This window comes from Pristis pectinata, chromosome 7 (assembly GCF_009764475.1).
Source record: "Pristis pectinata isolate sPriPec2 chromosome 7, sPriPec2.1.pri, whole genome shotgun sequence".
Classification (NCBI taxonomy): domain Eukaryota; kingdom Metazoa; phylum Chordata; class Chondrichthyes; order Rhinopristiformes; family Pristidae; genus Pristis; species Pristis pectinata.
The window spans coordinates 59440737-59542554 of NC_067411.1; the positions used below are offsets into that span (position 1 = coordinate 59440737).

At 42.9% G+C, this 101818-nt stretch overlaps 3 protein-coding genes across 10 annotated transcripts; 2 read left to right on the plus strand and 1 right to left on the minus strand.

The window, feature by feature from the left end:
• Window positions 1–3541: 3541 nt before the first annotated feature.
• On the minus strand, window positions 3542–3841 carry LOC127572895 (collagen alpha-1(I) chain-like). Its single transcript, XM_052020620.1, has one exon. It carries the CDS (start codon window positions 3839–3841, stop codon window positions 3542–3544), a length of 300 nt encoding a protein of 99 aa, XP_051876580.1.
• Window positions 3552–101326, plus strand: LOC127572425 (DNA repair protein complementing XP-A cells homolog). Of its 8 annotated transcripts, none has more exons than XM_052019671.1 (9): window positions 3567–3600; window positions 88611–88738; window positions 90361–90462; window positions 92404–92633; window positions 93213–93323; window positions 96402–96507; window positions 99347–99512; window positions 100549–100666; window positions 101077–101326. In XM_052019671.1, the coding sequence occupies exons 4-9, from the start codon at window positions 92450–92452 to the stop codon at window positions 101226–101228; spliced, it is 837 nt and encodes a 278-aa protein (XP_051875631.1). In that variant the 5' UTR covers window positions 3567–3600; window positions 88611–88738; window positions 90361–90462; window positions 92404–92449; the 3' UTR covers window positions 101229–101326. The 8 variants fall into 8 exon arrangements, with proteins under 8 accessions (XP_051875627.1, XP_051875628.1, XP_051875631.1 ...); XM_052019670.1 differs by lacking the exon at window positions 3567–3600 and adding an exon at window positions 86398–86475; XM_052019672.1 differs by lacking the exon at window positions 3567–3600 and adding an exon at window positions 86485–86810.
• Window positions 63147–73139, plus strand: LOC127572468 (sialidase-2-like). The gene is made up of 4 exons (XM_052019780.1): window positions 63147–63826; window positions 66565–66769; window positions 71473–72320; window positions 72971–73139. The coding sequence occupies exons 1-4, from the start codon at window positions 63147–63149 to the stop codon at window positions 73137–73139; spliced, it is 1902 nt and encodes a 633-aa protein (XP_051875740.1).
• Window positions 101327–101818: the final 492 nt, after the last annotated feature.

A 101818-nucleotide genomic window follows, 5' to 3' on the forward strand; every position in this document is an offset into this window, starting at 1 on the left:
GGCAGCCGAAGACAGCGATATCTTCCATGTGGTTTGTTAAAAGTGCACAGTCTCGAACTTGCTTCATCTGCCAAAATCCAGACGATGTGTTGAGCTTGCTAAATCATTTGGCACCTGAAAACTGGGACATGATCTCCTCCCATGTTGGCAATTTAAAATGCTCTCTCTTGATGGCTTTATTGAGATCACTTGGGTCTAGACATGTCCGCAATGCTCCATTTTTCTTTTGCACAATGAGCAGTGAACTCACCCAATCTGTTGGTTCTTCAATTATCTGTATGACATTCATTCGTTCCATGCGTGCTAGTTCTTGTTTATCTCTAAGTTGAAATGGAACTTTCCTGCATGCATGGACAACAGGAGGCACTTTCTCATCTATGTGAATTTTGGGTACACCAGGTAAGCATCCGAGCCCCTCAAAGACATCTGCATACTCTTCCATGAGTGTTGTGTGGTCATCTTTGGTATGTGAAGCTACTACGAAAACTCTTTTCACTAGGTTGAGCTTTTCACATGCACTCAGACCTAATATTGGCTGTACTTTCTTTTCTACAATCAGTAGCTGTGATTTAAGTGCTGCCTTTTGTGCTTAAAGGTCACCATACAGCCCCCTTTTACTGGAACGTTCTCTCCAGTGTAGCCTGTCACTTTTAACTTCACAGGGTAAATCTTACTCTTTACTGTGAGAGTCTTATAGTCATCCATGGATAACAGACTCACCTGAGCTCCGGTGTCAAGCTTGAATGGAATTACTGTCTCATTCACAGTTACTGGAACAGTCCATTCTGTTTTACCAGCAGCCACAGTCAGTACAGAATCCACAAAGAATTCCTGCATTTTCTCATCAACTGTGTGTATCTTTCTCTTGTTAGCCCCAGCTTTACAGCACCTTGCAGTGATTCTTCTTCCCACAGCCATTGCAGGACTTCCCATAAGCAGGGCACATCTTTGGAATGTGTTTACCTCCACATCTGCTGCATTTGCTGTTTGAGCCTTCCTCTTTGACTTGCTGTTGCTTTCGGAAACACCTTGGGAGCTGCTTCTCTGTCTTCACAGCATGTACTGTTGTGTCTGCTCTGTACAGCTCCTTAGCTTGTGCTCGTGTGGTTTCTGCTGACCTACACACATTCACCGCCTTTTCCAGAGTCAAATCTTTTTCACACAACAGTCTTTCTCTGAGTCCATTATCTGGAATTCCACAAACTATTCTGTCTTTAACTAGTGAATTTCTCAAATCACCAAATTCACAAGACTTACTCAGTGTGTGAAGCTCAGCTAAGTATTGGTTGAAGCTAACACCTTGTTTCTGGTCACAGGAAAAGAATTTATCTCTCTCAAATGTTATGTTTTTACTTGGGATAAAATACTCCTCAAATTTTTCCATCAAGGTGCCCAGCTCAAAAGCTGTCTCATCAATTTGAAAGCTGTTATAGATGTCCAAAGCATCTTCGCCAATCACACGCAGAAAAAATAGATGCTTTCAATTTTTCATCGTTTCTTCCCACTCCACTAGCATCTAAATATATGTTGAATCGCTGCTTGAAGCGTTTCCAATTATCGGCTAGATTGCCAGTAAACTGCATAGGCTTGGGAGGACTTAGCTTATCCATAACGGGAACTCTCGGCCTCTCACCTGAATCTCTCTCAGCAAATCCGGTGACTGCTGAACTTCGGGAACAATGTGCTCCTTCGCCACGCTGGCCAGCTTTTTCTCCATCTTTTTACAGCTTTTCTTCCGTACTCACTGAGTCCCTTTCTCAATTGCACACAGTATTCATTTACTTTCCTTGTTCAGACCTCACACCAACTTCTGACACCATGTTCTGTTTGTTCTTCATCACGAGACAAACTTGGCATGGGTTTAACATCTTAACATTCATTGAAAAAAACAACACAACAACAACAGACTACACAGACTTACAACCCCAGGCTGGCTGGATTTTCCCGTTCTTTCCAGCCACTTCCTGTTTCCCCATGTGACCCCTTGCATTGCCTGCTGGGAACTGTAGTTCTTTATTATAACTACATAACAACACATAATAACACAGAGGGAACTCGGCCTTTTCTCCTTGGAGCAACGGAGGATGAGGGGGGACCTGATAGAGGTATATAAGATGATGAGAGGCATTGATCGGTGGATAGTCAAAGGCTTTTCCCCAGGGCTGAAATGGTGGCCACAAGAGGACATAGGTTTAAGGTGCTGGGGTGTAGGTATAGAGGAGATGTCAGGGGTAAGTTTTTTTAACTCAGAGAGTGGTGAATGCATGGAATGGGCTGCAGGCAACGGTGGTGGAGGTGGATACGATAGCTTCTTTTAAGACACTGTTATATGGAGCTGAGAAAAATAGAGGGCTATGGGTAAGCCTAGTAATTTCTAGGGTAGGGAAATGTTCTGCACAGCTTTGTGGGCCAAAGGGCCTGAATTGTGCTGTAGGTTTTCTATGTTTTTCTATAGCTGTCGGCATTGAAAGTAATTGTAACCTTTACCACTTTTCTCTGCACCCTACCAGACACTTTTCTCCACCCTCAGCCGTTCTGCAACTTAAAACGCGTTTGCTTTGTCACTTTACCGGTTCTGTTGAAGGGTTCTTGGCCCAGAAAGGCCAACTCCTGCTTAACTTGCTGAATGCTTCCAGAACTCTTTTTTGTTTCAAATTTCCAACACCTGCAGTTTTCTTTGCTCCAATAAGCTTTACCTACAAAGACGTACAGGTAGGATAACATAGGTTGAAATGGGCAGCACGGACTCGTTGGGCCGGAAGGGCCTGATACTGTGCTGTATAAATAAAGTTTTAAAGTTTTTACTTTTTCCCAGCAGCCACTTGTCCCATTCATTTTAAGGCGGCTGCACCATGTCCAACCAAGCTCAGGTCAAGGAGCAAGCTACTTGGTCTGGGAGCTGGGAGGCCTGTGCACATTCATGCTGTCCTGAGAAGTCCAATGGATGGACAGGCAGCAGTGCAGGATGTGCACCACTGGGTTAATCCCAGCTCTTACTGGAGTTCGACAGGTGAGACGCTGAGCCTTGAGCTGTCATTGGATTTCCTAAGAAGCCAAGGACACAGAGGTCAGAGTGGGTTCACGGTCACCCTTGTAGAATGACCAGAGGCGTTGTGTGAAATAGTTACCCAATCTGGATTTGGTTTCTCCAGTGTAGAGGATGCCACACTGCGAGTGCTGAATGCAGCTCACTAAATTCAAGGAATTACAAGTGAATCGTTGCTTCACCTGGAAGGAGTATTTGGTTCCCTCAAATTGTGCTGATGATTACACCACAAATTCTAACATCTACAGCAACTAAAAGTTGTGTTCATGGTGACAGCAGAAGTATTACCCAGTCAGCCTTAAAGCTCATTGCAAATTTTTGCAAAAAGCTGCATCTCTCCAGTGCCTTCAATGTTGAACGCTTCACCTTCTCAGAATTCACAGATAACAGACACCTCAGGCTGCACAGCCTGTAACTGGAAGCTGGTCGCACTGTTCTGCGAGGGGAACACAACGTCGTCCCTGCAGCGTCCACTTTCCCCCTCCGCTCGTGACGTCATTTCCCGGCGGGGTTTCCGGGGCCGGTGGCGGAGCTGCGGACGGCGGGCGGCCCGGGTGAGTGACCGAGGGGCAGAGACGGGGCGGGTTGTGCAGCTCCTCCTCCTGCTGCTCCCACTGGAGAAAGTGCGGTGGCTGGTGAACCGGTGTCCCCACCTCCGCCTCTGTCGGCGGCCGCCCCGCCCGGGACCGGCAGCACGGAGAAGCGACCCCCACGGTCGGCCCCAGGGTCCTGCCGTCCCTCGCTCAGTGACTGGTCTCCCATCGCACCCCGGCACTTGGGGAGCCCCGGGCACATCCTTTTCTGTCACTTTCCATCTTTTCCTACATCTGATCTTCAACACACCCACTTTCTGCACAAGCTCCACAAATACCACCCAACTCTTCAACTGCCAGTCTCCCTTCACTTTCCTTCGGAAGGATAAGTAAACACCTAATGCCAGAGAATGGAATAGGATGAGTGGGGGAAGCACTGATGAGATACTCGTAGGCTGTACAGGAAGCACCAGGATTTCTTGTGAATGTTGTGTATCAAGGTGCATTGCTGGGGGCGTACAGTTTATATAAAGCCACCATAGGTATAACTACCATACTTGCTGACGACACAAAATAGGTAGGAAGGTAAATTGTGAAGAGGAAACCAGAAGGCTACAAGGTTATGAGTGGGCAAATGTTATGCAAATTGACTGTAATGTGTTAAAATAAGAAAGTCCACTTTTTTGCAGCAAAAGTGAAAAAAAAACAATCAGTGTGGTGAGAGGTTGTCTTCTGAGGAAAGGTTGGACAGGCCAGGTTTGTATCAGCTGAAGTTCAGGAGAGTAAGAGGGAACTTGATTAAACTACAAGATTCTGAGGGGTCTTGACATTCCTTGTGGGAAAATCTAAAACTAGGGCCACTATTTTAAAGAAGGTTGCCCATTTGATTTGGAGATGAAACAAAAATATATCTGAGTGTTGAGAGTTTTTAGAATGTTATTCCTCCGAAGGTGGTGGGAATGCAGTCTTTGAATATTTTTTAAGGCAGAGGTAGATTCCTTATTGGTTTATTATTGTCACTTGTAATGAGGTACAGTAAAAAACTTGTCTTGCCTACCGTTCATACAGATCAATTCATTACACAGTGCATTGAGGTAGTACAAGGTAGAACAATACAGAATAAAGTGTCACAGCTACAGAGGAAGTGCAGTGCAGGTAGACAATAAGGTACAAGGTCAAAACAAGGTAGATTGTGAGGTTAAGAGTCCATCTTATCGTATAAGGGAACTGTGGGGTAGAAGCTGTTCTTCAGCCTGGTGGTATGTGCCCTCAGGCTCCTGTATCTTCTGCCTGATGGGAGAGGGGAGAAGAGAGAATGTCCCAGGTGCGTGGGGTCTTTGATTATGCTGGCTGCTTCAGCGAGGCAGCAAGAGGTATAGACAGGGTGCATGGAGGGGAGGCTGGTTTCTGTGATGTGCTGGGCTGTGTCCACAGCTCTCTGCAGTTTCTTGTGGCCCCGGGCAGAGTAGTTGCTATACCAAGCCGTGATGCATCCAGATAGATGCTTTCTATGGTGTATCGATAAAAGTTGGTGAGAGTCAAAGGGGACATGCCAAATTTCTTCAGCCACCTGAGGAGGTAGAGGTGCTAGTGAGCTTTCTTGGCCGTGGTGTCTACGTGGTTGGACCAAGACAGGCTGTTGATGATCTTTACTCCTAGGAGCTTGAAGCTGTCAACTCTCTTGACCTCAGTACCATTGATGTAGACAGGTGCATGTGCACTGCCCCACTTCCTGAAGTCAATAACCAGCTCTTTTGTTTGCTGACATTGAGGGAAAGGTTGTTGTCATGATACCACATCACTAAGCTCTCTATCTCCTTCCTGTACTCTGACTCATCATTATTTGAGATACAGCCCACTGCGGAGGTATCATCTGCAAACTTGTAGATGGAGGTAGAGCAGAATCTGGACATACAGTCATGAGTGTATAGGGAGTAGAGTAGGGGGCTGAGGACGCAGCCTTGTGGGGCGCCAGTGTTGAGAATAATCGTGCTGGGGGTGTTGCTGCTTATCCTCACTGATTGCGGTCTGTTGGTCAGAAAGTCAAGGATTCAGTTGCAGATGGAGGTGTTGAGCCCCAGGTCTTGGAGTTTGGTGATGAGTTTGCTTGGAATTATAGTATTGAAGGTGGAGCTGTAGTCAACAAATAGTGTAACATAGGTGTCTTTACTGTCCAGATACTCCAGAGATGAGTGTAGGGTTAAGGAGATGGTGTCCACAGTAGACCTGTTTTCAAACAACAGATTGGAAAGTTATTGCAGAGTTGAGATTTTACACGGCTCAGCAATGATCTTTTTAAAGGGGCCAGCTGGTCTGATGTTGCTACTAATTTATCTTTTCATAACACGTACAGTCTCTGTTGCTTTTTTCCAGACCTTCTCAACTCAAGGAGGCCAGTGATGTCTCCTCCCAATTCTGCCAAGGATGACATTGAAGAGGCTGAGTTATTGGACGGTAGCCAAGGAGTCTCAGTCATTACTATTAAGAATGTGGAAGATTCTGCATCAATCTCTTCATTGTCATCACTTAAAGCATTAACATTTAGCAGACCATCGAGCGGGGAGAGGGCACCTCTGCCACTGCAGAACTCCCTCGCTAGTGCACTTAACTGTTGCTGGAGTGGGACTTGAACCCACAGCCTCTTATTCAGAAATAAGAGTGCACCAACTGAGCTATGGCTGCTAATCTTTAAATAAAAATTCTGTATTGATCCAATAGAAGCCATTTATTATATTTGGCATTAAATCAATAGGTTTCATTACCTTTGAGAGAAAAGATTAAAAAGTAAAATCGTCTCATCAGATTTGAGATGGTTGCTCTAGACATGGAAAAAGATAAGGAAAATTCAAAATGAAAATATTCATCTAACTGAAAGGGAAGAATTCCATAGGGTATGGGGAGAGGGGGACAGGCTGGATTGCTCTTACTAGAGCTCATATGGGCTCGATAGGCCAAATGGCCTTTTGGAAGCGTATATATGTTACATCAGCCACATTTGTCTCATCAATTTTCTATCATAAAACAGAAAATGCTGGAGATGCTCCACAGGTCAGGCACTATCTGTGGAGAGAGAAACAGGGTTAGTAGTTCAGGTCAAAGACTTTTCATCAGAACTAGAAAAATGAGAAAACATGCACATTCTAAGTTGTAGAGAGGGGAAGGAGTGGAGAGAACAGAGGGAGTTACAATGATAGGGTGGAGGCTAGGATTGTCCAGGTGACACAAATGTTGGTACTGTAGCGGCCAGCTACACACTACGAAATGAAGACACAGAGTCACTGGTTCAAAATCAGAAGTCAAATGAACGACAGGGGCGCGGTGCGCCTTTTATATCTGAAAACTTCCCGCGCTACAGTTCCCACGCTGACACCAACGATGGAGAAGAAGGAGGGCCCCGCGCCATCTTGGATCGGGGCCTCTGACGACGTTTGCAATGTCGGGAGCCGGTTCGATGCTGGTGCAGTGAGTCACTACGTAACAACACCCCCCCCCCCCCCCCCCCAGAACCGGCGATACCATCGCGAAAACCAGAATTAAATAAACTATGACTTGGGTGGCCTGCCCCTGCATCACGCTCACTGGACCACCATGGGTTGGTCCAAGTCTAAATGAGCCGGCTTCAGCGGGTCAATTGTAAAAACCTCCTCACGCCACCCAATGTCCAGCACGAACGTAGACCCCTTGTTCCTGACGACCCGGAATTGCCCTTCGTGTGGCCGCTGCAGCGGTGTTTGATGCGCACCCCTCCTGACGAAGACACATTTACAGTCTTGGAGGGAAGTCGGCATATGGGTCGGGGCCTGTCCGTGTCGCGAGGTGGGTATCAGGGCCAGGTTTCCGAGCCGCTTGCGCAGCCGGTCGAGTGCCGCGGCAGGTTCTTCCTCTGGCCCCTGAGGAGCTGGTAGGAACTCGCCCGGGACGACTAAGGGTGTTCTGTAGACCATCTCCGCGGATGAGGCATGCGGGTCCTCTTTTGGCGCGGTGCGTATCCCCAGCAGGACCCAGGGACCCAGTTGGGCCCCGTAAGGCGGGCCATGAGTGCCGACTTCAGGTGTCGATGGAACCTCTCCACCAGCCCATTGGATTGCAGGTGATAGGCGGTGGTGAGGTGGATCCAGGAACCCCACAAGTCGGCGACAGCAGACCACAGGCCGGAGGTGAATTGAGCTCCTCTGTCTGAGGTGATATGTGCCGGGACACCGAAACAGGCCACCCAAGTTGACAAAAGGGCCTGGCGCAGGACTGGGTGGAGGTATCTGCGAGGGGAATGGCTTCAGGCCAGCGGGTAAAACGGTCGACAATTGTGAGGAGGTACCGCGCTCCTCAGGAGACTGGGAGGGGGCCGACCAGGTTGACATGGATATGGTCGAACCTCCGGCAGGTAGGTTGAAAATCCAGCAGGGGGGCCTTGACATGCTGCTGTACTTTCGAGGTCTGGCAGTGTGTGCAGGACCAGGCCCATTCGGAAACCTATTTACGCAGGCCATGCCAGATGAACTTGTTGGACAGTAGTCCGGATGGATGGGTGTGCAAGGCCGTGGATGGCATCAAACACCCGTCGGCGCTAGGCAGCTGGGACGATGGGGCAGGATCTACCTGTGGAGATATCGCAGAGCAGGGTGTGCTCACCGGGGCCTACCAGTAGGTCTTGCAGCTGCAGGACCGAGACTGCGGTGCGATAGCTGGGCATCTCCATGTCCATTTGCTGTGCCTCCGCCAAGGTGCCAAAATCCACCCCCGGGACAAAACTTGGATGGTGGGCCATGACAGTGCATCCGCGACCATGTTCTGTTTCCCAGAGATGGCAGACGTCAGTGGTGAACTCTGAGATGTACGACAAGTGCCGCTGCTGCCATGCTGACCAGGGATCTGTGACCTTGTTGAAAGCGAAGGTCAACGGATTGTGGTTGGCGAAAGCTGTAAACGGCCTGCCCTCCAAGAAGTATCAGAAGTGTCTGATGGCCAGGTACAACGCCAACAGCTCGAGGCCGAAGGCGCTATATTTGAGCTCTGGTGGTCGAAGGTGCCTGCGGAATGCCCTTCGATAAGCTGCTCTAGAACGCCTCCGACCGCTGTGCTGGAGGCATCGACCGTGAGGGCAGTCGGGACGTCTGTACGAGGATGCACCAACATGACCGCGTCCGCCAAGGCCTGCTTGGTTTCGACGAACATGGTGTGAGACTCTTCCGACCAAACAATGTCTGCTTCCGTCTGACAGGAGAGCAAACAATGGGCGCATGATGTGGGCCGCGGATGGTGATAAAAGTTTACCATACCGAGGAATTCCTGCAGGCCCTTGATGGAGGTGGGTCTGGCGAAATAGTGGATGGCGTCAACCTTTGCAGGCAGGGGCGTGGTGCCGTGTTTGTCGATCCGATGGCCAAGGAAATCGATTGTCTCAAGCCCGAATTGGCATTTGGCTGGGTTGATGGTCAGGCCAAAATCCCTCAGGCGAGAAAAGGAGTTGGTGGAGGTGCGTGAAATGTTCCTGGCGGCTGTTGCTGGCGATCAAGATGTCGTGGAGGTATATGAAGGCGAAGTCAAGGTCGCGCCCGACCGCGTCCATCAGTCGTTGGAAGGACTGAGCAGCGTTTTTGAGACCAAAGGGCATCCAGATGAATTCAAAGAGGCCAAAAGGTGCGATCAGCGCCACCTTCGGAATGTCATTCGGATGCACCGGGATCTGGTGATACCCGTGGACGAGGTCGACCTTGGAAAAAATGGACCGCCCGTGCAGGTTGGCAGCGAAGTCCTGAATATGCGGCACAGGGTACCGGTCCAGGGTAGTAATATCGTTCAGACGTCAGTAATCGCCACAGGGTCGCCAGCCTCCAGCTGCCTTGGGGACCATGTGTAGCGGAGAGGCCCATGGGCTGTCCGACCTGCAGATGATCCCCAACTCCTCCATTGTTTGAATTTCTCTTTCACAAGGCGGAGCTTGTCTGGGGGTAGCCGCCGGGCGTGGGTGTGGAGGGGAGGGCCCTGGGTGGGGATGTGATGCTGGACGCTGTGCTTGGGCAAGGTGGTGGAGAACTGGGGTGTTAGTACGGTCAGGAACTCTGCCAGGACCCTGGCGAAATCTTTGGTCGACGTGGTGATGGAGTCGAGGTGGGGCCGGTAGCTTGGCCTCACCCAACGAGAACGTTTGGAAGGTCCTGGCATGTACCAAACGCTTGCCCCGTAGGTCAACCAGCAGACTGTTGACGCGAAGGAAGTCTGCCCCGAGGAGTGGTTGCGTGACAGCGGCCAGGGTGAACTTCCAAGTAAAGTTGCAGGTGCCAAACTGGAGGTGTACCAAATGGGTGCCAAAGGTCCGAATGGTGCTGCCGTTGGCGGCTCTGAGGGCGGGTCCTGGTGTGCAGTTGCGAGTCTCGTGGCTGTTGGGAGGCATGACGCTGACTTTGGCTCCGGTGTCCACAAGGAACTGATGTCCGGAACGCCTGTCCCACACATGCAAGAGGCTATCTGGGTGGCCAGCCGCCATAGCCATCAGCAGCGGCTGGCTCTGGCATTTCCTGGAAACCTGCATGGTGGCCGGCATCTGCGGGCGTCAGCATCCCACCGCTGGTGGTAGAAACACCATTGGTCGGTCGGTGTCTCAGACCTGGTGGCGGGTGGGGTGCGTTCGCTTGCCGGGTCTGGCCTGCTGGGTGCGTGGCATGGCAACGCACTCGACGGACACCCCGCTCTCCTTTTTTGCCCGCCAAAGGACATCCACCCGGGCGGCCACCTTCCAGGGGTCGCTGAAATCAGCATCCACCAGCAGCAGGTGGATGTCGTCGGGTAACTGCTCCAGGAAGGCCTGCTCAAACATCAGGCAGGGTTTGTGCCCATCTGCCAGGGCCAGCATCTCGTTCATGAGCGCAGAGGGGGGTCTGTCGCCCAACCCATCGAGGTGGAGGAGGCGGGAGGCCTATTCGCGTGGGGAAAGGCCGAAAGTCTCGAGAAGGAGGGTCTTGAACAGCGTACTTCTCCTCCTCCGGGGGCGCCTGGATGAAGTCCTCGACCTGGGCTGCGGTGTCTTGGTCGAGGGCGCTCACCACATAATAGTACTTGGTGTCGTCCCTGGTGACCTGGCGAATCTGCAACTGGGCCTCGGCCTGGTCGAACCAGACACGGGGCCTGAGGGTCCAAAAGGTGGACAGTTTAAGGGCTACTGCCTGTACCTCTTGTGCAGACATAGTGGGTCCAAAAACGTTTCGGCCTGTCGGGGTCACCAATATAGCGGCTAGCTACACATTACAAAATGAAGACACAGGGTCGCTGGTTCGAAATCAGAAGTCAAATGAACGACAGGGGCGCGGTGCGCCTTTTATATCTGAAAACTTCCCGCACTACAGTTCCCGCGCTGACGTCACGTGCGGGTCACCTGACCTTCCCACGCGCGGGCTTTCCTAGCCCGACGATGGGGAAGAAGGAGGGCCCCGCGCCATCTTGGATCGGGGCCTCCAACGACGTTCGCGATGTCGGGAGCCGGTTCAATGCTGGTGCGGTGAGTTGCTCAGTACCATCTTAGAGAGGGTGATAAATGTTTGCTAATCAAAGCTGATCTGTCTGGAGGAGCAATGACCAATGCTGCAAATGGCTGGCACTAGGAGATACTGCTTGTCCATTGCACATCTGACACTGAGGTACAGCAGTTCTGTAAAATGTTGCTTCTCTATCACATAAACAAGTTAAGTTAAGTAACAGTATTTAAATAAAGAAATATCTTTAGTACTCTTTATGTAAATATACTTCTATCTATATATATCTTTCCTGTTACTGGCATGATAATAGATGTTCTTTTCCTTGGCTTCCAATGGTGAATCTATGGATTCTGATGAAATTCATTGTGAAGGCATATAATGGGGCAATATCCTCCATAGTCTGCTTTCCAGTAACTAGGACTTTCAGATGGTCCAACATTGTAGACTGACCATCTTGCATTCGTCATCTCAGAGCCTCTGAGGCAATCTCAAGTCCTGTGCAATCATCTGTGTTCCCTTGGTCTTTCAATGCTAAAACATCTTCCAAATAATATCGTAAAACCACATCTTAGTTGTTTATCTTGCAAACTGTGAGAGGAATTGGGCTTGTTGATCCACTTTTTTGATGTTGCTTGTTAGACAAAAGAGAATGGAAGTTGAGACTTCCAAGCTGTGCTTACCTCTCATGGCAATAGAACTTGTCTACAGGAGCTAGAACTCCTCTGTCTAATTAAATTGCTCAAACTTTGGACATAAGAACCTCAGAAGAAGAGCAATTTCTTAAAGTGGAGAGATAGCATGGTAGCTAGCTCTGTTTTTGTTCTCAATTTGTATTTCTTGATGCATGGGCACAAGGTTCAAATGTGAATAATCAAAAGGCAGAATCCAAAAAATGCTTGTACTATTCATGTTCTGTGTTTTGAAGTGTGTCCTCTGTGTGTAATTTCCCCCTGAGTTTCAGCACTGTGGACCTAGAGTAACAGCATAATTCAGATTTAATTGAGAAAGCTTGATATTCATGCAATAAATTAATGAGGTATTCTTCCTTTCTTTACAGATTATTCAACAATACCGATTTCTGGATATTGCTTGAAAATCTTGTCACATATTGATGGTGAGACAGCAAGGACTGTAATTTGACCTGGGTCAGTATTTTCTAGAGTGAGGGGTTTGATAATTCTTTATTCAGCTTATATGGGGAGTGGGATGTACTTTGTAATGACAACTGTACAATCTTTTGTTTCAGAAAATGTTGTCCCTCCTCAGAGTTTTAATAGAACATTGAATCTTACAACCCGTACACCAAGAAAAATAACCATTAAATACTAAACCAATGAACTCAAAGCTCTTCTTCACCCCAACAACTCTTCAGTGAAAATTGATGACACAAGACCAATTAAGCTAATTGTGTTAAGGTGCATAACTATATAAGGAATAAACTGAACGGTAGGGACAATCACAGAGGGAGGGGTTTTTGCATCAACCAACTGCAATGGGCGTGATTTTGTTCCATTATAAAGTGAGGAACTTGGGCAGATTGAAAAGAAACAACAGACAGATGGGATCAACCTATCCAGACGGGCTGACACAAGGGTGAGTTATGTCTAGAACCAGAGTTGGAATTATTTACACAGTGACTGAAGATCAATTAGTGAAGAGTTAAGAGAGTTAGAGTACAACAACCTGCAGCGTTACATGCTAGTTTGCAACAGTTATTATATCCTATCCCATATAATTCTTTTGTAGTTTCTTGTAATATTTTGTTGTGTTATTTTACCTTCTCAGTAACCATATTCCTTAGTTTGCGTAAAATTTTAAAAAGGGTTCTGAGAAGCACTGCTCTGAGTCTTGGCGACCTGTAATCCACGGGGACAGGGTCAGAACTCAACACAGACTGTAGGCATCAGGGAGGATGACCTACAGAGGGCAGAGCATGGCAGAGAGAACAGGTTCAGGGCTGGGTATGGCACCGAGAGCAGGGGCAATGCAAGGCAGAGAGAGCCAGGAGAAAGTAGGACAGGGCAGAGAGAGTGAGGACATTCCAGGAAAGGGCAGAGAAAGATATGGCAGAAGGAACCAGGGCTGGGCAAGGCAGATAGATTAGGGAAAGATGGGGGAGGGCAGAGAGTACAAGGGCAGGGCAGAGACAGCAAGGGAAGTACAACGGAGGGCAGAGAGACCCAGGGCAGGGGCAAGGGAGGGGTGTGTGTAAGGAGCCGAGGCTTTTTAAATGTCTCTGACTGTCAGACTTTTAAAATGTCAAATAGATTAAAATTTACAATTTAATTACTTAAATTGGAGAATGAGGGCCAAATGCTCAGTAGAACTGGGCCCTTCCCTCACTGGGTCACCACTCAGCTGTAGGGCTCAATAGTGAAACCAGACACAGTGTGCCAACCCAGCTTTTCACCCTGCCAAAGACTGACTGAAGGTCAACAAGTGATAGCCAGCATGATTTGGACCATTCACTCAGAATCACTTATTCAATGTGTACAGTTTAAGAACAAGATTCAGAAGTAATGCTGAGTAACTTCCTCCTCCAGCAGAGAAGTTGATGTCTTTTTTTATAACTACAAGGTGTCCTACTTTTATACCAGGATGGCTTCTTCAGATTCTTTTCACATAACTGACCTGTTCGGGAAGGATAATCACGGAGGGTATCGAATTCCTGCACTGCTCCACATTCCAAACTCAAACACACTTTTGGCATTTGCGGAGAGGAGACTCGGCTCCAAAGATGAAAATGCTGATGTGTTTTACCTGCGCAGGGGCACCTATGTCAAATCTTCAAAGAACTTTCAGGTAAACTAGAAGTAGAATCCCAAACAGGTAAAATTTATGTTATTTGCACACAAACTGTGTTGGTTGCATTTTTAAGTATGAATGTTATTATAAGTTTTTGCCCTTGCTGAGCAAATTGTTGATACCAGTACGGTTACAATGACAGAATGTACTACTCTGCAACTCCCTCAAAATTACTTTCGTTGTAAATGTCTAGGTATGTACCACATGACAATCTTAACACCGGCCTGAGAATTGCCCTCAATGGCAGATGATAAGCAGAGGAATGTGCCTCTTCCTGTGGGAGACAGGTGGTAGTAGACTTTTTTAATCCTTACAAACCCTCTTTGTTTTATAAACCTTCTTTCAGAGGCTGACGAACCCTCTAAGAATGAATTCATCCACCCTCTCTGTTGTCCATTTGCAGGAGGCAGCCCCCTCCTGGTTCAGACTCTGGACTTGGAAGCTGCTGGCTCTACAATATTAAGAACAAAAATCTCAGCTTTTCCCAGTTAGCATTAACTTTGCCCTTATTATATCTTGACTTTTGGAATCTGGTGTCACTGACAAGGTCTTCCTTTAGTTTCTCTCCATACTTGCTCTTCAGCAAGTTTTGGGAATAACTTTCGTGAAGTGCTTCAATCTGCTTGGTAAAGGTTCTCCACAGGATGAAGGAATGACAATATGTTTTCAACTCAGGCTAGTGTGAGACTTTGGGGGGGTGGGGGGGTGAAATTGGTGGCATTCCCATTCGGCTACCACCTTTGTACTTTTAGTTGATACGTATTGGGTTTGGGAGGTGCTGTCAAAACAGCTGTGGTGAATGATACAAGCTGCCACTAGAATGCTAGACTACAGAGTGCAAGGGATGACATTAAGGAAACTGTTTTGCACTGAATGGTGTTAAATTCCTTATGTTGTTGAAACTGCAGTAAGAGTTACTTCATCACTTTCTTGATCGGTAATTTGGGGAATCATGAGGTGAGTCGGTCACTGAGGGATACCCAGTCTCAGTATTTATGTGGCTGGTCTGGTGGAATTTCTGGTCAATGGTTATTCCCTCCTCTGGATGATATTGGTGATGGACCAGATGTGGTCATTCCATTGAATGTCAAGGGGAGGGTATTAGAGCTTCTCTTTTCTTGTAAGTGGTCATTGCCCAGCACTTCAGTGGCATAAACTTTGTTAATTATTAGTCCATACCTAAATGTTATCCAGGTCTTGCTGCATGTAGGAATGAGATGCTTCTTTTTCTAAGCAGTTGTGAATGGAATTAAATATGGTGAGATCATCAGTTAACATCATCGCTAATGACCATATGAAGGGAGAAGGGGGAACAGAAAATCAAGCATATTAAATAACAGTATTCTGAATTACATATGCAATACTTGTTCTTGATATTGTGAAGACTTACTGTAACTTAAGGTTTGCTATGAATTAATCAGTAGAAAAGGAAATTGGTTTAATGTTTCAGGTGGAAGATGTTAATGCTTAAGGAACGAGCAGTCTGTAGAAGGTGTAATTGCATAAAAGATAACTTTGTTACCAATGCCAACAACCTATAAAAGAATGTGAGTGAGTTTGGTGCTTGGAGACAAAGCCAAACCACTGAAGTATGACAGTAACTGAATGCATTTTTTGACTTTGTTGCCTCTTTTCCCTGGGTCACTGAGGAAGTACTCAGACACTGAAAGAAATACAAGAAAAGAGTTAGATATGACTTAGGTTCAGCAGAACTGAAATTTGGGGATGGATTAAAGTAGTAAATCTTGCTTTTAAGAGGAGACAGATACCATGCAAATTTATACAGCTGGAATAGGGAAGGTCAATGCAAAAGACTACTTCATGTTACATCATGATTGCAGATTGATAATCATGGCTATATATTTGTAAAAAGTAAATTCATTTTTGAAGTCAGAGAACTGTCTTCTGTTGTAGAGTGATTAATGTCTGCAATGGATTGTAGGAAGTGCTGGCAAAAATGGCAGCTGTTGTGGAATCAGTTGATTTAGGTGGGGATTACGTGGACATACATGATTCTGCTAAATAAGTTTAGGTAAATGGGTCAGGTGGCTCTCCCCATTCATAATTTACTTCATTTAAAGGAAGTGGAAAATCTCAACGAATTTCTGAAAGTCAAGATTGCTACAATTCTGTTCTATCTGACTATCTCTTGTTCTCATTTTTTTCAGTGGGAGGGTGCAAAATCTATCCAGTCTGCACAACTAGAGCAACACCGATCCATGAATCCTTGTCCCGTCTATGAGAAAAAGACAGACACTGTCTTTCTCTTCTTCATTGCAGTCGAACGATCAAAGAGTGAGCAAGATCAAATCAGGAGTAGAAAAAATGCCGCACGACTTTGTTACGTTACCAGTAAGGACAAAGGGCAGACCTGGAGTGAAACTAATGATCTAACAGAGTATACCATAGGTCACACCATCAATAAGTGGGCAACATTTGCTGTGGGTCCAGGCCACGGCATTCAGCTAAGGAATGGCTGTCTTGTTATCCCTGCCAGTGCTCATGAGATACAGTCCAATAACCAAGTCAGGGTACGGGCTTTCACTTTCTTTAGTGATGATCATGGAGAGTCCTGGCAGTTTGGGAACTTTGTTTCTGGGGAGGAGTGTGGGGAATGTCAGATGGTATTGATGGATCAAGGCAATGCATCCAGTGAGCAAGCTTTAATGTATTGCAATGCTCGGAGCAATGAGCATGGTGAGAAACAGTATCGGGTGGAAGCTTTCAGTAAGGATGGTGGAAAAACCTTCACAGAAGGGCAACTGAGAAAACAGCTGGTTGAACCTCCAGGAGGTTGCCATGGCAGCATCATCAGTTTTCCTGCCTCAGATATTTCACATGTCAAAAACTACCTTGACATTAAACAGTATCACTCTCAAAGGGGAGATGATTCCTCAGATTTTGACATTATATTGTTCTCCCACACCACAAACTCCACATCACGGAAGGATTTAGGAATTTACCTTGGTACCTATTCTGGTAGTCCTCAAGCCTGGACAATTCCTTGGGTCATTATCCACGGTGAATGTGCCTACTCGGAACTGGCATTTGTGAAACTTCCTGAGGAAAGAAATCCTATGGTTACTTGTTTATTTGAACTTGGGCCTATAAATGATAAGATCTCATTTTGTGTTTTGCAAATTGATGATATCATTCAGAACACTGTAAAGAAAATGCTCTGATCTTGGGAATCCAGAAGCAGATACATCCATAATTTGAGGATACATTTTCTCGGCTCACAAATTGTACGTTAATCATTTGTAAAAGCCTTGTGGTATGTTAACTGAAGCAAAGGAACTTTGTAATGCTTGCTAACTTTGAAATGAAAATGCAGATATAGCCACTGAAGCACTATTATTAAATGCAGACAATCGCTGCACAAGCCTATTAGTAATTTTACAATGCTTACTGCTACAATTTAAACATTCTCCCAGCATTGTTTTGCTTGCAGCAGGGAGTCAGATTCCACCTGCAGATACCAGAGATCACGTGGAAAAATCTCCACATTCTCTATTTAAGTCAAAGGTAGAGAAGAGCAGTTAGATTGCTAATTTTTGCTGAAAATAAATGATTTATTTAATAATGTAGTTCATGCACAGAAGGAGTAAATCTTTAATAACCTATTATTAAAAAAGGATCAGTCTATTAAAGATAGAAATACCTTTATTACTACTACTTGTGGAGTTTATCATGAATGAAAGCTTCTGCAATGTTTTGGCCCCCGAGAATGCCGTGGTCAAGCATAGATGATGCAAAGTTGGATTTGGTTTCTCCAATGCAGAGGATGCCACACTGCCAATTAAAGGAATTGCAAGTAATCATTGATTCACCTGGAAGGAATATTTGGTTCCCTCAAACTGAGCTCATGATTAAACCACAATTTCTAATATCTGCAGCAACGGAAAGTTGTGTTCATGATGATGGTGGAAGTATTACCCAGTCAGCCTTAAAAGTCCAACAGTAATGTAGTATTTACCTGTATTAAAACACATTCTGCTGAAGTTTTCAGCTTTCCTCTCCCATTTGTAAACTTAACTACCGCAATCAGTAATAAACATTTGACATGAAACAATGCAGACTTTGTCTTTACTGCACTCAGTATAAATAACATGACTAGCAGATTTTGAAATTTCCTAACCCTCACCCAAGTCTAATGTGTTATATACCGTTCCCCACTTCACACTGCCTTTGTTTTAATTCCCACAATAAGTGCTGGATTACATTAAGATCTTTCAGTGGTTTAGCTATTTCAGCCTGAACTTCACGTTCAAGCAAATCAATATATTTATTTATTAGTAACATGATCTCACAAGTGCCATACATTCTATTCCCCTTTATGAAGAACTAACATTTCCTGGTCTCCCTGGTGGAGACTACATGGTACAATTGAGACTCCTTCCAGAGAATCTACAGGTTGAACCTTTGCAGTCATGTCATCCATTTCCCTTATTCCTGACCACTTCTGGGGCAATTTAGGAGTGGTTTCCTGTCTGCTGAGATAAATCCTTGCTTTTTCTAAATCACCAGAAACTATATCAGTGAATTACAAACAAACATGGAATCTGAACAGATAGTATTTGGTGGTGGCAGGTCTGTTGCTACATACACAACTGCAGCCAAATCCTATTGCTGTGCACTGGGTAATTTCAAACACATGCTACTTAATCACTCGATCAAGTGCTGATAAATAAATGTAGGAGGGAAAAGGATGTGAAAGTAAATGGTATTTCTTCACTCTTACTATTTTCCTTTTCACTCCAATATTGTCTCCAATATATAAAATATTCAGAAATAAAATCAATCACAAAAACAAGAGGTGTCCAATAAACAAGCTAGTATCACATATTACCTTTACCATCAAATTGTTCTCAAAATTTATAAAATGCATTTATTGGCCATTTCTAATTAAAGGAGCTTGTTTGATGGAAGGCATTTTTTTTTACCTTTGTACACCAACTTGGCATAAGCCATGCATGGTGCAGTATTGTGAAAATCCACTTTTTTTTTCCTGAGGATAAACTCTGTCATTGTTACATCTGAAAGAAAGATGTTCTTTCATTCAATGTACCTGTTCTATGTACCTCATCATTGTTAAACACCTTGACAATATTCCTCAAATCGCTGAATTACTACAATACCACTGGTTAAAAGTTTACACTTCTTTATCTGGAGGATAACACTAGCAACTTGCCTTAATGGTGTTGAAATATGTATTGCCAACAGCAACTGCAATTTGCAAATAAATGAATTTCATTAGAAATCAGTCAGAACACTTTTTCTTTCAAAAAAAACCACCGATCTTTGGTTGGAGAGGAGCTGTTATTTCTCCTTGACCTACTATGATGAAGGCAGCTGGACCAAAGAGAAAAAGAACCTTTGCACGGATCTTCATCTCTCCAGTGCCTTCAATGTTGAACATATTAATTCTTTAATCTTTTCAGAATTCATAGCTAATAAACAGTGATGCAGATAAGCACCTTGGCAGCCCTTGTTGCACTAGTTGGACAGCCTAGAAGTGGAGGATGGTTTCACTCTTCTGTGTTTACTGAGCAAGTAAGAGCAGAACACAACCTCCTCCCTGCAGTATCCACTGTCTACTCTGGTTGCGTCTTTTCTGATACTTCTTCCTCCTTCCATCTTCCTACATCTAAACTTCAACACAGCCACTTTCTGCACAATCTCCACAAATCCCACACAAATTTTCAACTGCCAGTCATTCTTCATTTTCCTTTGGAAAGATAAGTGAGGACCTAATGACAGAATGGAACAGGGTGAGTGGTGAAACACTGACAAGGTGCTCACAGGCTGTATGGAAAGCCAGGAATAGACGACGTTCCAAATGTTTGTGACCATCAGATCAACAAAGACTTTTATTCCGTCTAACGGGTACATGCAAAATTACTTGTGTCCCTTCTAATTCAACTCGGCACGAACACATCAAGCTAAGCAACATTCGCTTGAATTATGCAATGATGGCTTATGGGGTAGGTAGAAAAGTGGCTGGCTAATTGGAAACAGAGTGTGCATAAATGGATCTTGTTTTTGGCAAGGTGTAATGCACGGTATGCCAGCAGGATCGTGTTGGGGCTTTACATTTTATGTAAAGGTACCAAGGGTTGACTCACATAAATAAGGATGTAGATGGGACTTAAAACTAAATAGGAGGTGGGTGGACTCCAAGAATAGGATGTTTAATAAATCAAGAGGAAATGAGAGAGCGGTGGTACAGAATGGTGAAGGGAAAGTTATGAAACAAAGTGTGAGCGCTGGGGCAGAAAATGTAAACAAAAGTATGCAGCACAGAGCAAATCCAGCGTTGGTAAAAACTGTAAAAAATCAAGTATTTACCGTCATTATTTGAATGCAGGGAGCATTTGTAATAAGATAGATGAATTGACAAGCTCCGATAACAACATATCATGTAATAGCTATTACACAGAAGTGGCTGCAGTGTGACCAGGACTGGCTGCTCGATATTCCAGTTATAGGATGTTCTAAAAGAACAGGCCAAAGGGGAATAGAGGTGGGTAGTGTTGTTAATCAAGGCAGGTATCAGAGCAGTGTTCAGTTGTGATAGAGAGGCAATAGATAGTAATACAGAATCAATTTGGGTTGAAATTATGAATAGCAGGGGAAAGAAGACATGGGATTAATCTATAGTTCCCCAAAGTGTGATCTCTCAATGGAGCAGAACAGAAATGGGGAAATATCTGGAGCATGTCTGAAAGGAACTGCAATTGTCATTGGAGATTTGAAACTACATATTGATTGGACAAACCAAACTGTCAGGGGTATTGCAGAAAAAAGAATTAGTGGAGTGTTCAGGGATTGCTTCTTAGAACTGCATGTTACTGAACCTATTCGGGAACAGGCTATTTCAGATTTGGCCATGATTAATGAGGAATAATTAATAAGAGATCATGTGGTTTAAGATCCCCTAAGAAGTCAGTGACCACAATCTGATAAAATTCCAGATGCAGTTTGAAGGTGAACACCACAGGACCAAAGCCAATGATACCAACTTAAATCAAGGCAATTATAATGGTATGAGGGAGGAGTAACTAAGAGACAGGTCAGTAGGCAAACAATTGCAGATATTCAACCAGCTGATCAATAACAGTCAGCAGGAATTTATCCTAAATAGAAAGAGGAATTCCATGAGAAAGAGGCATCATCTGTGGTTAACAATGGAGGTGAAGGATAATACTAAATTGATGAGTGGGAAGATCTGCTGGTAGGCCAGAGGTCTGGGAAGATTTTTTGATCCAGCAAGAAAAGAACAAAAAGCTCATAAAAAGGGAGAAAATTGATTTTGAGGGAAATAATTTCAAAACGAACAGTAACAGTTTCTATGGATATATAAAGAGGAAGAAGGCAGCCATGGTATGTGTGGGACCTCCAGAGAATGAGGTTGGTAAATTAATAACAGAAAACAAAGAAATGAGAGATATGGTAAATCAACATTTTGGATCTTTAGATTTTTAAGACTTTTGTGTCCTTAGATCCTGAGCAGATCAGCTGGTGGGGGTATTTGCAGACATTTTTAAGCTCTCCCTGCTTCAATCTGAGGTTCCCACCTCCTCTAAGAAGACCACTATCATCCCAGTACCTAAGAAAATCAAAGGAACGTGCCTTAATGACTACCGCCCGGTGGCTCTGACATCCACCATCATGAAGCACTTCGAAAGACTGGTCATAGCACCCATTAACTCCAGCCTCCCAGACAACCTTGACCCACTGCAATTCAACTACCGTTGAGACAGGTCCACGGCAGACATCATCTCCCTGGCCCTACACTCAGTTCTGCAGCATCTGGACAGTATAAACACCTACATTAGGCTATTGTTTATTGTCTACAGCTCCATCTTTGATACTATAATTGCAAGCAAGCTCATCTCCAAACTCCTAGACATGGAACTCAACATCTCCCTTTGCAACTGGATCCTTGACTTCCTGACCAACAGACCGCAATCAATAAGAATAGGCAACAACACCTCCGCCATGATTATCTTCAACGCTGGTGTCCCACAAGACTGCATCCCAGCCCCCTGCTCTACTCCCTATACATTCATGACTGCGTGGCCAGATTCTGCTCTAACTCCACCTACAAGTTTGCAGATTTGAGATACGGCCCACTACAGTGGGCCGTATCTCAAATAACGATGAGTTGGAGTACAGGAAGGAGGTAGAGAGCCTAATGACATGGTGTCATGACAATTACATTTCCCACAATGTCAGCAAAACAAAAGAGCTGGTCATTGACATCAGGAGGTGGGGTGGTGCACATGCTCCTGTCTACATCAACGGTGCTGAGGTCACGAGGGTTGAGAGCTTCAAGTTCCCAGGATTGAACATCACCAATAGACTGTCCCGTTCCAACTATTCAGACACTACAGACAAGAAAGCTCACCAGTGTCTCTACTTACTCAGGAGGTTAAAGAAATTTGGCATGTCCCCTTTGACACTCACCAATATTTATCGATGCACCATAGAAAGCATCCTACCCGGATACATCATGGCTTGGTATAGCAACTACTCTGCCTGTCACCACAAGAAACTGCAGAGTTGTGGACACAGCTCAGCACATCACAGAAACCAGCCTCCCCTCCATGGAATCTGTCTACACTTCTCACTGCCTTGGTAAAACAGCCAGCATAATCAAAGACCCCACCCACCCCGGATATTTTCTCTTCTCACCCCTTCCATCAGGGAGATGATACAAAAGCCTGAAAGCATGTACCACCAGGCTCAAGAGCAGCTTCTACCCCACTGTTATAAGACTATTGAATAGTTCCCTACTATGATAAAATGGACTCTGGACCTCACAATCTACCTCATTATAGCCTTGCACCTTATTGTCTGCCTGCACTGCTCTTGTCATGGTTCCGAGTGCTGGCCCTCGATTCGGCTCCATTGATGGTGCCTTGTTGTGCAGCACATGGAGTCCATGCACTACTAATTGCATAACAACACACACCTGAGCCCCATCAGGAGACTAGCATAAGAGCCCTGGTTTCACTAGCACTGGTTGCCAGAGTATTGGTCAATCTTTGGGTATAATCTGTTGCCTGGCTGCTTAGAGCTGGCAACTATAGAGTAGTCCTGGTTTTGCTGTTTCTCTTAGGATATCATGTTTCTGTGTTGGGACTCTGCCTCATAGCCCTGAGGCAAGATTCCTTCTGGTCACTGCTTGCATTCAGTTCTGAGGAAGCATCCCAAATCCAGTCTAGTACTGGTGTGCTGCATTTGGGTTCTCTGTGATCTTGCTCTTTGCCCAACATTGTGACAGCACTTTCTCTGTAACTGTAACATTTTATTCTGCACTCTATTATTGTTTTACCTTGTACTACCTCAATGCACTGTTGTAATGAATTGATCTGTATGAACAGTATGCAAGTCAAGTTTTTCATTGTACCTTGTACATATGACAATAATAAACCAATTTACAAATGTACTGTTCTTCACTATGGAGGATACTGCGAATATCCCTAAGATAGCAGATGCACTAATTTCAATTAACATGAATGAACTTATAAAAAGATCTCAATCACGTGGGAAAAGTGCTTTTTAAAAAAAAACTAATGATAAAGACAGACAAGTCACCAGGACCCAATGGTTTACACCAAAGGGATTTAAAGGAAGTGGCTGCAGAGATAGTGAACCCATTTGCTACATTCCAGGAGGGTACCAGAAGATTGGAAAACATCCAATGTGACACCCTTGTTCAAAAAAAAGGAGGAAGATGGGAACTGCAGGACAGTTAGTTTGACATCTATTGTTAGTAAGCTGCTAGAGTCAATAATTAAAGAGGAAATAACTAATCATTCATGAAAGCTGAATATAATCAAAACAAGTCAACATAATATTTTGAAAGGTAAGCCATTGTTTGACAATTTTTTCTACTCTACTTCTTTGGAGATGTAACAGGGAGAGTCAATAGAAGGGAACCCGTAGATGTGGTGTATTTAGATTTCCAAAAGGCATTTGACAAGGTGCATAATTGAAGAGTCCAAGGTATTGGAGGATGGGTGTTCATGTGGATTGAAAACTGGCTGCCACAAAGAAAACAGAAAGTTGGAATGAATAGGTCCTTTTCAGGCTGGAAGGACATAACTAGTGGAGTACTCCTGGGATCGGTTCTTGGCCCTCAGTTGTTTACTATTTACATTAATAACTTGGAGGAAGGAACAAAATGTGAGGTTTCCAAGCTTGCCGATGAGACAAAAATTGGTAGAAAGGCATGGAGTGATGAGGACTTTATGAGTCTGCAAAAGAATAGATACAATAGACTAGCTGGGAGAAACCAGTCACATGGGATTAATGTGGGGTAGTGTTTGATCAGGCAATTTAGTAAGAGGAATCAAAAGATGGATTATTATCTAAATGCAGAGAGACTGCAAATGAGTGAAGTTCTGAGGATCTAGGTGTTCTAGTGAATGAATCTCAAAAATCTAGCAGGCAAGTTCAAAATGTAGCTTAGAAGGCACATTGTATTTTGGCCTTTATTGTAAAGTGGTTGGGGTTTAAAAACAGGGAGGTTTTGCTACTGTTGTACAGGGTGTTGGTGAGGCCACACAGGGAATACTGTGTTCACCTTTAGTCTCCTTACCTAACAAGGGATGTAGCAGTATCAGAGGCAGTCCAAAGGAGATTCACCAGGCAGCGATGAGAAGGTTGTCCTATCAACTGTGGCTAGACAGTTTGTGTGTGCATTCTTTGGAGTTGAGAAGAATGAGGGGTGACTTTAATCAAACATAGTAGATGTTGAGATGTTTCCATGTGAGAGAGTCATGAACAAAGGGACGCAGTTACAAAATAAGGGGTCAGTCTTTTAAAACTGAGGTGACAGAAATTTGTTCTCTCAGAGGGCAGCGAATCTCTGGAATTCTCTGCCCCAAGGGGTGGCGGATGCCAGATCATTGGAAATACTTAAGATAGAGATTGAGGAAATTGAGGGTTATGGGGAACTGACACAGGAGGAGTTGAGAACAGCACAGATCAGCCGTGATCAGACTGAATGGTGGGCAGACTACTCCTCCTCCTATTTCTTGTCTTCTTGTGATAACGCTATTTGCTGATGACACAACGATTGGTAGGAACGTCATTTGTAAAAGGGACATAAGGAGACTACAGAGGGATGCAGCTGGATGTCATGAGTGGTGCAATATATGTAAGATGGTGTATAATGAAGGAAAATGTGAAATTCTGCATTCTGGCAGAAAAAATGATGAATCTATGTGGTGAGAGATTGTCTTCTGAGGAAAGGTTGGACAGGGCGGGTCTGAAGATTATAAAAGTGAGACGGAAATTGATGATAATATAAAAGGTATATAAAATTATCAAAAAAGTTTTCAAAATTATGAGAGGCATGGATAGGGTTGACAGTCGGTGTCTGTTTCCCATGGTAGGGCTGTCCAGCACTGGAGGGCATGGTTTAAGGTGAAAGGGAAGAGGGTTAAAGGGGATGTGAGGGGTAAGTTTCTCACACACAGGGTAGTTGGTATCTGGAATGAGCTGCCAGAGGAGATGGAGGAGGCGAGAACAGTAACAACATTTAAGAGGCATCTCGAAAGGTACTTAATGAGCAGAGTATAGAGGGATATGGGATTATAGCAGGCAAGTGGGATTAGTATGGATAGGCACGATGGTCAGCATATCGTAACCATGACCACCATGGTGGGCCGAAGGGCCTCTTTCTATGCTCTACAACTCCATGACTCTAAAATAAGAGTTTCTGAGGGGTCTTGACAGGTTGGATGTGGAGAGGAGGTTTCCTCTTGTGGGAGAATCTAGAACGAGGGTCACCGTGTTTTTGAAATAAGAAATTGCCCATTTAAACAGAGATGAGATGAAAATACTTCTCTCAGAGTGCTGAGAGCTTTGAAAGGATGGTGGAAACAGAGTCTTTGAATATTTTTAAGGCAGCGATAGATTCTTGATAAACAACAGGATGGAAAGTTTGGGCAGAGTTGAAGTTTAACTTAGCTCGGCCATGATATTATTCATTGGAGGAGCAGGCACACGGGGCCCACTGGTCTGATGCTGCTATTAATTTCCTTTTCCATATCATGTGCAGCCTCCCTTGCTTTTTTCTGGGCCTTCTGAACACCAGGAGCCCAACGATAACTTCCCTCCCAGTTCTGCTGAGGATGACTTTGATGTGGGTGAATGTTTGGAAAGGGGCCAAGGAATCTCGATCACGACGAGTAAGAATGTAGAAGACTCTGCACCAACATCTTTTTTGTCCATTCTTATGGCATTAACAGCCATCAGGCCATAAAGCAGGGAGAGAGCACCTCTGACACTGCAGAACTCCCTCAGAAGTGCATTGAACTGTTGCTGGAGTGGGACTTGGTTGGTCATCTTTAAATAAAAACTCATCCGATGGAAGCTATTTATTACATTTGGCATTAAATCAGGAAGCTTCATTACAATTGGCACTTTGTAAAGTCATAATGAGAACCTAGAACAGGATTTTCAGCCCTTCTGTGCAACCGAAATGCCAAATTAAGCAAATCCATTTGCCTGCACTCAGTCTGTATCCCTCAATTCCCTGCCTGTTCAGATGAAAAAAATATCAGGAAGTTGGAGGAACTCAGCAGGCCAGGCAGCATCCGTGGAGAAAAGCAGACAGTCAACGTTTCGGGTCAAGATCCTTCTTCAGGACTGAAGGCAGGAGAAGGGGAAGCCCAATATACGTATAGGAGGGAAAAGCAGAGCAGTGATAGGTGGACAAAAGAGGGGAGGCGGAGTGGGCACAAGGTGGTGATAGGTAGTTGGGATGAACATCGAATTCTCCCACTTTAAGTAAACCAACATCATCACCCCCACCTTGCCTCTTCTTTCCTTCCCTTTCCCAGCCTGTCTCTCTTTTTTCTCCTCGCCATTTTTTTCTCTTTTTTTTCTCTCTCCTTTTCCTCTCCACCCCCCCCCCCCACCCACCCACCCATGCCGCCTGCCTCGATAACTTTGACCCATCCGCTGGTGGACCTGCTCTCCCATCCTCTCCCGCACCTGCCTATCAATATCTCTTATCTCTTACCTGCATCTCCCTATCACCGCCTTGTGCCCACTCTGCCTCCCCTCTTTTGTCCACCTATCACTGCTCTGCCTTTCCCTCCTATATATTGGGCTTCCCCTTGTCCTATCTTCAGTACTGAAGAAGGGTCCTGACGGGAAATGTTGACTGTCTGCTTTTCTCCATAGATGCTGCCTGGCCTGCTGAGTTCCTCCAGCAGCTTGTTTTTTTTCATCCAGATTCCAGCATCTGCAGTCTTTTGTTTCCCGGCCTGTTCACGTGCCTGACTAAATGCCTCTTCTGACGTATCAGCTTCCACCACCTCCCCAGCAGTGCATTCTAGGCATCTACCACTCTCTGTGTAAAATATTTGCCTCGTAATTCTCCTTTAAGCTTTCCCGCTCAAAGCTATGCCCTCTAGTATTTGATATTTCCACACTGCCAAGACTCTATCTACCCTATCTACGCCAATCATAATCTTATAAACTTCAGGTCTCCCCTCAGCCTCCAACACTCCAGAGAAAACAATCCAAGTTTGTCCAACCTCTCCTTATAGTTAACACTCTATAATCCAGGCAAGATTCTGCTGAACCACTTCTGCACCCTCTCCAAAGTCTCCACATCCTTCCTGTAATGCGGTGACCAGAACAACACACAGTCCAAACGTGGCCTAAATAATAGTTTATACAACCACAACATTTCTTACCAAGTTTTATACTCAAAGCCCCAAACAATATAACATTCTTTACCACTCCATCTACATGTGTAGCCACCTTCAGGGAGCTATGAACTTGCACCCCAAGATCCCTCTGTACATCAATGCTCCGATGGGTCCTGCCATTTACTGTATGCCTTCCACTTACGTTTGACTTCCCAAAGTCCAACAGCTCACACTTGTCCAGATTAAACTCCAGCTGCCATTTCTCCACCTATGTTTCCAACTGATCTATATCCTGCTGTATCCTTTGACAACCTTCCTCACTATCCACAACTCTGCCAATTTCTATGTCCTCTGCAAACTTACTAATCAGCCCACCCGCATATACATCCAAATCATGTGTACATATCACAAACAACAGGGGTCCCAGCACTGATCCCAGCAGAACACTACTGGTCACAGATCTCCAGTCAGAATAACCCCTCTCCACCACTGGCCTCTCTCTTCAGTGGCCAAGCCAATTTTCAATCCAATCTACCAGTCTCCGTGGATCTCTTAATCTTCTGGATCAGTCTACCATGATGTGCCTTGTTGAATGCTTCACTGAAGTCCAAGTAGACAACACTCACTACCCAACCCTCATCTCTGTCACCTCCTCAAAAAACTCAATCAAGTTTGTCAGACATGACCTCCCCCACACAAAGCCATGCTGACTGTCACTAATAAGTCCATGCTTTAATTGTTGGGAATTATGAAGAAGAGAGATAAAATAAAAAGGAAGTTCTCTGGTCAGATCTGAGAAGTTTAATCTTGATTTGGAAAAAGACAAGAACAGTTCAAAATGAAAATATTCAATAACGGAAAGGGAAGAATTCCCTGGGGTATGGGGAGAGGGCAGCGGAGGAGGTCAAGCTGGGTGGCTCTTACATAAAGTTTGTATGGGCCAGATGGCCTTTTGGAAGCCCATCTGTTACATCAGCCACCTTTGCCTCATCAACTCTCCCTCATAAAACAGAAAATGCTGGAGATGCCGCACATTTCAGGGAACATCTGTGGAAAGAGAGACAGGGTACATAGTTCAGGTCAAAGACTTTTCATCAGAAGTAGAAAATGAGAAATCACACACATTCCCAGTTGTAGAGAGGGGAAGGAGTGGAGAGGACTGTTTGAGTGGTGCCCCAACAACAACCTCCCGCTCAGCGTCAGTAAAACTAAAGTACTGATTGTTGTCACCTTATCACAGCTACCATCGGGCAGGGGCTACAGAAGCCTGAAATCCAACACCACCAGGTTCAAGAACAGCTACTTCCCTTCAACCACTCAGTTCTTGAACCGACCTGCACAACCCTAATCACTACCTCAGTACAGCAGTACTATGACCACTTTGATCACTCTGCATTACAATGGACTTTGTTTTTTCTCCAGTTGTGTTCTTTCTTGTATAATTTTGTATAATTTATGTTGTTAACTTATGTTTTTCTTGTTAATATTGTGTATCTGATGCTATGTGCCTGTGATGCTGCTGCAAGTAAGTTTTTCATTACACCTGTGCATATGACAATAAACTCGACTTTGACTTTGAGAATGGGGGAATGATATAAACAGCTGGCAGTAGGAGATACCAACTTATCTATTGCACATATGATACTGAGGTACACCAGTTCAGTGAGATGTTGCTTAGCTATCACATAAATAAGTTAAGTTTAGTAACAATATTTAAAAAAAGAAATATCTTTAGCACTCTCTATGTAAAAATACTTCTATCTATAAACATTTTTACGATTATGGGCATAATAATAAATGTTCTTTTCCTTGGCATATAATGGTGAAAGAGGATGAAATTCATTGTGAAGGCATGTAAGGGCAGCACGGTAGTGTAGTGGTTAGCGTAATGTTATTACAGTGCTAGCGACCCAGGTTCAATTCCCGCCGCTGTCTGTAAGGAGTTTGTATGTTCTCCCCTTGTGTCTGCGTGGGTTTCCTCTGGGTGCTCCGGTTTCCTCCCACATTCCAAAGACCTACAGGTTAGGAGCTGTGAGCATGCTATGTTGACACCGGAAGAGGGGCAACACTTGCGGGCTGCACCCAGCACATTCTCTGTAACGCAAAAAGACGCATTTCACTGTGTGTTTTGATGTACATGTGACTAATAGATAGATATCTAATGGGATGCTATCGTCCTCAGTCTGCTCTCCAGTAGCTAGGACTTTCAGATGGGCCATCGTTGTAGGCTGAATAACATGCATTCAGCATCTCAGCACATCTGAGGCAATCTCAAGTCCTGCAGAATCATCAGTGTTCCATCACTTTCTCAATGCTAAAGCATCTTCCAAATAATTTTGGAAGACCACACATTAGTGGTTTAACTTGCAGATTGTGAGTGGAATTGGGCATGTTGGTCCACATTTTTGATGTTGCTTGTTAGACAAAAGAGGATGGAAGTTGAGACTTCCAAGCTGTGCATACCTCTCATGGACACAGAACTTGTCTACAGGAGCTAGAACTCCTCTGTCTAATTTAATTGTTCAAACTTTGGAGATAAGAGCCTCAGGAGAAGAGCAGGTTCTTAAAGGGGAGAGATATCATGGAAGCTAACTCTGTTTTTGTTCTCAATTTGTATTTTTAATATATGGGCACAAGGTTCAACTGTGTGAACAATCAAAATAACCAGCTCCTACTGGAAGCTGTTTTGGGCTTTTAGCCAAGTCTGCTGATTAGTTACCTTATCAGAAAGTTCACCATTTAGTTTGAATCTACATTCCAGTATGGCTTGTTCATTATCCTTTTTATTACTCACATTTAAATAATATTAAAATGGATCGAGTGATTAACTTAATTAGTTTCAACATGAAAGGGTTAAACCACCCTGTGAAACGAAATAAGATTTTTGCTTATATTAAAAAGTTCAAAGCTTCAATTATCTTTTTACAAGAAACTCATATATGCAATTGTGATATTCCACGCTTTCTCAGTCAATGGAGAAGGGTGCAATTTCATTCCTCTTTCTGAGCTAAATCTGGGGGAGTCTCAATTTTTATAGATAATACTGTTTCATTTGTTCAACATAAGGTAATATCGGATACGAGTGGTCGTTCTGTTATAGTATCAGGGAAATTAGAGAATAGATTAATGGTATTTGCCAATATTTCTGCTCCAAATACAGATGATCCAGGACTTTTTGAGTGATTTTTTGCAGTTTTGCCAGATTTGAATCTTTACTCTCTGGTTCTAAGAGGAGACCTTAATTGTTGGTTAGACTCAATGTTAGATAGGTAATCTACTAAACCAGCAGCTCTTAATAAATCAGCTTTATTTCTTCAATCATTTTTAATGAAATCTGACGTTACTGATGTTTGGCATTTTTTACATCCAGAAGACAGGGAATATTCATTTTTTTCTCATGTTCACCACACATATTCCAGGATTGATTACTTTTTTTATTGACAGTCAAATCATCAATTCAATCTGTCGTGGTTACCCGCAATAGATAGATGACCAGGAGAAGCAAAAGATTACTCAAGAAGTTAAACTTTTATTTGTAAAGAAAAGTTGTGACAGTCAGACAGTCAGTTACTAGTCACGCTCTGACTACTGTCCTCTCTGACTGCCCCCAAGCAAAGCTCAAGGGCCTTTTTTTATACCTTTTTTCTTAGCTCAATTACATTGTTACAATCCATCATGTTCTCTCTTATCTTCACAGTTTCATCCTTCACCATTTGCCTCCTTTCACAGTTGTCTCCTAGCTCACAACCATTTGTCTTTCGCCACAGTCATTTCCTGGCTCAAACGCAGGGTGCCCGAATTACTTACGGGCATTGGGAGTCCTGGTACTAGGCTGCAGAATTATCAGTTGTAAAACAATACTAGACTTATTCACTACAAGGCTAACAGTTATAAAACATTACAATGTGCCCCTATAACCTACGACTTCTGAGACTTACTGGCATCTGGCTTATCAGTTAAAAAAACTATCAGACTCAGAACTGCTGCAAAATCATTTGTCGCACTAACCCTAACAACCCTTAGCTCCACAATAGATCAATAGTGTCTTCCTAGGAATGTGCTAACTATTTCTTTAATGAGCTATATGTTTCCCGCACTAAGAGCTTCCCGCACTTGAGCTGAAGAAGAAGGAGGCCCAGCAGCCATCTTAAGGAGGCCCAGCGGCCATGTTAAGGAGGCCCAGCGGCCATCTTAAGCACAGAGCAGATTATGAATAAAAAAGTATAGCCTCTACTTTCTATATATTCTATATATTCCCCCCTTTGAGACCTATTGGTCTCACATAGAGAGAGAATTCAAAAGGGCACGGTACTTAGATGCTAAAGCCAATCATCCCAATAACAGGTATAACGTACTTTTCGTGCATGAGCCCCATGGATTCACTCTCTACTTGCTGGGCCAGAGGGCCAAAAACCCATCCCTCCGTAGCGGAGACGGGGAAAAAGACCCTGAGGCCCTCACAGACTATTCCCAACATAAACATAATTGTCTTCCGCAGCATTATCATCATCACTCGACACATCTCCCCGAGTCAGATCATTGAGGTATGTTGTTGCAACTTCCTTCTCCAGGGGGTTTGACTCAGCCATTGCCAAAAATATCGGAAACTGCTTCACTGTGGCACGCACTAGAAAGGACTTAGAGTGGAAGGAAGCAGCACAAAATAAGTGTAGACATAAGCAATGCTATACCCGCAACCATTGCAATTTTAGTTAACCAGGCTCCCCACCCACCTAACTTACATTCCAGCCAATCAAAAAACTGATGTCCAAACCCTGCATTCTGTTTAACCTCTTTCCTCAAATTTTTCAGTTTATTCATTGCCTTAGTAAAGGATCCCTCTGGGCTGGTGTTATTTGGTATAAAAGTACAACAATGTTCCCCAAACAGTACACAGACACCTTTTTTATCTTTCTCATCACTTCCCCCCTTGCACAATGGTCCAGCCCATGTGCCTCTGAAATGAGGGTACTCAACAAAGGGGTGGGTGCTACCAACAAACTGTCATCTCTGCTCCACAAGCCTTCCTGGTTCCGCTTGGTTCCTCTTTGTCTCCACATTGTTTGTTCTGCTAGAGTTGCCTTACCTTGCATTTCAGTTCTGTCCTCCATTACAGGTTCTGGACTCAGACTCACCTGAGGTGCAATAACAGCCAAACAACATCCAGAGGCTTTCCTGGCTGCTTCATCCGCAGCCTGATTTCCCTTTCTTTGTCACCATGTCATTTCCCTTTTTATGAGCCTGACACTTTATAATAGCCAACGCTTTAGGTTTCATCATCGCTGTTATTAAATCTAAAATTTGCTGACAATGCTGTATAGGGTCTCCATTGCTTTTCTTGAACCCTCTTTGTTTCCATACTGCTCCAAACAAATGACATACTCCATGAGCATATGCTGAATCTGTATAAATATCAACTTTCTCACCCTGAATCATCTCACATGCTGCTGTCAGAGCCTTAATCTCTGCTAATTGGGCTGAACAGGGTTGCGGACAAGCTTCCAACCTAATTGTTTTAAACTGAGACTGATCCTGTTGCACCACTGAAAATCCTGCACGATTTCCATTGTGGTCTCTGTAGCAAGAGCCATCCACAAACAAAATCTTTTTATCTACCTCATCCAATGGTTCTGACTGTAAATCCACTCTTAATTTGGCAAATATCATCGTATCCCTTACACACTCATGGGGCTCTCCTTCTTAGCCCAGTGGAACATGATCAGCTATGTTACTTATGGTACACCTTTGTATAGTTATGTCTGGCAATGTCAACAGTATCTGAAATGCAACTATCCTAGCTGGTGTCAGTACAAACTTTCCCTTTTCCAATAATTCTGCTACCTTATAATGCGTGTACAGAATCACAGGATAACCCATGGTCACAGATGATGCTTTCTCATAAGCATAGTACAATGCTGCTAGTCCCTGATAACAAGGTGGATATCCCTGGGTCACCTCATCCAGTCTCGCACTATAATATACTGTTGGCTGTTTTGTTCTCCCTGTGCCCGTCTCCTGTGTCAGCAATGCTGCAACATAACCTTCCTGCCTGTTCGACACATAGAGATGAAAGAGGTTTTCATAATCAGGCAAAGCTAACGCTGGGGCTGACTGCAATTCCTGCTTAAGAGTGTTAAAAGCTATTTCTGCCTCCTCATTCCACTGCAGAACAGCCTTCAAGTCTGTATGTCCAGCTTCCTACATCATTTTCCTCAATGGTGTCACAATTTCAGCATATTCTCCAATCCAGTCTGAACTGTATCCTGCCATTCCCAAAAATGTCATCATCTGTCCTACTGTCTGAGATTTAGGAGCCTTAGTTATCGCTGCAATTTGATCCGGCGCTATCGACTTTGCTCCCTTAGATATTAATCTACCCAAATATTCCACCTGCCGTTTACAAAACTGCAGCTTCTTTCTGGATACTTTATGACCTCCACATGCCAATCTTTCTAACAAAGCCAGAGTATCCCGCTCGCACTGTTCCTCACTTTCGGAAAACCAACAAATCATCCACATACTGTATCAATGTTACATCCTCTAGGTCTGCCTTCAACGCCTGGTTAAAAATATGCGGTGAATGCTTAAATCTTTGTGGCACCCTAGTGTAAGTATACTGGTTACCTCTGTAAGTGAAAGCAAACAAATACCGGCATTGCTTCAATAAAGGAATGCTGAAAAAAGCTGAACACTCCTACCTCAAGCAATCCCGGTATCGTTAGCGCTATTCCTTCTTCTGCTTCCAGTTTCCAGGGATATTGTGGCCTTTTAGGTAGAATCGCTCCCTCTTTTAGTTTTATTTCTACTGAACTTGCTGATTTTACTCTTCCTACATCTGTATCGTGTTGTGACCATAAAATGGCTGGCAGTGCCTCCAGCCTTTTATCCTTCTGCTGGCCCTCTTCTTCTACTAACAATGTCATATGTTGTTGAGGGGTTACCTCAGCCTCCTTAGGGTTTCCTACCATCTCTATGTCTATTGCTACTCTGACATAATTTTCGTCCCCAGACTTCCAAACCCTTGGTGTCACTATCTGCCAATCAATAATTGTTCCTGCTTGCTTCACCATGGGCCCCAAATCTTTGGACTGGTATCCCTCATTTACTAACAGCGTTACATGGGATGCAGCTCCTGGCACCCTGTACCATTTCTTCAGAAATGCATTTTGTTTTATTTGCAAGGCAGCTCCCTGTTACCCTATTATTATTGCCTCACCTTTTAAATGCTGCCGATTATTTACTTCATTGTGCCATTGTCTCTCTATTTCTTTACACTGAGTCTCATCAAAAATCACTGTACAATGCAACTCAGTCCTAGGTGGCTTGGGCTTAGGTAATATTGCCAGAACGCCCTCTTTCCATTTTCTCCAAGTTTTCCAGACTTGATCTTCTATGTCCCCTATACACATTCGCCCTTTCAGCTGCCTGCACCACTAGCTGAGTGCTTATTCTTCCCACGCTTAACCCCTTCAGGGTGCATTCTAATTTCAATCCCAGTTTTAGCAGTGCATCTCTGCCTAGCAAATTGATCGGGGTTCCTTTGAACACTAAAATCGGTAAAATTATTTCATTATTTCCTATCTTCAACCTCACTGGAGCTGTAAATCATGTTAACTGTGCTTTTCCCGAGAACCCTACAGTTTTAACAAACTTTTCTGTCATGGAAAGGTGGGAGGCGTATTGTGGCTGTACACAAGTGTACGTGGCTCCAGCATCTATCATCAATGGTGTTATTTGCCCTTCTAGAGTGATCTGATCTGAACAATGGGCTCTTCTTCCACCTCCCGTGTTATCATTGGGTGCTGTCCCTTCCCAACCGCGTTCTCTGGGCACCCCTAGCATCTTCCATAGGGGCTGCTGGGGCTGGTCCTTGATTAAACTGCTGCTCTCTAATCATTGACTCCCGCCGAAATGTGGCAGGCCAAGGGTTGTAAGGACAGTCTCTCCTGACGTGCCCAGTATAATCCTCCTGTCCCTCTTTCTACCTGTCTGTTCACTGGCCCTTTTTGCTAATTACCTCTCTGCCCTCTTCCTTGGAAGTTCCAGTCCTGTCTGGGCTGTTGTCTAAATTTATTTTGCCCCTGATATGGCGTTTGAGGAAATGCTCCCTCAAAGACATCTATCACTGGCATGGGGCTTTCTGGCCCTTGTCTGGCAATATAACAGGTTCCTCCAAAAGCTGGCGCTTTGTTCATTTCGGTCGGCACAATCAGATCAGTTGTTTCTGGCAACACCTTTTTGCCTTTTTCTTCCTTTTTAAGCTCCTCAAGCTGCATCTGTGTCAGCTTTCTTTGCACCTCCTCCTGCTGCTCAATCAGCTTTTGTCTGTCTTTTCGGTATTTCTCGACTGCATTGACTACGTGGTCCCTAAATTCTTGGCGGGCCATTGACATCAGCTCTACCACCTCCTCGAGTCTGGACTTGACTTGGGGGGGGGGGGGGGGCATTACATCTACAATAGCAGTCCGAAACAACGTTGTCATCAACTGGTTGCCCTCCACCTCTTGCTCTGTTTCCAGTCTCCACTTTTTCAACTGGTTTTCTAGGTATGCTGCCGGGTTTTCGGTCTCTCCCAGTGGGTCCCCTTTTAGAGCTTTGGGGTCCACTTTAGGTGGATAGCAGTCTCTGAGGACCCTCCATACCCTCTGCCTCACTCGGTCAAAACCGCTTCCATCAACCTTTGGGTTGTCCGCCACATTCATTAAGCCAGCTGAAATCATCAGTTCTCTGAGTTTCGAGGTTCCCACCACCTTTACCAGTAGTGCCTTCAAGTCACCCATTGCCAGTAAACGTCCTGTGGTCTCGTCCTCAATGGCTCTAATCCATTTTCTCGCTCCCTCGTATATACTGGGTAATTTATTTATCAGCCCTTCCAGGTCCTGAGTTCCCCAAGGAATGTACTGTTTCGGTCCTCCTCCTTTTACCAGCAGGGGCCGTAATCCCACTCTGTCTCTTCCCGAGCCCTGGCTTTCTATTTCATCCTCTGACTCCTCGCCACTCTCTGATTCTGTCTCTATTTGTATTTTCTGCCACGTCAGCCTTTCCAGGGTTGCTTTTCTCCCTCGTTTCTCTTTTTGTTCTCTCCCTAGATTTCTTTCTTCCCCCTTCTATCTCCAGCAGTCCTCTCACTACTGGGCATTGTTTCAGGTTCCCTTCATCTGGATAGGGAGGGGGTTTTTCTGCTCCTCTTAAATCTGGATATAGAGTCGACCCTTCCTCCTCTTCTATAGGGAGTTGTTTTTTCTAACTCTTTGGCACCCTGTCTAGTTACTATTGGTGCCTGATATGCTTTCCTTACTCTTTCTCCTTCCGTCCTAAGGAGTTTTAGTATCTCCGCCTCCTGCTCCCTCTTCTGATTTCTTCAGATTTGTCTTTTGGTTTGTAGTTTTTAATTAACCCTTCCATTTCCTCACACAGACTTAAGTCAAAAGTTCCCTCTTTTGGCTATTTCGTAACGAGATCTTTAGTTCTCTTTTCCCATTTCTCCGAGATTCTTGTGATATCACTTTTAGATACTGGAATTTTTTTACTTAATATTTCAACTGCAGTTCCTTTTCCCGTCATGTTGTTTTACAGGGTGTTTCTCAGAATCTCACAACTCACTTGTTAGCGCTATTGTTCCCTATACTACTTCTACACCTAACTCTATAATTTTACTGCCCAATTTGCCGGCTTTTGTATTATTTAATCTTATCCAATTTATCAAAAAATTCTTACCTCTTCTGTTCTGCCCGTGCAGACCCCTTCCTAGGGCGGTATCCGCAGAACTTTCCTTTACACCTCGTCCGTTCAGACCCTCGTCTCCTGCGAGGCGGTAGCCACAGGGGCTTACCAACATCATGTGGATTTTTTACTTTAATCAATTTCTATTCTACTCACCCCACTGTGCAGTTTTCTTGATCAATCCTCTGAGTCTCCTTTAATTTCAATTTATGCCAGATTCATCTTTTTCTGGGTCGTCACCCTTTACTCTGCTGGTCTCGTGGGGGTCCCCTAGGGACTAGGAAGTGTCCTTGATTTGTCGTTCTTTTCTTATGGATCTCTTTCCGATCCTGTTCATGGCGCCAAATTTGTCGTGGTTACCCGCAATAGATAGATGACCAGGAGAAGCAGAAGATTACTCAAGAAGTTAAACTTTTATTTGCAAAGAAAAGTTGTGACAGTCAGACAGTCAGTTACTAGTCACGCTCTGACTACTGTCCTCTCTGACTGCCCCCAAGCAAAGCTCGAGGGCCTTTTTTTATACCTTTTTTCTTAGCTCAATTACATTGTTACAATCCATCATGTTCTCTCTTATCTTCACAGTTTCATCCTTCACCATTTGCCTCCTTTCACAGTTGTCTCCTAGCTCACAACCATTTGCCTTTTGCCACAGTCATTTCCTGACTCAATCGCAGGGTGCCCCAATTATTTATGGATATTGGGAGTATTGGTACTAGGCTACAGAACTATGACTCAATCACAGGGTGCCCCAATTATTTATGGGCATTGGGAGTCCTGGTACTAGGCTGCAGAATTATCAGTTATAGAACAATACTAGACTTATTCGCTACAAGGCTAACAGTTATAAAACAATACAATGTGCCCCTATAACCTATGACTTCTGAGACTTACTGGCATCTGGCTTATCAATTAAAAAAACTACCAGCTTCAGAACTGCTGCAAAATCATTAGTCGCACTAACCCTAACGACCCTTAGCTACACAATAGATCAATAGTGTCTTCCTAGGAATGTGCTAACTATTTCTTTAATGAGCTATATGTTTCCCGCACTAAGATTTTCCCGCGCTTGAGCTGAAGAAGAAGGAGGCCCAGCAGCCATCTTAAGGAGATCAGCAGCCATCTTAAGCACAGAGCAGATTATGAATAAAAAAGTATAGCCTGTACTTTCTATATATTCTATAAATCCTGTGAATATAAAGAGATTGCTCTTTCAGATCATGCTCCTGTGTTTTTATCCTTAAATCTCCCCAGACTCCCTCAAATAAACAGATCCTGGCACTTCAATCTTTGTTATCTGATAAAGACTTTTTAAAATTTCTGGAGAAACAAATCACTTTCTTTTTTAAAGAGAATACGCCAGGAGAGATTTCTAGTCTTATTATATGGGATGCTTTTAAAGCCTTTATTAGAGGGCAAATTATCTCTTACATGGCAAGCGTTAAGAAAAAAGCTAACACAGAGAGGATTGATTTAGCCAGTCAATTGAAACTTCTAGACCAAAAATATGCCTTGGATCCAGATCCTACTTTATACAAAAGGCGAATTGAAATTAAAACTAAATACGATCTCCTTTTAACATATCCAATTGAGAATCAACTCTTAAAAGATAAAAGTCAATTTTATATTCATGGAGATAAAACAGGTAAATTATTGGCTAACCAATTAAAAACTTCTATAGCTAGACGGCAAATTAAAGAAATTGGCAAAGCCAGTGGAGAAAGGACAACGGATCATTTGGAAATAAATGATACTTTTAGAGAATTTTATTCTAAACTTTATAGTTCTGATTCTCCTAAAGACGATACCACATTGAACAACTTTTTCGACCAATTAAATATTCCTACACTCTCTGCTGATAACCGAAAACAATTGGATAAATCTATTGCTTATGAGGAAATCGCCAAGGTTATACGGTCAATGCATTCTAGGAAGAATCCGGTCCTGATGGGTTTCCTGGAGAATTTTATAAGGCTTTCTCCTCTCTACTTATACCTTACTTAAGTTCTGTTTTTTTGGATTCTTTTAAATTGGGAAGGTTACCATAATCCTTTTATGAAGGTTCCATTTCACTTATTTTTAAGAAAAATAAAAACCCAATGGAATGTTCTTCATACAGATCAATTTCTTTACTGAATGTCGATGTTAAAATTTTATCTAAAGTTTTGGCTCGTAGATTGGAAAATATTTTACCATTAATTATATCCAATGATCAGACTGGGTTTATGAAAAATCGTTATTCCCATTTTAATATTCATCATTTACTGAATATTATTTACTCTCCTTCTAAGGAAATATTGGAATGTGTGATATCTCTAGATGCTGAGAAGGCCTTTGATTGGGTTGAATGGAGTTACCTATTTAAAACTTTAGAGAAATTTAATTTTGGGCCCGATTTTATTCAATGGATTAAATTACTTTATTTACCTCCCTCTGCCTGTGTTCTTACTAACTTTCAACTTTCTGAACCTTTTAAACTTCAGCGCGGAACCAAACAGGGATGTCCGTTGAGCCCCTTGCTATTTGACCTGGTCTTAGAACCTTTAGCTATTGCTCTTCGAGAATCTACAGATATCGCTGGTATCTTTAGGAGAGGTATTACCCACAAAGTCTCGCTCTATGCTGATGACTTACTGCTTTTCATTTCTAATGTTGAGACCTCATTACCTTCTATGCTTTCTCTACTTTCCCGTTTTAGCCAATTTTCAGGATATAAACTGAATTTACACAAGACTGAACGTTTCCCTTTGAACAATCTGATGTTATTCGATACTAACCTTCCTTTTAAAATTGTAAGATATCATTTTACCTACTTGGGTGTAACAATTACTAAAAATTATAAACATTTATTTACAGTAAACTTTCTTACTTTATTGAATTATGTGAAAAGGGTTTTATCAAATTGGTCACTCCTCTCTATATCGTTGATTGGCTGCATTAATTCTATTCAAATGAATATTTTACCTAAATTTATGTATCTATTTCAGGCCTTACCTGCTTTTATTCATGTCTTTTCTGGATTCCCTTGATTCAATTATATTTTCTTTCATATGGAAAAATAAACATGCTAGATTAAATAAAGCTCACTTTCAGAAAGCTAAAAATAATGGAGGCTTTGCCTTAACCAACTTTAGGTTTTATCACTGGGCAGTCAATATACAAAATCTTACGTTTTGGTTACATTATATTAATCATGAGGCCTGTCCAGTATGGGTTTCTTTGGAAGCTAATTCTGTTAAAAGATTTTCTATTATCTCTTTGCTTCGCTCTTCACTTCCTTTATCATTAAATAAATTAACTGATAGTTAAACATGCTTTGAGGATTTGGTTACAATTTAGAAAATATTATGGTTTATTGAGATTTTCTTTGTCTAGTCCCATTTTTTCTAATTGTTTTTTTAAACCTTCCATGACTGACATAGTTTTTAAAGAATGGGATAGATTGGGTATTACTTGTTTTCAGGATCTATTTGTTGGAGGAAATTTCACAACGTTTGAACAACTGTCAATTAAATATAATTTACCAAAAACTCACTTTTTTCGATATTTGCAAATCAGAGACTTTCTCCATTCTCAAGTACATACATTCCCTATAAGTCCTGATAAGAACTTACTAGATGCAATTTTTAATTTTAAGCCTTCTTATGATGGTTCAATATCTAAGATTTATGGTAGGTTATCAGGAACGAATAAGGTTCCTTTAGACAAAATTAAAAATGCTTGGGAACATGATTTGCAGATTTCAATTTCTGAGGAAACTTCAAATCAAATTTTTTAATTGGTTAATACTTCATCATTATGTGCGCACCATTCCCTCCTTCAATTTAAAGTGGTCCATAGAGCTCACGTGTCCAAAGACAAGTTATCGCGTTTTTATTCGGATATATCTCCTTGTTGTGATAAATGCAATAATGGAGAGGCTTCTTTAATTCATATGTTTTGGTCATGTCCGAGTCTGAAAAAATACTGGATAGAGGTATTTCAAACCTTTTCTGTGCTTTTTAAAATAAATGTTAAGCTAAATCCTTTAACTGCCTTATTCGGGATTATTGGAGAAAAAGATATAATTCTGGAGACTTCTGACTTACACATATTAGCCTTTATTTCTCTTATAGCTAGGAGGGCTGTGTTGCTTAAATGGAAGGAAGTTACTGCCCCACTCATGTTCAATGGCTACGGGATGGTACGTCATATCTAAATTTAGAGAAGATCCGCCGTACTACTTCTGGATCTAATCTGAACTTTCAAATATTATGAGGACCTTTTTTGAACCACTTTCAGAACCATTAATTTGGTGCTTAAAGTACAGTTATACTATTATGTCTTTAGGGCTTTTTTTTTGTCTTTTTTCTTACCAAACAGCTTGGGTTTTGGTAATGGGATTAGATTTCTTTAAAAATAAAATTGTTCCAATTTATTAATATTAATTAGTTATCATTTTGGTTTATCAATATGAGGTATTGTGATTCAATACAATATATTTTGTAACATTTTGTCTTTTCTCTTCTTTTATGTACTTTGTATTTTCTATTTGGAATTAATAAAAATATTGTAAAAGAAAGAAAGAAAGAAAAGGCAGACTCCAAAAAATGCTTGCACTTTAGAAGTGTATCCTCTCCAGTAGCTCGGACTTTCAGATGGTCAACTGTCATGGACTGACCATCTTGAGTTTGTCACCTCAGCATCTCTGAGGCAATTTGCGGCATCCTGCACAATCATCAGTGTTCTCCCAGTTTCTCAAAGTTAAAATCTCTTCCAAACAATATTGTAAGAACACGTCTCAGTGGCTTAACTTGTGGAATGTGGGTGGAATTGGGTTTGTTGGTCCACTTTTTTGATGTTGATCGTGAGTTTCAACACTGTGGATCTGGAGTAATTCAGAGTTAATTGAAAAAATCAGATTTTTCAGATTCAGATATAATTGACAGCATTCAGATTTAATTGGAAAAAAATGACATTCATGCAATTAATTAATGAGGTATTCTTCTTTGCTGTATATATTATTCAACAACACCAACTCCTGGATACTGCTTGAAGATCTTGTCACATATTTATGGTGAGGACAGGAAGGGCTGCAATAGGAAGTAAATGAGGAACCAAAATGACTAGAGGATACATTATATCTCCTTATGACACTGAGGAGGCTCCCCCCCCCCCCCCATCAAGTCTATGCAGTCTTTCAGAAACCATTGAAAAGTTCCCTTACTTATCTCTCTCCAACCTTTTCCCCCTCACATACACATTAACTTACGGTGATTATGTGACCTGCCCAGTTATATAGACAACATTTTGTGTTGTTCACACTCTGACAGTTTCAGTACAACATTGAATCTTCCAACCTTTACACCAAGAAAAATAACTGTATATTGATATATCTGCCCAATTGTTTAATGAAAGTTTAGGAAACTGTGGCAGTAATTTTGGACGTGATAGTGACCTGACGGAACAGGACCTTTGTCTTAAACAACTTTAAATAAAAACAGATCGTGAGTTGAAGAAAACTGCAAGGAGAAGTCCTTTTCATTCACAAAAAGATTTACCTGAGAACACAATTTACATTATCTGTTTTCTCCACAGAGTGTTTGCAGTCTGACTGTTTACTGAATGTCTGTAGATGAGGAACAACTTTTCCAGGCATCAATAAACTCAAAGCTCTTCCTCATCCAACAACTCTTCAGTGAAAATTGATGACCGAGGACCAATTAAACTAATTGTGTTAGTGTGCATAACCATATAAGGAATAAACTGAACTGTAGGGACAATCATAAAGGGAGGGGTTTGCATCAACCAACTGCAGTGGGCATGGTTTTGCTGCATTATAAAAGTGAAAAACCTGGGCAGATTGAAAAGAAACAACAGACAGATCTGATCAAACTGTCCAGACAAGGAGTGAGTTACGTCCAGAATCAGAGTTGGAATTACTTACATGGTGGCTGAAGGTAAATTAGTGAAGAGTGAAGATGGTCAGAGTACAAAAGCAGCAGCATTGTATGGACGGTTTTTAAAAATTTTTTTTACTATATATTCCTATACTATATAAGGCTTTTGTACTTTCTTGTAATATTTTATGCTACATTATTTGTAATATTTTAGTTTATATCAGTAGTTATGTTCTTTGGTTTCTGAGTAGTGCTGCTCTGAGTCTTGGCGATCTGTAACCCACCCCTGGACAGGTTTAAAACTGAACACAGATAATAGGATCAGGGAGGACAACGTATGGAGGGTAGGGCAGGGAGGGAGAGTAAGGGCAGAGTAGGGAAGAGGGAGTCAAGACAGAGAGAGTGAGGGCAGGACATGGCAGAGGGTCCCAGGGCTGGAAGAGAGACCAAGGGCAGGGGAGAGACAGGGGGAGACAGACAGAGCCAGGACAGGGGAGTACAGAGAGAGCAACAGTAGGGCAGGGGATTATACAGATAGTGAGGCCAGGGCAGCGACAGCAAAGGCTGGGCAGGGAAAGGCAGAGAAAGAGTGAGAGAGAGCCAGGAGAGGCAAGAGAGGACTAGGGCAGGACAGGCAAGGCAGAGCAAAGAGAATAGGGGTAGAGGGAAGGCAGAGACACCAAGGGGGCATAGTGTTGCTCTGAGTCACGGCAAGCTGTAGCCCACCCTGGACAGGTTTAGAACTGAACACACATAATAGGATCAGGGAGGACAATGTATGGAGGGTAGGGCAGGGAAGGGAGAGTAAGGGATGAGTGGCGGAGAAAGTCAAGACAGAGAGAGTGAATGCCGGCCTTTCACCCTGCCCCAGTCTGACACTGACTGAGGTCCAACAAGCGATAACTGACACGATCTTCACCATTCATTAAGGATCACTGCTTAATCAGTCAGCAATAGAATGAGATGGTGGCAATTTTAAAAACTGCAGCAACTTGGATTTTATTTTAATTATTATGTTATTACTGGAAACACTATTAGCCAGTATAAATATTGCCTAATCGTCTGACAGTACCCTGGTCCTCATTCAATGTGTTCTATTTAAGAACAAGTTCCAGAGGTAATTCTGAGTAACTTTCTCCTTGTGCCGTGAACTTGATGTTTTTTTAGAAACTACAGGGTGTCCTTGTTTTCTACCAGGATGGCTTCCTCAGAATCTGTTCACATAACCGACCTGTTCCAGAAGGACAATCGCGGAGGGTATCGAATTCCTGCACTGCTCCACATTCCGAACTCAAACACACTTTTGGCATTTGCGGAGAGAAGACTTGGCCCCAAGGATGAAAATGCTGACGTGTTTTACCTGCGCAGCGGCACATATAACAAATCTTTAAAGAATTTTCAGGTAAACTAGAAGTAGAACCCAAATCAGGTAACATTTATGTGATCCATAAGAATGTCATTTGCACATGATCCTTGACTGTGTTGGTCGTATATTTAAGAATGAATGAAATAGAAAGATTTTGCCCTTGCTGAGCAAATTGTTGATACCAGTTTGGTCACAATGCCAGAATGTGCTACAGTAAAGGTCCAAATCTGCAACTCACTCAGAATCACTTTCTTTGTAAGTATCAAGGGACCACATGGTGACCTTACACTGGCTTAGCAACTGCCCCCAATGGTAGATCATAAATGGAGGAACGTACCTCCTCCTGCGGGAGAGCGGAGGCAGTAGATTCTGATTTTTCACTTTCCTCATTAACTCTCTTTAATTTATAAACCTTATGTAAAGCTTTCAAATAAATATTTTATAAACCTAAGAGCTGTTGATCCCTCTACGCTTGTGAAGTTGAATTCATCCACCCTCTCAGATGTCCTCTTGCAGGAGGTTGTCTCCTCCTCGTTCAAGATCTGGACATGGAAACCACTTGACTTCCCACCTGCATGTATACATTCTCTAATCACCCTGGAAGCTGAGGTTCACCAGACAGTTGACATCCAGGAGGCTTCTCCGGATTCTTCAGATGTACATGTTTTTGCACACACACCACCATTTCAGCACTTGGCAATGAGTGATCCGTAGAAGAAAGTTTATATCATTTTACTCTCTTGTGTTCCTTTTTCTGACTAAACCTAACTAAATTACTGGTCTCTATTCCAAAGGACAAACATTAGGTCAACCATGACATGCACCAATTTTTCCAATGTCTTTTCTTGTCTCCTCTGTCAAACCACCTCTCCTACAACTCCAGCGTTTAGGCAAAAACTACTCAATAAGACTTGTCATTCTTCCTTATTTCTCTTTCTACACATTATGCCTGACCTGCTTTTTCTGTTTTATTTCAGATTTACAGCACTTGCATTTTTTTTTGTTTTTTTAATAAGCTTTGTTTGTTTTGTGCATGTATTTCAATTCAAACAACATTAAGGAGAGAAAATGAAATCATAAATTTTCGTAATTGTCAGGACCCTAACCCATATTATGTCTTGACTTTTGGAATCTGGTGTCACTGACAAGGTCATCCTTTAGTTTCTCTCCATATTTGCTCTTTAGAAACTGTTGGGAATAACTTTTGAGAAGTGCTGCAATCTGTTTGGTGAAGGTTCTCCCCAGTACTATTGGGTAGGAGTTTTCAGGAACTAGACAGAAATGAAGGAATGGCGATATATTTCCAACTCAGGGTAGTGTGAGACTTGGGGGTGGGGGTGAAATTGGTAGCATTCCCATTTGGCTATGGCCTTTGTACTTTTAGTTGATACATGTGAGGTTTGGGAGGTGCTGTCAAAGCAGCCTTGGCGAGTTGCTGCAGTTCCCTTTGTAAATGATACAATCTGCAGCTAGAGTGCTAGACTACAGAGTGCAAGGGATTGTCACTGCCCAGCACTAGTGTGGAATAAAGTTTACTTGTGAATTATTAGGCCATACCTAAATGTTATCCAGGTCTTGCTGCATGTAGGGATGAGATGCTTCATTTTCTGCGTAGTTGTGAATGGAATTAACTATGGTGAAATCATCAGTTAACATCTCCACTTATGACCATGTGGAGGGAGAAGAGGGACAGAAAAATGTACCTATTAAATAACAGTATTCTGAATTACAAATGCAATACGAGTTCTTTGTATTGTGTAAAAGGTTACTGCATCCTAAGACTTGCTTTGAATTAATCTGGCTGAAACGAAGAAGTGGGCAAAATTAAAGAAAGAAAAAAAGCAAATTCTGTTGATGCTGAAAACATGGAATTAGAAACATAATGGAAATACTCAGATTGGACAGCAGCCCAGAAAGAAATAGGGTTAATGTTTCAGGTGAAAAATGTTGTTATTAAGGAAGAAGTAGTCTGTAGGAGGTGGACTTGCAGAAAAAAATACCTGGTATTTTTACGTAACGATGCCACCTTTCACTGGGCACTATCACCACCTCTGTCAGTTCGTCTCTTCAGTCTTCCACCAATCAGCAAACCCCTTTTATTCTCCATTTGCTACATCCTAACAGTTGCTTCATCTCCAGTTGTGATGGAAGGTCATCTTACGAGATGTTAAATGTGCACGAATACTGCAATTAAACAACCAAAATGAGGCAGAGTTCCATCAACATCACCATCCTCAATGGTGGTGAGTTTGGCAAATTCAAAGACAAGACTGAAGCATTTCCAACCATCATCATCTAAAAGTACCAAGTGGATTATCCATTCTAACACCCTCCTGAGACCTTCACATCCCATTGGCCATTTTATCCAAATTGTTACACTCTACATGATTTCAAGAAATGGTATAATGTACTAGATCCAGTTAGAGATATGGGCAGCAATGACAGCCTGGCTGTAGTGCTGAAGGTGTGTGCACCGGAAACAGTTGCATCTGTAGCAAAACTGTTCTAGAAAACTACAACACTGGCACCAAGCTAGGCCAATTATATCCAAATGATTCTTTAGTGTCCTCCCTTCATTGAAGGATCAGGGGTGGGCTGTTTGGTGACCATTGCAGTGTCCAGTGTTGTTTGCATCTCCTCAGGTAATAAAGTCCATGTCTGTATGCAACAAGAATAGACAACATTCAAATTTGCACTAATTGGCATTACATTACCATTAACATATGTGCAACACAGTTTCTGGCCATCTCCAATGAGTAAAACTACCACCCCTTAACATTTAATAAGATCATTATTGTGAAATAACCCAGTATTAACATCCTTGAGGATAATCATTTGATCCAAACCGGAAGTGACCAGACACACACATACTGTAGGTAAAAGAACAGGTCAGAGTCTGGGTTCTCTGTGGCAGGTGATTATCCTCCACATTTCCCCAAAGCCTTGCTGCCATCTGGAAGGCAGGTTAGATGTGTGATGGAAAGTTCTCCACTTACCTGGATGGGTAGAGCTCCAATAACATTCAAGAAACTTGATTTCAGTTCATAGAACAGACACCTCTTGACACCAAGTCTGACCCCTTCACACGCATCTCTATTGTGGCTGCAGTATATGTTGTCAATTTAATCTCATTAAATGGTGGAGTGGCCTGAGGAACTGAATGGCTAACCTTTATTCCTCAGTACCACTTCCAAAAGTATCTGAAAGCTTATTAAAGCTAAACCATCCCAACAACATTATGGGAAACCTTCAACCCAAGAACTGCTGCAGTTCAAGCAAATGGCTCACCACCACCTTCTCGAGAGCAATTAGGGAATTGCGATAAACATTGGCTTTGTTACCAATGCCAACAACCTATGAAAGAATGTGAGTGAGCTTGGTGCTTGGACACAAAGCTAAACCACTGAAGTATGATAGTAACTGGATGCATTTTTAGACTTGTTACCTGTTTTCCCTGGGTCACTGAGGAAGTACTCAGGCACTGAAAGAAATACAAGAAAAGGGTTAAACATGATTTAGGCTCAGGAGAACTGAAATTTGGGGATGGATTAGAATAAAGTAGTAAATCTCCTTTTAAAAGGAGACAGATACCATGCAAATTTATACAGCTGGAAGAGAGAAGTTCAATGCCAAAGATGACTTCTTGTTATATTATGACTGCAGATTGACAATCATGGCTATATATTTGTAAAAGGAAAATTCATTTCTGAAGTCAGAGAATTGTCTTCTGTTGTAGAGTGATTGATGTCTCCAATGGATTGTAGGAAGTGCTCGCAAAAACAGCAGCTGTTCTAGAGTCAGTTGATTTAAAAGGGGTTGGGTGGACACAGAGATTTCTACAATAGGTTGAGCTAAATGGGTCAGGTGGCTCTCCCCATTTATAGTTTAGTTCATTTAAAGGAAGTGAAAAATCCCAATGAATTTTTGAATGCCAAAATTGCTACAGTTCTGTTCTATCTGACTATCTCTTGTTCTCATTTTCTCAGTGGGAGGATGCAAAACCTATCCAGTCTGCACAACTAGAGCAACACCGATCCATGAATCCTTGTCCCGTCTATGAGAAAAACACGGACACTGTCTTTCTCTTCTTCATTGCAAGAAGACTGAGCAAGAGCAAATCAGTAGCAGAAAAAATGCTGCACGACTTTGTTACGTTACCAGCATGGACAAAGGGCAGACCTGGAGTGAAACTAATGATCTAACAGAGTGTACCATAGGTCACACCATCAATACGTGGGCAACATTTGCTGTGGGTCCAGGCCACGGCATTCAGCTAAGGAATGGCCGTCTTGTTATCCCTGCCAGTGCTCATGAGAAACAGTCCAATAACCAAGTCAGGGTACGGGCTTTCACTTTCTTTAGGGATTTCCAAGGAGTGTCCTGGCAGCTTGGGAACTTTGTTTCTGGGGAGGAGTGTGGGGAATGTCAGGTGGTGTCAGTGGGTCAAGGCAATGCATCCAGTGAGCAAACTTTAGTGTATTGTAATGCTCGGAGCAATAAGCAAAAGTATCGGGTGGAAGCTTTCAGTGAGGATGGTGGAAAAACCTTCACTGAAGGGCAACTGGTAAAACAGCTGGTTGAACCTCCAGGAGGTTGCCATGGTAGCATCATCAGTTTTCCTGCCTCAGATATTTCACAGGTCAAAAACTACCTTGACGTTAAACTGTATCACTCTCAAAAGGGAGTTGATGCCTCAGATTTTGACATTATATTGTTCTCCCACACCACAAACTGTGCATTACGGAAGGATTTAGGAATTTACCTTAATACTTATTCAGGTAGTCTTCAAACCTGGACAAATCCTTGGGTCATTGTCCATGGTGAATGTGCCTACTCGGAACTGGCACTTGTTAAACTTCCTGAGGAGAGAAATCCTATGGTTACTTGTTTGTTTGAACTTGGGTCTATAAATAATAAGATCTCATTTTGTGTTTTGCAAATTGATGATATCATTGAGAACACAGTAAACAGCGTCTGCTTGCGATTGCCAGCCTGTGGATCAGCTTGCTGTAGATCAGCTTGCTGTGGATCAACTTGCTGTGGATCAACTTGCTGTAGGTCGGCCTGCTGTAGGTCGGCCTGCTGTAGGTCGGCCTGCTGTAGGTCGGCCTGCTGTGGATCGGCTTGCTGCACACCCACTTGTGGTATAGTGTAGTCTCAGTTAGAGCTGGTTGCACTCACGGAATGGCTGGCAAGGCCCCATCCCCAGGCTCACCAGCTGTCAAACTGTTGCTGTTATTAGATGCTAGTGACTGTCTTTGTTACAAACATTCAAAAATTTCTTAAGAATTAAGTAAAACAGCCAAACCACATTGAAACAGAAAGGAAATTTATTTCTTTTTTCCTTTTCAGTACTCACTGCTGGTATTGAAAGTAATTGCTGCCTTGACAACCTTACTCTGCACCCTACCAGACACTCTCTCAGTTCTCTCCACCCTCAGCCGCTCTGCAACTTAAAACACATTTGCTTTGCACTTTACCAGTTGTGGTGAAGGGTCCTCAGCCCAGAAAGGCCAACTCCTGCTTAACTTACTGCAGCCACTTATCCCATTCATTTTAACGGGGCTGCACCAGGTCCAACCAGCACAGGCTCAGGAAGCATGTTACTTGGTCTGGGAGCTGGGAGGCCTGCGCAAGTTCATGCTGTCCTGAGGGGTCCAGTGGATGGACAGGCAGCAGTGCAGGATGTGCAGTACTGGTTTAATCCCAGCTCTTACTGGAGTTTGACAGGTGAGATGCTGAGCCTTGAGCTTTTGTTGGGTTTCCTAAGAAGCCAAGGACACAGAGGTCAGAGTGGGTGTAGGATGGAGGATTAAAGTGACAGGCAACTGGAAGTTCACAGTCACCCTTGAAGAATGAACAGAGGTGTTGTGTGAATTAGTTACCCAATCTGGATTTGGTTTCTCCAGTGTAGAGGATGCAACACTGCAAGTGCTGAATGCCGTTCACTAAGTTCAAAGAATTACAACTGAATCAGTGCTTTACCTGGAAGGAGTATTTGGTTCCCTCAAGTTGTGCTGATGATTAAACCATAAATTCTAATATCTACAGCAACTGAAAGTTGTGTTCATGGTGACAGCAGAAGTATTACCCAGTCAGCCTTAAAGCTCAGTGATTCTGTGCTTGCTGTATTATTTGCCTATTTCATAACTCCAACAACTGTGTGCTTTCCTCTACCATTTGTAAACCTAACAACTGCAATCAGTAATAAACATTTGGCATGAAACATTGCTGACTTCCTGTTTACTGCTTTCCATACAGTTCCTCCCAGGTTACAAATGTCCAACTTATGGACACCACATACATACAAATGAGCTCCCATAAATATTATTAAATTCAGATGAGAACCAGTCTTGGGGAAAAACGAATCTGCTTCCTTGTAACCTCCCCGCAGTAATCAGACACCATTGTCTCTTAAGCACACAGGCTGCCTGCTTCCCTGTGGGAGGCGGAGTTGCTTCGTAAATTGACAAGCAATGGCTTCTGTCGATACTTGAGCAACAACACTCTATTAAACAATGTAAGAGCCACTGATACTTCAAGCCCATCGAAACCAGCCATTGAGTGTGGGACATCCTGATTCTGTACCATTGTAACTAGGTAGAGGAAGACAATAAATAATTGTTCCTGTTAATTAGCCCTCTTCCACACCTTTCATTACAATACTGCAGAGGTATTGTTACTGTGTTGAATTATTTTATGTAACTTCTGACTTATGCACAAAATCGATTCACGCATGTCTGTAAAAACTGAACCCGTTCATAACCCAGGGTCAACATCTATAAATCACATGATTAAGAGATTTTGAAATTTGTAACCCTCACCCAAGTCCAATGTTTTTACACCTTCCCCCACTGCAATCAGCATTTCTTTTAGTTCCCACAGCATGTGCTGGATTACATTAAGGTCATTCAGTGGTTTAGTTATTTTAGCCTGAATTTCCATGTTAAAACAAATCAATATCACAACCCAATTTGTGAACATTTTCTTCCATGTTCAGATTAGAGTGCTGATTGCAGACATCTGTGCTCATGTCCCTTCCTTGGTCTAAGGGGTGTAGGACTCCATGTACTATCAAGACTGCAGGAATATGTTCAATAAAGAAAGTTAGCTGTATAACTAGAATGTCAGATTACTTCCATAAAAGATCTCACAAGTGCCACACAATACATTCTATTCCCCTCGGTGAAGAGTTAACATTTCCAGGTCTCCCTAATGGATTCTGCATGGTACAATTGACACTCCTTCCAGAAAATCCACAGGTTGAGCCTTTGGGGTCATGCAGTCCATTTCCCTTATTCCTGGCCACTTCTAACACCATCCACATCATAGTGCCATTTACAAGTGGTTTCCTGCCTGCTGAGATAAATCCTTGCTTTTTCCACATCTCCAGAAACTATATCAGTGAATTACAAACAAATATGGGATCCGAACAGACAGTATTTGGTGGTGGGAGGCCTGTTGCTACATACACAACTGCAGCCAAATCCTATTGCTGTGCACTCGGTAATTTCAATCACATGCTACTTAATCACTCAATCAAGTGCTGATAAATAAATGTAGGAGGGAAAAGGATGTGAAAGTAAATGGTATTTCTTCACTCTTACTATTTTCCTTTTCACTCCAGTATCAGTGATTTTGCCTTAAGACCATATGGCCACAATACATGGTCCAGCCATTTCTAAACCCTATCTCCCCTCTTTTGTCCACCTATCACTGCTCTGCTTTTCTTTCCTATATATTGGGCTTCCCCTTTTCCTATCTTCAGTACTGAAGAAAGGTCCTCACCCGAAACGTTGACTGTCTGCTTTTCTCCACAGATGCTGCCTGGCCTGCTGAGTTCCTCCAGCATCTTGTTGTTTTTTTCATCCAGATTCCAGCATCTGCAGTCCTTTGTTTCCCGGCCTGTTCACGTGCCTGACTAAATGCCTCTTCTGACGTATCAGCTTCCACCACCTCCCCAGCAGTGCATTCTAGGCATCTACCACTCTCTGTGTAAAACATTTGCCTCATAATTCTCCTTTAAGTTTTCCCACTCAAAGCTATGCCCTCTAGTATTTGATATTTCCACACTGCCAAGACTCTAACTATCTACCCTATCTACGCCAATCATAATCTTATAAACTTCAGGTCTCCCCTCAGCCTCCAACACTCCAGAGAAAACAATCCAAGTTTGTCCAATCTCTCCTTATAGTTAATACTCTATAATCCAGGCAAGATTCTGCTGAACCACTTCTGCACCCTCTCCAAAGCCTCCACATCCTTCCTGTAATGCGGTGACCAGAACAACACACACTACTCCAAACGTGGCCTAAATAATAGTTTATACAACCACAACTTTTCTTACCAAGTTTTATACTCAAAGCCCCAAACAATATGACATTCTTTACCACTCCATCTACTTGCGTAGCCACCTTCAGGGAGCTATGAACTTGCACCCCAAGATCCCTCTGTACATCAATGCTCCGATGGGTCCTGCCATTTACTGTATACCTTCCACTTACGTTTGACTTCCCAAAGTCCAACAGCTCACACTTGTCCAGATTAAACTCCAGCTGCCATTTCTCCACCTATGTTTCCAACTGATCTATATCCTGCTGTATCCTTTGACAACCTTCCTCACTATCTACAACTCTGCCAATTTCTATGTCCTCTGCAAACTTACTAATCAGCCCACCCGCATATACATCCAAATCATGTGTACATATCACAAACAACAGGGATCCCAGCACTGATCCCAGCAGAACACCACTGGTCACAAATATCCAGTCAGAATAATCCCCTCCACCACTGGCCTCTCTCTTCAGTGGCCAAGCCAATTTTCAATCCAATCTACCAGTCTCCATGGATCCCTTAATCTTCTGGAACAGTCCACCAATGCTTCACTGAAGTCCATGTAGACAACACTCACTACCCAACCCTCATCTCTGTCACCTCCTCAAAAAACTCAATCAAGTTTGTCAGACATGACCTCCCCCACACAAAGCCATGCTGACTGTCACTAATAAGTCCATGCTTTAATTGTTGGGAATTATGAAGAAGAGAGATAAAATAAAAAGGAAGTTCTCTGGTCAGATCTGAGAAGTTTAGTCTTGATTTGGAAAAAGACAAGAACAGTTCAAAATGAAAATATTCAATAATGGAAAGGGAAGAATTCCCTGGGGTATGGGGAGAGGGCAGGGGAGGAGGTCAAGCTGGGTGGCTCTTACATAAAGTTTGTATGGGCCAGATGGCCTTTTGGAAGCCCATCTGTTACATCAGCCACCTTTGCCTCATCGACTCTCCGTCAAAAAACAGAAAATGCTGGAGATGCCGCACAGTTCAGGGAACATCTGTGGAAAGAGAAACAGGGTACGTAGTTCAGGTCAAAGACCTTTCGTCAGAAGTAGAAAATGAGGAAACACATACATTCCCAGTTGTAGAGAGGGGAAGGAGTGGAGAGGACTGTTTGAGTGGTGTCCCAATAACAACCTCCTGCTCAGCGTCAGTAAAACTAAAGTACTGATTGTTGCCACCTTATCACAGCTACCATCGGGCAGGGGGTACAGAAGCCTGAAATCCAACACCACCAGGTTCAAGAACAGCTACTTCCCTTCAACCACTCAATTCTTGAACCAACCTGCACAAACCTAATCATTACCTCAGTATAACAGTGCTATGACCACTTTGATCACTTTGCATTACAATGGACTTTGTTTTTTTCTAATTGTGTTCTTTCTTGTATAATATTGTATAATTTATGTTGTTAATTTATGTTTTTCTTGTTAATGTTGTGTATCTGATGCTATGTGCCTGTGATGCTGCTGCAAGTAAGTTTTTCATTACACCTGAGCATACGACAATAAATTCGACTTTGACTTTGAGAATGGGGGAATGATATAAACAGCTGGCAGTAGGAGATACCAACTTATCTATTGCACATATGATACCAAGATACACCAGTTCAGTGAGATGTTGCTTATCTATCACATAAATAAGTTTAGTAACAGTATTTAAGAAAAGAAATATTCTTAGCACTCTCTATGTAAAAATACTTTCATCTATATATAGTTTTCCTAATATTGGCATGATAATAAATCTTCAGTCCTGCATAATCATCACTATTCCCTCACTTTCTCAATGCTAAAGCGTCTTCCAAATAATTTTGGAAGACCACACCTGTGTGGTTTAATTTGCAGATTGTGAGTGGAATTGGGCATGTTGGTCCATATTTTTGATGTTGCTTTTCAGACAAAAGGGGATGGAAGTTGAGACTTCCAAGCTGTGCATACCTCTCATGGACACAGAACTTGTCTACAGCAGCTAGAACTCCTCTGTCTAATTTAATCTCTCAAACTTTGGAGATAAGAGCCTCAGGGGAAGAGCAGGTTCTTAAAAGGGAGAGATATCGTGGTAGCTAACTGTTTTTGTTCTCAATTTGTATTTTTTAATATATGGGCACAAGGTACGAATGTGTGAATAATCAAAAGGCAGACTCCAAAAAATGCTTGCACTTTGCAAGTGTATCCTCTCCAGTAGCTCGGACTTTCAGATGGTCAACCATCATGGACTGACCATCTTGAGTTTGGCATCTCAGCATCTCTGAGGCAATCTGTGGCATCCTGCACAATCATCAGTGTTCTCCCAGTTTCTCAAAGTTAAAATCCCTTCTAAACAATATCATAAGAACACGTCTTAGTGGCTGAACGTGTGGAATGTGGGTGGAATGGGTTTGATGGTCTACTTTTTTGATGTTGATCATGAGTTTCAACACTGTGGATCTGGAGTAATTCAGATTTAATTGAAAAAATCAGATCAGATAAGAGAAGGGACATGCTCAGACCAACAGTTTGAGGTGTGTCTATTTTAACACAAGGAGTATTGTGAACAAGGCAGATGAGCTTAGAGCTTGGATAAATACTTGGAGCTACGATGTGGTGGCCATTACAGAGACTTGGATGGCTCAGGGACAGGAATGGTTTTAGATGTTTCAGAAAGGACAGGGAGGGAGGCAAAAGAGGTGGGGGAGTGGCACTGTTGATCAGAGATAGTGTCACGGCTGCAGAAAAGGTGGACGTCATGGAGGGATTGTCTACGGCTCTCTATGGGTGGAGGTTAGGAACAGGAAGGGGTCAATAACTTTACTGGATGTTTTTTAGCAACAGGGATATCGAGGAGCAGCTAGGGAAACAGATCCTAGAAAGGTGTGATAATAACAGAGTTGTTGTGATGGGAGATTTTAATTTCCCAAATATCAATTGGCATCTCCATACAACAAGGGGTTTAGATGGGGTGGAGTTTATTAAGTGTGTTCAGGAAGGATTCTTGACACAATATGTAGATAAGCCTACAAGAGGAGAGGCTGTGCTTGTCAAGTATGATGGCAGAATATAGTATTAATGGTAAGACTCTTGGCAGCGTGGAGGATCAGAGGAATCTTGGGGTCTGAGTCCATAGGACACTCAAAGCAGCTGCACAGGTTGACTCTGTGGTTAAGAATGCATATGGTGTATTGCCCTTCATCAATCGTGGAATTGAATTTAGGAGCCGAGAGGTAATGTTGCAGCTATATAGGACCCTGGTCAGACCCCACTTGGAGTACTATGCTCAGTTCTGGTCGCCTCACTACAGGAAGGATGTGGAAGCCATAGAAAGGGTGTAGAGGAGATTTACAAGGATGCTGCCTGGATTGGGGAACATGCCTTATGAAAAGAGGTTGAGTGAACTCGGCCTGTTCTCCTTGGAGCGATGCAGGAGGAGCTGATACACCTAATAGGGGTGTATAAGATGATGAGAGGCATTGATTATGTGGATAATCAGAGGACTTTTCCCAGGGCTGAAATGGTTGCCACAAGAGGACACAGGTTTAAGGTGCTGGGGAGAAGGTATAGAGATGTCAGGGATAAGTTTTTTACTCAGAGAGTGGTGAGTGCATGGAATGGGCTGCCAGCAACGGTGGCGGAGGCAGATATGATAGCGAGTTTTAAGAGACTTTTGGATAGGTACATGGAGCTTAGAAAAACAGAGGGCTATGGGTAAGCCTAGTAATTTCTAAAGTAGGGACATGTTTGGCACAATTTTGTGGGCCGCAGGGCCTGAATTGCGCTGTGGGTTTTCTATGTTTCTATTTGTCAGATTCAGATATGATTGACAGCATTCAGATTTAATTGGAAAAAAATGACATTCATGCAATTAATTAATGAGGTATTCTTCTTTGCTGTATATATTATTCAACAACACCAACTCCTGGATACTGCTTGAAGATCTTGTCACATATTGATGGTGAGGACAGGATGGACTTCAAAAGGAAGTAAATTAGGAACCAAAATGACTAGAGGATACATTATATCTCCTTATGACACTGAGGAGGCCATTCAGCCTATCAAGTCTATGCAGTCTTTCAGAAACCATTGAAAAGTTCCCTTACTTATCTCTCTCCAACCTTTTCCCCCTCACATACACATTAACTTACGGTGATTATGTGACTTGCCCAGTTATATAGACAACATTTTGTGTTGTTCACACTCTGACAGTTTCAGTACAACATTGAATCTTCCAACCTTTACACCAAGAAAAATAACTGTATATTGATATATCTGCCCAATTGTTTAATGAAAGTTTAGGAAACTGTGGCAGTAATTTTGGACGTGATAGTGACCTGACGGAACAGGACCTTTGTCTTAAACAACTTTAAATAAAAACAGACCGTGAGTTGAAGAAAACTGCAAGGAGAAGTCCTTTTCATTCACAAAAAGATTTAACTAAGAACACAATTTACATTATCTGTTTTCTCCACAAAGTGTTTTAAGTCTGACTGTTTACTGAATGTCTGTAGATGAAGAACAACTTTTCCAGGTGCCAATAAACTCAAAGCTCTCCCTCACCCAAAAACCCTTCAGTGAAAATTCATGACCGAGGACCAGTTAAACTAATTGTGTTAGTGTGCATAACCGTACAAGGAATAAACTGAACTGTAGGGACAATCATAAAGGGAGGGGTTTGCATCAACCAACTGCAATGGGCGTGGTTTTGCTGCATTATAAAAGTGAAAAACCTGGGCAGATTGAAAAGAAACAACAGACAGATCTGATCAAACTGTCCAGACAAGGAGTGAGTTATGTCCAGAATCAGAGTTGGAATTACTTACATGGTGGCTGAAGGTAAATTAGTGAAGAGTGAAGATGGTCAGGGTACAAAAGCGACAGCATTGTATGGACGGTTTTTAAATTTTTTTAACCATATATTCCTACACTATATAAGGCTTTTGTACTTTCTTGTAATATTTTATGCTACATTATTTGTAATATTTTAGTTTATATCAGTAGTTATGTTCTTTGGTTTCTGAGTAGTGCTGCTCTGAGTCTTGGCGATCTGTAACCCACCCCTGGACAGGTTTAAAACTGAACACAGATAATAGGATCAGGGAGGACAACGTATGGAGGGTAGGGCAGGGAGGGAGAGTAAGGGCAGAGTAGGGAAGAGGGAGTCAAGACAGAGAGAGTGAGGGCAGGACATGGCAGAGGGTCCCAGGGCTGGAAGAGAGACCAAGGGCAGGGGAGAGACAGGGGGAGACAGACAGAGCCAGGACAGGGGAGTACAGAGAGAGCAACAGTAGGGCAGGGGATTATACAGATAGTGAGGCCAGGGCAGCGACAGCAAAGGCTGGGCAGGGAAAGGCAGAGCAAGGGTGAGAGAGAGCCAGGAGAGGCAAGAGAGGACTAGGGCAGGACAGGCAAGGCAGAGCAAAGAGAATAGGGGTAGAGGGAAGGCAGAGACACCAAGGGGGCATAGTGTTGCTCTGAGTCACGGCAAGCTGTAACCCACCCTGGACAGGTTTAGAACTGAACACACATAATAGGATCAGGGAGGACAATGTATGGAGGGTAGGGCAGGGAAGGGAGAGTAAGGGATGAGTGGCGGAGAAAGTCAAGACAGAGAGAGTGAATGCCGGCCTTTCACCCTGCCCCAGTCTGACACTGACTGAGGTCCAACAAGTGATAACTGACACGATCTTCACCATTCACTAAGGATCACTGCTTAATCAGTCAGCAATAGAATGAGGTGTTGGCTGTGGGAGAAATGTGAAAGAAAATTGAGAATGTTCTCGAATTTCTGCAGGAGGGGAACTAGAGGGTTAACTTTTGCTCTGCCCATAACCAAAGATTGAGGCGATGAACTTTGCCTCAGGCTTTGTGTCTTGTCACATCCCACACAGAATGTGACAATCTAATTATACTTTGTTCCTTAGAAGTGCTAGACTATGGCTGAAACCATGGTTGCTCACTTCTGCTGTTCACTTCTGCTATTCATTTCTACTATTTGTGCTTGGATGCTCTTAGTCACGCACTTCTGTAATATAAATAAAGGTTGTAATTTCTTGGTCGGGCAGAGCTGCAGAACTCCGCTTTTAGGAGTCTGAGCTCTCCATGATATCGTGCTACAATAAAGATTTCTGAAGCAGATGTCTTCCGAGTCCATGTGATTTAATACTTTTCCGCAACAATTGGCGACGAGGATGGGATCCTCTTCGTGTCCTAACACCTTCCAAGTTGGGGAAGAACTACTGGATGGACACTAGCAGGATCCCTGAAAAGAGCCCAAGCGGAAAAGGTATTGGCATCCTAGCTGAAAGAGGGACGGCCATCAGAGTAAATCGGCGTCCTAGCTGAAAGGGGGATGGCCAGGCATCCTAGCTGAAAGGGGTACAGCCTGTTTTGCGCGCATAGGGCGCCCTAGCTGAAAGGGGGGTGGCCCAAAGAAAAAAAAAGTGCCCCAGCTGCAAGAGGGGCAGACAGAGGAAGCTACCATTGGTTAAGGATCGGAGTATCTGCTAAGGAAATCCGAAAAACACCAGTGAGCGCTGTAAATAAGATTTTGGGGAAATAATTGAGCGCGCCGCGTAATTGCATTCTTTTTCAGACAGTGGGACGTACCAGCAGTCGAGCGGCTTCAGCTGGTCCTGCAGCCCTGCCCCGACAAGTGAGACCGCAAGGGGCCTTGAAAGTAAGTAAGAAAATGGAAAAACGGATGAAAACTGTGAAGAAAGCTCGGCAGAAGGTAGGAGATCCTTTGGTGCCCCCGGGGTCACCAGCAGATATGGTAATTCAGGAAACAGGTGACGACTGGAACGCTGTAACTTTTAGCAGCGACTTGTACGGCTGGTCGCAGGGAGACTGGCCATATGGAGGAAGCTTCAAAATCCCTTTGATACAGACCTGGTGGGATGAAGTGACAAATTGGAGTGGGGACCCTAACTGGGATTTTGAGTATATGATGGGGTGTTTTAAAAAAGTGGATGAAAGCAGCTAAAAAAAACACCAGCCACCCAAATAAAGGAAGAAGGGGCAGACAGGGGGATGAGGACTAGAAGAAGGGCCCGACAGGAGCCGGCTGACCCTACCTCTGCTGCAGTGCAAATGGCCCAAAAGATTATGATAGGGGATGTTCCAATACTTAAGCCTTGGACCCCCTCAGAGGCACGAGCAATGGTGGCAGAAGCTCCCAAACCAATAAAAAGACCAGCCGCGTTTCTTAGTTGGCTGGAGCAAATGTGTGAAATCTATAAGCCCCTTCCAGGAGAGCTGAGAACATTACTGAGATACGCATGTGGGAGCTCTTGGGCCACCCTGAAGGACACCCTCCAAGTCCCACCGGGGGGAAAATGGAGATTGGCGAACAGACGATACTCTAGCCCATCAGGGACATGAATCTCTAGAGCACTGGCTAAAAAGCAGGGGTAAAGAAGCCATTATGAGAGCTACCCAGAGGCATGGGGATTTGGGAGAGGTCACCAGATGCCTGCAAGAGAAGGATGAAGGAGGCCCCGATTTTATAGCCTGATTCCGGAACACCTGGGAGGAATATGCCGGCGTCCCCTTGGAAGAAAACAGCCCACTGGCAGTTCAAACGTTGCTCAATTGCATGTTGCCCCAGCAGGCACATGCCTTTAAAATGAGAAACCTAAATTGGCAGGCTATGACATGGCCGCAAATAACCACTACGCTGGTAAATATGGACAGGGACGGTCTGTTTGTCGGCCCCCGACATGGGCCCAGGGTACCTAGAACGCAATTTTACCAGCAGCAGCAGGGCAAGGGAAATTGGAAGAGGAGCCAGGCTCAATGTCAGAGAAGGGATAGGTCTCAGGATATATGTAGGAAATGTGGAAAGAAGGGCATTGGGCCAGGGAGTGTTGAAGCGCCCCCTGTAGGGAACCTGCAAGACCAGCCAAGCAAACTGAGAGAGGAGTGACTTCCTTCCCTTATAGTAACCCTTTCCCGCACGAACAGGGCGGCCAAGGGAGGGTGGTGGTACAGGGAGCAGTTATATCTCTTTTCCCAAGACTCCGAAACACAACCCATGGCAACCCTCAGGATAAAAGACACTCACCTGCGAACCTTGGTTGATACCGGCGCTACCATGTCCTCTTTACCCCCCTCTCTGGGATTACCCCTAGTCAGCGAAAGGTAGTAACTATGGGAGTGGCCGGTATTCCCTTGACGGAGCCCTTATCGGAAGAAGTTACCCTGTCCCTCGGTGATAGTAGAATAGAAGAGACCTTCGTAGTTTCCGAGTCCACTCCCCTGCCTCTATTGGGACGCCAAGCTCTTTGCAAATTGGGGGCCACTATTTACTGCACTCCTCAGGGCATGTATATGGAAGTGCCCTCCCCCCGTGCACATCAGCTGACTTCCATGCTCATTGAGCCCGAAACCGTCCCGGGGCCTATGCTATACTGCTGGCAGTTGAAGAGTGACCCCTTCCATGAAGTGCTGACTCAATTGAGGCAGGGCCTAAAGAAGAGGGCCTCTGTAAGACGCATTGAAGCTTTGTAGTATATGCTGCAGGTAGTACAGAATAATTCCTGATTGCACTGTACCGCCTGGTATACTACAGAAGATGACCCAGAGTACAGGAAGAGGGCATCTGCTTCTGAAGGCAGTGAAATATACCCGCAACCCTATCTTTATTTTGGAAAAGAAGGGCTGGGTATTCCAGTAAACTTAACCGCAGAACAGAGGCCCCTATTTCGCCAGGGGACAGATTCCATACCTCATTTAACCATTGCTATATGCCCGCCCTATCATGTGAAGCAGACAGGTCCAATGATAAAACGATTGCAATCAGCGACAACCATAGATCAAATTAATGACCTAGAGTGGTTCAGGCCAGAAGAGGGACGAGTATACATGTCCGGAATTTCTTATTTGTCAGGTGCTCCGTCCTCCTATCCGGCAAAGTTCCAGAGACAGCAGCCACCCGAGGCGCCAGGTCGAGCAGACCCCTTGACATTAGAAGGGGTAGACACAATATTATGGGCCTTGCAAGACGCATGTGTACCGGGTACTCACTGCAAAGGACCATTGTGTTACACTAAAGAAAAATGCTGTCTTGCTGTGTATTAGATACTACCAACTGGTCCCCGAAGCAGAAGAAGGCATAGCCCTGGTGATAGATTCATTGCTCCAACAAGGGGTTCTTAAACCCACTGTTAGCCCTTGTAACTCACCTATACTACCCATACCTAAAGTCGGACGACCCAATGAGTGGCATTTTGTTCAAGACCTGAGAACCGTTAACAATATTGTGATTCCAATAGCTCCAGTGGTGCCTGATGTCAACACGATTCTCTCGTCTATTCCTGCCGATGCTACAGTATATACCATAGTTGACCTGAGTTCCGCCTTTTTCTCCATCCCCCTCCAATCAGAAAGCCAATATCTGTTCATCTTTGTGTACAGGGGACAGCAATACACTTGGATACGATTGCCCCAGGGGTACACCGAAAGTCCAGCCATGTACGCAGCAGCAGTTAAGCACGACTTGGACGAATGCCAACTAGGAGGGAACTCCACTCTGCTACAGCACGCTGATGACCTCCTAGTAGCGTCCTCTAGCCTATCAGAATGTATAAAGGACTCGATAACTTTGCTCCACTTTTTAGTTGTCCGCAGGCACAGAGTGTCAAAGTCTAAGCTACAATTCTGCCAGCCACAGATGCAGTACCTTGGTTTCTCTTTGAAGGCTGGAGTACGAGAGATAGGGCCGAACCGAATACAAGCCATCCTGCAAATACCACCGCCTAAAACAAAAAAGGAAGTTCTTTCCTTTCGGGGAATGGTCGGCTACTGTCAGCAGCGGATACACGATTACTGTCCACACGACGCTGTCCTCTGGGCTGCCACTGCTAAGGATGCATCCACACAAGTGGAGTGGACTCCTGAGCGAAAAGATGCTTTTCAGGCTCTCAAAATGGCAGTAATGACAGCCCCAGCGTTAGGCCTTCCCAATTATGAGCGCCCATTCCAGTTGCATGTTTGTGAAAAAGGAGGGTTCGTCACTGGAGTGCTCACCCAGAGCCATGGAAGAGGAAGAAGACCTGTTGCCTACTACTCCACAGCCCTCCCCGCCATGGTGTTGGGAATGCCTGCCTGTCTTCGTTGCGGCAGCAGCAACGGCTATCATGGTCAAGAAATCTTTACCTTTATTTCTTGACCATCCCTGCGAGGTGCAAGTGCCTCATGCTGTCATCTTACTCTTAAACTCGGCTGCAGCTCAACATTTCACCGACTCCTGATGTACAGGATACAAGGTGATTTTGCTGTCACACCCCAATTATACCTACTGCCGATCACCTGCTGTCAGCCCTACCACTTTTGTCCCAGAGCCCATGGAAGAGAATGAACATGACTGCCTTGCAGTAGTACAGCATTCCATTTCCCCCCGAGTGGATCTGCAAACGGACCCTCTTCCAAATCCAGACCTGATCCTTTTCACAGATGGGTCTTCACATAGGCTGAGGGATGACCTGCTCCTTGCAGGGTATGCCATAGTTGATTTATACCAAACAGTGGAAGCATATGCACTACCTCCGGGGACTTTAGCACAGGCAGTGGAACTCTCTGCATTCACACGAGCCTGTATACTGGCCAAGGATCAGATGGCCAATATATACACGGACTCTCATTACGCCTATGGGGTGGTGCATGATTTTGGGCATATATGGAAGAATAGAGGTTTTGTTACCTCAGCAGGGAAGTCTATAAAACGTTCACAGCTGGTGCTGAATCTTCTCGAAGCTATTCAACTGCCTAAGCAGCTAGCAATTATCAAGTGTGAGGCACACACCAGTGCCACAGACGAAATTTCCCAGGGGAATGCCCGGGCAGATCAGGTAGCTAAAAGGGTCGCCTTGACTCAACAGCCTATCCTACAGGGCCTTCGCCAGTCATACAACCTCCCGCTCCCTGCTCTAGAGCCCTCTGAATTGCGGACAGCGCTGCAGAATTCCAGTCCGCAGGAAAAAAGAACGTGGGAAAAAGCCCACTGTCACTACAAAGATGGATTTTGGTACCACCCTGATGGTAGGGTGGTATGTCCTCGTAGCTTATTTTTGCCCCTGTGCCTCTTGGAGCATGCGCAAGCTCACATGGGCAAAGGAGGGATGCAGCATGCAATTGACCAACAATGGTACACCCCTGGAATAACACCTACAATACAGAAAATTACTCGTGTGTGCCTGATCTGTCAGCAAAATAATCAGGGCAGAACGCCACCAAATTCGAACACTTGCCGATGCCCAAAGTACCGTTTGAAAATTTACAAATTGATTTTGTGCATATGCCGCCAGCTTCGGGTTATAAGTACATGTTAGTGATAGTTGATATGTTTACTCGATGGGTAGAGGCTTACCCCACCCGCAAAGATGATGCCCGGACAGTGGTAAAAATATTATGGAAAGGAATAATACCCCGGTATGGAATACCCATGAGAATAAACAGTGACAAAGGGACCCACTCTACAAGTCAAATTGTAAAAGATTTAACACAGGCCTTGGGGTTCCAGTGGAAATTGCACATTCCCTATGTTGTGTGAAATCGTTCTTTTAACTGTCTTAAGGATCAAGGACTCTGGAAATGAGCTTTGTGGACCAAAACTAGTTTAATCACAAAGGTAAACACGGGACAGAATGGATGGGGACAGACACACGCTCACTCACGCACAGGATACCACGAACACGAGAGGAGAATCGCAAATGGGGTAAAATACACTCACACACACACACTGCTACACACAAGCACACAGTAACAATGTACAACTTCAGGATATAATACTTCAATGCCCGTCCCACACTAGCATTGGCCTTTAACACTCCCTGAGTCTGAGTGAAATGCTCCCTGACCATGTGGTGATATACTCTTACCAATGATCTCTGCAGCGTTGTCTCACTACTCCTGGGGTCGTCAAAAGAGGCAGGGTTAGGGGAAGCAGCCCTTTTTATGGTGCTAGGAGGCTGGATGGAGCCTCACTGTTGTGATTTGAATGAGCCAATGGTGTGGGAGTCAAAGACAAAGGTTCCTGCCACAGCCAATGGTCAGCAGGTTCAGAGACAAAGGGTACTGGTCAGGCAGGTTCAGATGCAAAAGATACTCTTACACCTGAGAGGTGGGTGGAGCCGCACCTTGACTGACAATAGTATCACTTCCAATCAGAGGAGCAATGCTGTCCTCCAGTCAGCGGGGATCAGTGTCATTACTGTCACGTGACAGCCATGTGGATTTCTCACAACACCCTATCAGCCCCAATCTTCCGGAATAGTGGAAAGAGTAAATGGGGAATTGAAGGTAACCCTGTCAAAGGTCTGTCAGGACAATAAGTTGTCTTGGCTGGAGGCTCTCCCCATAGTATTATACTCCATGAGGAACAGAAAGAACCGGGCCACTGATTTGACCCCTCACGAAATCCTCATGGGACACCCCATGACTACAGGAATTCGGCTCCCTATAACCACTGAAAAGTTGGCCCTGATTTGGAACGATGAACAAACTCTGGCGTATGCCCAAGCACTGTGTAAAATGGCTGTGGAACTGCATGAGAGAGTGAGGCAAGCCCAGGTTCCTGTGGGGGATGGCCCGGCTCATCCGTTCCAGCCGGGAGACATGGGATATATAAAAGAACTAAACAAGGAATCCCTTTCTCCTAGGTGGAGAGGACCCTACACTGTACTGCTAACTACTCAAATGGCCCTAAAGGTCATCGGAAAGGAGGATTGGGTCCATGCTACGAGGTGCAAAAGGCACCACCGATTGAACGAAGATGAAGGGGTTTCTGTTGGGACTAATGTTGGGGGGAGTGATGCTGAGGGAGAGTCGGACCCATAATACCTTCTTGTCCCTCTGCTACTCTTATGCTGAATGGAGTGGAGAAGCGCCCTGCTGGGTCTGTGGACCCTTTTAGTCAAAAGGGTCTTAGGAGACGGAGGCAGCCCCGAGATAGTCCCTATGTTGCCCCGGGTAGTTTGGAAGGGTAGTTGGGGTGAGGAAGTGCACCCCAGCCTTGAATGTCCTTTCCTGGAAGGGTACACTCCTCTGTATGAAGAGGAGGATGAGCTGTATTGATCTAAAAGATCAACAAGGAGGGAACTGTGGGAGAAACGTGAAAGAAAATTGAGAATGTTCTCGAATTTCTGCAGGAGGGGAACTAGAGGGTTAACTTTTGTTCTGCTGATAACCAAGGATTTAGGTGATGAACTTTGCCTCAGGCTTCTGTGTCCTGTCACATCCCATGCAGGATGCGACAATCTAATTATACTTTTTTCCTTAAAAGTGCTAGACTAAGGCTGAAACCATGGTTGCTCACTTCTGCTGTTCACTTCTGCTATTCATTTCTGCTATTTGTGCTTAGATGCTCTTAGTCATATACCCTTGTAATATAAATAAAGGTTGTAATTTCTTGGTCGGGCAGAGCTGCAGAACTCCGCTTTTAGGAGTCTGAGCTCTCCATGATATCGTGCTATAATAAAGATTTCTGAAGCAGATGCCTTCCAAGTCGGTGTGATTTAATACTTTTCCGCAACAGTGGCAATTTTAAAGACTGCAGCAACTTGGATTTTATTTTAATTATTATGTTATTACTGGAAACACTATTAGCCAGTATAAATATTGCCTAATCGTCTGACAGTACTCTGGTCCTCATTCAATGTGTTCTATTTAAGAACAAGTTCCAGAGGTAATTCTGAGTAACTTTCTCCTTGTGCCGTGAACTTGATGTTTTTTTAATAACTACAGGGTGTCCTTGTTTTCTACCAGGATGGCTTCCTCAGAATCTGTTCACATAACCGACCTGTTCCAGAAGGACAATTGCAGAATGTATCAAATCCCTGCACTGCTCCACATTCCGAACTCAAACACACTTTTGGCATTTGCGGAGAGGAGACACGGCCCCAGAGATGAAGATGCTGATGTGCTTTACCTGCGCAGCGGCACGTATGACAAATCTTTAAAGAATTTTCAGGTAAACTAGAAGTAGAACCCAAATCAGGTAACATTTATGTGATCCATAAGAATGTCATTTGCACATGATCCTTGACTGTGTTGGTCGTATATTTAAGAATGAATGAAATAGAAAGATTTTGCCCTTGCTGAGCAAATTGTTGATACCAGTTCAGTCACAATGACGGAACGTGCTACAGTAAAGGTCCAAATCTGCAACTCACTCAGAATCACTTTCTTTGTAAGTATCAAGGGACCACATAATGATCTTAACACTGGCTTAGCAACTGCCCCCAGTGGTAAAGCATAAATGGAGGAACATACCTCCTCTTGTGGGAGAGGGGAGATAGTAGATTCTGATTTTTCACTTTCCTCATCAACTCTCTTTAATTTATAAACCTTACTTAAAACTTTCAAATAAATATTTTATAAACCTAAGAGCCGTTGATCCCTCTACTCATGTGAAGTTGAATTCATCGACCCGCTCCGTTGTCCTCTTGCAGGACGCTGCCCCCTCCTGGCTCAGGATCTGGACATGGAAACCACTTGACTTCCCACCTGCATGTATACATTCTCTAATCACCCTGGAAGCTGAGGTTCACCAGACAGTTGACATCCAGGAGGCTTCTCCGGATTCTTCAGATGTACATGTTTTTGCACACACACCACCATTTCAGCACTTGGCAATGAGTGATCCGTAGAAGGAAGTTTATATCATTTTACTCTCTTGTGTTCCTTTTTCTGACTAAACCTAACTAAATTACTGGTCTCTATTCCAAAGGACAAACATTAGGTCAACCATGATATGCACCAATTTTTCCAACATCTTTTCTTGTCAATTTGACCAAAACATCCTGTGGATCTTAACTTTTTCTGATTTTCCCCTTTAGTTTGGCTAATCCTATCCATCCGTAACATGTTTACATCGCCCACTTACACAGGTCGTTATATTTAGTATGCATAAAACTAAGTTGGCAGAATGGAACAGTGAATAATTGCCCTCAGTAAGAACATAATACATGTGAGACTTGCCTAGACACTCTTCAAGACTGCTCCACTATGCTGTCAGTTAATCAGTGATCTGATCTTTGACTCAACCCTTTTCCCCACCTGTCCTGTAAGCTTTGATTTTTCTGGAGTTTGGAAATCTTCCTATTTCAGCCTTGAGTGCTCTTTGACTCGGCTTCCTCAGCTCTCTGGGGTTGAGTATTAGAAAGATTCACAACCCCCTGAGTGAAGAAATTCTCCTCGTCTCCTTTTACACAAATGACCTTTATCCTGAGGTTCTGCCAACTTGTTCGAGATCCTCACTGCATCTCCTCTGTCAAACCACCTCTCCTACAACTCCAGCGTTTAGGCCCAAACTACTCAATAAGATTTGTGTGATCAAATGAAGGGTCATTCTTCCTTATTTTTCTTTCTACACATTATGCCTGACCTGCTTTTTCTGTTTTATTTCAGATTTACAGCATTTGCATTTTTTTGTTTTTTAATAAGCTTTGTTTGTTTTGTGCATGTATTTCAATTCAAGCAACATTAAGGAGAGAAAATGAAATCATAAATTTTCATAATTGTCAGGACTCTAACCCATATTATGTCTTGACTTTTGGAATCTGGTGTCACTGACAAGGTCTTCCTTTAGTTTCTCTCCATATTTGCTCTTTAGAAACTGTTGGGAATAGCTTTGGTGAAGTGCTGCAATCTGTTTGGTGAAGGTTCTCCCCAGTACTATTGGGTAGGAGTTTTCAGGAACTAGACAGAAATGAAGGAATGGCGATATATTTCCAACTCAGGGTAGTGTGAGACTTGGGGGTGGGGGGAGAAATTGGTGGCATTCCCATTTGGCTATGGCCTTTGTACTTTTAGTTGATACGTGCTAGGTTTGGGAGGTGCTGTCAAAGCAGCCTTGGCGAGTTGCTGCAGTTCCCTTTGTAAATGATACAAACTACAGCTAGAGTGCTAGACTACAGAGTGCAAGGGATGAAGTTAAGGAAGCTGTTTTGCACTAAATGGTGTTACATTTCTTATGTTGTTGAAATTGCAGTAAGTGTGCTTCATCACTGTCCAGACCCGGGTCATTGGGTAATAGGATAACCAGTCTCTGACCAGCCACAGTATTTATATGTGGATTTTTTATCAATGGTTATTTCCTTCTCTGGATGATACTGGTGATAGACCAGACATGGTCATTCCATTGAATGTTAAGGGGAGGATGTTAGAGCTTCTCTCTTCTTGAAAATGGTCATTGCCCAGCACTTGTGAGGAATAAAGTTTTTTGTGAATTATTAGGCCATACCTAAAGGTTATCCAGGTCTTGCTGCATGTAGGGATGAGATGCTTCATTTTCTGCGTAGTTGTGAATGGAATTAACTATGGTGAAATCATCAGTTAACATCTCCACTTATGACCATGTGGAGGGAGAAGAGGGACAGAAAAATGTACCTATTAAATAACAGTATTCTGAATTACAAATGCAATATGAGTTCTTTGCATTGTGTAAAAGGTTACTGCATCCTAAGACTTGCTTTGAATTAATCTGAATGAAAGGGAGAAGTGGGCAAAATTAAAGAAAGAACAAAAGCAAATTCAGTTGATGCTGAAAACATGGAATTAGAAACATAATGGAAATACTCAGATTGGACAGCAGCCCAGAAAGAAATAGGGTTAATGTTTCAGGTGAAAAATGTTGTTATTAAGGAAGAAGTAGTCTGTAGGAGGTGGACTTGCAGAAAAAAATACCTGGTATTTTTACGTAACAATGCCTCCTTTCACTGTGCACTATCACCACCTCTGTCAGTTTGTCTCTTCAGTCTTCCACCAATCACCAAACCCCTTTTATTCTCCATTTGCTACATCCTAACAGTTGCTTCATCTCCAATTGTGACGGAAGGTCATCTTACAAGATGTTAAATGTGGTTCTCTCTGCACAAATACTGCAATTAAACAACCAGAATGAGGCAGAGTTCCATCAACATCACCATCCTCAATGGTGGTGAGTTTGGCAAATTCAAAGACAAGACTGAAGCATTTCCAACCATCATCATCTAAAAGTACCAGGTGAATTATCCATTCTAACACCCTCCTGAGACCTTCACCGTCCCATTGGCCAATTTATCCAAATCGTTACACACTACATGATTTCAGGAAATACTAGATCCAGTTAGAGATATGGGCAGCAATGACAGCCTGGCTGTAGTGCTGAAGGTGTGTGCACCGGAAACAGTTGCATCTGTAGCAAAACTGTTCTAGAAAACTACAACACTGGCACCAAGCTAGGCCAATTATATCCAAATGATTCCTTAGTGTCCTCCCTCCATTGAAGGATCAGGGGTGGGCTGTTTGGTGACCATTGCAGTGTCCAGTTTTGTTTGCAACTCCTCAGGTAATAAAGTCCATGTCTGTATGCAACAAGAATAGACAACATTCAAATTTGCACTAATTGGCATTACATTAACATACAGTATGTGAAACGCAGTTCCTGGCCATCTCCAATGAGTAAAACAACCACCCCTTAACATTTAGTGAGATTATTATTGTCAAATCTCCCAGTATTAACATCCTTGAGGATAATCATTTGATCCAAACTGGAAGTGACCAGACACACACAAACTGTAGGTACAAGAACAGGTCAGTCTGGGTTCTCTGTGGCAGGTGATTATCCTCCACATTTCCCCAAAGCCTTGCTGCCATCTAGAAGGCAGGTCAGATGTGTGCTGGAAAGTTCTCCACTTACCTGGATGGGTAGAGCTCCAATAACATTCAAGAAACTTGATTTCAGTTCATAGAACAGACACCTCTTGACACCAAGTCTGACCCCTTCACACGCATCTCTATTGTGGCTGCAGTATATGCTGTCAATTTAATCTCATTAAATGGTGGAGTGGCCTGAGGAACTGAATGGCTAACCTCTATTCCTCAGTACCACTTCCAAAAGTATCTGAAAGCTTATTAAAGCTAAACCATCCCAACAACATTATGGGAAACCTTCAACCCAAGAACTGCTGCAGTTCAAGCAAATGGCTCACCACCACCTTCTGGAGAGCAATTAGGGAATTGCGATAAACGTTGGCTTTGTTACCAATGCCAACAACCTATGAAAGAATGTAAGTGAACTTGGTGCTTGGACACAAAGCTAAACCACTGAAGTATGACAGTAACTGGATGCATTTTTAGACTTTGTTAACTGCTTTCCCTGGGTCACTGAGGAAATACTCAGGCACTGAAAGAAATACAAGAAAAGGGTTAAACATGATTTAGGCTCAGGAGAACTGAAATTTGGGGATGGATTAGAATAAAGAAGTAAATCTCCTTTTAAAAGGAGACAGATACCATGCAAATTTATACAGCTGGAATAGGGAAGATCAATGCAAAAGACAACTTCATGTTATATTGTGACTGCAGATTGATAATCATGGCTATATATTTGTAAAAGGAAAATTCATTTCTGAAGTCAGAGAATTGTCTTCTGTTGTAGAGTGATTAATGTCTCCAATGGACTGTAGGAAACGCTCGCAAAAACGGCAGCTGTTCGAGAGTCAGTCGATTTAAAAGCAGGTTGGGTGGACACAGAGATTTCTACAATAGGTTGAGCTAAATGGTTCAGGTGGCTCTCCCCACTCATAATTTACTTCATTTAAAGGATGTGAAAAATCCCAATGAATTTTTGAATGCCAAAATTGCTACAGTTCTGTTCTATCTGACTATCTCTTGTTCTCATTTTCTCAGTGGGAGGATGCAAAACCTATCCGGTCTGCACAACTAGAGCAATACCGATCCATGAATCCTTGTCCCGTCTATGAGAAAAACACGGACACTGTCTTTCTCTTCTTCATTGCAGTTGAAGGATCAAAGACTGAGCAAGAGCAAATCAGTAGCGGAAAAAATGCTGCACGACTTTGTTACGTTACCAGCATGGACAAAGGGCAGACCTGGAGTGAAACTAATGACCTAACAGAGTGTACCATAGGTCACACCATCAATACGTGGGCAACATTTGCTGTGGGTCCAGGCCACGGCATTCAGCTAAGGAATGGCCGTCTTGTTATTCCTGCAAATGCTCATGAGAAACAGTCCAATAACCAAGTCAGGGTATGGGCTTTCACTTTCTTTAGTGATGATCATGGAGAGTCCTGGCAGTTTGGGAACTTTGTTTCTGGGGAGGAGTGTGGGGAATGTCAGGTGGTGTCAGTGGGTCAAGGCAATGCATCCAGTGAGCAAACTTTAGTGTATTGTAATGCTCGGAGCAATAAGCAAAAGTATCGGGTGGAAGCTTTCAGTGAGGATGGTGGAAAAACCTTCACTGAAGGGCAACTGAGAAAACAGTTGGTTGAACCTCCAGGAGGTTGCCATGGTAGCATCATCAGTTTTCCTGCCTCAGATATTTCACATGTCAAAAGCTACCCTGATATTATAAAGTATCACTCTCAAAGCGATGATGATTCCTTAGACATAATATTGTTCTCGCATACCACAAGCTCCAAGTCATTTGAGGATTTAGGAATTTACCTTAATACTTATTCAGGTCGTCTTCAAACCTGGACAAAGCCTTGGATCATTGCCCCTGGTAAATGTAGGTACTCAGAAATGGCATTTATTAAACTTCCTGAGGAAACAAATCCTATTGTTACTTGTTTGTTTGAATGTGGGTGCACATGTTGGTGTTTAAGTTGTTTTGAGTGTAGGCATACAAACAAAAAAATCTCATTTTGTGTTTTGAAAATTGATGATATTATTGAGAACACCATAAACAGTGTCCGCTTGCAATCGCCAGGCTGTGGATCAGATTGCTGTAGATCAGCTTGCTGTAGGTCACCTTGCTGTGGATCGGCTTGCTATAGGTCACCTTGCTGTGGATCGGCTTGCTGCACACCCGCTTGTGGTATAGTGTAGTCTCAGTTAGAGCTGGTTGCACTCACGGAATGGCTGGCAAAGCCCCATCCCCAGGCTCACCAGCTGTCAAACTGTCGCTGTTATTAGATGCTAGTGACTGTCTCTGTTACATTCAAAAATTTCTTAAGAATTAAGTAAAACAGCCAAACCACATAAAAATCATTGAAACAGAAAGGAAATTTATTTCTTTTTTCATTTTCAGTAACTCACTGCTGCTTTTGAAAATAATTGCTGCCTTGACAACCTTACTCTGCACCCTACCAGACACTCTCTCAGTTCTCTCCACCCTCAGCCGCTCTGCAACTTAAAAGACATTTGCTTTGCATTTTACCAGTTGTGGTGAAGGGTCCTTGGCCCAGAAAGGCCAACTCCTGCTTAACTTGCTGCAGCCACTTGTGCCATTCATTTTAATGGGGCTGCACGAGGTCCAACCAGCACAGGCTCAGGGAGCATGTTACTTGGTCTGGGAGCTGGGAGGCCTGCGCAAGTTCATGCTGTCCTGAAGGGTCCAGTGGATGGACAGGCAGCAGTGCAGGATGTGCAGTACTGGTTTAATCCCAGTTCTTACTGGAGTTTGACAGGTGAGATGCTGAGCTTTGAGCTTTTGTTGGGTTTCCTAAGAAGCCAAGGACACAGAGGTCAAAGTGGGTGCAGGATGGAGGATTAAAGTGACAGGCAACTGGAAGTTCACAGTCACCCTTGAAGAATGAACAGAGGTGTTGTGTGAATTAGTTACCCAATCTGGATTTGGTTTCTCCAGTGTAGAGGATGCAACACTGTGAGTGCTGAATGCCGTTCACTAAGTTCAAAGAATTACAAGTGAATCAGTGCTTTACCTGGAAGGAGTATTTGGTTCCCTCAAGTTGTGCTGATGATTAAACCATAAATTCTAATATCTACAGCAACTGAAAGTTGTGTTCATGGTGACAGCAGAAGTATTACCCAGTCAGCCTTAAAGCTCAGTGATTCTGTGCTTGCTGTATTATTTGCCTATTTCATAACTCCAACAACTGTGTGCTTTCCTCTACCATTTGTAAACCTAACAACTGCAATCAGTAATAAACATTTGGCATGAAACATTGCTGACTTCCTGTTTACTGCTTTCCATACGGTTCCTCCCAGGTTACAAATGTCCAATTTATGGACACCACATACATACAAATGAGCTCCCATAAATATTATTAAATTCAGATGAGAACCAGTCTTGGGGGAAAACGAATCTGCTTCCTTGTAACCTCCCCGCAGTAATCAGACACCATTGTCTCTTAAGCACACAGGCTGCCTGCTTCCCTGTGGGAGGCGGAGTTGCTTCGTAAATTGACAAGCAATGGCTTCTGTCGATACTTGAGCAACAACACTCTATTAAACAATGTAAGAGCCACTGATACTTCAAGCCCATCGAAACCAGCCATTGAGTGTGGGACATCCTGATTCTGTACCATTGTAACTAGGTAGAGGAAGACAATAAATAATTGTTCCTGTTAATTAGCCCTCTTCCACACCTTTCATTACAATACTGCAAAGGTATCGTTCCTGTGTTGAATTATTTTATGTAACTTCTGACTTATGGACAAAATCGATTCATGCACATCTGTGAAAACAGAACCCGTTCATAACCCAGGGTCAACCTGTATAAATCACATGATTAAGAGATTTTGAAATTTGTCACCCTCACCAAAGTCCAATGTTTTTACACCCTCCCCCACTGCAATCAGCCTTTCTTTTAGTTTCCACAGTATGTGCTGGATTACATTAAAGTCATTCAGTGTTTTAGCTATTTTAGTCTGAACTTCCATGTTCAAACAAATCAATATCACAACCCAATTTGTGAACATTTTCTTCCATGTTCAGATTAGAGTGCTGATTGCAGACATCTGTGCTCATGTCCCTTCCTTGGTGTAAGGGGTGTAGGACCCCATGTACTGCAGAAATATGTTCAATACAGAAAGTTAGCTGTATAACTAGAATATCAGATCACTTCCATAAAAGATCTCACAAGTGCCACATTCTATTACCCTTTGTGAAGAGTTAACATTTCCAGGTCTCCCTAATGGATTCTGCATGGTACAATTGGCACTCCTCCCAGAGAATCCTCAGTTTGGTCCTTCGCATTCATGTAGTCCATTTCCCTTATTCCTGGGCACTTCTGGCACCAAATACATCATAGGGCCACTTGCAAGCGGTTTCCTGCCTGCTGACATAAATTCTTCCTTTTCCTAAATCACCAGAAACTATATCAGTGAATTACAAACAAACAGAGATCTGAACAGACAGTATTTGGTGGTGGGAGGCCTGTTGCTCCACACACAAATCCTTTTGATATGCATTCGGTAATTTCAATGATGCTACTTAATCACTCAGATCCCAAATTCTACATTTGCTTGTCTTTCTCCCTTTTCTACATAACTGGATTCATCTACAAAAATGTCTGCCCTCATGCGTAAAAGGCCTTTTTAAATCTCCCTTCTGTACATAGTGGTTTACCCACACATTCCCTATGTGCTGCAAGGCTCAGGTATCAGTGATTTTGCCTTAAGACCATACAGCCACAATACATGGTCCAACCTTTTCTGAATTCCCCCATCTGGCATTCACGTCTCTCCTGGATTTATCACATAATGAACACTATTTAACCTTGGCTACTTTCTACACAACACCACATACATTCATTCCTGCCACTCCCAATCACAAAAATTTTAACCAGTGTACCATTAAACATTGTTTGTGGACCAGTAACATTTCTACTACTAATTGTAAAATTTAATTGTTTAGTCCATGGTGAGGCAGTTTCTAAGAAAGTGATTTTTGATTCACAATATTCTATGGAGTTATCTCAGCAAAAGGCTTGCTATAGAGTGAGAACCTCCCCTGGTTTCATGAGATTATTTTATCTGCAAAATGCAAGAGAAAACACTATGTTTTCTGTCCAGGTTACACAACTTACACCTGCCTTCTTTGGACTAGCAATGTCGACCTGACTATAAACTTTACAGATGACCTTCTTGGACAAGGTTTGTACTCAAGAGCGGCATTGCAATAGGAAGTTAACCTTAACAGCTGCCTCCCTCAGCAACTTTAACAATTCCTCTACAAACTCCTCGTTTATTCACATTCCATCACAAACTATATTTTATGCTTTTGATCACAAATCAATCAACAGTTGTTTACTCTTACCTGAAAAACCCAGTACTAAATTAAACTGATTTTAATTTACATCCTATGAGACAAAAGCAGTTCTAACCAATAACTAAATCAAAGCAAAATATGATTTCAAAAAGAAATAAAATTGATTGCAGGCCAGTCACCGCTCCTCAAATAGAATTTTTAATTCTTTGACTTCTCAACTGATTGTTGGAATACAAACACTTTATTCTTTGAATGATTGTACAAGAAAATACTTTAGTATGACCACAGTGTTTTTAGCCATGAACTCTTCTTAACTCATGAGTTTCCTCCAGTGTCTCAGTTTCTTTTAGAGCATTAGATACAGTGCAATGACTTGTACCCATCCCTCTTTCAAAGGTAATTTATTACCCAAGTACTACTCTACCCTAACTTCAATTTTTCCCCTTTCAGATCCATGTTGGGCACTGATAAATCTGTAGGTTAAGTGACCTTCTGAGACTATAATTTATGAACTTGAAATGAACCCTTCAAAGTGGGTTAAAACTGATCAAAGCTCAAGCAGTACCACTCAATATTGCTTTAATAGGGTGCTGTACTCACAAATACTAATCTGCTATTCACCTTAACATGGTTCCCTTTAAACACAAATTTTACTTACAGTGCACCTCTCCTTAAATCTAGATCCTTTCAGATGCAACTCAACCCGACAATCATTCAGGAGCGCGTGCTGAAATGTCTTCAGGTGATCAATACTGTCTGCAGTTCCCTTGAAAATTGCTAAAGTTTTTCCAAAATATTCCCTTATGCTGCAAAAATCACATCTGTGACAGTTTGATTATAGCTCTCCCCGCCCCTCCCTTTGATCAGACCATCTTTATCCTGTTTGTTGCAAGTCCATGATTTGATCAATTTACCTACGTCAGAATACTATTTATTAACTACAGCTGCGCCTTCAGTACTATAATTCCAACCAAGCATCAGCAAACCAAGACCTGGGACTCAACACTTCCCTTTGCAACTGGATCCTTGATTTCCTGACCAATAGACCACAATCAGTGAGGATAGGCAGCAACACCTCTGCCACGATTATCCTCAACACTGATGCCCCACAAGGCTGTGTCCTCAGCCCCCTACACTACTCCCTATACACTCACGACTGTGTGGCCAGATTCTGCTCTAACTCCATCTACAGGTTTGCAGTGGACACCACCATAGTGTGCCGTATCTCAAATAACGATGAGTCAGAGTACAGGAAGGAGATAGAGAACCTTATGACAAGATGTCATGAGAACAACCTTTCCCTCAATGTCAGCAAAACAAAAGAGCTGATCATTGACTTCAGGAAGGGGGGAGGTGCATATACTCCTGTTTACATCAACAGTGCAAAGGTCAAGAGGATTGAGAGCCTCAAGTTCCTAGGAGTGAACATCACCAATAGCCTGTCCTGGTCCAACCATGTAGAGGCCACGGCCAAGAAAGCTCACCAGTGCCTCTACTTCCTCAGAAAACTAAAGAAATTTGGCATCTCTCCATTGAGCCTCACCAATTTTTACGGATACACCATAGAAAGCATAGCATCTGGATGCATCACTTTTTGGTATGGCAACTGCTCTGCCCAAGAGCTCAAGAAACTGCAGAGAGTTGTGGATGCATCTCAGCACATCATGAAAACCAGCCTCCCCTCCATGGACTCTGTCTAAACTTCTCGCTGTTTCAGAAAAGCAGCCAATATAATGAAGAATCCCACAAACCCTGAACATTCTCACTTCTCCCCTCTCCCATTGGGCAGAAGATAGAAAAACCTGAGGGCACATACCACCAGGCTCAAGGACAGCTTCTATCCTGCTGTTATAAAACCATTCAACAGTCCCCTTGTATAATAAGATGGACTCTTGACCTCACAATCTACCTCATCATGGTCTTGCATTTTATTGCCTGCCTGCACTGTACTCTCTCTGTCACTTTAACATTATATTCTGCATTCTGTTATTGCTTTTCCTTTGTTCTACCTGAATGTACTGATGTGATGAAATGATCTCTATGGATGGCATGCAAAACAAAGCTTTTCACTGTACCTCGTTACATGTGACTATAATAAATGAATTACCAATTTACCAATTTAGTTAACATCCATTGCCATCAAAGAAATGTCATTTCATTTGGGTGTTGACATAACAAAAATATTTTGATGGGGAAAAACTTCATTCAGGAGTTAGCCAGCATGCTGCAAGGTTAGTGATTGCACTTTAGTTGAGTGATTACACTGAAGTTGACCGCTCACAGATGGCTGGGGTCAAATCCAGACTTAGAGAAACCATTCTTGTTGGTTATGTGTTAACTTGTGAATCTTGTTGATGCCCAGATCACAGTTCAGTGAAGGAAGCAGACAGTAAAATTCTAGTAGACACATTCCTTGTGTCATCGGATTACGTTATTCATTTCCTTGAGTTTCTCAGACCTACTCTGTTTGAGCCTTTGTATGAATAACTTCTCCAGTATTTCGTCATAGCCTGTTTTGAAAGGGGATGATGGGAGGATAGAACCAGGTGGAGGAGGAGGAGTTGGAACAGAGGCTGGTAGGTGATAGGTGGAACCAGATGGGGAGGAGATGATGGGCAGATGGAAGCAGGTGAGGGGAGGGGGTGGAAAGCTGAACAAGGAGGAAGAAGAAAACTCGGTTGACAGGTGAATGTGTGTGGGAGGAGAACTCTGGGGGTGTGGGTTACCTGAAATTGGAATATTCAATGTACATACCATTGGGTTGGAGGGTACCCAAGTGGAATATGAGATGTTGTTCTTCCAGTTTGTGTTTGGCCCTCCCATCGCAGTGGAGAAGGTCGAGAACAGACAGGTCAGTGTGGGACTGGGAAGGATAGCTAAAGTGACAAGATGGCTGTAGTGGACAGAACACCGGTACCCTGCAAAATTTTAATTTTAATGTTCAATTTTAATGCCTGATGGCCACAGCACTGTGCTTACAAAACCTGACCCAATAACGTTGAGTTAAATCAATTTCTGCTGGACAGGCTTCAGACATTTGCCACAAGCTTTGCTGCCTAGCTACTAATTGCAACCTCCTGATTCCTGTCTTGAGTATACACGTGGTTCACAACCTCGGTCATCCAGAGGTGAGAACAAATCCCACATCCTCTCCACCAAGAATGCTTACTTCATCCTGTAATATCACGTATCCCTCTTCCTGCCTCAACCCACCTACACCTGAGGTATTTACTTATTCACCAGGCTCTACTGTGTTAAGTTGGGAGGAGAGGGGAATACATATTATTTGTTGAGAAAAACAGTAGGAAAAGGTAAATTCCCAAACCCACAAAGAAATTATTTTTCTACTTGTGGAATATCCAGTCCAGAACACCATAGTCACACTTCAAAAAAATAGTATCTTTTTGATCATTCAAGCGATGATAAATAAATATGGGAGGGAAAAAGATGTGAAAGTAAATGGTATTTCTGCACTCTTACTTTTTCCCTTCTCACTCCGATACTGTTGTCTCCACTGTGGAAAATATTCAGAATTAAAATCTAAACAACAACAAGTCCCAGCTGTCTGAGCAAGAAGAGGAGAGGAGTCAGCAGCGCATAAAAGTAGTTTGCAGGTATAAAAGGGAGGCATGCTCTAGCGGATCAACCATTTTGTAGCAGCCGTTTTTGAGAGTGGCTGTGTTTGAGCTGTTAAGTGCTGAGGTTGAGTATAGGAGGTGAGGCTTTGTTTCAAGAAGCTTTAGTGAGAGGAGGCTGAGCAGCAGAATCAGTTAAGTACAGGTAAGGTTTTCCTTAGAATTACCCTCCCTATTAGAGTAACTGGGATGGCAGTTAGGGCAGTGGCATGCTCCTACTGCAGGATGTGGGAGATCAGGGAGACTGCCAGTGTCTCTGATGACTTCACCTGTACGAAGTGCGTCCAGCTGCAGCTCCTGGCAGACCGCATTAAGGAACTGGAGCTGGAGTTGGACGTACTTAGAATCATCCAGGATGCTGAGAGGATCATAGGCAAGAGTTTTAATGAGGTGGTCACACCTAAGGTGCAGGCAGCAGGTAGTTGGGTGACCACCAGGAAAGGTAGGAGCAGGTAGGCAGTGCATGATCCCCCTGTGGCCATTCCTCTCAGCAACAAGTGCACCCCTTTGGATACTGGTGTGGGGGAATGACCTATCAGGGCACAGCAGCAGCAGCCAGGTCAGTGGCACTGTGGCTGGCTCTGAGGCTCAGCAGGGCAGGGTAAAGTCAGGTCAAGCAATAGTGATAGGAGGCTGGATAGATAGGGGGACAGACAGGAGATTCTGTGGCCACAGAAGAGACACCAGGATGGTGTGTTGCCTCCCAGGTGCCAGGGTTGAGGATGTCTCAGAGTGGCTGCAGAACATTCTCAAGGGCAGGGTGAGCAGCTAGATGTTGTGGTGCACTCTGGTACCAATAAAATAGATAGAAAAGAGGAAGAGGTCCTGCGCAGTTTGTATAGGGAGTTAGGAAAGAGCATGAAAAGTAGAACCTCAAAGGTAATAATTTCTGGATTACTCCCAGTGCTACATGCTAGTCAGAGCAGGAATGAAAAAATAGAACGGATAAATGTGTGGCTGAGGAGCTGGTGCAGGGGGCAGGGTTTCAGGTTCTTGGATCATTGGAATCTCTTCTGGGGCAGGGGTGACCTGTACAAGAGGGATGGGTTGCACCTAAACTAGAGGGGAACCAATATCCTGACTGTGAGGTTGGCTGGTGCTACCTGGGGGGGCGGCGGGGGGGGGGGGTTAAACTTGGGGGGGTTTAAACTAGCTTGGCAGAGGGATGGGAACCAGAGCACCAGGTCAGAAAATGGAGGGATTGAGAGGGAGGTAGATGCCATGACCAGTAAATCTGTAAGGAAGGACAGGCGGGGTGATGGGACTGACAGGTTGAAGTGTGTTTATTTCAGTGCTAGGAATATTATGGGTAAGAGTGATGAACTTAGAGCATGGGTCAGTACATGGAACTATGAGGTTGTAGCCATTACAGAGACTTGGTTGAGAGAGGGACAATACTGGCTGCTTAATGTTCCGGGTTTTGATGTCTTAGAGAGGGAGGTAAAAAGGTGGGGAGTTTACATTATTAATCAGGGACAATATCACAGCTGTACTCAGAAGTGACATAATGGACGGCTCATCCACTGAGTCTATATGGGTTGAACTCAAAAATGAGAAAGTTGATGCTAGTGGAGCGGGAGAGAACAATGAAAAATTGAAAGCGTCTATTTTTCTGCACGTGATTGGTGAAGATGCTTTGGACATCTATAACAGCTTTCAAATTGATGAGACAGCTTTTGAGTTGCACACTTTGATGAAAAAATTTGGGGAGTATTTTATCCCAAGTAAAAACATCACATTTGAGAGATATACATTTTTTTCCTGTGACCAGAAACAAGGTGTTAGTTTCGACCAATTTATTGGCTATGTCCAGACCCAAGAGATCTCAATAAAGCCATCAAGAGAGAGCATTTTAAATTGACAACACGGGAGGAGTTCATGTCCCGGTTTTCAGGTGCCAAATGGTTTAGCAAGCTCGACGCATCGTCTGGGTTTTGGCAGATGAAGCTTGATGAGGCAAGTTCGAGACTGTGTACTTTTAACACACTACAGGGAAGAGATCACTATCTTCAGCTGCCATATGGGATCCTGTCTGCACCAGAATTCTACCATAAAACCATCTACATAATTTTTGAGGGCATACCTGGTGTCAAGACCATGATGGATGACATCATCGTCTGGGAGTTCGCCAAGGAGGAACATGATACTCGACTGAGACAAGTGCTTGACGTGACAAGGAATGTCAATTTGGAATTAAATAATGAAAAATGTGAGTTTGGTGTGAAGACACTGACCTTCATAGGAGATGTCATATCTGAAGAGGGAGTGAAGCCTGACCAAAGAAAGACATCAGCCATTGAAAACATGGAGAGGCCCCAAAACAAAGAGGAGGTGAGACGTTTCTTAGGGATGGTGACTTACCTGACTAAGTTCATCCCTCAACTGTCAATAGTGTCAGCACCACTTAGGTCACTCCTTGAGCAACAAAATGAATGGATTTGGTCTCATGAGCAAGAAGAGTGTTTCCAGACATTGAAGAGGGTCCTAACTGAAGAGCCCGTGCTGAAGTTTTATGATTCAGAAAGGTGTATCAGGACATCAGCTGATGCGTCCCAGCACGTCATTGGATCAGTACTACTGCAGCAGCATGATGGCACACGGCAACCTGTGGCCTATGCATCAAAGGCTTTAACAAGTGCAGAAGCCAACTATGCACAGATAGAGAAAGAGCTTCTCGCCACTACACATGCATGTAAAAGGTTCCATCAGTATATCTATGGGCAAGCTTTTGAAGTGGAGATGGACCATAAACCATTGGTCTCAATTATGTCCAAACCACTGAATGACTGTCCCATGAGGATACAGTGCATGTTGATAAGGCTGCAGAAATATGATGTGAAGATGATCTACACACCGGGAAAATATAATTTGCTGCTGATGCTCTGTCTCGAGCAGTCGACAAGACAGAAAAGAGTGACCAACAGGTTAATGCAGATATACAGGCCTATGTTGACATGATTGTCACCTCTCTTCCGGTATCTCCGGATAGAACAGAGCAGATTAGGAAAGCAGCAGAGGCAGATGAAACAATGAAAGTACTCAAGGATACAATATGGAAAGGATGGCCAGCAGCAAAGGATGACTGTCCAATGTGTATTCGGGATTATTGGGCATGCAGAGCTGAACTGTCAGTAGTGAAAGATATGGTTTTCAAAGGGAACAGGTTTGTGGTTCCAGTGTCACTACGCAAGGAGATGCTCCAGAAGATACACGAAGGGCATCTTGGGGAGGAAAAATGTAAACGTAGAGCACGTGAAGTGATGTACTGGCCAAGAATGAACCAAGACATCAGCTGGACTACTGCTTCATGTGAAATACGCTTTACCTACAGACCAAAGCAGCAAGCAGAACCACTTACACCACACCCTGTACCAGACAGGCCATATTTCAAAGTTGGAGTGGATTTGTTTGCCTGTAATGGGAAGAGCCATATTGTTGCAACAGACTACTTTTCCAATTACCCAGAGGTTGCGACACTGCAATCGACATCCAGCAAAGCAGTTATCACATTCCTGAAAGCTGTGTTTGCGAGGCATGGAGTTCCATGTGAAGTAGTATCAGACAATAGTCCACAATTTTCGAGCAGTGAATTTGAATCCTTTGCCAATGTTTGGGGGTTTCGATATATAACCTCAAGTCCACATCACTCAAAATCTAATGGCCTAGCAGAGTTCAGTTAAGGTGGTGAAGGGCCTCATGAAGAAAGCGCAAGATGGACGAGAGGATTTCCATATTAGTCTAATGATTTACAGAAGTGTGCCACTGCAGAACGGCCTTTCACCAGCCCAAGTGCTGATGGGTCGATGCATACGCACTAACCTTCCAATACATGAAAACCTGTTGACACCTGAAGGAGCACACAAGGTCAAACAGGCTAAAGAGGAAGGGAAAGAAAAATAGAAACAGAATCACAGCAAGACAATGAAAAGCCTACCAGTCCTGAAGCCTGGGGATCAACTGTGAATCCGAGATCATGATTCTAGCACATGGTCCATGCAAGGAGTTGTGCAAGAGGAAGTAAATCCACATTCATACCAAATCCAGAGGGAGCGAGGGACACCTCTGAAGAGGAAGCACATGGATCTACGACCACAAACTCCAATCCATGGCTGTGACCTGTCCCGTCAGTACACCAAAGGGGCCAGCATATGGAGAAAATGAACATGTGGACCAGAGTTCCCAGGAAAACACCAATAGTAATGCAGCAAGTGAAAGCAACACACCTGTGAAAACAGGTACCAGACCAAAAAGGACCAGCCTGCAGTATCTACAAGGCATAACTCAGAGGGTGATGCCTGGATGAATGCAGCTCCCTCAATATTCAAGAAGATCAGCGCCATTGTGGAGAAAGCAGCCTGCCTGATTAGTATCCCATCTGTGACCTTACTCTTCTACCACCCATGCACTGTGGCTGCAGAGTGTACCCATCTGCAAGATGGACTGCAGCAACTCACCATGATTTGTTCAGCAACATCTCCCAAACCTGTGACCTCCTCCAAGGCACGTGAATGAGAACACCACCATCTCCATATTTCCCTCCAAGGCACAGGTCACCTTGACTCTCCCACTTCCTGGAGGAGCTGTAAGTAAAAATAGAGTAACGGGAAATCCTGCTCAATTTATTTATTTTCCCAATGACTTAAGTCAACTATTAAAGCTTGTACTGGAACTTGTTAAGCAATTTTTTCCCATTATTGAGTGATCCAATACCAGAGGGCACGCATTTAAGGTGAGAGGGGGTAGGTTCAGAGCAGACGTGAGGGGTACGTTTTTTACTGAGAGAGTGGTGGATGTGTGGAATGCGTTGCCTGATAGGGTGGTGGAGGCAAATTCATTGGGGGTTTTTAAGAGCGAGCTTGGAGAGGCACATGAATGAGAGGAAAATAGAGGGATATGGGCATTCTGTAGGTAGGAGGGATTAGCTATGTCAGCACAACATTGTTGGCCGAAGGGCCTGTTCTGTGCTGTACTGTTCTATGTTCTATGAAACCACCTCAGAGACTGATTGAAAGCTGCTGAGTGGACAAGGGTTCTTGGCAGGTTTATAAGGACAAGGTATTGTGTTTATTTTTCTATAAAGGGGGAAGATGTGTTATGTATTATTATGTAGTTATAATAAAAACTACAGTCCCCAGTAGGCAATGCAAGGGGTCACATGGGGGAACAGGAAGTGGCTATAAAAAGAGAGGGAAAGCAAGTCAGTCTGTTGTTGGTTAATAAAATGTTCAGACGTTAAAGCCACGCAAAGTTTGTCTCTTGACGAAGAACAAACATAACAATGATGCCTCAGATTTTGACATTATATTGTGCTCACACACCACATCTGCAGATTTAGGAAGGATTTAGGAATTTACCTTAGTACCTATTCTTGTAGTCCTCATGCCTGGACAAGTCCTTGGGTCATTGCCTGTGGTGAATGTGCCTACTCAAAACTGGCATTTGTTAAACTTCCTGAGGAGAGAAACCCTACTGTTATTTGTTTGCTTTAATGATAAGATCTCTATAAATGATAAGATCTCATATTGTGTTTTGCAAATTGATGATATTATTGAGAACACTGTAAACAAACAGCCATGATATTTCTGCCAGTATCGCCCTTTCTGCAATATCTGTCTACATTGGTCTCCCTGCATATCGGCTTGCTGTGTACTGTAGGGGCTGTGTCAGTTTGAGCTGGTTGCCCTTACAGAATGGCTAGCGAAGCCCCCCACCGCGCCGGCTCACCAGATGTTGCTGTTATGTGAATTTCTTTCTTTACAAACATTCAAAACTTTCTTGAGAATTAAGCAAGACAGCCAAGTCAAATAAAAATCATTGGAACGGAAAGAAAATTTGTTTATTTTTATTTTTCTATAGCTGACTGTTGGCATTGAAAGTAATTGTAACCTTGACAACTTTCTCTGCACCCTACCAGACACTCTCTCTGTTCTCTCCACCTTCGGCCTCTCTGCAACTTAAAACATGTTTGCTTTGTCACTTTACCAGTTCTGGTGAAGGGTTCTTGGCCCAGAAAGGCCAACTCCTGCTTAACTTGCTGAATGCTTCCAGAACTTTTTCTTGTTTCAAATTTCCAGCACCTACAGTTTTTTTTTGCTCCAGTAAGCTTTACCTACAAAGACGTACAGGTAGGAATAACATGGGTTTAAATGGGCAGCGCGAATTCATTGGGCTGGAAGGGCCTGATACCGTGCTGTATAAATAAAGTTTTAACTTTTTCCCAGCAGCCACTTGTCCCATTCATTTTAATGGGGCTGCACCAGGTCCAACCAAGCACAGGTCAGGGAGCAAATTACTTGGTTTGGGAGCCCTGTGCAAGTTCATGCTGTCCCACTGGGCTCTCCGAGGGGTCCAGTGGATGGACAGGCAGCAGTGCAGGATGTGCACCACTGGTTTAATCCCAGCTGTTACTGGAGTTTGACAGGTGAGATGCTGAGCCTTGAGCTGTCGTTGGGTGTCCTAAGAAGCCAAGGATACAGAGGTCAGAGTGGGTGCAGGATGGAGAATTACAGTGATAGGCAACTGGAAGTTCACGGTCACCCTTGTAGAATGACCAGAGGTGTTGTGTGAAATAGTTACCCAATCTGGATTTGGTTTCTCCAGTGTAGAGGATGCAACACTGCGAGTGCTGAATGCAGCTCACTAAATTCAAAGAATTACAAATGAATCGTTGCTTCACCTGGAAGGAGTATTTGATTCCCTCAAATTGTGCTGATGATTACACCACAAATTCTAACATCTACAGCAACTGAAAGTTGTGTTCATGGTGACAGCAGAAGTATTACCCAGTCAGCCTTAAAACTCATTGCAAATTTTTGCAAAAAGCTGCATCTCTCCAGTGCCTTCAATGTTGAACGCTTCACCTTCTCAGAATTCACAGCTAACAGACACCTCAGGCTGCACAGCCTGTAACTGGAAACTGGTCTTACTGTTCTGCGAGGGGAACACAACGATGTCCCTGCAGCGTCCACTTTCCCCTCCACTCGCGCCTGCGCAGACGCGCTCCGCGTCCGCCGGTGACGTCATTTCCCGGCGGGGTTTCCGGGACCGGTGGCGGAGCTGCGGACGGCGGGCGGCCCGGGTGAGTGACCGAGGGGCAGAGACGGGGCGGGTTGTGCAGCTCCTCCTCCTGCTGCTCCCACTGGAGAAAGTGCGGTGGCTGGTGAACCGGTGTCCCCACCTCCCCCTCTGTCGGCGGCCGCCCCGCCCGGGACCGGCAGCACGGAGAAGCGACCCCCACGGTCGGCCCCAGGGTCCTGCCGTCCCTCGCTCAGTGACTGGTCTCCCATCGCACCCCGGCACTTGGGGAGCCCCGGGCACATCCATCAACGGCTATCTTGAGCTCCCGGTTGCGTGTCACTTCAACGCCCCTCTCCATTCCCCGCCTGTCCGTACTCCGCCTTCTCCACTGCCACGGTGAGGCCAAACACAAATTCGGAGAACAACACCTCGCATTACGCTTTGGTAGAATGAACACTGAATTTCCCAATTTCAGATAACCTGCATTCCCTGTGTTTTCCCACTCCTACCAGTCCACCAAGTTTCTCTCTCCATTCGTTCACCTTTTCCATCTTCTCTCCCCCCCCCCCGTTACTTAGATCGCCTTTCCCCGCCCGGTACCATCTGCCCATCACCCACAGAAACCACCTGGGTTTCTTCTCCCATTGCCTATCCTTTTTATCCCCTTTGGTCTATCTTTTCTATCCCATCTTCCCCCTTCCTGGTTCCACTTTTCATTTTCCAGGCTCTTTCTCTCCCTTCCATCTCCCCTCCCACCTGGTTCTATGTAACTTTATTTTTCCTTATCTGTTTTGACTTTTCACCCACCAGCATCTGCCTCTAAATGCCCCCACCTCACCTGGTTCCAACTATCAGCCTCTATCTCACCTTTCCCTCACACTTTTTTTATACTGGCTCCACACTCAGTCCTGATGCAGGGTCTTGAGCATTCCTTTGCCTCCACAGATGCTCTTTGACTTGCTGAGTTTCTCCAGCAGCTTGTTTTTTGCTTCTGATTCCGGCTTTAGCAGTCTATTGTGTCTCCCCAACACATCCATTTCTGGTACTTCTTCCTCTTTTAACTTGCTACAAATAATCTTTAACACAACCATTTTCTGCACAAGATCTACAATCCCACTCAATTTTTCATCTGTCATATTACTTCAGAAGGATAAGTTAGCACATAATGCTAGAGAATGGAACAAGGTTAGTGGGGGAAACACTGAAGAGGTACCCCTAGGCAGAAAAGGAAGCTGTGCGTAAACAGTGTTCTGAAGAGTTGTGACCATCAGATCAACAAAGGCTTTTATTTCAAACTAAGCAGGGTACCTGCAAAATTATCCTTTTTAATTCAACTCACACAAACACATGAAACCTAGCAACATTAACTTTCATTGTGCAATGAAAGCTTATGGTTATAGGAGTAATGTTTAGGTGTGGGTAGAAAATTGGTTATCTGGAAGCAGAGGGTGGGCATAAATGGGTCTTTTTCTAGTTGGCAAGGTTGAATGGTTTGCCAGCAGGTTTATGCTGGAGGCTTACAGTTTATATAAAGGTACTAAAGGTATGATAACTGAATTTGCTTATGACACAAACATGGTTGGAAAGTAAGTTGTGAAGAGGAGATTAAGGGGCTACAGGGGGATTATAGTTGGGTGTTATGAATGGCAAATGTTTGACACATGGAGTATAATGCGGGAAAGTGTAAAATTCTTTTTGGCAGCAAAAATTAAAAAAATACATTGTCAATGTAGTGAGAGATTGTTTCTGAGGAAAGGTTGGACTGGCCAAACTTGTATCCACTGGGGTTCAGAAGAGTGAGAGGGAACTTGATTAAAACATAAGTTTCTGAGAGGTCTTGACAGATTGAATGTAGAGCAGAGGTTTCCTCTTGTGGGAGAATCTAGAACTAGGGTCACTATTTTAAAAGAGGTTGTCCATTTAAGGTAGAGATAAAGCAAAAATATTTCTCTCAGACTGAGAGATTTTTGAACTCTCCTCCTCAAAGGGTGGTGGAAATGGAGTCTTTGAATTTTTTTTATAGCAGGGATGGATTCTTAATGAACAATGGGATAGAAAGTTACCACAGAGTTGAGGTTTTACTCAGCTCAGCCAGGAACTTATTAAATGGTGGAGCGGCATTAGGGGCCAATCGGTCTGATGTTGCTATTAATTTGTTTATTCATATCACATGCAGTCTCTCTTGCTTTTTTTAAGGCCTTTTCAACACCCGGAGGCCCTTTCAGAAGAGCAGAACATGGGGATGGATAGCTCCCTTTAGCATGTGCCATTACATTCTCCATACCTTCCAGGCACCCAGCTAAAACATTGACATTCTGCCAAAGGTATGTTCCTTCTCAATTTGGTGAGTTATTGAAAGGTAGTCAAAGGGTCTCAATGCTATCGTTAAAAATATGGAAGAACTTGCAACAACCTCTTTATTGTCATTTTTAAGACATTAACATCCAGCAGGCCATCAAGCATGGAGAAAGCACCCCTGACACTGTAGAACTCCCTCAGTAGTGTACTGAACTGTCGCTGTAGTGAAACTTGAACCCACAGTCTCTGATGCAGAAATAAGTGTGCTACCAACTGAGCTATGGTTGGTAATCTTTAAATAAAAACTTTAATCCAATAGAAACTATTTATTACATTTGGCATGAAGTCAATAGGTTTCAATACAATTGGCGCTTTGGTCTGCAAAGTCTTAATTGTTGGGAAATAGAAAGCAAAAAGAAAAGATAAAAAGTAAAGTCCTCTGGTCAGATCAGAAAAGATTACTTTAGATTTGGATAAAGACTAGGAAAATTCAAAATGAAAATACTTGACTAACTGAAAGAAAAATATCATTGGGGTATGAGCAGAGAGCAGCGGAGTGGGACAAGCTGGATTGCTTTTACATAAAGCTGGTGTAGATTTGAAAGGCCAAGTGGCCTTTTGAAATTCTTTATCTGTTGAATCAGTCACATTTGCCTCATCAATTCTCTCTGTTACAAAAACAGAAAATGCTGGAGGTGCTAAGCAGATCAGGTGGCATCTGTAGAGAGAGAAACAGTTAATAGTTCAGGTCAAAGACTTTTCGTCAAAACTGGAAAAATGAGAAAAGCATGTTCTAAGTTGTAGAGAGGGGAAAGAGTGGAGAGAACAAGGAATGATTGTGATAGTGTGGAGCCTAAGATTCTCTAGGTGACACAGATGCTCTTGGTGCCATCTCAGAGAGGGTGAAGAGTGATGAATACTTGTTAATCAAAGCTGATCTGTCTGGAGGAGTGTTATTAAAGGAAATGAATGAGGGCAGAAGAGAGAAAAAGAAACAATGCTGGGATTATGAGATACCAAACACAGCAGTTGTTGGAAATCTGAAATATAAAAGAAATTGTAGGAAGTACTCAGCAGATCAGGTAGCATCCGTGGCGAGAGAGAAAAACAGCCAGTGTTATAGGTGGATGAATTCACATCAGAACTGGTCAGTTTTGATCCAAACAGGAAAGACTGGTTTTCTGGAATAACTAAATTTAATATTGAGTCCCGAAGGCTGCAGTGTGCCTAGACAGAAGATGAGGTGGTGTTTCTGAAGCTTACTTTGGGCTTTGTTGGAGTATTATAGGAGGCCAAGGGCAGAGAGAACAGAGCAGGAGTGGTATGCAGACTTATTATGACAGTCAGCTGTAAGCTTGAGGTCACTCTTGCTGACAGAACATAGGTATACTGGAAAGCAGCCACCCAATCTCCTATAATCTCCAATTATAGGAGACCACATCTTGAGCACTATATTGGAAGTAGTGCAAATGAATTGCTGCTTTACCTGTAAGGTCTATTTGGGTCCGCAAAAGACTGCAGATGCTGGAATCTGAAGCAACAAACAATCTGCTGGAGGAACTCAGCTGGTCAGGCAGCATCTGTGGAGGGAAATGTACAGTTGATGTTTCAGGGTCTTAAAAAGTCAACTATCCATTTCCTTCCTCAGGTGCTGCCTGACCTGCTAAGTTCCTCCAGCATCCTGTTTATTACTCTGCAACTTGGTTCCTTACTTTCTTCAGCAATCTTGGATGCATCTCATCTGAACCAGGTAATTTATCCACTTTGTCTTACTAGTATCTCCATTTTATCAACTTTAGCCCATCCAGAATCTCAACTGCCTCTTCCTTTGTTAGATTTCCTGTTTGATCTCTGATCAGCCCACCTCTTTTCAAAGTTTTTTCTCTCCTGGGAATACCATGTCAGTCTACTGGAGCCTGTAAAAATGTACCCTTTATGTAGTATAGAAATGTAAACTTTACCCTCATTTAGGTAATACTTTCTCTCTTATGATGATGATTGTTTTACGTTTTTCCCACCATAATTTCTGACTGATCTTGTGGACATAGGACATCAGGAAACTAAATGACTGCTTTCTGTTTTCATTAAACAGTAGTATCCTAAAAAGGAGGATTGGAAGAATTTGATCAGGATAAAAAAAACATGAATTTAAAAGACTGACAATGTTGGAAGTATGACATTGACCTGATTTGAAAGGGCTGCATCCTATGCTGCTAAATGAAGGAACAGTGGCAATGGCAGCAAAAATGATATTTTTTTCTTTGGATTTGGGAATTGTGCTAGAGGATAGTATTTGTGTTGCATTCCTGTTCAAAAGGTAGAAACTGGCAATTAAAAGCTAGTCAGCCTAACTGTTTGTTGTTGTTTAACCTTTAGAGAAAATTACGTTGGGGGTGGGGGAGAAATAATTTCTGCTTGCAAAAATATAGTTAATAAATGAAAAACAGCAAGGCTTGGTTAGAAGCAAATAGTGTGAGATTCACTTAAGTTCTTATGTTGAAGTAACGGAGAGGATGAATGAAAGTAGAATGAATTAAACCGTCTACTGGATAAAGGTGTTTGAGGAAGTATCATTTAAAAGACTTGTTAGCATATGTAAAGTTCCTGGGATTAACTGGATACACAAATGTAAAATTGGTTAAGGTACAAGTGGACCTTCTCCTTTTTCTTTTCAGAGCACTGGTACAAGCAATCACCAGCAGCCTCTGAAATCAAAAATTGTGTTTCCAAAATTTCATGATATCATTTCTGTACAAAGCACAAGACCTCAATGTAGAATTCACTCTTGACTGTTATCTGAAAATACTGTGTTCCCAGCGGAACTTCTTGCTCCCTGATCTAGGTGATCATTTACTCCTCCTCAGATATCTTCTGCATGTATGAATTTTTCATTTGGAGTTTCTACCTGGATCAGGATGTCTATGCAGTAGGTCTCAAGTATAAAACTTTGCATTTCATGACTTGTTTCAGTAATAATTCACTGGTCTATGTGTGTTACATGCTGTAAACTAAATGTTTGCAGAGGGAAAGACGTTTTAGATGTGAAACATAAATAAGAGATGGTAAACAACCTTTCTCACTTACCTCTGCTCATAATTACTGTTGTATTTTTCCTTTGTTACCTACTTTCTTCCTCTTTTCATATGCATTATGTCTTGTCTATTGTCACTAATCATCATCTCCACTTCGTGCCTTCTCAGTTTTTGATGATGAAACCAAAGCTTCAGCTTGAACATCTTGCGTACTCACTTAACCTGATGTGAGGCTAACTAATTGGATCTGACTGCCACAGAAAATGGACCAAGCCAGAAAACTAAACAGTATAGTCTACCGTTTTAAAAATAGTTTCTGCCAGGAATCCTGATGTAGTTTGCCTTTGTTTTTGTTGAGATAAATTATTCCTTCCTGTTCTATAATTCCTGTGGATGTTTTGGGGTTTTTATTCTGGCCTTGGTAAGAACAGCCATAGCAACTGTATCCCTCCTCCTGCTGCATTGACTGAACTGTTAACACAAGCAACACGCTGTCTTTGATGTTTCCATGCATCATTTTCAAATTGAGCATTTGGCTTACCAGTTAAATGATCAGGCTTTTAACCTATAACATTTGTCGTAAACTCTGCCCTTGCAATATGTCAGAAGTGTTGATTTTGCAATCATTTGACTTCTCTGTTCCAAAATATTCTTTTCAGCTGGTTACAGTATCAAGAGACAAAGTAAGGCTACTATTTCCCAAGCATGGATTTGGAGGGAAAAGATGGATCATCATCAGCCTCTGCAGGTGGGGAAGGAGAGGCAAAGGCAGACCAAAAAAGACATTTACCTCCCAGTGTGCTGGCCAAGATTGAGCGGAACCGGCAGAGAGCACTGCTTCTGAGGCAAGCCAGACTGGCGAGCAGGCCTTACACTCCTATTGGCACAAGTGAGTACTCCATTAATCTGCTAGATGAATGTGCAGAAATCCTGATGGTTTGACATCTATCTCACAGGGTGCTGATTCCTATGCTCCCCTTAGCAAACTGGGGCACTGGTTCCCACGCTCCTTGAAACTTGCCTTGGTCCTATTTCCTGCAGTCCCTTGAAACTCATCAGGGCCTTGTTTGTAAACTCCCTTGAACCTTACTGAGTTTACTGGAAAATTGATTATACTACTATGTAACACCCAAAAATGTATTGGAGTATTAATTGGAATTGAAACATCTGCAAGTCTAGCATCGCCATTGTCCTAAAGATGCCTGATTAACAAAGTTTTGCTGTACCTTTCCCCAGGTACTGCCATTTCATTTTGCAGTCTCTTGTCTAGACAGGGTTGTTTTAAGTCTGCTCCATACTCATAATCCAGAATTGAATTGAAAATAAAGAGAGAATTCTTGCCATTCAGGAATTCACTGCAGCTCTGGTACTAGGGGAGATCTGCATTTATGAGCATATATTTTCCGATACAGGGCGCAGTGCAACGTTTTGTCTCAAAGGATGTTATATTTATCTTTCTCACTTACAGGTAGCAACATTGCAAAGCCTATATCCAAAGTAATAGATACAGGAGGAGGATTTTTTCTAGAAGAGGAGGAGGAGGAGATACAGGAAGTGAATAAAGTTATACACCAACCAGGTATATTTATGTTTAATCTTCTAAAATGCTACTAGAGATCAGTTAAATCAAATATAACATTATCTCATGAAGTCCTGAGGTTTGCACAGTAATACCTCTGTACAGGAGTAATTATTCTATTTTGTGCGTCAGGGTTTAGTGTGGTTTGCTTCCACTTCATTTCCTTGGGATATTAGGTAGCTGATGAGGCCAGTGTGGGACATGTAGACTCTGCCATAGGTGAGGCAGGAGGTGCTTGATGAAGCAGGTGAGTGGGGAGTTTGAGAATTGATGCACTCTTTCTATTGTTTATACTGGGTGCTGATGTCCTCCTAGTGAAGCAATTCTAGGTGCTTAATGCTGCCCTAAATGTTTCTTCTCCATTCTGAGAAGTCATGGGCCAGGAATCCCCACATTTTGCTGGGGATGTTACACATTTTCAGAGGCTTTGAAAATTTCTGTTCTCTGTGCACTTGGAAATCTCTTGTGATGATAAGTTTGGAGTAGTGTGGCTGTTATGGGAGCAACAAACAATTTCCTGGAGAAACTCAGTGGGTTAGCAGCATCTGTGGGACAAAAGGAATTGTTGGTTTTCAGGTCGAAACCCTTCATTAGGTGAATCATTGTTTTCCACTCAGTGAAACTATGTATTAGTGTAGATTGTAAGACCCAGGAATGAAAGAGTATGTCTGTAGAGTATACTTTACATAGAATAAAAGATGTGAGCAACAGAGCTTGCATCTAAAATATTTGACCACCACTGGAAATATTAAAAGCATTACCAAAGTTCAGTTTTAAAGACAGTGTTGAGAGTGGAAGGAGAGATGGAGAGGCTAAATTGAATTCCAGGACGCTGAAGGCACAACCACTAAAGATTGGAGAAAGAGTGGCACGAAAAGGTCAGAGGTGGAAGAGTGCGTAGTTTTCTGAGATGATAAGGTTTGAAATACTGAAAAGAGAAGTTTACTTTGTAAGAATCAGGAATTGCAAACCTGTATAGGTTACAAGGGGAAAAATGATCAAGCTATCCTCACAATATGGATGCATTACCATGAAAAAAGTTAGTTGGAGAATTAAAATTTCCAAAGTACATACTGTGGAGTTAACATTGTACATTTTAAGAATGTGATGTGCAGCTAGAACCTATATTCTTTTCATTTATGGCATTGCAAGTATATTTTAAAATGAATCCCTGGGCCATATAACACCCAGTGTACATGCACTGTTTTAAACAGTTTGTTTAAATGAAATCTAATTCTAAGGCCTGAGTTGAAATATCTTTCTTGCTATGGATTAGTACACAAGATTTCTGCATGCTGCTGTGTTCAGGTTGTATTTTGTATGTTGACCTAATTCCAAAGAAAAGGCTCTCGTTTCATTTGTGGATGGCGGAGGACTACTACCCAGTTGAACCTGGTTTTATCTTTTTAGGACATCTAAGGACTGCACTGATCCTTTTCTCTATCTTCTTTGACCGTATTGAAACTATTGAGAATTTACGACATCTTAACTAATTTTCCCCATAACCTCCTCTGCTGTAAGAACAAGCTGAGCTTCTCCAGTCCATCCACTTCACTTAAAGCTTTCATTCCTGTACCATCCTACCATTTGTACCATTTACTAATCTGCTCTGCACCCTAAGCCTTTAAGATCCTACCTAAAGCTTGTTGCTCAGAACTTCTATTTAGCCATTATAGCAAGAATGTGGAAGCTTTAGAGAGGTTGCAGAGGAGATTTACCAGGATGCTGCCTGGATTGGAGAGCATGTCTTATGAGGATAGGTTGAGTGAGCTAGGGCTTTTCTCTTTGGAGAGGAGCAGGATGAGAGGTGACTTGATAGAGGTCTACAAGATGATAAGACGCATAGATTGAGTGGACAGTCATAGAGACTTTTTCCCCAGGGTGAAAATGGCTAACACGAGGGTGCATAATTTTAAGGTGACTGGGGAAAGGTATAAGGGGGATTTTTTTTCTTTACACAGAGAATGGTAGCTGCGTGGAACGCACTGCTGGCAGAGGTTGTGGGGGCAGATACATTAGGGACATTTAAGAGACTCTTGGAAAGCCACATGAATGATAGAGAAATGGGAGGGAAGGGTTAGATAGATATTAGAGGAGGATAAAATATTGGCACAACATTGTGGGCCAAAGGGCCTGTACTGTGCTGTAGTGTTCTATGTTCTAACTGACCTCAATACTCATTAGAGGTTTATTAAGGTTTAGAAAAGATTCTTTGATTTGTACTACATGGTTTTTAAAAAGCTAAAAATCTGTAAATCTTTTTTTGAAAGCCTTCTGCCACCTTCAAGGACTTGTGTACTTACGTCCCTTTTGATATATTAGTCTTTAGTTTACATTGCCTCTAATTTATGCTAATAAATTGATTGACTTCACACCTGGGTAAGATTTCACCTGCACTTCTTATTGCACACAGTCTTATTATTCCCATGGTTTACTACATTCTGAGTTTCATGTCATTAGCAAACTTTTAAAATGCATGTTAATGACCCAGTCTTGGGTATATTAAAAAGATCATTATGTCCAACACCATTGCACAATTACAGTTCAGTTTGTAAAACAACCATTCGCACTGCTCTCTAATTAGTCTCTTGTTTAATTTAATATCCACACTGAACCTTTCATCCCACTGGCATCTGATTTGCTAAAAAGTACTTTGCCATGAGCTATTGAAAATGCACGTGAACACCATCAACTACACAGCCCTCAGCAAGCCTCTCCATTGCTGCTTGTTAGCTGGAGAACATGAGTATATCACATTCTTGTTTGGATACTATCTTGGATCTTTCATGAGCATTGCTTAAAAATCTTATTTGAAGGATAGCAATGGCTGGCATGCAGCACTCAATAATACTGAACAGCAACCCACTTTTATTTTTAATCTTTCATTCATATTCTGTGTCTGAAATATTGCTGTGGGGACTCCACAATGTGGTATTTAGTGATATAGTTGTAAATTGAAGTCAAGTCCTCATGTTTGTATCCAAAGGCACACATTTTTGTACCTTTTATTGACCAGGTGTAGGATACAATTTCAGAAGGCCTTTGTCTCTTGCTCAAAGTATGTATCGATCTTCACAGGACCTGTTATGGAATTCGATTACTTACTGTGTGAAGAATGTGGCAGAGAGTTCATGGATTCCTTTCTTAGCAGTCACTTTGATTTTCCTGTCTGTGACAACTGCAGGTATTGTTGGTTTATTACTGTGGTATGGGAATAAAATGGAAAGAGTGAATTTAAAGACCATGTTTCTGGGGCAAGATTCTTAGTGGGAGGAAATGTTCACATATAACATAAAAATCAAAAATTATGTTATATTGCATGGAAACTGCAGAGGCCAGAAATTTAGGATGGGCTGGATGGAATATAAGAATACGATTGCTTTTGTAGGTAGGGGTCACCCAACAGAGTAAATATAAAGCTTACAAAAATACACTTGGTATTAACTGTAATTTATTATGAGAGGTTTATTCCAGAAATAGGAAAATTGTATTTTCTTGGGCTGTGGCTTTCACTGGCAAGACCACTATTTATTGCCTATCTGTAGTAGCCTGAGAAAAGTTGAACCACGGATAGTGATTGATACAATTGTATTTCTGATTAGGTCAATTATGAGCCAACCAACCACTTGGAAATGAGGGGATAATGGTTAAAAAAAAGACAAAGGCCCTCTAAGTGCTATGTGCAATCAGATAAAAGGATAGACAAATTCATGGCACAAGTAGAAATAAATCGGTATTAGTGGATACAGAGATGTAATCGCAAAAAAAACAATGTTGGGAATTAAATATTCCAGAATACTTTAGAAGGGAGAGACAAAATAGAAAGGAAGAGTAGGAGCCCTAATAATAAAGGATGGGATAAAGGTGGTAGAGATAGAAGATCTTGGCCCAGCAAATCAAGAAATAGAAACAGTTTTGGTGGAGTTAAGAAACACGGAGTGGTAGAAACATTGGTAGGCCCCTAGACAGCAGGTGTTATGTAGGACATGGTACAAGTCAGGAAGTTTTAGAAGCACATGCGACAATAGTTGTTGAGGACTTCCATCAAAAACAAACCTCCTAAAAACAAAAACTTCTATAGGTATAGAGAAAGCAAAAGTTAAGGTGGGTCCCTTATGGACGGACAAAAATTATATTGAGGAATAAGACTGTTTAATTTCTCTGCTATTTCCTGCCTTCAGGGGAGAAAACACTAGTCAGTTAGCTAGCTGCAGATAGTGGAAAATTACATCCCAAATTATTGAGGAACTGCAAAAAATTAGCATTAGTTTAAAAAAGATATTGGAAAAATTAATGTTGCTATTAACCTATACAACTAATAATAAGATTTAGGCAGTGTCAACATGAATTAATGAAAGGAAGGTAACATTCAATGCATCTTTTACAGATTTTGACTTTGTAACTAGCAGAACAGATAAAAGAGGTTATCAAACACAATTAGAGTACATGGAATTAGGATTAATATACAGGCAAGGATTAATGAGTGGTTAACATAGAAAATCATAGAAATAAACACTCATTTTCTGGTTGGCAGGTTGTGACCTGCTTCAGGGATCGGTGTTGGGACCCCAGCAGTTCACAATCTGTATCAATAATTTGGATGAGGGAGTCAAGTATATCATATCACATTTGCTACTGATAAAGCTGATTGGTCATATGGGCTGTGAGGTAGAAAAATTGGAAAAGTGAACTATTTTCAAAATGGAGAGAGATGGTGTTCACAATGTCTCTGTATATGAATAGCTGTAAATCAGTGATCGGGGTAGAGCAGACAATTAGGAAGGCAAATGTGATGTTGGCCTTTATTGCAAGAGGATTTGAGTACAAAAGCAATTCTGCTGTACTGCAATTATATTGGGACCATGCGCCCTAGAGTTTAGAAGAACGAGAAGTGATCTCATTGAAACAGACCAAATTCTTATGAAGCTTCTCAAGGTAGATGCAGGGATGATGTTTCCACTGGCTGAGATGCCTGGAATCAGGGTCAAAGTCCCAAATAAGATTGGGAGATAAAAAGAAATTCCTTCACCCAGAGGATAGTGAATCTTTGGAATTCTCTTTCCAAGAAAGCTGTGGAGAGTCAGTTGCTGAGTATATTGAAGACAGATTGATAGATGGTTGGATATTAAGGGAATCAAGGGACATGGAGTTAGTGTAGAAAAGCGCTCAGGTAAAGGCTCGGCCATGATGTTATTGAATGGTGGAGCAGGCATGTGTTCCTATGTTTAGACCCCAAATTGACCTCTGAAAGATTTAACAGCTGGTGAGCTCCATCCCCTGATTTAATGGTTGTAAAAGCTGTGAGGGATTTCAATAGTTTAAGTCTCTCTGACATTGAAACACTGAAAAATTCAATAAAATTAATTATTTTGAATAAAAAGTTCAGTAAAATATGTTACTAATTAAAATATTAAACAGAAATAACTAAATAAAGAAACTTCCATTCTGATAACCATTGCTATACAAGTCCCATTGGTGTCAATGGGATCTAGTTTGGGGAATTTTTGAACTTCATGTAGAATCCAGAGGCAGAGCCTATTGATATGCAGTCCCATCTGTCATTCAGTAAGTTCGGCATTTGGATTGAAGTTCTGGAGTTTTCACTCCAGGCTGACTTCCAGCAATTCAGTTTGGAGCCAATCTTTTGCCAAAATATCAGGCTCAATGAATTTTTGAGTTGAATAGACATTTGATGTTTAGGTCAATTGTTGATTTAAAATCTGAGGTTGATAGATTTTTGTTAATCAAAGATATTAGGGAATATTGGGGTAAAACCAGTATATTTAGTTCGGCCATGGTTCAGTTTTGATCTCATTAAATTATAGAATAGGCTAGAGGGACTAAATGGCCTCCCATTGTTCCTGTGTCTCATTAGTGAATATTAGTGAAGATCATTGAACAAGAGTCATTCATACTCTTTTTCTTCTCGGGACCTTGGTTTGATCTGTTGCAGAGGGGTGACCTTTAGATTCCTCCATCAGCAACCAAAAGCCTCAGCAACTAGTTTTCTGATTTAATCACAGAGATAATGAAGAGAAACACAAACTAATTACGCGAACAGATGCAAAGCAGGAATTTCTGCTTAAGGACTGTGACTTGGACCAGAGAACTCCTGCCCTCAAATTTATTTTAAAGAAAAATCCACACAACACTCAGTGGGGTGAAATGAAACTTTACCTGAGGCTCCAGGTCAGTACATGTTGATTTAAAATCTGAAATTGATACACTTTTGTTAATCAAAGATATTGAGTAAAACCAGTACATTTAGTTGGGCCATGGTTCAGCCATGATCACATTAAATGATAAAAAAGCTAGAGGGACTAAATGGCCTCCTATTCTGCTAACAACACAATGCACATTTCCTGGATATGGTGAAGGGGCTCCAAGCTGCTAATCTCAAGAGAGAACGAATTTATGCCCATTATATGAATAAAGCCAATTTAATATGAAGCTGCATAAGCAGCTATCATTTTAAAATTAGTTCAGGTGAATAGATGTGGAATAATCAATTTTTATTTTAGTAAAATTTGTTAATTTTGTTAAATATTTCTGGGATATGTTCCTACTCTGTCTGAAAGCACTTCTTTCTTGAAGCATGATTTTGTTTTTTTGCAAGTTATCTTTGAATGCAATAACCCATCAGCATCCATCATGTATCCATGTAGTAGAGAATGCATTGCACCTGTTTTAGAGAATTTAAGAGGAAAGAGAAAAGAGGGATGAAAATTCATGCTTGAGTGATATGTTGTCTTTCTCCAGGAGATGGCAGTGGACTATTTTCTTCCATTGTAATCATGTTCACAGTAGTGTGAAGTGGTGCTGTAAAGAGTTCCAGGTTAACATTATTTGATCCAGCAGCGATGAAGGAACAGTGGTAACTGTTCACATCAGCATGACATATAACTAGGTGATATTTCCAGTGCACCTACTGCCCTTGACCTCTTCCATCCTGAAGCACAAGGGTTTGGGAAGGTGCTACACAGCCCGTGGTGTGTAGCACCTTCCCATAATTTATCTGCTGATAAATTACCACTCTGCCCTAGATGATCCCCAGCTTCTTGCATTGCTACAGCTGCACACATGCAAATGAATAGAGTTCAGTCCCTTATGCTGCATGACCCTCATCCACTCCCCTCTCCTAGATATGCTGTGAGACCTTTAATATCCTGACTTTTTCCTTAAACAAGCAGGAGAGCAACTGCTCATCTTTCTGCTTTTTCTTCAGATAATAAGACGGTCCCTAGAAGTGTGGGGTAGTGAAGAAGCTTTGCAGCAGGCCAAAGAAGCACGGCAAGAGAACAGAGAGAAGATGAAGCAAAAGAAGTTTGACAAAAAAGTGAAAGGTGAGTGAGCTTGGATTAACTTCCATATCCCATACTAGTAATGAAATCTGTACCTAGGGACCAGGTCATCAGAAGATTGTGTATGTTGTGTGGAATACTGCAGACCAGCTATTCACAAGATTAACTAAGAAAAGGAATTCTAACATGTAAATCAGGTTAATAAAATCAAGTTTACCTTCACCACTTTGCTACAGTTCTAATATGGATGATGTTAGAACAAGCAGAGTCCTCAAATTTTAAAACTCACTTTGCATTGCTCTCCATTTATTTTAGAAATAATAGCAGAAATTGCAAGTTAGTTGGCAACTCATGGTTTATTTACAATTTATAAAGCATTAGCACTTTGCATCATCCCTGCAGTTCAGATGTTATTAGGCCTTAGCCTCTAATTAGGTCTTACCTGTTCGTAGAGCTTCGCCGAGCCGTGAGGAGTAGCCTGTGGAAAAAGGAATCAGCTGCTCACCAACACGAGTATGGCCCTGAAGTATATGTTGAGGAGGAAGATGTGTATAAGAAGACCTGTGCAACATGTGACCACCAACTAATTTATGAAAAAATGTGACCTGATCTAATAGCTGCTGTATAAAATATACAGATTTGTCACTTCAATAATTGTATATAGTTTTTTTTTATTTTTAATAAATCATGAATTTGTGCAGAGTTGATGTTTGTTTAAACATTTTTTGGCACGATAGTTGTTTATTGCAGTATTGCAAATTACCTTTTCACACCCACAGATTTTGAAGTACTGCATTGGTCCTGTTATTGAACTAGTAGAAAACTAGAGAACAAATGATCAAATCCCACCATAACAGTTTGAGAATTTAAATTCACTTTAATTGTAAAACTAGATGGCAACAGTAAGTGATCACTTCCTATCAGTTCATTCATAGGGTTACTAACATTGAATTGGTGACGCTCTTCTGCTGCTTCAGCACTGCAGGGAAAACTATATATTTCTTGTAACTTTAGAAAGGCCTCTTCAGCTAGGAAGCAAATGATTTGAGTGGTTGAGGGCAAATAGCAAATATTGTTGGTGCCTATGTCCAGTTCAGTCCCTGCAGAACAAGCAAACATTCAGCTGGATTTTTTGACAAGGACTGGGTTGGGTAATAATTGGAAATTCAAGTGATTGATTTGAAACAACTGTTA

Coding starts and splice junctions, on each gene's coding strand:
- LOC127572895 (XM_052020620.1), bottom strand. CDS start 3,841: ATGTGCCCGGGGCTCCCCAAGTGCCGGGGTGCGATGGGAGACCAGTCA.
- LOC127572468 (XM_052019780.1), top strand. CDS start 63,147: ATGGAAGAGAATGAACATGACTGCCTTGCAGTAGTACAGCATTCCATT. Junction 63,827..66,564: donor CACTACAAAGATGGATTTTG/GTACCACCCTGA, acceptor GTTTTCTACCAG/GATGGCTTCCTCAGAATCTG. Junction 66,770..71,472: donor AATCTTTAAAGAATTTTCAG/GTAAACTAGAAG, acceptor TCATTTTCTCAG/TGGGAGGATGCAAAACCTAT.
- LOC127572425 (XM_052019666.1), top strand. CDS start 12,541: ATGGGCGTGATTTTGTTCCATTATAAAGTGAGGAACTTGGGCAGATTG. Junction 12,642..13,645: donor CCAGACGGGCTGACACAAGG/GTGAGTTATGTC, acceptor CTTTTATACCAG/GATGGCTTCTTCAGATTCTT. Junction 13,851..16,021: donor AATCTTCAAAGAACTTTCAG/GTAAACTAGAAG, acceptor CATTTTTTTCAG/TGGGAGGGTGCAAAATCTAT.